At 42.8% G+C, this 144,179-nt stretch overlaps 1 protein-coding gene and 1 non-coding gene across 2 annotated transcripts; both read right to left on the bottom strand.

Annotated features, from left to right (window-relative positions):
- Positions 1-42,110: 42,110 nt before the first annotated feature.
- Positions 42,111-125,832, bottom strand: SUCLG1 (succinate-CoA ligase GDP/ADP-forming subunit alpha). Its single transcript, XM_033952669.1, has 9 exons — positions 125,682-125,832; positions 113,931-114,034; positions 108,915-109,031; positions 92,829-93,041; positions 78,089-78,146; positions 55,888-55,971; positions 50,804-50,955; positions 44,413-44,601; positions 42,111-42,341 (listed from the first exon to the last, which is right to left on the bottom strand). The coding sequence occupies exons 1-9, from the start codon at positions 125,719-125,721 to the stop codon at positions 42,315-42,317; spliced, it is 984 nt and encodes a 327-aa protein (XP_033808560.1). The 5' UTR covers positions 125,722-125,832; the 3' UTR covers positions 42,111-42,314.
- Positions 72,364-72,470, bottom strand: LOC117352817. Its single transcript, XR_004537869.1, has one exon. It is a non-coding gene; the product is annotated as a U6 spliceosomal RNA (small nuclear RNA).
- Positions 125,833-144,179: the final 18,347 nt, after the last annotated feature.

Raw genomic sequence — 144,179 nt, 5'->3', positions numbered from 1 at the left:
AAGAGTGAAAACACAGAGGACTTTAATAGATGGCTCAAAGCCTAGTGTCATCAAGAAGGCTTCAGGTACATAGGAGGATGTGGAAGGACAATATTGCACTGATGGGCTACATATTACTACAGCAGGAAAAAGAAACCTTGTGGAGAAATTTAGACAATATGTTTCTAGGGGTGGTGTATGTATGAAGGACAATTATAGAGACCACCCCCGGCAAAAGAAAAGATGTGATAGTAGTAAAGATTGCAACATAAACAATATCAGCAACTCATTTCTTAGCATTGCAACAGAAAGTGAAATGAAACAAAAATCTATACAAAAAGGAGATTACCGCTGAAAAATAGCTGGAAAGTGATGACCACAAATGCTCGCAGTCTAAGCAACAAAGTTCATGATCTGCAAGCTCTGATGCTAGAGGCAGATCTAGATATTGTCGCTATCACAGAGACATGTTTCAGTGAATCACATGGATGGGATGCAAACATACTGGGATATATTCTTTTTAGGAAGGACAGAGATGGTCAAAAAGGTGAAGGAATAGCTCTCTGTAAAGATCAATATCCAAGCAACTGAAATGCAAGGGACCTGGGGAGAGGAAGAAGCGATATGGATCGCTCTGAAAAGAGAAGATGGAACTTTTATCTACGTGATAAAGATCTGATTGTGGATATCCAAAAGTTTGGAAGGAAAGAGGAGGTGCTGCTGTTGGGAGATTTCAACCTGCCGGATGCAGACTGCAATGTTCTGCCTTCGGAATCGGAAAGAAGTAGGGAGATTGTGGATGCCTTTCAAGAGGCTCTGCTCAGACAAATGGTGACAGAACCCATGAGGGAAAAAGCGATATTGGATCTGGTCCTCACAAATGGAGATAGTATCTCTAATGTTCGAGTGGGTGCTCACCTGGGAAGTAGTGATCATCAAACGGTTTGGTTTGATATAACGGCTAAATGGAGAGCAGCCACACGATACTTATAGTCTTAGATTTCAAACATACGGACTTTAATGCAATGGGAGAGTACCTGAAGAAAGAACTGTTAGGATGGGAGGACATAAGAGAAGTGGAAAGACAGTGGTCTAAGCTGAAAGGAGCAATAAAAATGGCTACGGACCTTTATGTGAAGAAAATAAATAAAAACAAGAGAAAAAGGAAGCCGATATGGTTCTCCAAACTAGTGGTGGAGAAAATAAAGGCGAAAGAGTTGGCGTTCGTGAAATATTAAAAAACCCAAGAAGAGGAGTGCAGAAAGGACTACAGGGTGAAACTGAAAGAAGCCAAGAGAGAGATATGTCTGGCGAAAGCACATGTGGAAGAACAAATGGCTAAAAAAGTAAAAAAGGGAGACAAAAATTTTTTCAGATATATTAGTGAAAGGAGGAAGATGAAAAATGGAATTGCTAAACTAAAAGTTGCTGGGAACTTATATGTGGAGAGTGATGAGGAAAAAGCAAATGTGCTAAACAAATACTTCTGTTCTGTGTTCACAGAAGAAAATCCTGGAGAAGGACCGAGATTGTCTGGCAAAGATACACGAGAAAATGGAGTAGATTCTGTGCTGTTCACGGAGGAGAGTGTTTATGAGCAACTTGAAAAACTGATGGTGGACAAAGTGATGGGACCAGATGGGATCTATCCCAAGATACTAAGAGAGATCAGAGAGCTTCTGGCGACAAATCTCTGGAGACGGGAGTGGATCCTGGGGATTGGAGTAGAGCGGATGTGGTCCCTATTCACAAAAGTGGTCACAGGGATGAAGCAGGAAACTACAGGCCAGTGAGCCTCACTTCGGTTGTTGGATAAATAATGGAAGTTTTGCTGAAAGAAAGGATAGTGTACTTCCTTGAACCTAATGGGTCACAGGATCCGAGGCAACATGACTTTACAAAAGGTAAATCGTGCCAAATGAACCTGATTGAATTTTTTGATTGGGTGACCAGAGAGCTGGATCGAGGACATATACTAGATGTAATTTACTTAGATTTCAGCAAAGCCTTTGATATGGTTCCTCATAGGAGGCTGTTGAACAAACCTGAAGGGCTGAAGTTAGGACCCAAAGTTGTGAACTGGGTTAGAAACTGGCTGTCGGACAGACACCAGAGGGTGGTGGTTAATGGAAGTCACTCGGAGGAAGGAAAGGTGAGTAGTGGAGTCCCTCAGGGTTTGGTGCTGGGGCCAATCCTGTTCAATATGTTTGTGGGTGTCATTGCTGAAAGGTTAGAAGGAAAAGTGTGCCTCTTTGCAGATGATACCAAGATTTGTAACAGAGTACACACCGAAGAGGGAGTGGAAAATATGAAAAAGGATCTGCAAAAGTTAGAGGAATGGTCTAATGCCTGGCAACTAAAATTCAATGCAAAGAAATGCAGAGTAATGCATTTGAGGATTAATAATCGGAAGGAACCGTATATGCTGGGAGGTGAGAAGCTGATATGTATGGACGGGGAGAGGGACCTTGGGGTGATAGTGTCCGAAGATCTAAAGGCGAAAAAACAGTGTGACAAGGTAGTGCTACTGGCAGAAGGATGCTGGGCTGTATAAAGAGAAGCATAGCCAGTAGAAGGAAGAAGGTGTTGATGCCCCTGTACAAGTCATTGGTAAGGCCCCACTTGGAGTATTGTGTTCAGTTTTGGAGACCGTATCTGGCGAAGGATGTGAGAAGACTTGAAGCGGTCCAGAGGAGGGCAACAAAAATGATAGGAGGCTTGTTGCTAGAAGATGTTTGAGGAGAGACTGGAAGCCCTGAATATGTATACCCTAGAGGAAAGGAGGGACAGAGAAGATATGATTCAGACGTTCAAATACTTGAAGGGTATTAACGTAGAATAAAATCTTTTTCAGAGAAAGGAAAATGATAAAACCAGAGGACATAATTTGAGGTTGAAGGGTGGTAGATTCAAAAGCAATGTTAGGAAATTCTACTTTACAGAGAGGGTGGTGAATGCCTGGAATGCACTCCCGAGAGAGGTGGTGGAGAGGAAAACGGTGACTGAGTTCAAAGAAGCGTGGGATGAACACAGAGGATCTAGAATCAGAAAATAATATTAAATATTGAGCTAAGGCCAGTATGGGCAGACTTTCACGGTCTGGGTCTGTATATGGCCGTTTGGAGGAGGATGGGCTGGAGAGGGCTTCAGTGGCTGGGAGGGTTTAGATGGGATGGAGTAGGTTTTAACGGAGATTTCGGCAGTTGGAACCCAAGCACAATACCGGGTAGAGCTTTGGATTCTTGCCTAGAAATAGCTAAGAAGAAAAAATTTAAAAACTTTTAATTGAATCAGGTTGGGCAGACTGGATGGACCATTCGGGTCTTTATCTGCCGTCATCTACTATGTTACTATATTGGTGTCCCCTAATGTTTCAAGATAAACTCAAATGTCGAGCTCTGGAGCACATATAGAAAAAATCAAAATGTCCTATAGACAGACAGTCCTGGAGAGTCAATATCAAGCTGTACAATACAGCACTAAAAAAAGCAAGAAAGAACTTCTATGTTGACAAAATCTCCAGGTCCAACAATCAAAGCAGTACTCTATTCAACATCTGGTGCTCCCTAACCTCCAAAAGAGACCCCACCGTGTTCCCCTCCTCTCCCTCAGCCGATGTTCTAGCAAAATTCTTCAACGATAAGGTTTCTTCCTTGAGATGCTCTTTCCCTTCTTCAGTCTCTTACAACTCCCTAGTGCCCACCGATTCCACTCCCACCCTAATGGTCTCCAACCCTATCCCAGCTGACAGATCCTGGACTACCTTTGAGCGCATATCTGAATCCCTGGTCCTCAATCTCTGCCTCAAACTGAAATCCTGTAATTGCTCCTTGGATGCATTCCCCTCCAACAATACGAGAACATTCCCGCTCAGGCTATTTCTTCTATCACCATTCTCATAAACTCTAACCTTCAGTCGGGCCATTTCTCCCCAGAAATGGGTCATATCGCCTTGACCCCACTACTGAAAAAATCTGACCTTGACCCTTCCATACCATCCAGCTATTGCCCAATTGCAAATATCCCTCTCCTAACCAAGATGCTAGAGTCCATCATTTCTTCCCAACTCTCATCATACTTAGAGAGATTCTCTATTCTTTTACCATATCAATATGGCTTTCGTCCTAACTTCAGCACCGAATACCTATTGTCTTTCCTGATTTCAAGGGTTCAACAACTTCACTCTCGAAACAAGTTCGCCGTCCTTCTACAATTTGACCTTTTCGCTGCTTTTGAGTTTATCATGATATTCTTGTTTACCAACTCTCTGAGATAGGTATCAACTCCACAGTCCTAGGTTGGTTCTCTAAATTCCTCCGCTCTTGTTCTTACATTGTTAACATGAATGGCACCTCATCCTCCCCCTGGAAACCGAATTGTGGAGTCCCGCAAGGCTCTCCACTATCCCCTATCCTTTTCAACATCTATATGTCCTTCCTAAAACTCCTCCACCTATCCCCCCTTGAAACAATTTACACTTATGCAGACGACATCCTCGTCCTCCTCGAGACTGATTCGAACCTCACCGATCTGTCTAAGAACATATCCTCTTGTATAATGAACCTACAATCCTAGGCACACACTGTGCAAATGAAATTGAATGAGTCCAAAACAAGACTTCTTTGGCTCGGTCCAAAATTAGATCACCTACCCACCTCCATCCCACTACCCTCTGGCTCCTCTCTGCAGCTTGAGTTCTCGAGCAAGGTCTTGGGCATCATCATTGATTCCACATTGTCCTTCAATGACCACCTCCAATCCTTGGAAAAAAAAAATGCTCTTTCAGCCTTCACATGCTGAGGAAAGTTAGATCCTGCTTCCATCAAAAACATTTTACCCTCCTTGTCCAATCCATCATCCTCTCCCGATTGGACTATTGCAACTCTATTTACTTAAGCCTAACTAAGAAAAACCTCCACAGACTCCAACGGATTCAGAATGCCGCGGCCAAGCTCATCTTCGCTAAAAGTAAATTTGACCATGTCTCCCCGCTCCTGGCCAAGCTCCACTGGCTTCCGATAATCGCCAGGGTCCACTATAAATGCGCCTGTTTAACTTTCAAAATTCTATATGCTATCCTCCCTCCCTTTATCCCTCTTTCTTGGAATTCCTCAAATCCTAATACCACCAGATCCTCCCACAAATTAAAACTATCCTTCCCCTTGCTAAAAGGCATTTCCCACACAGGAAAGCTAGGGACCTCCCTCCACTTCAAAATCACTGAGCTCTGGAACAACCTTACCTCCCCTCTTTGGAACTTGAGCTCTCTCCAAGTTTTCCGCAAACATCTGAAAACCTGGCTTTTCTCAAAAAATGTAAGTCTCCCTCCAATTTAGGAATCAAGGAAACTCTTATATCTTGGCATCCCAAGTCCTCTAAATTTTCTTCACACTTCTACCTCTAACCCTCTGTTGTAGTTCCTTCCTATTTCTCCTACTGTAAATCACGTCGAGCTCTACGAACGTGGAGATGATGCGGTATACAAACCTAAGGATTAGATTAGATTAGATTAGATAAACTCAAAAATGTTATAAGGCCTTCCTCCTGCTGAAGCTTAGGGTCTTAACAGGAGGTGGGTCCTTTTTCCTAAAGGTTCCATGTAAATGTTTGGTGACATGGAGCACAGTCTTATGTTGTTTTTAGACCCAATGCACTTAAAGAAGTGATTATATTTAAATAATAGGAACAGGTTTAGAAAGGTTAGATAGAAAATTTACCTGCTCTGTTTTGAAATATACAGTATGCATATGTTTTTCTTTCTTTTTTTGAATATACAAAACCTCCTATGTTATCCTAGAAGTGGGCTAGAAAATAATGTGTTAAATGAGAAGTTAAATTCCCTTTCCTTATCAGTTGCATTCTTTTTTCCTGTTCCAGGTGTTTGTAACAATTTTAAATTCTAATTTTAAAAAAAAAAGTTTACACATTCATCTTTTTAGGCATATTCGATAAAGAGGTATGCGTAAATTCTGATATGCAGGACTGGAAAGGAGGCATGGCAATGGGCATGGGTGCATCATGGGCATTTCTAAAAGTTAGGAGCACCATTATAGAATACCCTCACGAACATCCCCAGTAGGAGGAATGCCCAATCCCTCCTGCCAGCACCCCACCCCCCACCAACATCCCCAGCAGGAGTGCTGCCCACTTCCTTCTGGCACCCCCCTGAACATATGACTCTCCCAAACCCTGATCCATATCCCACAGACTTTTTTCCAACAAGGCCAGCCGGAGGGATGCCTACTCCCTCCGACTAGCAGGCCCACCTCTAGAATGGCGGGTCTTCCCCATCCTGGGATCTGGCCAATCAAGCCTTAGGGATCTGGCTAATTGGAGTCTTAGGCCACTTCCAGTGCATCCCAGAAAGCAGTGGGAAGGAGGCCTAAGATTCTGGTTGGCCCTCCTATGGGAGGGGCCTTAAGTGCCAGGGCCAAATAGGACCTTATGCCCCTTCCCGGTGCATCCCAGGATACACTGGGAAGGGGAAGGCCTGCCATTCTGAAAAGGTGGGTCTGCCGACCACAGGGCTGGCCTTGCTGAAAAAGGTATGGGTGGATCCGGGTGGGCTTTGGGGGAGTTGGGGTGGGGGTTTGGGGGAGCGCCAGCAGGAGAGATCGTGCATCCCTCCTGCCTGGGATGTTGGGAGGGAGGGGTTCTGGTAGGAAAGATTGGGCATCTCTTCTGCCTTGGGTTGTTACCTGCGCCCTAACTTAGACTAGTCCTACCTGAGTACGTTCTGGTTCAGCAGGAATTTTACTTCACGTGTGTGACAAGGAGTGATGTACAAATCTGCTGTACTTGTAGATCCATAACAGTTAGTATTAAAGCATAGATATGAAAATTCTTTGTAGGAGCAGGAAGCATGTTGGCTCATGGAATTCTTTCCAAACCCACTGCATGTGTGTGTGTGTTCTGAGCTGGGAGAAAGAGAGCAATGTTATAATGGAGTAGTATCCAAACATTTTATTCTTTGGAAAGAAAAATATAATGGGGAATTTATCAAGGGGTGCTAAACAATTTAGTGTGTGATAATAATAATAACAACTTTATTTTCTTATACCGCCACAATCTTGCGACTTCTAGGCGGTTTACATTCAAGAGAGCTGGACATTCAGTGAGTTACAATATGCAGATAGTCAGAGGAAATACAGAGTACATCAACTTTAAGAATGCGAAAATATAAATGTATAGTACACTAAGACATTTCCGAGAGGACCTGTTAGGAAACGGTCATGAATTATAAAAAATACATTGAAAATTACAATATACAGTTTAAGAATTTTTCAGGGGGGACATATTAGAAGACATGTCCCGAATTGCAAAATACGGTTTGATTAGGATTTCAGAGGGGGTATATTGGGAACGAGAAAAGAAAGAAGTGTTCGGTAAAGATTCTATTTAGGTGATATATTTGTCAAATAAGGCAGTTTTTATGAGTTTTCTAAAAGCGTTGTAGGTCAGTCTAGCTTTATTAATGTAGTTGTTTAGCCAGTGTTGTTTGTTTGCTTGGTATGCGAAAGTTCTATCCAGAAAGATTTTGTATTTACAATTGGTAATGCATAGGTATGCAAAAAGATAGCGGTTTCTGGTTTGTCTTATAGGGCTGTAGAATATGAAGTGAGATAGCAAGTACGTAGGAGTTAGTCCCCAAACTAGTTTGAAACATATGCAGGAGAACTTGAAAATTATTCGTGCCTCGACTGACAGCCAATGTAGTAATTTGTAGTAGGGGGTGACATCGTTGCTCTTTTTTAATCCAAATATCAAGTGGACCGCTGTGCTCTGAATAATTCTAAGTTTTCTCACTGTTTTTTTGGGTATACCCATATAAACGATATTGCAATAGTCCAGAGTAGAAAGCACTAGTGATTACACTAGTAATCTGAACGATAATGGGTCAAAGTATTTTTTGATGGTCTTTAATTTCCATAATATCAGGAAACATTTTTTTATCACTATATTCGTGTGTTCGACCATTGTCAGGTGTGTGTCCAATGTGACTCCCAATATTTTTATTGTATTAGTAATCGGGTATTCGTGGTCTTTTATACGTAACGTTGTGTTGGTAATTTTATCTGTTGGGCTTGCAAGGAAGATTTTTGTTTTTTCTGTGTTAAGTTTCAGTTTGAAGTTGATTGTCCAATGTTCTATTTCGGTCATAATATGAGAAATGTATTTTGAGGTTTCGTTTGTAATGCTGTTCACTGGGATTAAAATGGAAATGTCATCTGCATATATGTAGTAGTTCAAGTTTAGTCTTTGCAATAAGTGCCCAAGGGATGATATGTAAATGTTGAACAGTGTGGGTGAAAGTGGTGAGCCCTGTGGCACTCCCGAGGGGTTTCTCCAGGAGTTTGAGTATATCCCACCACTAACCAGTCAGTATGATCTCTTTGTTAGAAAGCCCTGTATCTAGTTCCTTGCTTTTCCCATGATTCCTATTGCATCTAGGCAGTGTATCATTATTTCGTGATCAACTAGGTCGAAAGCACTGCTGAAGTCTAGTTGTAGAATAAGGGCACTTGTTCCTTTGCTGAATAGGCCGTATAGGTGATTCAGGATCGAGGCTAGGACTGTCTCAGTGCTAAAGTCTTTCCTGAATCCGTTCGTTTAGTATGTTGAATTTGTCTAGATATTTCACTAGCTCCGCGTTGACCAATCCTTCAAGTATTTTGGTAAATACGGGGATGCTTGCTATGGGTCTGTAGTTGTTTTTCAAAGCTAGAGAGATTTTTTGATCTTTTGGGATGGGTGTGATTAATATATGTCCCATTTCCTCGTGGAATGTTCCTTCCGCGAGAGTGGTTGTTATCCAATTAAATAGCTCCTTTTTAAAATCTAGTGTGGCTGTTTTCAGGGTCTTGGAGGGACATACGTCTAGGAGGCAATTCGATTTAGTATATTTGGTAAGAAATTGGTGCCAATCAGGAGGTTCGAAGTGGTTCCAGAGCCATGTCTACTCTGGGTTCTTTTCCGAGGGGTTCGATTTGGAATTCAAAGTTGGATGCAATTCTGGAGGCCGCATTACCGCAAGGATGTGCTGAGACTGGAATCGGTCCAGAGAATGGCCACCAGGATGGTCTCGGGACTCAAGGAGCTCCCATACGAGGAGCGGTTAGGGAAGTTGCAGCTCTACTCACTCGAGGAATGTAGAGAGAGGGGAGATATGATCGAGACATTCAAGTATCTCACGGGCCGCATCGAGGTGGAGGAAGATATCTTCTTTTTCAAGGGTCCCGCGGCAACAAGGGGGCATCCGTGGAAAATCAGGGGCGGGAAACTGCACGGTGGCACGGTGAAGTTCTTCTTCACTGAAAGGGTGGTTGATCGCTGGAATAGTCTTCCACTCCATGTTATTGAGGCCAGCAGCGTGCCAGATTTTAAGGCCAGATGGGATAGACATGTGGGATCTATCCGCAAAGATAAATAGGGAGGGTCATTACAGTGGGCAGACTTGATGGGCCGTGGCCCTTATCTGCCGTCTATTTCTATGTTTCTATGATGCGGGTGAGGATATGGTCGCTCTTACCTCTAAGATTTTGTTGTTGAAAAAGGTGGCATGCTAATGTAGGGTTACCAGATTTTATGTCAGTAAAATCTGGTCCCCTAGCCCTGGCCCCAGGCCCGCCGAGTTCTACCCATCCCCGCACCGTTACAGCCCAGCTCCGCCCACAGCCCCACCCTCCACTGCCTGTTCATTCGGCAAGAAGGTATCCGTGGATGCGATGCGATGACTTCACGTGCATTCACGTGTGCATGTGACGTCACTGCGTTGCATCCGCACACGCACGGATGCCCCCTCCCAACGTGATTTCTTTTCAAAAACCCGGGCAAAGTGCCTGGTTTTGAAAAGCCGTCCGGACCCCCCGCCCATGCCCTCGAAAGTAGGACATGTCCAGGGAAATCCGGACGCCTGATAACCCTATGCTAATGATTAGCGCCCGCTAAACGCTCAGACGCCCATTATAGTCCCACGCGTAAGACTGTGTTGTGTGAGTAAAATCTGTGCCTGTGTGCAGAAGTGCCCCCCCACAAAGAGTATGGTCCTCAGTGGGATTTTTCTGGTTTCCATTCACCCTTCCTAAGGATGGCTGACCATGGGGTCCTTTTACAAAGGCGCACTAAGCATTTTAGCGCACGCTTAGCGCGCGCTACAATGTCCCCACGCTAAACGCTAACGCCTCCATAGAGCTTGCATTAGTATTTTTCATTTAGTGCGCACTAAAAATGCTAGCGCACCTTAGTAAAAGAAGCCCTATGAGTATCTTTTTTTTTTAATCAATACATAGATTCCCTCCTATGCCATACACTGAGCTTTGTTTTCAGCAAAACTGGTTGGTGCTAGGGTACTTGCAAATTGTACCCTGTCAGCTTCAGCATGGCTTTGACTGCCATTACATTTCCTGGTAGACTCTTTAGGCATATGTCACCCTCTCAGTTAAGCAGCTATTTTCTCATGTTTTCTCTGTACCAGTCACCTTAAACTTTATATCATAATCCCTTGAATTTCTTTTGGCATGAAAAATGTCACATTCCTGCCAGCTGGCTGGTTTTTAGCAGGCCTGGTTGGCTGCAGGCAGACCTTTAAAACTAGCAATGGAAAAGCTGTTATTTTGTAACAAAAGGACTACGGTCAGGAAAAAAAAAAAATAATAATCAATTCACAAGTGACTCCAGTCATGCCCAATGGTACTGGCACTGATACAATCAACACAGCTGCAGCAGGATGACTCAGTAGCTTCACAGTCACAGACTCAAAGTGCCCAGTCAGCATTGGGTCTGTGATTCACTCATCCTCATATTGCTGCTGCCATTGTGTCTGCTGATGTACGATACAGACTGTGTGACAGTGAAGTAAGTCCCCCAGCAGCAGCCGTACGCATTACCAGCCCAGAATGAGTAAGGGAGGTTTGCAAACTGCAAAAATGCTGCAACAAGAGCTTTTTGGGGACTGGGGGATGAATCGTGTGCATGGGGAGCTCTAGGAACATGTTCCACCCATCCCTGCCCATTTGGACACCCTTCAGAGCACCAGTGGAACAAGGAGTGAGGGAGCTCTCCTAGGTGAAATGGGGAAAAGAAAGGGAGGCTTGAAAAAGGTGATGGCCCCATTTGTTAAGGGGCCTATGGATTTTCATATTTAATCTGCTGTAAAACCTTCTTTGGGAGTGGTGTCAACTCAGACACCAAGGGGTCTCTCTTTTCCTTAGAGGTTCAACCCCACCTCCTTAACCTGTTATAATAGTGGAGGGGTTTGAAACTACCAAGAAGGTGGTTTCAGAAGTATCTATGATTTCCTTTTAATTTGAGAAGGACTTAAAAGTTGGAGAAGGACCATCTCAAGTTCAGGTACCCACAGTAGTATCATTTCAATATAATTTACCTGGAAATACATCAACATCAGAGGAACAAGATGATATATCTCTTAAGGATGTTTTTGATTTAGTATCCAAGATGGACAAAAATCAAGACAATTTTGCAAATTTACTTGAGACAGTGGTAAAACTTAAAGATCAGTATTTAAAACTAGCTCAGTTGGGAAAATAAATAGAAAAAATTGGTAACCAGGCTCGCCAATGTCAGTCTGCTCTGGCAGGAACTAAACTAAACTAAACCTTAGGTTTGTATACCGCGCCATCTCCACAAGCGTAGAGCTCAGCACGGTTTACAGGGTTAGGTTGAAAAGGAGCTACAATGAAGGGTTATAGGAAAGGAGCTAGGAAGATAAAGAGGGACAGGGTACCAAAGAGCAGGAGGTGTTAGATTTTTGAAAAGAGCCATGATTCATTTGCAATTGAAGGCTCAGGTAAACAGTGCCAGAACCCCTAATTTATGATTCTTGAATTTTCCCATTAGTCACTTTCTCTCTCCTCTTGAATTACTTAAAATATTTTTAAAAAAATAATGCTTTTGAATGTTAAAGAGATGGGAGTTAAAGAGTGCTTATAGTATTTCTAGGAAAATGAGATTACAAAATGGTGAAGGTGAAGTTGATGTATTTTTTTTTAATATAATTCTTTATTGATTTTCAATTTGAGTACAAAGTGCAAAAATATTTTACAAACAAGAAATACAATGAACAGCATTTACATCCAATCAAATAATACAAAATATATTCCCCCCCTCCCTCCCACTACCTCTAATCAAATAATAATTCAAAATATATTTCCTCCCCCCTTCCCTAGACGTATGTGAAACTCAAGTAGGAACTGAAGGCTTATACAATTAATCAGATTTAACAAATTCAGTTAACGGACCCCATGTTGCTTTAAATATTTTATTATGTCCCAATATTTCCATATTCATTTTTTCATATCTGTAACATTGACACAAACCCCCTCTTTTATGAAACTGCGATAGCAGTTTCTAGCGTGGGGAGCCAAGCTGAATGGCCCATGCTGCTCCCGACGCTCATGGAGTTCCTATGAGTGTTGGAAGCAGCGCGGTCCATTAAGCGCGGCTCCCTGCGATAGAAACTGCTATCGCAGTTTTGTAAAAGGAAGCCAAAGTTTCCCACCAAAAGTAAAAGTTTAGCCTGTCCCAGTTTTTCCAATTCCCGGTGATCATTTGCATGGCAATCCCTGTCATAATTATAAGAAGCCTGCTTTTATACCTGTCTAAAGTTGGTGTATTAAGTTCACCGGATAGTTTAGATTTGTCTAATTTTCTGGATTCTTCACAGGATAATATTGTGAAAAGAGCGACATTGCTTGTCTCTTTAATTTCTTCTGGGGGAAAAAAAGAAGTTAATTTTGAAGACTTTTTTTCCTCTAAGAAGGCAATATTTTTCTGTGGTCAGACTATGGGCTCCTTTTACAAAAGCGCGCTAGGGCCTTAACGAGCAGAATAGCACGCGCTAAATTGCCATGTGCGCTAGCCGCCACCGCCTCCTTTAGAGCAGGTGGTAGATTTTCAGCTTGCGCGCGCTATACAGCACACTAATCCAATGCGTGCGCTAAAACCTCTAGCGCACCTTTGTAAAAGGAGCACTATATTCCCAGATGATTCCAGATCTACTCAATTACGACTTAAGGCCTTAGGTTTTAGAGGTGAGAGGCACTTTAAATTTCCTTTTAAACATCTGGTAACAATTGGGAATAATTCTTATATATTTTTGGATCCTATCCACCTGAAAAGTTTTCTTCATAGTAAAGTGTGATAATATTTATCTAATGGGATTTGGGGGTAAAGGAAAAAAATTGCCTGCTGTTTTCTGGAAATGTACATTTTCAATTTTCAAAAATATTTTCTTGGATATTTTCTCATACAATCAGTTCTCCATAATGTAGACTAGAATGCTAAAATTTATTAGAAGCTTAATATTCTTGATTTTTGTAAGTTTTCCTGCAATTACATTGAATGTTATTAAATTCTGATTAAAAAATCTGCATGAGGCAAGTCTCTTTCAATTGAAAGGAAACTCTAGAAAGAGTGGGCACAGGATGAGGGTGAAAGGGGATAGATTCAGAAGGAACCTCAGAAAATACTGTCCCCCCTTTTACTAAACCAAACTAGCGGTTATTAGTGTAGGGAGCCGCTCTGAATGCTCCGTGCTGCTCCCAACACTCATAGGAACTCTATGAGCATTGGGAGCAGCACGGAGCATTCAGTGTGGCTCCCTGTGCTAATAACCGCTATCGCGGTTTAGCAAAAGGGGAAGTTTATCATGAAAAACGTGGTGAAAGCTTTGGACAAATATGTTGGATCTCTAAGGGAGAAGAAGGGATAGTAGACGGCAAGGTTAGGCAAACTTAAGGTGACCTTACGTCCCATTTTGAATGGGACCATCCCGTTTTGAGGTAGCCTGTCCCGTTGTCCCCCAACAACAGTTTTGGGATGCCGAAATGTCCCGTTTTCAGAAAGAGAACAACTGTGCTTGGTGACAAGGGGCAGGGGTGCACAAAAGGTCGATCGGAACCCAGGATTTCTCCCTGCTAGCGCGAGCGGTTAGCTGTGAGGGCAGAGAGAGAATGTGCGGGGACCTCAGCTCGCGCACTCTCCTCAGTTCCCTCCCTCTGACAGGACCGCCCCACCCTCTCACTCCCTATGGCCCTGGCCTAGTGTTCGCCAGGGGCTTAGACCGTGGTGTGAGGGGCCCCCGTCTGCGCACTGAATGTGAGCGGCCCGGGCTTCATCAGCCCTCGCTATGCTCAACTGTATCCCCCTCTGGCGCTGCAACCGGCATGTGGAGTCAGTGGACAAGCGGCACTGCTCCCTGCAGGCTGTGCCCGACGAGATCTACCGCTACAGCCACAGCCTGGAGGAGCTGCTGCTCAACGCCAACCAGCTGCGGGAACTGCCCAAGGTAAGGGAGGGAGGGGTCCCACTGCAAATTAGGAAGGATGGCTCTGGGCTAAGATGCAACAGTCAGGGGAGAGATTTGTGGTTCCTGACATTCTGCTTCCCTCCATTCATTCCTGGGGTGCGTTTTAGTCCAGGCCGGCTGTTTGGCTCGCAGCCTCGATTAATGCACTTTAATATTAGAGTGTTGTGTATTCTCTGCAAGCTGCTTAATACCGCAGACATTGAAATCCTTGTGCGACCTCTTGCTGGCCCTGTAGAAAAGAACAGGTCTCTATCTACCGGTATAAATAAGGCTTCTTCCTGTCACGTCCAATTCTTTGTCCACTTATGTGCACATTTCAAAGTGCTTCAGATAGGCCTTAGCAAGATTCCACACTACAGGGGTTCTTTTACATGCAAGAGGCAGGCAAAGAGATGCTGCCTGGTCTGTCTCTAGCTATAGTTAATGGTTGCAGGTCTGGTGGCAAATCTTCATTTTGCTGTGTGGATGCAGTTTAGGACCTTACTTGTTGTCCATTTGTTCTTTACCCTTGTTTGAAGCTGATCAACTGTTCTTGTAACCTCACTAGTATGAGCAGCATATATCTAAGCTGTGCTAGCCATCTTACATTGTGAGAAGTTAAATCTGTACTGAAATTGCTGAGAGTCCTAAGGTGGGTTCCCCCTCCCCCTTCTGCTGTGGTATGGCTATCCAGAAGGTATCAGATGCTGTTTGCTGCTTCCTCCTACTTTTACTAGCTGAAACTCTTCTGATGGCTGACACTATTCTAGTTCATTCAGCCCTGTCTCACTTTCCCCCCTCCTCCCCTCCCCCCATGGACAGTATTGAAAAGTAAAATAATTCTGATTTTTTTTTTCACTCAGAGTTAAGCTCTGGAAAGCGTTGCCAGAGGATGTGGTAAGAGCAGATAGTGTAACTGGTTTTAAGAAAGGTTTGGACAAGTTCCTGGAGGAAAAGTCCATAGTCTGTTATTGAGAAAGACATGGGGGAAGCCACTGCTTGCCCTGGATTGGTAGCATGGAATGTTGCTACTCTTTGGGGTTCCGGAATCTTTTGTTACTCTCTGGGATTCCAGAATCTTGCTGTTCTTTGAGATTCTGTATGGAATGTTGCTACTCCTTGGTTTTGGCCAGGTACTAGGGACCTGGATTGGCCACCGTGAGAACGGGCTACTGGGCTTGATGGACCATTGGTTTGACCCAGTAAGGCTAGTCTTATGTTTTTATGAGTTTGCGGCTTCCAGATGATTTGTGTATGGTTGTGCTTTGTGGGTTTTTTTTAATTTTATGGTTACCATTATGAATTAATAAGATATTGTGTGTACATGAAAAATGAATTGAATAAATTGGGGGCGGGGCTAGGGCTGGGCTTGGGCGGGATTTGGGGCGGGTCTGAAAATTAGTAGATATCCTGTTTTGAGGAAAAAAATAAATGGTCACATTAGGCAAACTAGATGGGACACATGGTCTTTATCTGCCTTCCCTCCACCCCTTTAACAAAGCCGCAAAAGCAGTTTTTAGCACAGACTAGTGCGCTGAATGCTCTGCGCTGCTCGCGACCCTCAGAGAGTTCCTGTGAGCATCGGGAGTGGAGCAGAGCATTCAGCAAGCCAGCCTGCACTTAAAAAACGCTTGTAAAAGGGGGGGGGGGGTTCTATGTTTATATTGCTCTTGTCTCCCTTTTCTGTGTCAGGAATGTGGTGGAGGTTTGCTTCTTTGTTCAAGGATTCTTCTGCGGCAGATTCATCAGCATTTTATAGGTTCTGTTAGATGCACCTCATTCCATGTTGCTTCAGGTTTAGTGATCATGCTAGCCAGAGATCTTCTCCATTTTTTTTTTTAAACTTTATTTAAATCAACTTGAAACAAGTGACAAGCAATGGCGTCATACCACAACACAAACACAAGGGTATCAAAGCATTATACAAACGCAGCAACAAGTACAGATACAATTATCGCCAAAACGGCAAGGAAGTGAAATCACCAGGAAGCCAGCAACACCAGCCGCAAGTTGAACCAAGTTCTTCTCCTTTTAGCAGATATATTTTATGTGGGAGGTAAGGACCAAACTCCTCTGCTTATACCAATGATATATTGGCTAGGGAGCTGGAGTCAAAGACAAAGCTACCCCATACAGTATTTATATCAATATAGTTTCCCTCCAAAAGGAGCCTCATACCACTATCAGTCTCAGATAGGAAAGCCAGTCCTTGATTTGATAGCAGTGCAAACATTTCAAAGTCAAAAGTTCATACATCTATTCATGGTAGAGTCAATAGAGGTCTCTTCTGAACAGTTTGGGTTTTTTTTTGTCAGCCGAACCTTTTGTATGCATGCATATACACTAAGGTTGTCCAACGTCCATTTTAGAAGGCCACAATCCAGTTGGGTTTCAGGATTTCCCCAATGAATTTGCATGAGATATATTTGTATGCACTGTTTTCATTGTATGCAAATATATCTCATGCATATTCATTTGGAAAATCCTGAAAACATGACCTGGCAAGGGCCAAGGTTGAACACCACTGATATAGACTGTCCTAGAATATAGGTCTAGCCCATGTCTTCTCAACCAAGTCCTTTGGACACATTTCATTGTTTGCAAATATAGTGGTACCTTGGATTACGAGAATAATCCGTTCCAGGAGCATGCTCGTAATCCAAAATGCTCGTTTATCAAAGCGAGTTTCCCCATAGAGAACCAGCATTGCTCCCCCCCGAAGGCCACCCCTGCGATCCGGCACCCCTCCCCCCCCCCCGTGATTCGGCACCCCCCCCCCACCGCGATCGGGCACCCCCCGCCGCTTCTTACCGTTATCTGGGCCTGGGCACTGGCACCGGCATGTCCTGTGCATTGGTGCCGGTGCCTGAAGATCAAGTTTCAAGTTTCAAGTTTAATTTGTATTTGATTAATCGCTTTGTTATTCTTCAAAGCGATTTACAAGTAATTAAAATTACAGTAAAAAGATATATATATAAAATAAATAATGACTGACGGGACACAGACAATTGACAAGAACTGGAAACAAAAGGATAGGTCGGGGAAGAAATTACAATATATATAATTAAAGAGTGGGATACAATAATGGAAAACACATAAGGAAAGGGTAAAATATGAAAATGATTCGATATGAGATTGTGGAAAGAAGAAAAGGTTGATATTAAGACTCATTAAAATTCTTAAAAATTAAAAATTTCCGCTGGGGTTAAATTGTGAAAGCGTCGTTAAAAAGAAAAGTTTTCAGTTTAGTTTTAAATTTTTCTAATGTGATTTCTTCTCGTAAATAACCTGGGAGAGAATTCCAGTTTTGAGGAGCTGTGACTGAAAAAATATACTGCCGGCGCGTATTTATTATTTTTAATGAAGGGATTGTTAATAAATGCTGTTCATCTGATCTTAGAGTTCTGTTAGAAGAGTAAGGGATTAATAATTTATGAATAAAAGCAGGAGTTTTAAAAAGAAGAGATTTAAAAGTGAGCAAGCTAAGTTTGTATAGTATTCTGTGGGCCACAGAGAGAACGTGAACTCGCAGGCCTTGAGCATGCGCAGATGCTCAAGGCCCAGCAAGAAGAGGAGGCAGATCTTCAGGCACCAGCATCAACCCACAGGACATGCCAGTGCCGGTGCCCAGGCCCAGAAGAAGGTAAGAAGCGGCGGGGGAGGGGAGGGGAGGGGGGGGCCCAATCGCGGCGGTGGGGGGGTGCCAGATTGCAGGGGGAGGGTGCCGGATTGCAGGGAGGCGCTCGTAAATCGAGCCACGCTCGGTTTCCGAGGCGCCGATTTTGCGAATGTTTTGCTCGTCTTGCAAAACAATCGCAAACCGGTGCACTTGTAAACCAAGGTACCACTGTACATTTCATTCATATTCATTGTAGATATCTTGAAGATTTGACTATCTGGATGTGACCTGACAGGGTGAGAACCACCTCTAGCCTATCACTTAAGGACACTCCTCCATCTGAGCTTGAATCATCTCATCTTTTTTTATTCATGCATAACTGGACTCTGCTAAATATCCAGAAGCATTAATTATTGATTTAGGAGGCAATTACTTGGGGGTCTTCTCAGGTAAACAAAATGGCTAAGTTCTGATGTATTTTCTTGTTGAAATGGCATTGAAACAGACACAATTTCATTTCTTTATGTTGTTTTGTTTCTCACTGAAATCTATGAGGCAAGAATTAACAAATACTATAGGATGGATGGTATTTTTCTCTCATTTATTTTCTGTCGGGTTTTTTGGGGGGATTTTTGGTCAACCAATTAGATGGGGGAGGAATAAGAAACAGAACTAATAACTATCAAGCAGCTTTTCAACTAGTCTATCCTGGATTGATCCCCACTCTCCATTCTCTAGTGTGATTGATTTCATAACTTTAAGGGCTAAACTTCATAGACACAAAAGTATAGGAAGGAACTGCTGAAAAGAACAGTGAATAAGTGTTTTTATTCACTGCTTGTTGTTCTGCATGTTTTGCTGCGTATTTGCTGGGTCTTTCTGAATGACACAGCAACACAACTCAGTTAGCACACAGCAACTAGCATACATCATCTTGGTACATGATGGATTTTTATAAGAAAGCCTTTGAAAGCATCCCACATTCCAGATTTAAAAAATGCCTTGAAATACACACAATTAACTCTGATTTGATTCATTACTTTAGGTAAACTCTACCATGAAAATGTGGCAAAACTACACTCCATCTTAAGTATGAAAAAGGACAGTTTGTGATTCCTAACATCCAAGCTTCAGCGAGGAATATTTCAGAGATATTCCCTGTATAGAACTTAATCCTATAAGTACTCTTATTAACATTGTGGATTTAACCTTAATCCTCAAGACAATAAAGATCCATAAGTGACATCATATTTACTGTTTGTCGATGACTTGAAGCTCTACAGTCACAGAGATTAACACCTAGCAGAACAATGTTGTGTATTGAAAAGCTTTTCTGACGGAGATTTAGGCAGTTGGAACCCAAGCACAGTACCGGGTACAGCTTTGGATTCTTGCCCAGAAATAGTTAAGAAGAAAAGATTTAAATTGAATCAGGTTGGGCAGACTGGATGGACCATTCGGGTCTTTATCTGCCATCATCTACTATGTTACTATATGTATATCAGGATAAATTTTTGCCTAGATAAATGTGCTAAGGCAACCTTTTTAGAAGAAAATTATGAAAAACTGAAGACATCTCTCTGACTGATGACTGTGACGGTATTTATAAATATTTATAGAGGAAGAAGCAACAATCCAGCATAAATTACTGAGAGAAAAGATCAATTTAGAATATTACAGGTGATTAAAATTGATATTGAAAAGTGTTTTAACATCATAGAATAAGAAACAAACCACTAGTCAACTGGTAATTTCTGTACTCTTCTGCATCTTTGGAACTGCAGACTGGCCTCTTAAAAATCATGAGAACCTGGTTGTAGGAACAAAATATCTCCTCCATGGTCAAGAAGTCATCTCTAAGAATCAGTGTATATCAAGACTGTACATTTCTAGACCTGAGGGAGGAATGGACCTCATTGAAAGAAATTATACCGTATACAGTATATATTTCCTCATTTTAATACTTGATTCTTTCTACTGCATTAGGAACCATGGCCCTGATTCTATATAGGTTGCATAAAAAATCTACGTAGACTAGAATGGCACTAAGTGCCATTCTATATAAGGCTCAATGTATAAAATCAAGCTTAGCGCTGCCTAAAAGGCGTTAGGTGTTACTAGGTGTCACAACTTTAAGGCACACAGCATTTATGCCAGGGTTTTCTTGGCCTAAATGCCTGAACCTAAGTCAAAGACAGGTGCCTAGCTCAAAAACACACCCACAATCCACCTCCTAACCATAGGAATATAAGAATAGCCTTACTGGGTCATACCAATGGTCCATCAAGTCCAGTAGCCAATTCTCACGGTGGACAATCAAGGTCCCTAGTACTTGGCCAAAATCAAAGGAGTAGCAACATTTCATGCTATCAATCCAGGGTAAGCAGTGGCTTATTCAATGTCTTTCTCAATAACAGACTCCAAACCTTTCTTAAAACCACTATCTGCTCTTACCATAACCTCTGGTAATGCGTTCCAGAACTTAACCATTCTCTGAGTGAAAAAATGTTTCCTCCTATTGGTTTTAAAAATATTTCCCTGTAACTTCGAGTGTCCCCTAGTCTTTGTAATTTTTAACAGAGTGAAAAATAGATTCAATTGTACCCGTTCTACTCCACTCAGGATTTTGTAGACTTCAATCATATCTCCTCTCAGCCGTCTCTTTTCCAAGCTGAAGAGCCCTAACCTTTTTAGTCTTTCCTCATACGAGAGGAGTTCCATACCCTTTATCATCTTGGTCGCTCTTCTTTGAACCACATCCACTTTTAATTATGTGCTTTGCACTAGGCACCTTATTTTTATAGAATCACACCTAGTAACTTGTGCACCTAATTTTCAATTAACTCCAATTAACGTCAATTATGAGGTGTTACTTGCCAATTGTGGGCACTGATTTAGCCTATTAAGGGCTAGATTCACAAAGCAAACCAATCGTGGCTTGTGACCCCTTTACTATCAAATTTCCATCCGGCCTGATTCACTTACATCTCCTGCGATCCGCTTCGAATCCATGCATGCAAATGAGGTGAAACGCATGCAAATTGGACAGTGACCCAATTCACTACACAAAATTTCGGATCCAACTGGACTGGCTGCTCAACCCAAGAAGCGACTACTGGAGACTAGTCGAAAACGTCTTTCCGACTCTCCAGCTCCATAGAAGCCCTGATCTGCCCTGTGTCTCCTGCCTGCTCGCCACGATCTTCCAGCCCTGAGCTCCTACTCTCTGCCGCCTTCCCTGCAGTGTGAGCCCGCAGGTTTAAAGCGTCATGGCAGGGCCTAAGGCCGCTATTGGGCAGCAGCGGCAGCAGAGTAGGAGCAGGAGGAGTTTCCTCCTGTTCCCAAAGATTTTGCCAGTGCGTAGGAGCAAGTGGAGGGTCCAGGCACCCCTCCTGCTCCCGAAGATGTTGGGGAGCCTTGCCCAAGGAGCAGGAGGGACCGGGAACCCCTCCTGCTCCCAACAATTTTACAAGTACTGGGGGGGGGGTGGGCCGGGCCCGACCAGGACTGGGCTGGGGGGTGGGAAGCCTAGGAGCAGGAGGGACTGAGCACCCCTCCTGCTCACAACTTTTTACTGCCGATCGGCAGGGGGGGGGAGGGCCGTGCTGCATGTTTGCAGCATTTAAAAAAAAAAAAAAAAAAAACGCCGATGGCAGGAGGGAGTTGGTATCCCTCCTGCTTTTTTCTCCATGGGGGGCAGGCAAAGCAGAGCAGGGCAGGCAGGAGAGATCGGGGCCTGGTGGGGAATGTTGGTCAGATCTCTCTTGCCTGCTTCCGGATTTTCCTGCTCTTTGCCGCTGTTCTCCGCAGTACAGGCCTGCTTTAAAACCACAGGCTTGCACTGCAGGGAACGGCGGCAGAGAGCAGGAGAGTCCTGGAGTAGGCAACACAGATCTGGGCTGGGCCCTGACAGCAGTGACAGGAGGCTGCTTCTCCTGTCATTACTGTCAGGGTGTGCGCATGAGCGGGGATCGCTCTGGCCATGGGTAGGGGGCGTGCTACCGATCAACCCCATTTGCATGCAGGCCTTTACTGAATCAGTCGGCTGGCATGCAATAGGAAACGGATCGTGCACGGTTTGGAGGTTTAGTGAATCAAACCTCATCAGCTTGGCACGCTGATATAGACACCTAACTTTAGGTGGACTTTATAGAATCAAGTTTCAAGTTTATTAAAAATTTGATATATCAACTTATCATTTATTTCAAGGTGGTTATACATTTAAAAACAGGGTAAAAACAGATACTACAATTTAACATAACCTTAACAAAATAAACATGCACGATTAGACAAAACAATAACATACACGACTGGACAAACGGGTACGAGTGGAAAAATGAGGAGAACTACAATGATTAAAGAAAAGTAAGACATAAAGGTATAAACAAAAGGGTGGGGTTAAAAACAAGTAAGTCCAATACAAGCAAACTCATAAAAGATTTAAAAAAAAAAATTAAAATCCTTAAAAGGACATTTACACTTGAAAGGCATCTTTGAAAAGGAATGTCTTAAGAAAAGATTTAAATTTCTCAAGATTAGTTCTCTCTCTTAGAGCATTTGGTGCCAAATTCCAGAGGGTTGGGGCAACTACTGAAAAGATAGTGTTTCTTCTAGTATTAATTTGGTTCAAAGGTTGGGATTGCTAATAAATTTTGCTCCGAGGAACAAAGAAAACGCGAAGTAGCATACGGTATCAAAAATTTATTAATGAATTCTGGATGGCCAGTGTTTCTTGTTTTAAAAGTCAATAATAGAGTTTTATAAATGACACAGTGATGGATGGGAAGCCAATGGGCTTTTATCAGAAGAGGAGTTACGTGGTCGAATTTTTTGGCCGCCTTGTAGATGACTTTTACTGCTGTCTTCTGGATTATTTGTAGATGTTTTAACTCTTTTTGGTAATACCATGGTATAAGGCATTGCTATAATCCAGACAAGAAATAACTAATGAATGGATTAAAGTATTTAAAGCCAATATGTCAAGAAATTTAGTTAGAGAGCGTATCATTCGTAAATGATAAAAACATTTTCTTATAACTGTACTTACATGATCATGGAAAGTGAGAGATTCATCCAAAGTGATACCTAGAAGCTTGATAATATGTACTGTCTGTATTGGAATAGATTTGATTTTAATAGGAGGTCCTGATTTTATATATAGCACCAAAAAAATCAGCACTGACTACAATGGTGCTTAGCTTGTTCCTACAAGGTGCACGTACCTTTTATAGAATCAAGCTTAGCATCTGTGCATGTCAAATAACTTTGAGACACCTTTCTAGGCTAACTAGAACCAAGCCTGAAGGCCTAAGTCTAAGTTGTGCACATATCGGGTGTATCCTATAACAATGCATATAACTTTTAGGAATACCCACAATTTGTCCCTGGATATGCCCCCTTTTTAAATTTGTGTACAGCAGACCCTCAATATTCACGGGGCTTAGGGGCAGAGCCAGCCCGCGAATAGGAAAATCGCAAATAATTTTTTGGGCCAGCTCTGACCCACCCCCGCCTCCCTCCTACGTCCCCAACCTTACCTGATGGTCTAGCGGTGACACGGGGCAGGAGCGATCTTCCTACGTTCCTGCCCCATGCAGAGCCGTCATCAAAATGGCTGCTGTGAATTCCCGTTGTAGTCTGGAGACAATTATGTACTTTTTCTATCTCTGTATTACAAGATGATGTAACAAAAATTAAATCTGCTAGTGAGGAGATGCAAAATCAAGTGAAAGTACTTCAATCAGTTAGTCTGATTTTGTATCATAAATTGGAACAATTAGAAAATTGTTCACGTATCCATAATCTTCTTAAATTTCCCTTCTTTACCTTTACTTTCAGCTGAAATATTGCTTAGAAAATATTTTAGGGAAATTTTAAAACTGGAAATATCTGAGTCAATTGTATTTCAGAAGGTTAGGTACTTGCCATCATCACTAGCAATGTCAACTAGAGAAGCGGTGGATGTAGCTCCAGCATTAGCAGCTGGGGAACTCACTGCCTTCTTAGAGGACACTCAAGATATAATTTCCACTCGTTCAACTTTGTTGGTAACTCTCTTGTCAGAAAGAGATAAATTGCTAGTTTTAAAGAATTACTTTAAATATAAAAAAGTTGTTTGTTTTTTTTGCAGGCAGCCAATTCAAATTTTTCCAGATGTTAATGATAGCCACTCAGGAATGTAGGAAACAGTTCTTGGCCCTGAAATCCAGGATTTTGGCTATTGGAACAACTTTTTTCCTGTGTTTTCCCTGTAGATGTATTTTACATTATCAGGGTAAACAATTTATATTTTTTTATCATTATCATTTGGAGAAATTTCTATTGTTTATAATTAGAATGCTAACTGGATTTCCATCAGGAATTATTTACTTTTAGGGCTCCTTTTACAAAGGTGCGTTAGGGCCTTAATGTGCAAAATAGCACACGCTAAAATGCCACACGCGCTAGCCGCTACCGCCTTCTTTTAAGCAGGTGATAATTTTTCAGCTAGCACGCACTAATCTTGTGCATGCGCTAAAAAACACTAACGTGTCGGGAGCAGCACAGAGCATTAAACACGCTGGCCTGCACTAAAAATTGCTATCACGGTTTTGTAAAAGGAGGGGGTAGAGTGGAATCAGAAACAGGACCTGACACTGACCATGTTTCGGCCACAAGCCTGCATCAGGAGTCCATGCCAATTAATTATTCAACAAAAACAATTGACATCACAGGCTGTCATCTTATCTGGTGTAGGAGGGTCTGTTTTCTGCCATTTTAGATCATTAGATCTAGAAAATCCACCCTCAGTTTTGTTGCCTTTCATTCTGGACATAACAGGAACACACGTTACCTTTAATAGTTGGGTTATATAGAACCATTATCAGACAAAAAGAATGGAAACTAAACAGATACATAATAATAATAATATATATAAGAACAGGTAAAATTACCACAACTGTAAAAATTACTGTAAAAATTGCAACAAAAGACAGACCATGCATCAAGCAAAAATGATAACAACAAATACTTAAAGGAGTACTGATAGATCTGTGTCCCGATTGAGTCTATGTGGCGTTAGAGTCTTAAACTTTAAGATGAACCTCTGTTTGGGTTTCAGCAGTAAACTGTCCACTTCTCCCTGTCTCCATGATGTTCTAAGAATTGCAAGTGCACAGAACTGGTATTCTTCAAAGGAATGACCTTTTTGAAGAGTGTGGTCCATCAGCGCTTTATCTTATAACTGACTCTTGATGCCATGCTTGTGCTCAACCATCCTCACGTTAAGCTAGGGGCGTTAATATCCAGTTACTGTATCCTAGGATTCTATAAATGAATAAGAGCACCTATGTTCTTTTATAAAATAGGAATCTACTATGTGGCCTCCTGATGCCTAATTCTAGGGAACCTGCTATAGAATTCCTCCCCTCCCCTAATGACCATAACCTTAAGTTTTTTGGATTCTTTAAACATTAATGTTAACAGTTTAAATTGGGATCAATATTTCTCTAGAAAGTATATTGTATATCAAATAGGGTGTTTTCTATGCCCTGGTACAATGCAAGTCAATGGTTCCTGAACTCGAATCCAACATGATGTGTCATACGATTTTCAGCCTAACATGCTAGATAAAAAATAGCAAATTCTTTGACCTGAATACATTCTCCAGTGCCTCCAATTTGTGATGAAGAAGCAAATAATCTTTAATTCCTACTGCTCCTGTTAGCTTTTAAAGTAGAAACTTGAGGAGGCTTACTGATGTTTCTGTGTGTGATGGGAATACATTTAGGGATCCTTTTACTAAGGTGTACTAGAGGTTTGAGCGTGTGCTTAGCGCACGCTACAGTGCCACGTGCGCTAAACACTAATGCCTCCATAGAGCTTGTGTTAGTATTTCTCGTTTAGCGCATGGTTTACGCGCGCTAATCTTCGCTAGCGCACCTTAGTAAAAGGAGCCCTTAAAGGCAAGTTTGATGTTGGCCAAATGCTGATGCAGATGGGTCCAGAAAAGTTTGACCCATTCTGTACTGCTTCATATGCAATGGCAGGAGGCCTTTGTATTTAGGAAGCTCTTGTATCTCTCCAGGCTGAGAAGAGGAGGCAGTAAGCACCATCGTCAGCTCACACAATTGAGCATGGGGCTTTTCAATAGTAATTGGCTAGTCTTATTTTCATTAAATCATTCTGCTGCTCAATCCTCTTTCTCTATGTGAATATAGTTTCTCTATTGTGAAGTTGAGCCCTAATTTTAAAATGATCACTGCCACTGAATTTCAGCAGCCTACAAGTAAAAGGCTTGAAAAGTTACAAAATGAAATATAAGCCTCCTAACTTCCCTATATTCTATGATGATGCAGCAATAAATTTTGCTTTTTAAATGCCTTTGAGCACAATCCAGACAGTTTTCAAATTTATATTAAACTTTCAACCACTATTCTTTCTTCAAGCTGTAAAAACTTGACTTCTGGAAAAATTATAGTGGCAGTCTTACAAAAGTATGTTATTTCTATTACACATAACTTAGGTAACAACTCTATAAGACATGCTATGCTGCCTCAAACCAAAGGTCCATCAAGCTCAATGTTCTGTCTCTGACAGTAGCCAAACCAGGTTAGAACTGGCAGAAAAAAAATGACATCTAGCAGACACGCTTGGTCAGACCATATACCCCTCGTGGAGTGGTCCCTGGAGTGAAAAGATTAATTGTAGTCATAACTGAAACATATGTGAAATCATAAAGCGGAGTTAGAATAGCAAAGGTGAAATTATGCTGAAGTGAAAAGCCATATTCTAGGCCTAAAAGGAACAAAACATCCAGACCATGTCAAGAAAAGGCCACATCACTTCAGCAGATTTTGTGCATGCACAGGGAAGATGTGGAAAATAATGGTGGGAAAAGAATTAAGAGAACAAGTTAAAGACTTGGGTAGAAAGGATTGTGTTGGGTTGTATTAGAAATAAATTGGAAACAGAATACTGAGCTAGATGGACCATCAGTCTGATCCAGTATTGCTATTCTTATTATTTGTGCATCTTTCTAAATTGGAAAAAGCTGAAGTTGGAAGAATGGATGGATCATTTGGGGTTTTATTTCCAGCTGTTTTATCATTGTGTTTCCAGGTTCATCCTCTTATTGACTTTTTTTTGTGCTTGGTAATTTGGTTGGAACTTATCTTTTAAAGTAGCCATCTGATTTTGTTTGGGGAGGTTTCGGCCCTATGACAAAAAAAAAAAAATAAGCCACCAAGGCTTTAAAATGTAGGCTGTGTGGTAAAATGTTATCTAACATAGAGAAGCACAACTGCTGCTTACAGTTCTTTAGAGCGACATTCAGGACCATGGAAACAGAAGGAAAGGTATTTTCAGCTTATCTAAATTCAATCTGAAATGGACTTTAGCCTTTCCTCATAGGGAAGTCATCTCATCCCTTTTATAATTTTTGTTTCCCTTCTCTGTACCTTTTCTAATTCTGCTATATCTTTCTTGAGAAATGGCGACTAGAACTGCACACAGTATGAGGTGCAGACGTACCATACAGCAATACAACGTATCCTCAACAATGACACCTAGATCCTCACAGCAGCCATTTCCTATTGGCGATCTACATGGGGCAGGAGCGTAGGAAGATCGCTCCTGCCCCGAAAGCTTGCTAGACCACCAGGTAAGGCCGGGATGCCGGGGGGAAGGCGGGAGAGAGGCGGGAATGTGGTAAACTATGGGTCCCCCCCCCAAAAAAAAAATCACGAATATGTGAAACCGTGAGTGTGGAAACCGCGAATGGGGAGGGGGAAGTGTACTCCTTTCAAATGGCTCTTAACATAAAAGAACTATAAACTGAAAGCAAGCCAAACTCATTTGAGGTATCTCCATTTTAGGCTTTATTTCTTTTACAGAAAAGTGAACTAGGCACCCTGAGAGCTTTCCAAAGTTCCATTGCAAGTTCCTGGTCCTATTGCCATTTTCTCTAAAAACTGCCTAAATAGGTTTCTTGTTCTAGTCCTTTGGGAAATCATGCAGAAATGCCTTTGGGTGAGCTGTGATTCCTGTAACATTCTCCTTCTGGTGTTTTACAATCTGGAAGCAAATTAGGACTAAAAGTCAACAGAATAATTGAAGTTGCTAGTTTTGAAATCTTCTCTTGTTACTACCTTGGGACTCCAACCGAATTGTTTCACAGAAAATCACAAATAAGTTTGGATTGCAGTAGTGTTTCTTGCTGATAAGAATGCGAAAAGCTGACTGACCGGACAAGAGTATAATTTTAGTTTAATTACCTCTGTTAAGAACATAAGAAATGCTTTCACCGAATCAGACCTTAGGTCCATCTAGTCCGGCGACCTAAGTTAGGCGGAGGCTAAGTTAGGTGTCCCCTGATGAAGACCCTGTTTATCCATATCCCTCAATGTGATTTGCAAGAAGGTGTGCATCCAACTTGCCCTTGAATCCCAGAATGGTGGTCTCCGTCACAACCTCCTCCAGGAGAGCATTCCAAGCGTCCACCACTCGTTGTGTGAAAAAGAACTTCCTGACATTTGTCCTGGGCCTGTTGCCCCTCAATTTCAGTCCATGACCTCTTGTCCGAGTCACATTTGACAACGTGAATAACGGTGTTTCTTGCTCTATTTTGTCGAATCCTTTTATTATTTTAAAAGTCTCTATTATTTCCCCTCACAGTCTTCTCTTCCCCAGGGTGAACAAGCCCAGTTTTCCGAGGCGCTCTTTGTAGCTCAAATTCTCCATACCCTTTTCTAGCTTCATGGCTCGTCTCTGCACCCTCTCCAGCAGGGTTATATCCTTCTTTAGGTAGGGAGACCAGTGTTGGATACAGTACTCCAAGTGTGGTCTGACCATTGCTCTGCAAAGCGGCATTATGACGTCCGCCGATCTACTTATGATTCCCTTCTTTATCATGCCCAACATCCTGTTTGCTTTCTTTGCCGCCGCTGCGCATTGAGCCGACGGCTTCAGGGTCCTGTCTATCAGTACTCCCAGGTGCCTTTCTTATTCACTCTTGCCCAATGTCACACCTAACATTTTATATTCATGTTCCTTATTTTTCCTGCCCAGGTGCATCACTTTGCATTTTTCTGTATTAAACTACATCTGCCACTTTTCCGCCCACTTCTCTAGCTGGTTCAAATCTCTCTGGAGTTCTTCGCTGTCCATGTGTGACCCAACTGTCCGACATAGTTTAGTGTCATCTGCAAACTTGATTATATTACTTGTTGTTTCCTCTTCCAGGTCATTTATGAAGATATTGAATAAGAGGGGCCCAAGAACCGAGCCCTAGGGCAAACCGCTTGTCACCTTTTCCCAGTCCGAGAACTTCCCATTTATGCTTACCCTCTGCAATCTGTTCTCCAGCCATTTGCCTATCCATTTTAGAATATCCCCTTCTATTCCATGGCTTTGTAGTTTCCTCAGAAGCCTAGCGTGTGGAACCTTGTCGAACGCTTTCTGGAAGTCCAAGTATATTATATCCACTGGGTCTCCGCTATCAATTTGTTTGTTCACCTTCTCAAAAAATTGAAGTAAATTTGTCAAACATGACTTCCCCTTCCTGAAGCCGTGTTGACTGGCTCTCATCAGGTCGTGATTTTCCAGGTGTTGCACTATGCTATCGTTGATTAGTGCTTCAACCATCTTCCCAGACACCGACGTTAAGACTCACAGGTCTATAGTTGCCTGGTTCTCCTTCTTGTGTTCAGGGTACCCATTTCCTTTAGTGAAAAAAATGTGGGAAGCACTTACTGGAGACAGTAATACATCAATAAACTTGAACAAGTTTGAACTACGAGGGGCCACTGAAAAGTTCTCAGCCCAATCACAAAGAGAATGATGTGGAGCCCTGAAACTTACAAGTTATTCCACACTTTTCTCAACACTTTTTGTTTCATTTAATACCATTGAAACGATGTGTCAAGAAAAGTGTGGAATAACTTGTAAGTTTCAGGGCTCCACGTTATTCTCTTCCTGGTTGGGCTGAGAACTTTTTAGCGGCCCTTCATATTTCATTGAGTAAGGACATTATTTCTGTTAACTACCTAGACTGCTAAATGCATTTTTTTTTAAAGTTTTCTGGGGATACATGAATTACTGATAACAGGACCTTGTAAATATTTGTAATGTAAATTTTGTTCGCAATGCATACATGGCAACTATTGTAATTACCATTTATTTGCATAGGATAGCTATGCAAATAAAGTGTGTGTTAATGGTGGTTTCCAGAACAAACATTAACAAATGAAAAATGTTTAAAGTGGACAGTGAAACATACTGTAGTTCTAAAATAGTCCTTTAATGGAAGATTAGCAGATGCATTACTGTGCATGAGATAAATACGTAAATGATTTCCATTTCACCAACACATTTTATTTTTGTGTCATTAAGAAAGCCCCTGGAACAAAGTGCTCATATGCAAGCACTGGCATTTGGATTAAGGCTAGAAAAGTTCCAGTAGAGACCCAAGATCCATTTGTCAGAAGTATATCCAAGGAAAAACTACTTTGGATGTTACCATTGTTAGACGGGACAGACATGCTAAACATAAATACAGTCGACTCCACCTAAGTGCACGTCGGTTAAGTGCACGTTTCGGTTGTCCACAGTCTACCTCCATGGTCACATTTTTTTTTTTTTACATTAAAGTCAATGGACGTAAACTCCGGATATTTGCAATTTGGATAAGCACACAATTCGCTTATGCACACTAATGTCATAGGTCCAACCTCTATTCTTTCACGTTACGTTCACTCTGTTTACATCAGTGGTCTTAAACTTGCGGCCCGGGGGCCACATGGGGCCCGCCAGCTACTATTTTGAGGCCCTCGGTATGTTTATCATAATCACAAAAGTAAAATAAAAGTTTCTTGATCATATGTCTCTTTAGCTATAAATGACAATATTATTATTAAGACTTAGTCAAAAGAAAGGATTTATAAACTTAAACTATAAAGAGTTTAACTCATGCAAAATTGTCATTTCTTTAATAAGACATTAACAATTTTTTCTGCGGCCCTCCAAGTACCTACAAATCCACAATGTGGCCCTACAAAGGGTTTGAGTTTGACACCACTGGCTAAACTGTAACCATGACATCCTGTTGGCCTTTGGGAAGCAGAGCTGAGATTGTGATGTCATAATGCCTCATTCCACCAATAAGAGCCAGCCTAATCAGTGATGTCACAATGGCTTGATTGTCCTGTTCTCCCCTCTGCCCTCCAACCCAGCCAGCAGATTAACTGTTCACCTTAACTAGTGGTCTCAAACTCACAGCCCGCCAGGTACTATTTTGAGGCCCTCGGTATGTTTATCATAATCACAAAAGTAAAATAAAACAGTTTCTTGATCATGTGTCTCTTTAACTATAAATGACAATATCATTATTAAGACTTAGCCAAAAGGAAAGATTTATAAACTACTGTATAAAGAGTTTTACCTCATGCAAAATGGTCGTTTCTTTAATAAGACATTAACTATTTTTTTCGGAGGCCCTCCAAGTACCTACAAATCCCAAAATGTGGCCCGGCAAAGGGTTTGAGTTTGAGACCACTGGTTTAAATGCAATCACGTTCTGATTGGGAATGGTTAGGCTTCACACAGCAGCTTAAGCACTGGGACAGCTGGGAAAGTGAGTGCTCCGCTTCCACTCAAGCTGTAGGGTATAGCTTTCCTGAAATTTAGTCACCAGAAGCCCACACGCCATATTTAAACTGAGCAGGCTTAACTACAGCCTCTCCTCCCCCCTCTCCTATTAAGCGCACACTCCGTTTAAGCGGTTGATTCTTCTTTGGTAACACGTAAATCAAACTGGCTCCCGCCTCTGCCCCTCCATCCTAATTTAATCACTTGGATGGACTTAGTAATTCACGATGTGGAAATTTTAGAAAAGAATTTTTCTTTCTCTCCTGACAACATCACCAAAAAACAAAGACAAGCACTGATGGAATTACGTAATAATCAGGATATTGTGATATCGCGGGCCGACAAGGGTGGAGCCATTGTACTTCAGTCTCAAATTGATTACTCAAGAGAAGTTACGAAACAAGTAGATGACAACCGTTTCTATAGAAAATTGCGTGAGGATCCTGTCAATGATCTGAAGGTATATATTTCTCAGATAGTGTCGGGCGCCTATAAGAAAAAGATGATTACTATGAAAGAGGCTGCCTTTCTTCGTCCTCCATTCCACAATACTCCACGTATAAGATTTTTACCAAAAATCCACAAATCGTTACATCATCCCCCTGGGCGACCTATCGTATGCATGACTCACTCAGTGCTAGAACCTCTTTCAAAATTTCTAGACCTATTTTTACAGAAAGAAGTGTTGAAAATTAAATCTCATGTTAAAGATAGCACTCACATGATAAATATATTGTCAACGATCCCACAATCATATACCGATGGGATATTGATAACGTTAGATGTCAAGGCGTTATATACCATGATTCCCTCACAAGGTGCTTTAACCTTATTACAGAATATTTTTGAAAATCAAACTTACTGTCAACGGATTTCTTCCTCTTTTTTGATGGAGTTGGCAACCTTGGTTCTCACCAGGAGTTATTTCTGGTGTAATGGGGAATTTTATTTACAGACTCATGGTATTGCGATGGGGGCCTCCCTGGCGCCCTCCGTGGCCACCTTGTACATGGCTCAATTGGAGGAACAACACATCTACACATCCCATTGGTTTCAGAATATTACAGTTTGGAGACGTTATCTGGACGACATCTTCTGCATTTGGAAATCTGACATTCAGACATTCAACGCCTTTCTTGCTTGGTTAAATCAAGTAGACCCAAATATCCAGTTTTCAGCTATTGTCAATCATTATGAAATATCATTTTTGGATATGACCATCTTTAAATTTCAGGGCTCTTTGTTAACAACTATTTTTCGCAAAGCCACCGACAGAAATAGCCTACTTCGCTACCACAGTTTCCATCCGTTACAACTAAAAAACAGTCTACCTCATAGCCAATTTTTACGATTGAGGCGACTATGTTACTCCTTAGCTGAGTATAAAATTCAAGCCAGGATATTGAAAAATCGTTTCAAACAACGTGGATATCCAAGACACATAATAAAACAAGCATATACTCGAGCTAAGTATGCTCATAGACATCAACTTCTTCAATATAAACAGAACCTTGAAGAAGAGAAACTGTTGGTATGTGTACAACAATTCTCCCATCTGGCTTATGATATTAAGAATATTATTCTTTCTCATTGGCACATCATTCGTTTAACCTTGGGACCTGACTGCGAGCCTCCATTATTCGCCTTTAAAAGAGCAAAAAATTTGGGGGAACTTATTGGACATTATAAACACAAACAAGACAGTACCTCTGATGTGATGGGCCACTATAGTTGTGGCCATTGTCAATGGTGCGAATATACCCTAGAAGGGGAAACATGGAGTCATCCACACACAGGTCAAATTTTTACAGCTAAATTCAGAACTACCTGTAAAACTGATCATGTTATTTACATGATTATATGTCCGTGTCCAAAAATCTACATAGGGCGCACGATGAGACCTATGAATATCAGGCTCAATGAGCACAAGTCCCGAGTTAAAACTGGAACTGAAACTGCTCCTTTAGTTCGCCATTGGTCTTTAATGAATCATAAAATCTCTGATCTTAAATGGCGAATTATTGACACAGTACCTATTGGGTGGGAGGGAGGCAATCATGAAAATAACCTGAACATTAAAGAACTTCGGTGGATGTATAAACTTAATACCATGCATCCCCATGGCCTGAATTTAACTAGTGATTGGCTAACTGTGAGCATATGAATGTAATTAAGAGCAGTGCAGTAAATGTGTGAAAGGTCAATAGTCAGGGTGTCTATTGGCTAGGTTTGGGTCAGGTGATCAGGGGTTTTGGACTTATTAGCTCTCTGTGAACCGGGGTTTTTTCCTTTCTGGTTCATTAACTATGGATTTAGCCTTCAGCTAATACATAACATGGCTCTGGTAAGCTTTGTAGCAATTTTTTATACTATGTTCTATTTACTAACGACACTGGGTTTGTTAAATATAAATGACTTTATTATCTGTTTTTTTATAGCGTTCTCCTTCCCCGACCCTGATGAAGTAATGAAACGCGTCGGTGGGGAATGAACCAGACCCAGTCTTTAAAATATAAGCTAAGTAATTGCTACTATATGCTATTGTTGCTAAAATTATTAGGCACAAGCATTTTATAAAACTTTATAACTTATTGACAAATATAAAAAGTAAAAAGTAAAAAAGTAAAAAAATATATTTAAAGATAAAATCACACACGATAAGGTTCCTATGAGGACAGCTACCATTCGTTAATCACGGGTGGCATACTGAGGAACGCGATGTGATTTTAGAGTTTAATTTGATTTGAACTCATTTGTTTTGGTGACTAATGAAAGTCCTATACTTTTTCTTTGTAATTTGCAGCATTTTTCATTTTGTTTTTGTTCTTCTTTTTTTTATTATTTCAGTTTTCATTTTGGGGACAGCAGAATCTTCTTAAAAGATGCCCGGGAGCTTATTTTGCCAGTTCCTTCCCTCCCACCAGTACCCAACCCAATACATGCAGTGCTTGCTGCTGTTAAAAGAAGATAGATACAAGCAAGTTATTTGTATAAAGATCATGGCAAAGAGATATGAAGGCAATTTTATAAACTTTTCTGAGCACCTAAAGCTTTTTTTAAATGCTGAAAAAAGCTTTTATAAAATTGTGTGGCCACATATTGTATATGTGTGCCAAGAGTGTGTACTTAAGATGCATAGTGCTGCCCTACATATATGTTTTAAGGGGTATAGTTTAGGTAGAAAATGGATGAAGTTATGATGTACAGTATGTGTGTATTTTATAAAATACATGACAAATTGTATACACAGTCCCCAAATTTTATATAGTGCGACCAAAGTTGTGTGCACAAATCTGTGCACATTGCCAATTTGTGCATGCAAATTCATTGGTTATCAGCATCAATAATTGCCAATTAACAAGCAATTATTGGCACTAATTAGAAGTGGTGTGTGTAAATTCTGCTGCATGGATCTTGAAAGGGAGCAGAGCCAAGTGAGGTGTCTGGGCATTCCTAAAAGTTAGGCACAGTTACAGAATATGCCTGATCCGCACACAATTTAGCTGCAGACATTTAGGCCTGGTTTTCACTGGCATATTCTAGGTGGCGGGCAGTCTGCCCTGGGCGCCATATTGGTGAGGGTGCTGGCACCCCTCCTCCTCTCTGTCACCCCACTCCTTCCCCCACCGGCGCAAGCAAGTCCAACCTGCTGCTCGCACCAGATCTCCCTCTGATGTCACTTCCGGGCCCCATGCCTAGAAAGTGATGTCAGAGGAAGAGCTGCTGCTGCTGCCATGGCCAGCAAGTTGGTGATGCTGTTCGCACCAGGGAAGTTAAAAGAGGTATGTGATAGGAAAGGGGTGTGGCTTGCACAAGCAACAAGGGGGGGGGAGTAGGGAAGGAGCAGGGTGGAGAAGAAGGTGGGGAGGGGGTGCCACAGCCCCAGTTGCCTTTCATGTTTGCTATGCCACTGACTGCTCCTAAATGTTAGTCGTGCAAAAAAGTACTACGTGTATTGTATAAACCATGCCTAACTCCACAGGCAGTTTATAGAACAGCGCTTAGTGCACATTTTTTAGGCGTGGATTTTACTGGCGAGATATATAGAATTTAGTCCTACATGCATAAATTTACACCAATAGTGAATCAGGTGGAAATTTGTGCATTTGCCATTGTATACTTTTGTATGTGCCTCTGAGCATGATTCTGTAAAGTGCCCATAGCTTTTATAAGATAGGGAAAGCCCAGGGAAAACTTCCAGGAAACTATGGCAGGAGCAGGCCTAGCTAGCTTAGCCTCTATCTGCCCAGCAGAGTTCCAGATGAGGGGTAAAATCTGGAGACTACGTGAGGAGCAAGAGCAGAGGGACACAACCATTTCCACATACTGACTTAACCAAGAAGCTGGGTGGAGCTTACTGCTCCCACCCTGGACAACAAGACTGAAAGGGTTGAAAAGACTATAAATACAGGTCTGAAAAATCTGGGTTGCAATTTAAGATTATTAATTTGAGCACACAAGCACTGGTTTAGGACGGTAAAACTTAATACTCTTAAGAAATTGTGTACAGTAACTGAACTGATAAGAAACATCCTGATAAGTCTTTGTAAATAGTTTAAATAAAACCTGTTTTAATTTATTAGCCAGACTTGTTCACAGCAGTCTCTTGGGGATTTTTCCAGGGGGGAGAAGAGGGTAATCCCACCTACTACACTTTTTTTTTCCTAGTTGGAGGCATTGAGTGCCAAAACGAGTGAGGGATTGAAGTAGACTGTCTTCAGGGGACTCCAGACAAGTCAGACCCCAGACCCAAAGCTGTGATGAAGGGGGTGTTACACTTATAGGGTTAAGCTACACTTTTCAATTGCACTTTCCCAGAAACATCCAAACCCCAACCCTAGGCATTTTACTCATGCATGGCTTCTTTTCTGGACCACTTATTTGCTGTATCTAAATTTAATTTGTGCACTCATCTGTCACTTCTTCTTTCTAACAAATGTTCCATTTCCCTGTAAAATTCTAGGTTTCCTTGGGGATAACTAGTGTAGGTGAAAGGAATGTATTAGTGAAAGGATGCAGGGAGGTAGCTTGCTTTTTCACAGTGATGCTTGTCTGCTCGTGTATAGCATTTTTGGAATCCGGTTACAATAATTGACTTTACATTGTATTTATAGTTGAAGGATCAGGAGTGCATTAATCGTCAGGCAGGGTAAGTAAAGGCAGCTTTGCACTTAAATGTTTTTCACCTGTGGACAAAATTGCTTTGAATGTTGACTTCTAAATGACTTTTCTATGGTATGAAGGATAGCATAATTAGGAGTACCAGTACTGGCCCTGCTTCACCATACCCCATTACTGTAGCCAACCAGAACAAATCCAGAATCTATTCCGAGTTTCTCATTTACCTCAACTGCTTTAGCAGGTCGAAGGTTTCTTTGACGTCTGTTTAACATCAGGCTTGGGTTCGTTGACTTTCTGCTGTATGTCAATGTGTGACAACAGCCTCAGTGGGGTCCATAAGTGATTGTATAAGGCAGGAAGTGGGAAATATTTCAGATTGTCTCAGGTGTGGGGATCTCTCTCTAACCCATAAATTCAAATTTCACTTAAGGTACCAATTACTAAACTTTTCTTTGATACTTAATGTTCTCATCTTTTTCTTCTGCCAGAAATCACATGCAGTGGTACTAGCACAAGCACCATCATGTTCAGTGCCTCTTCCTTCTCTCCTCCAACTTTTATCCCCACAGTCCAGAGAGGTTAGGTATCAAGTCGTATTTGTGATGTTCTCCCAGGAATCTGTAGAACTATATGCAGGCCGAGCTGTCACAGAGCAACCTCGATTTTCAGAGGGTTGTGTTTGTGAGGAGCTAGTTAAATTAAAGGTAGACAAAGTGATGGAGCCAGATGGTGTACATCCGAGGGTGCTGAAGGAACTTAGGGAAGTTCTGGTGGCTCCACTGACTGACCTTTTCAATGCTTCTCTAGAGTCGGGAGTGGTACCGGAGGACTGGAGAAGGGCAGATGTGGTCCTTCTATACAAAAATGAAAGTAAGGAAGTAGAACGGAAGTACAGGCCAGTAAGTCTGACTTCTGTGGTAAGCAAATTAATGTAAACACTTTTAAAACAGAAAATGATGAAGTTTCTGGGATCCAGTGAATTACAGGATCGGAGGCAACATGGATTCACTAGAGGTTAGACAAATCTGATCAATTTCTTTGATTGGGTGACAAGAGAATTGGATAGAGGGAGTGCGCTAGATGTGGTGTATTTAGATTTTAGCAAAGCCTTGTCAGTGTTCCACACAGACATCAAATAAACTGAGTGCCTTTGAGATGGGCTCCAAAGTGACGGACTGGGTTAGAAACCGGATGACTGGAAGACGACAGCGGGCAGTGGTCAATGGAGATTGCTCTGAGGAAAGGGATGTTACCAGCGGTATGCCTCAAGGTTCTGTTCTTGGGCCTATTCTTTTTAACATTTTTATACGTGATATTTGCTGAAGGGCTGTCAGGTAAGATTAGCCTCTGGTGTTGGTGCACAGTCTAGTCTGCATTTTGCAGTGGTGCCATTTCTTCTTATAGTGCCAAGATTTTCAATCACTTTGGAACCCATAATTTGGGAATTGCCTTGTGCTCAGACTTAGTACTGTACTGAAGATATATATGCCTTACAATAAGAAGTCTCGGTTAAGAATAGCACCTAGTCTCCTTTTTAAAATAGGCCTTTGAAGACCAGTGTGAGGCAATGGAGGCATCAATGCAGGCACCATAAAGCGGTAAGGGACTATGAGGAAAAAATTGCCAAGGAGGCGAAAAACTTCAAGCTGTTCTTTCGATACATTAAGGGGAAACGACCCGTGAAGGAAACGGTGGAGCCGTTGGACGACCATGGAATAAAGGGAGTGCTAAAAGAGGATAAAGCCATCGCTGACACACTGAACATGTTTTTTGTGTCTGTGTTTACAGAAAAGGATATACGCAACATACCGGAAGCTGACAGGCTATACCTAGGAAACAAAGACAGGAAACTGACTGGGTTGACGGTCAGTCTAGAAGAGGTATGCAGGCAGATTGACAGGCTTAAAAATGACAAATCCCCTGGGCCGGATGGCATCCATCTGAGGGTAATCAAGGAACTGAAAGGGGTTATACCTGAACTGCTTAAACTAATAACCAATCTGTCGATCAAATTGGGAAGGATTCTGGAAGACTGGAAAGTGGCGAATGTTATGCCAATCTTCACGAAAGGTTCAAGGGGAGATTTGGGAAATTACAGGCCGGTGAGTTTGACCTCGGTACCGGGAAAGATGGTAGAGGCGCTGATAAAGGACCGCATCGTTGACCACCTTGACCGACACATTCTGATGAGGACCAGCCAGCACAGCTTCAGCAAAGGAAGATCTTGTCTGACAAACTTGCTGCACTTCTTCGAGGGAGTTAACAAGATAGACAAAGGTGACCTGGTTGACATTGTATATCTGGATTTTCAGAAGGCATTTGACAAGGTCCCGCATGAACGACTACTTCAAAAAATTGTGAGCCATAGGATTGAAGGTGAAATACGTAGATCAAAAACTGGTTGGCGGATAGAAAACAGAGATTGGGGGTAAATGGACATTACTCGGACTGGAAAAGCGACACCAGTGGAGTGCCACAGGGTTCGGTGCTTGGGCCTGTGCTCTTCAACATATTTATAAATGACCTGGAAATTGGAATGACGCTTGAGGTGATTAAATTTGCAGACGATATGAAGGTATTCAGAGTAGTGAAGACGCAGGAGGATTGCGAAGACCTGCAACAGGACATAAATATGCTTGAGAAATGGGCCACGACATGGCAGATGAAGTTTAACGTGGATAAGTGTAAGATAATGCATGTCGGTAACAAATCTTGTACATGAATATAGGATGTCTGGTACAGTACTTGGAGAGACCCCCCCACCCCCAGGAACGAGACTTGGGAGTACTGGTCGACAAGTCGATGAAGCCGTCCAAGCAATGTGCGGCGAAAAGGGCTAACAGAATGCTTGGAATGATTAAGAACAGATCGGAGAAGGTTATCATGCCGCTATACAGGGCCATGGTGCGACCCCACCTGGAATACTGCGTCCAGCACTTGTCGCCGTACTTAAGAACTTAAGAACATAAGCAGTGCCTCCGCCGGGTCAGACCATAGGTCCATCCTGCCCAGCAGTCCGCTCCCGCGGCAGCCCAAACAGGTCAGGACCTGTCTGAATCACTAGAAGGGGCCCCCTTACCACCTTGGTTTCCCATTGAGTCCTATCTTCCCATCGAAGTCCTAACCCTTCGGTCTTGCACATGCACGAGCTGGTTGGGTTTCTATACTTATTACCTGGTTAGCTTTCTATACCTATGTTACATCCCAGCACCTCTCTCAGTATCCCACGAAACCCCTTATCCCTCAGGAATCCGTCCAATCCCTGTTTGAATCCCTGTACCGTACTCTGCCTGATCACTTCCTCCGGTAGCGCATTCCAGGTGTCCACGACCCTTTGGGTGAAAAAAAACTTCCTTGCATTTGTTTTGAACCTATCTCCCTTCAGTTTCTCCGAATGCCCCCTCGTACCTGTTGTCCCTTTCAGCCTGAAGAATCTGTCCCTATCCACCCTCTCTATGCCCCTCATGATCCTGAAGGTCTCTATCATATCTCCCCTGAGCCTCCTTTTTTCCAGAGAGAAGAGCCCCAGCCTATCCAACCTCTCGGCGTATGGGCAGTGTTCCAGCCCTCTTACCAGTTTCGTTGCTCTCCTTTGGACTCTCTCAAGTACCGCCATGTCCTTCTTGAGGTACGGCGACCAATATTGAAAGCAGTATTCCAGATGTGGATGCACCATCGCTCGATACAATGGCATGATGACTTCCCGCGTCCTGGTTGTTATGCCCCTCTTTATGATGCCCAGCATCCTGTTGGCTTTTTTCGAGGCTGCTGCGCACTGCGCAGATGGCTTCAGTGATGCATCCACCAGCACACCCAAGTCTTTCTCTAGACTGCTGTCTCCCAGCAATCCCCCCCCCCAATTTGTAGTTGAACAACGGGTTCTTTTTCCCTATATGCATGACCTTGCATTTTTCCACGTTAAAGCGCATTTGCCATTTGTTTGCCCAGTCTTCCAGCTTGTCCAGGTCCCTTTGCAGGTCCTCACACTCCTCCCTGGATCTAACTCTGCCGCACAGTTTGGTATCGTCTGCAAATTTTATAACCTCGCACTTTGCCTCCTTATCCAGGTCATTGATAAATATGTTGAAGAGTAACGGCCCCAGCACCGATCCCTGTGGCACACCGCTCGTGACTTGAAGAAGGACACGGTACTACTCAAAAGGGTCCAGAGAAAAGTGACTAAAATGGTTAAGGGGCTGGAGGAATTGTCGTACAGTGAGAGATTAGAGAAATTTGGCCTCTTCTCCCTTGAAAGGGGACATGATTGAAACGTTCAAGATAATGAAGGGAACAGACTTGGTAGATAAAGACAGGTTGATCACCCTCTCCACGGTAGGGAGAACAAGAGGGCACTCTCTAAAGTTAAAAGGGGATAGATTCCGTACATATGTAAGGAAGTTCTTTTTCACCCAGAGAGTGGTGGAAAACTGGAATGCTCTTCTGGAGGCTGTCGTAGGGGAAAACACCCTCCAGGGATTCAAGACAAAGTTAGACAAGTTCCTGCTAGACCAGAACGTACGGAGGTAAGGTTAGACTCAGTTAGGGCTCAGGTCCTTGACCTAGGGGCTGCTGTGGAAGCGGACTGCTGGGCACAATGGACCACTAGTCTGACCCAGCAGTGGCAATTCTTATATTCTTATCAGTAAAGTAGGACCTGCTGGGTGATACAGTCACAATGCACTTCCTTTAATAGCTAATATTTCTATAATAACTATACTCAGGGGTTTTCAACAATAACTCTGCAAATACTACTCCAAGTTCAAAGACCTGTAATGAAAGTAAATATCACTTTCTCATAGATATTTACTTTCATTATGGATCTTTGAACTTGGGGTAGTATTTGGAGGGTGATACAGTCAGCCACCTTCTGCACAAACATCGTTCATGCATCTTTTCTCTTCCAGGTACTGGTCTTAAAGGAGGGTTATGCATTTACAGTGCTTGCTCTTATTTCCTGAAACAGTCTAAACTGAACCAGATGAGACAATAGAGTGGGTGTCAAAGTTTGATATCTGTTTCCTGGCTATGTTCGTGCTATGTTTGTGGACATTTTATTCCCTAAACAAAAAATATAAATTAAACGGTAGAAAAAAAACAATTAAAAATGTTTTCAAAGTTTTATATTCACTCATCAAAACATAAAATTGAGATATTAGACAACAGCTACACATGGAAAGGATTAAATTCATTTAACACTAGTTTCGAGCTCCAGGAAAACTGTTCTATCTTGGCAACATCAGATGATATCACTGACTTGTGTGTCTGATTCAGTTCTGCTTGCTGATGAGGCAAAGTACATTACAAGGTGCAGAAGATACTGAGGGTAAAAAAAATCCACACCCTCAAAAAACTCTTATTCCAAACTAAATCATCCAAAATAATAAATAAAACTTCACATATATTTTCCCAAATGAATGCATCCTGTATAGTTTGAGTCATAATAAAAACCAAATTACTAAGTCATGTGGAATCCAAATTAAATGGTATGTTTATTAATTTTCTTGAACGTACAATCATAATAAATCCACAGTAGATTCTGGCTGGGAAAAATAGTTTACAGCTTGAAGTAGTACTGGAAGATTGTATTAATTACACTAGTCAGCATAAGGTATGTGACGCAGATGGATACAAGTGTTCTGCTGACAATTATGACAGTCCAAGGGTTTTCTACAGCATTTTTCTCTTTTCAAATTCCTTTAAAGGGGAAGAAGAAAAAAAGACAATTATACACATAATTAAACATCCCATTCTCCATTTAATACCCAGCAAAAAATACTAAATGCAACACCTAGAAGTCACCCTCTTCCAAATACCATGCTAATATAAAAAAAAAAGATGCAGGACTTCTGCCATGAACCCTTGGATCACACTGAATATGAACTTTGCCCTTTAAATACTGATGAACAACACTGATATAAAGTACTAAAATAATTTGCTTCCCTAGAAATGAATACAGTACAATTCTTTGCTTGTTAACTGTTAATGGAAAACAACATTAATTAGAACATATGAAACTGCTTCAATATTTCAAGTAATGCAAAGTGTTTCAAAAACATTATTCATGAGTTAGGTTTTCTCACAATATATATCTGCATCAAAAATGGTTAACTGTGGAGACAAAACCTAAGTCATAAATCATGTGTTAAAAGTTTGTAGTTTTAAGATGTTTTGTTTGCTTTTATTTCTTATATTTAAGTTACATCTGTGGGACCCCTTGAGCCCATCTGGATAGGTGAATGTAGAAAATAAAGAATAAAATGAATTATTCAGTATTCTCTTATCAAAATCCTGGGGTAAAATTAGTACTGATCAACATTTCTTTTCAAGTGTTGGTGAACAGTGGCTTGAGTTGAATTGATTCAGGCTATAGCAACATAAATAAAAAACAAACAAAAAACCCCCAAAACAAACTTATTTGAAGGCCACAGTATAAAGCAGCAATGGATATGACAGGCCCCATCATTTCTGCTTGTGATGAAATGTGCCTTTTATAACAAATATATTTCTGATGATCCACAAGTTCAACAGTATTATAGTTTATTATTTATATTCCACTTTTATAAGGCGTATGGGGACAGAGTTAAAGATCTCAATCTGTATACTCTGGAGGAAATGTGGGCGAGGGGGAGATATGATAGAGACATTTAAATACCTACATGGCAAAAATCTGCATGGGGCGAGTCTCTTTCATTTGACAGGAATGAGAGGGTATAGGATGAAGTTAAAAGGTGATAAGCTCAGGAGTAATCTAAGGAAATACTTTTTTTTTTATACAGAAAGGGTGGTAGAAGCATGGAATAGGCTCCTGATAAAGCTGGTGGAGACAAAGGCTGTGAATTCAAGAAAGAGTGAGACAAGCAAGTGGGATCTCTTAAGGAGAAGAGGAAATGGTGGATGGGCAGACTGGATGAACCATCTGGCCTTTATCTGCCATCATGTTTCTATGTTAGTCAAAGCAGGATTACAACAAAACATATATAATACACAATAAAGGTTTAGCATAACTCAAATATCACAAACATTAGAGCGCATATTTCATCTGGCAGAAGAGGTGACATTTGAAAAGATTTTTAAATTGGCACGTCTTTCTGCTGCCAAAGGAACACTGGAAGTTTATTCCACTCTGTTGGTCCTGCACGTGAAATGTCCGCTTCCTTAATGCTTCCAAATGCAATTGTTTCTGAGACAGAACAACCAGTCCTGAAAGAGCTGCAGAGAGCAATGGTCTTAATTGTACATAGGGCATTAAAGAATCTTTGGTGATTGTTGCCTAAGGCTCAAATAAACCATCAATAGCAATTTATACTTCACATGAAATTCCATAGACAACCAGCACATCGCAATCAATTAATCCAACATAGTAAGCATATTATTGAGTTCTGTGCCACCTGTAAGGTGCACAAACTAGAGGATGGTAGACCCAAGAACACAATCAAGTCCTGCTAATAACAAGAACTTAATTATTTGTTTGAAATCATGCTTAGGCAGGTACAGCTGAAGCTTGCTCAACATTCTTATGTTTTCCTAATGACATACTATAAACATGACATAAAGGATAACTGGGGATATAATATCACACCCAAACAATGCACCAAATTCAGTCAAAATACAGCAAAATAAATGAAAAAAGCAAAACAAAACTGCAGATGATGCATACCATGTGACCTACAGTTAAACAATCAGGAGCAGCTTTAAAATGTCAAGTTTCTTGGCTCCATGCTGTGCTCCACAGTATAACAGCACTCCAGACATCTGCATAATTTACCTTGTGCATTGTGCTACCCAGCTGAGCAGGAGACATACTGACAATAACTCCTGCACTCTGAAGGGCAGCAATTTTCTCTTTAGCTCCTCCTTTTCCCCCAGCAATGATTGCCCCAGCATGACCCATTCTTCTGCCCGGTGGAGCAGTCAATCCAGCAATGAAAGAAACTACAGGTTTCGCATCTGGTCCCTGGAGAGAAGGAATATTTAAAAAAATGTTCTACCTTTAATACTGAACAAAGAAACAGGGCAGAACAAACTAAGATTAAAAAAAACAAAACAATATAATTTTTCCTGGCATCAACAAATGGGGGAAAAAAAAATCCAAACGAAGATCTTTTTTAGTTTTTATCTAATCTAATATTTCCGAGTCGGGCTATGCCTAAACAGGTTCAAGGCGACTTACAATATAAGGGATTTATTTAATTACTAATTTTCTGTTTTGACTCTTTGAAGAGAAAATAAAAACGGTGTGCTCATACAAGAGGTGGAAAAGTGTTCAAGCCAAACCCACCCCTACATGCCAACAAAAGTCTAATCAATACACTTAAAACATGTTAAATAGATTTTTCTGAATAATATTTGCAATATATTTTATCCAATATAACAAAAAAATTGCAATCAACTGCTTGAATTTGTGCCAAATTGACACTATCCAGAATGGAAAGGACCTCTGATATAGCTATGTTTTACTCACTACAGACTGGGTCATGGTGAATTCCAATATAAGGCAGCTTATAATTTAAGGGACCCTTATGAAGATATTAGATGAGCCATATGTAGTTTGGGGTAGATGAAGTGAAAGTATTATCCCCTGATGTAGTTTATTTTTTCAAAGCAAAACAGGAGTGCCTCTGTTGGGAGTTGGCTGAGAGAAAAGGATATTCAGAAGAAACATGTAGAGAGACTAAGGGCTCCTTTTATGAATGCGTGTTAGCGGTTTAACGCATGTAATAGCACGCACTAAACCGCCAGCCGCTATCGCCTCCTCTTGAGCAGACGATAGGTTTTTCAGCTAGTGCGGGGGTTAGTGAGTGATGAAAAGTTGCGCGCGTTAAACCCGCAAACACACCTTTGTAAAAGGAGCCCTAAAATAAGAGATTAGTAGTATTAATCTGAAAGATTCTCATTACAGATTTCATTAGTTGTGGACACACTTGTGAAAAGTTCATCTAAAAGCCGTAAAAGTTAAAACAATGGTAAGTTTATTACTGTGGACATTATATGAAGAAAACAGAATCTTAAATGGAAGAAAATAATAAGTGAGTTATTATAAATGAAATGTAGAGTTTTGTTTTTTTACAAACCTATGATAAGGGCTTCAAACTATTTAATGTAAATCAAGGAGCCAGTGAACTGAGGTCTGATTTCACTGGACAACAAAGTTTTTGCTTCAGATTTTTAGCTGCTGATTACTAAAATCAAGTTTAAAATTACGTATCACGTACCATTTTAACAAAAAGGTATATTTTTACAATTTCTTGCTATACTTTCAGGCTAATGTAATTAATTCTTAGCCTAATTCTTAACATAGGTCTACCTTGCTGGATATAGTGTGGGTATGTCCAGGCATACATTCAAGGCATGTTGCATAATGTCCATGGAAACGATGCAGTCTGGGCATGCTTGTACATGGGCTTGATGGATGCTGCCTGAAAAAGCTATATAAAAGCAGTTCGTATACAGGGATAATCTTCATTATGGGGCTCATAAACGAAAGAGAAAAACGTCTAAAAATCGGCCTAAGTCGGCACTTGGACAAACATTTCTCAAAAACTTCCAAGTGTCGATAATAAAACCGGGTTTTGGACATATTTCTAAACGACCTAGGCCTTCATAGTGCTGCTCAGCGTCCAAAGCTAAACGGGGCGTTTCGGGAGGCGTGTCAAGGGCGGGAGTTGGGCAGGACGTGGGCCGTCTTAGACTTAGTCGTACAGCATGTATAACCAAAAGTTTAACAACAGAGCCTAGACGAAACTTGGACGCTGTGACTTAGACCATGTAAAACATGGTCTAAGTCACAAAAACCCACCTAAATTCACCAGATAAGCACTAAAAACACATAACACAGACCCCCACATACTACCCCAGTGATCACCGACCCCCCACCCCCATAAAAATATTAATCACACCTTTAAAATTCAGCCTCCAGATCATCATCATCTGGCCGCCTGGCATAGGAAAGCCTAGTTGTCCAGCACAGAGGCAGCTTAAGTCGTCTTGGGGGTGGGTTATGGACCCATACCCATAAGCCCCTGTAATCACTGCATTGATACTTAAACATGTGCACTGCCCTATACACCCCAAAACCCTTTTTGACTGGCATATAAGTGGCTCCTGCAGCCATAAGGGCTATTGGGGTGGTAGATAAGTGAATCTAGGGGATTCTGGAGGTGGTTTGGGGGACTCACCGTCACCTATAATGGAGCTGTAGTGAGGAGAAGCCATGGCACCCTTTTTGTGAAGTTCACAGCAGTGCCCTGTAAGGTACCCCACTATTTAGGTGGCATGTCTGGGTGTTCAGTCCATCACTTTGCAGACCCCTCCCACGTCCAACAGGGCTTGTTCTAGGCGCTTTGGACTTTTGTACGAAAAGTTGGATGGAAATGTGGTATAAAAATGGACGATTTAGCGGCTTGGACGATCAGATCGGCAGGACGTATAAATAGATGATTTTCGAAAGTAAAAAAAAGTTGGACGTCTCTTTCGAAAATGTGTCTTAGGCTCTTTTTAACTTTGGACGACTTGCGAGATGGACCTAAACGGACTTAGACGTCCCTTTCGATTATGCCCCTCCACGTGTCTGTCAGTTCGGGTGTATTTTGATGCTTCAAGGCATATAGTATTGGCTATGTAAATAACTTAATTAGTAAGACAGTTAATTATTAATTACTATAGCTGTCACAACAGCTGTGATACATTCTGCTACATTTGTGACGAGTACACACTTAAGTCTCAAAGATGTACCAAGACTGGTGATCAAGACAAACCATGGGCTCCTCACATTTGTTGTGCAAGATGTGAAGTCAATCTTATAGCTTGGCTCTGAGGTACTCAGAAGTCAATGCCATTTGCTATCCCAATGATATGGTGAGAACAGAAGGATCACTTGACACTGTTACTTCTGTCTGGCAAATGTATCTGGTTTCACTGGTAAAAATAAAAAATCAATTGAATACCCCAATCTTCCTTCAGCCACAAGACCAGTGCCTCATGACGACAGTCTTCTGGTACCAAAGCAACCACAGAAATGGAGAGTAAACGAAACCGACGAAGAATCTGCAATGCACCAGCCAAGCACTGAGAGTGATCCTGATCTTGAACTATGTACATCTGGTGAGCCTCATCTTATAACAGTCAGAATTAAACGACCTGGTGTTAAAGCATATCCAGTACACAAAGTACAACTGGAATATTTGCAGTGATCTTAAAGTAGTAGTTCTGCTACTTGGAATGCCCCCCCCCTATGCTCTGACATTTCTATCTTCTCCTTTTCTTCCTTCCTTCCCACCAAACCCTACCTCATTATCTGGCATCTTTGTGTTCTTCCCTTCCTCCATGCCCTGGCATCTCTCTCCTCTGCTTTCCTTCAATCTCTCCCTTCCTCTCCATGCTCTGTCATCTCTTTTCCCTCCTTTCCCTCCCTCCCTCCCCCATGGTTTGGCATCTCTCTCCTCTCCCTTCCCTGGTCTTCCTCCTTATCATCCCCCCCCTCCCATTGGACAGCTTTCTTCCTTAACCGTCTCTCCACAACTACCAATCGGGTGCAGCATTTCTCTACCCCCTCTAAAGGATGGATACCTCTCTCTCTCTTTCTACATCAGCAGCAGCAACCTTCAAAACTCAATGCTCTTGCTGGCATCAGGCCTTCATCTCTGCTGATCCTGCCTTCTTCCTGTTTCTGCAAAGGCAGGACCCAGCAGAGGGGAAGGTCCAATGCCGGCAGGAGCAATGAGTGGTGAAGACTGCCGCTGCCACAAGGGGTTAGAGGTTCCCAGATCATGACACCAGCCATGGGATTACCCCCTATGGTCTGCACCTGAGGCAAGTACTGTTGTTTTATTTGTGAATGGGACAGCCGTGCTAAGAAGCTGCATTACATTCAAAAAGAACTGGCCACTCCGTAAGAATTTGGTTCCAGGACAGAAAAATGTGGTACATGAATCATTTGTTGACTTGACAAAGATATTTTTGCCTCCTCTTGAAAAATTTCATGAAAGTGATGAACAAGGAAGGCAAAGGTTTTCTTTATCTAAGACAGATGTTTCCAAGAATAACTGAAGCCAATATTAAGGAAGGCATTTTTGTCAGTCCACAGATCAGATACATCATCAATGATAAGAGATTTGAAGATCTGTTAGTCAAACCAGAGAAAATCACCTGGAAAACATTCAAGGATGCTGAGAATTTTCTGGCTGACAAACTTCTTGGAGCATACAAAACCATGAAGTGCAACATATCACTGAAGATGCACTTTCTAAATTCACACTTGAACTTCTTCCCCGCAAATCATGGCGATGAACATGGCGAAAGGTTTCACCAGGACATTGCCACCATGGAAAAAAATATATCTGGGCAACTGGAATCCATCAGTGCTTGCTGACTATTGTTGGACACTGCAACGAAATGCACTGGACACTGAGTACAAATGAAAATCAGCAGGAACACACTTTTAACCATGGCAAACTATCACAGCATATCAGAAACTTTGTGCATTAAAATATGTTATAGTCATTTAAAGATACCATCATGTTTCTCAAAATTCCTACGTGATACAGTCAGTGGGAAATTATATCTGTTTATATTTTGAAGGGGTCTGTCATAATCACCAGTTTGTTTTAAGGAAGCAAAACATTTGGAAAAATTTGTTGTCCAGTGTTTTCTTCATGTTTTGTCTATATTAGTAGTGCTGCCCGATTCAGTGAAAAACTTTTTGATTCAATTTGCTTTTCCCGATCAATCGGGCATTTTTTTTTTTTTTTAAATGTCCTGGCAGGTTTATTTTGTAGTCTTTCACCCATCCCCCTTTTGCCCTCTTCAACCCCACGTGGTGTAAACAAAATAAGCAAAAAAAAGACTTTTCCTCTCTCTGTTAGGTCTTAGCTTATACCCACTATCTAACATCAACTCTGGCAGGATACACATTTCAAATCTGACACACTGTAATCACAAAATAGGAAATAAAATTATTTTTGCTCCTTTAGCCCTCGCTTGCTGAGGTGCTGGTGGCCCACCCCATCCATGTATTCTCTCTCTCCTACCTACCCTCCAAATGCCTGCATCTCTCACCCACCCAAAGCCTCTCTCTCTAGTGGCTATCCCATGTTTTTCTTCTCCTCACCAACCCAGACCCCAACTCCAATCCCAACTCCCCCACCCAAATATCATTCTCCTCCTTGTCAGGGGGAAGTGCTGTGGCAGTCTCATACAATCAATCTGCCTTTTATTTCTAAGGATGGGACATGGTGGTAGATGATGTTGGTATTGGTGAAAGGTTGAAGACAAAAACTGGCCACATTGTTTGGACCCCTATTAAATGTCCAACACCACAGCCTCCAGATGCTTTTCGCATAACAATCACGTCTTCAGGATTCAGCAGACTAAACTCGATATTCTAGTTATATTCTGTTACTAAGTCTGGAAAGACCTTCGTGATTTTCTTCTATGGGTTACCACTCTGGTGGGGGGGTCACAGCCGCGGACATCAGGAGTTTTTGTTGCTGCTTGGTGGGGAGAGAGAAGCCCCACTCTTCCCTGCCGCAACCGGAAGTGCCTCTTTCCCCCTACGTGCCAGCGATTGCTTTTTTTTTCTTTTGGTTTTTTCGGCAGACAGAGAGAGAGCGGGAGTGGCTGCTGTGGTGATCGCCAGTGGCTCTGGACTTGCAGCATCGGCAGCGGTTGGTAAGTGGGTGGGGGGAAGCTCCAGAGACACAGCCGCGATCCTCACCAGGCTCCTTTCAAGCAGCGTCTGCAGCAGTTGGTGAGTGAGGGCGGGAGGGGGGAAGCTCAAGAGTGTTCCCTGCCACCGCATCCTAAAATAGAATCCGGCCACGGATCAAAAAACACAGCGGCAGGGAACACGAAACCCTAAGTGCATATGCGCGCTTAGGGTTTTATTATATAGGATATTCAAATGTCCCATGAAAAAAGACTGGCTTCTGTTATCTGGGGGCAGACTGTGCTAGTATTACCGCAGCCCTGGGTACCTTCAAAATCTGCCACCTCAGGGAGGAAAGTTGTAGCTGTTACTTATTACTGGTAAGGGCAGCAGGCCCTGTACTCTGCCTACATTTACCTATGTGCCTCCTTTTTATATAAGGCCTGATGTACCACGGGCCATTCTTCTACATTGTAAATGGCAAATATTTTCTTAGATACCAGAACACACTTACAGAATTATGATCCTTCAGGAAATCAGCTGCATTTTCTTCAGCGCTGCCACCAATCTCACCAATCAGTATAATGCCTTCAGTTTTAGGATCTTTCAGAAACACATCGAGACAATCAATAAAATTTGTTCCATTGAATGGGTCTCCACCAATACCTGAAAGGCATGAACACCACAGACATTACAATACAGGTATATCAAAAGGTACAAGTGCTTGTGTGTATGCTTGCATATTTTACTGCTAGTGCCAAAATGGTGTTCAATCACCACTGCCGTCAGTCTTAATAGGTTTGAGCCAAATACTAACATGTGATGTTATAGTTACTTATGTTAATTGAAGATCATCACGACCATATATTCTAGACCAAAGATCGTCATTTCAAAATATAAAATATTGTTTTAAAGAGCAACAAACAGTACAAAAAAGAATGTGTAATGTATATTGCATCAGTATACACCCTTTTCCCATCCTTCCTTTCTCTCTTCCATCACAACCAAATACCTATAGCTAGCGAAAAAAAGCAGCTTAAGCAATACAGGTTTACGTATTCAAATAGTTAAAATAGGAAATTATTATGGAGAGGATGCGGTATATAAACTTAAGGTTTAGTTTAGTTTAGGATAGCCAAACAGACTAGAATTTGGAAGCTTTTCCTCTTAAATCATAATTTTATTTCTCCATCACATACGCTGTTTAAAAAAGAAAAAAAGCTACACAAAGTTTGTTTTCTACAGTATATAACTGTCAAAACTTGACCAATTTCAATAACATTTGGGATATATCATCCTGAATAAATGTGAAATAATTCTACACTCACACCAGCTACCTCACCTAAATGACACCACCACCACCTAGCAATTATCACTATGATACAAGCAAATGTCATTTTGATTTAAATATAGTTATCATGGCTTTTAATCCCAATGATTTCTTTATTAAAAATTTCTATTAAAAAAAGGTTATAGTTCTCATAGACTGGTGCAAGAGTTTCCAACAGAGTGGTGGAAGAGGGTAAGCATAGAATGTTTTGAAAAAAATTGCGAGAAACAGATCACAAACAGAAGAGGCAGGACCTGATTAGTTTGCACTGAAAACACATTATGACAGTTGAACTTGTATTGAGTCAAGAAGATGCACCTAAAACTCACAGGTCCATTCATCAAACTTATGCTTTACTAAGGTGTACTATGCGTTTTAGTGCATGTTAATTATACACGCATGCTAACCGCTAATGCGTCCTTAGACTAACATGCACACATTAGCATTTAGCAAGTGGTTAGCGCGAGCTAAAACGCTTAGCGCACCTTTGTAAAAGGAGCCCTAAGTCTCACTCAATAGTGTTTCAAATCATCCACACTGATCTTGACCTACAGTGTCTAAGTTGAGATGAGCACAACAGCTAACCAAGAACAATTGCACTACTTATATGACAGTGCAAGCAACTCCATTGCAAGTTCCCGAACATGCTGTCAATTTCATTTGGTTTACAGATGAGAAAGTTTTCATGATTGAGCCACCTATCAACACTCAAAATGACCAACGCTATGCACAGACATGAAGAAACGCAATAAAAGATAATACTGGTTAAAGGGGTCCTAAATTGAAAAATTATATTAATTGTCATACTAATGCAATTCAAAGTATCATTGGGAGAGGAAAATATATCTTATTATAGTAGACCTCGTTCTTAATTTAGACAGCTTGTGAGATTGAGTAGTCTTCCATGAATCCTTTTATACCTATTACTGGCTATTATGTGAATGCTAGATAAATTAATAAGATGTACAGGGGCTCATTTTCAATCAATTTAGACACACAAAGTACCACAGGTACTGAGGTTCTTTGTGTGTCAAGTGCTTTGAAAATGAGCCCATAGTCTTAGAGATCTGTTAGAGCAGGGCTGTCCAACCTGCGGCCCCGTGAAGTATTTTGTGTGGCCCCAGTCGAGGGCGATGCAGTGTTTTCTTCTGCTGCCCCTGGGTGTTTACCGTCTTGCTGGCTCCCTCCTCTGTCTTGCTGCAGCGTTTGCACGTTTGTGCGGCCCCAAGAAACATTTTTTTCGGCCAATGCGGCCAAAAGGGAAGCCAAAAGGTTGGACACCCCTGTGTTAGAGGATAATCAACCAGGATTTTTATTCTCAACAGAAACATAACTATCATTGGTAGGACATCCAAAGCTAAGGGTATAAAGTAGAACATCCTCCTCAAGGGGAAGGCCTGGCTTTGGTTTATAATGATTTAAGGTAACATAATTAGATTTACCTGATCTTGAGGTTTTGATTTGGGAAAATAAGTGACCCTTCTTTTAAAGATTCATTATACTTGTATTGTGTACTTTTTTATTGTTTTCTTTTAAAAGATGGGTAAAGATTAAGGACAACTTGACTATTTGGCTAAATATACATTGAAATTTACATCTAAACAACCTATCGGATTCCAGAGTTAAAGAATGGTTTTCAATATTAAATTTATTAGATCTTTTCTGGTCTAACCTTGAAATCACTCATATTAAAGGTCATCAATTGGAATAATATCAAACATAATTCCCCGAAGATAATGGGTTTTTACCAGGTCAATGGAAATCTTTTCCTAGGTCTGACCATTTTCTTTTAGATTTTTCTATTACATAGAATCTCAGTTATCCGGCAACCATGGGGATTGGTGGATGCCGGATAACTTTTATTTCTGGTATTTCTGATAAACTGTTAGTTTCTGGTTATTTGAGAGTTAATGTAAAAATAGTTGTGTCTCCCTTCTCATCTCACTCTATCATCCCCCCACCCCTACTTGTAGGACCAGAATCTTCTTCCCTTCTTTCTCGTTCCACCTTCTCCCCTACTCCTTCCCTTACCCGAAGTAGCAGAGCCGATCCTGACAACCCCCTCCCTCCGTTCCCAAAGAGTAGAGCCAGTCCTGACAAGCCCCCTCCCTTTCTCCTCCCTCACCCAAAGATGTAGTGGCAGCCGGAAAACAAGAGGAAGTGCCGGTAAACAGGCAGCTTCTGGCCAGCCCTGGCAGGCCTTCCCTCTGCCACGTCACGTCCGCTGCGGCAGAGAAAGGCCCTACTGGGGCTAGCCAGAAACTGTTTACCAGCGAGTAAGGGAGGAAGAAGTGAAGGGGGGTTTGTCAGAACTGGCTCTGGTGCTTCAGGAATGGAGTGAGATTGGTGGATTCCACAATGCTGAGGGAGGGAGGGAGATTTGTGGCTACTGCTGATGCCTCTGGGGCTGGAGGGAGGGAAGGTTATTGGGTCAGGAGCACCACTTTGGACGTTGTCTTAGGAGAGTGGGAGATATTTTTTTCTGCCAATTTGTTTGCTGGTTGGTTGAGAGTGCCAGATAATTGAATGCCGGTTAACTGATATTCTATTGTAATTTGAAGGAACAGCAATGTATTAAATGTATCAAAACATTGTACTAGTTCAGGGATAGGCAATTCCAGTCCTCGAGAGCCGGAGCCAGGTCAGGTTTTCAGGATATCCACAATAAATATGCATGAGATAGATTTGCATCTCAAGGAGGCAGTGCATGCAAATCCATCTCATACATATTCATGGTGCAGATCCTGAAAACCTGACCTGGCTCTGGCTCTCGAGGACCGGAATTACCTACCCCTGTACTAGGTCAATTAATTCAGGGGAAAAATTAACCCTGTAGATTTTTGGGGTTATATAAAAGCTAGGTACCTCACTGATAAAGTGACACCTTTAGATTTGATTGATAAATGGAATCAAATTTCCCTGTTAGATGTATTATAAGGTAAATTAAGAAAGGCAGGCCTAGTACACATGGTTTACTGAAGCATTATTAGAGGAGAAAAGACACTGTAGGAAATTAGAACATTCATGGAGAAAAAACATGGGACTGAAGCCTATAACAGTAAATGGAGAGATACAATTAATTTATATAAAATGCTTAACAGATAAGAGAAGAGAACTGTATCCAGAACAGATGGATATGGATACTTTAGATCAAAAGAAAACATTTATGGCCTCTTTTACAAAGCCGCGCGGCAACAGCCCCAAAGCCCTTTAAATCTCTATGGGCTTTGGGGCCGTTAGTTCAGCGCAGCCGCTAGCGCGCCTTTGTAAAAGAGGCCGTTAATGTCGTGAAGCAGTTAATTTCAGTGGATGATCTTTTACTCTTCTGTGTCTACTAGTCATATAGCTACGATTCTGCAAATGGCACAGTTGCGTGATTGACACGTGATCGACGGCTGTTTTTAAGGTAGCTGCTGATAATAGTGCCATTTATAGAATCTGGGCCTGCAAGAAATACTTCTGGTATCACCACTGCCTGTATTTTTTTAAGCTGTTAAAGAGACCTTTTCTTGGAACTTATCAATAAAAAACACAGCCCCTGCAAAATCAAACTGTTCAATTTTAAAAAATTAGGCCCTGGGCTGGGTTGCCGAATCCCCAAAAGAGGGAGGGAGAAAGCAAGCATACAAAAAACACAATCTTTTACAATGTCCAAAATCTAGTAAGGAACACTACAGAGAAAAGACAGACTCACATGTGACAAATCAAGTGAAAATTCTGAGGAAAATTCTGAGAAAAGATTGGACACATCCTACTAACTCTATGAAGAAATTAGGACTAAGGTGGTCCAATGTGATTATGTAAAACTATATAGAGCCAGTTAGAAGCTTCCAGAATTTTTCTAACTGGCAAGGTTTTTTTTTCCCCCAGGTTAGTCCTGATGAGGGCTCTGTGAGGGCTATCTTACTCACCCTTGGAGAATTTTCAATATGTCTATGTTTTTTCAGTCATGAGTTTCAACTTCATCGTACTACAATTGTTTTACATTAATGGCACTTTTATTTATAATCTGCAAACGAATATAACCATAGGAGCCAACTCCGGATAACGTGGGTGCTCGAGTACCCTCAATATGTAGCAAACTCATTGACTGTATCCAGGGATGGGGTAATTTTCATTAGGTTTAGCATCCTCAATCAATTTAAAAAGTTGGCTCCTATGTATATAACTAATATCTGAAACCACTTCAAATATATCAATAATAATTAAAATGTATACAGAAATCAATGTCTCATATTTGAGCAAAGTAGCATGAACCACATACCCACCAACACAAAGAGACTGTCCCAATCCAACTTGTGTTGTCTGATGAACAGCTTCATAAGTGAGAGTACCAGATCTTGATACAATACCTTAAACAGAAAAAAAAAATGGTTAGATGCATGGTGTACAGTGTTTCTGGACAAGGTACAGTAACTGCTTCCATATCTCTACTAAAAATACGTCTAATTTTTCAGAATACAGAAGTGAACATTGCTTTTCATTTCATGTGTATCAGTAGGCAGTTATACGTTTTATATCTACATACATATCTAAAGTTGAACTACTCGAGACTTTTCCCCCTAACTGTAGCAAGATATTTTTGACACTCCTATCAATCTTTGAAGGCTAAACATATATGAAAGGATAATAAGTTATTTCAATTTTTTGCAACCTCTCTAGAGCTATTTGTTTAGATAAATGATCATAATACTTTGGTCCATCAGATATCAATAAAACAACTTCCCAATTGTGTATTATTAGGTGAAAAACAATTTTACAGTATTAGTGTTCTAGAAAGCTTTCAAGAGATTTATCCAATGCAATAATGTCTTATCAGCTATATTATCCGTAGAAGATTAACTAGTGCCCTTTCATAATCCATGTAGTGACAAGCAAAGAGTATACATCCGGATGTTTGAGTAGGCCCTTCTGTTGCATGAGAAGAGTAGAATATCTCCCAGAAGAGGGTCAGCCTACGTTAATGCAAAGAGCCACAGGAATCAAGTCCAATGAGTGATTATCAGAATCATATAGTCTGAATCCTGTAAGACCTTTTGAATTATCTTGGAAATAAGAGGAAATAGCAGAGGTTGTATGCACAAGCATGCTAACAGTACTATAAAAATGTTGCAGCAATGTGATCTTGTAGTTTGAGCAGTTTGGCGTGATCAACAGATAGTGACCCCAAAGGGCAGACTGCCACCAAACTCCTAGCCCACCAAGATAGAGAGACCTGGACTTATGGTCCTGGCTTAGAGGCTATGCTCTGGCTCAAGTAGGCGCCATAAACTAATCCCTAAGCATCTTTGCAAAGTACTGGAGCTCAACTTCAAGCAAAGGCAGAAAAGGCAGGCAACACAGAATCCGTTGTGGATTAACAGAAAGAAGATTAGCAAAGAATTTAATCTTCCATTCTTTTACATCCAACACCAGATTCTGTACAAATAGTGATGTACCAGAGCAGTGGCAGCATCTAGGGAGGGGCAGCAGAACTAAGCTCCAAAAGTGGAGTCCTCTCGTGCCGCCACATCCACTCCATAAAACTAGGTAAAGGTATGAAGAGAAAACAACATTGTTGCCCTACAAATTTCAGCTGGAGGAATCACCCAAGACTCAGCCTGTAGAGTTGCAACACTCCTGGTTGAGTGTGCCTTGAGAGAGACCGGTGGTTCCTTGCCAAAAGTGATGTACGATGATGAAATAGCCATGCAAATCCATCTGGCAATAGACGTCTTGGACGCTGGCATATCTCGCCTGGACTGACTAAACAGCACAAACAGATGGTCAGAAAAAGAAAAATCATTGGCTCTTTCCAAGTAGTGAAGTAAGACTTCACACATCCAGTTTTTGCAATTTCTTATCCTGCTTATTTGACTCCATTAGACTAAAAGCAGGCAAACTTACTGGTTGACGTGGAAATTGTAAACAACTTTTGGAAGCAAAGAAGGAACAGCATGGAGAGTTACACCTGTCTCCGTGATGCTGAGAAGAAGCTCTCTACAAGAGAGAGTCTGCAATTCTGAAATGTGTCTAGCCAAGACAATGGCTACTAGGAATACTGCCTTGACAGTAAGGTCCAAAAGGGATACATCTGTGGGTGGCTCAAAAAGGGCTTTAGTAAGGCCTTTCAAAACAATGTTAAGGAAAAGGAAAATGCAGAGGTGGCTTCAAACGGAGCACACCTCTAAAATATTTAGTCACGTCTAGATGAGCGGTAAGTGAAACTGAACCACTGCGCTCCTTATACTTATGTTGCTAGAAGTGCTCAAACTTCTTTGCCTTCATCTTTTGATAGAGCGACATAATTCATTGGTCTAGATTGGTCTAGCAACATCAAAGAAATGTACACATCATAGACAATAAAAGCAAAGATGTTGGTAGTTATCTCCTGGTTACTGAACCATCAGTATACACCAGCATTCTTCAATGCAAGGCCCATGAGCCAGTGGCGGCCGGCAGGGACTTTTTAGGCAACCCACACATTCTTTCTAACTTTTTAATTATTTGCAGCCAAATTTATTTATGTATTTATTTTTCTATTCTGTCCTCCCCAACAGCTCAAAATGGGTTACAGGCTAACATGCATAATATACAGTTTACAGGTTGCCATATTGGAGTCTGCTTCAAATGAAGCTTAAGCAGTGTTAGAGACCGGAGGCATAGTTGTTATAGAGAAAGACTGATTGGAAGATAGCCAACGTTACGCCCATCTTTAAAAAGGGATCAAGAGGTGACCCAGGAAACTACAGACCGGTGAATCTGACCTCGGTCCCGGGGAAAATGGCAGAAGCACTGATAAAAGAAAACATAAGAACATAAGAAATGACCACACCGGATCAGATCGTGGGTCCATCTAGTCCGGTGGTCCGCACTCGCGGAGGCTCAGCTAGGTGTTCCCCGTCGAGGACCTTGGTCACTCGTATCCCTCAATGTGTCTTGCAAGAAGATGTGCGTCCAACTTGCCCTTAAATCCTAGAATGGTAGTTTCCGCCACAACCTCTTCCGGGAGTGCGTTCCAGGCATCCACCACATCGATGAACATTTTGAAAGAAACGAACTTCTGATAACCAGCCAACATGGTTTCTGCAAGGGGAGATCGTGCCTAACGAACCTATTGCACTTCTTCGAAGGAATTAACAAACGGATGGACAGAGGAGACCCCATAGACATCAAGCAGATGATTTTACGATCATCATCCCATTCGTTAATTCTATCTCTGAAACTATTCCTAAAGCTTCAGAAGCTATAAACGTGATGGAGCACTGGATGACAACCTTTAGGCTTAAACTTAATTCAGAAAAGACAACTTTCTTCATTGCTTCGCCACATCCGCTTGACACCAAATCATCACTATGTATCAATAATCTTAATTACCCTATCCAACCTACCATAAAGATACTAGGTGTAACTTTGGATCAGTGTCTAACCATGAGAGACCAGGTGGACTCCTTGATCAGAAAGGGATTTTTCACTCTCTGGAAACTCAAATCCATTAAAGCTTATTTCGATACAGTGGCATTCAGAACCCTAGTCCAATCCCTCGTACTGAGTCTACTTGACTACTGTAACATTGCCTATTTAGCAATTTCCCAAAAGAACATGCAGCGTTTACAATTGATGCAAAATGCAGCGGTCAAACTGATCTTTGGGCTGAGGAAGTTTGACCACGTGACACCCTACTACCGGCAGCTGCATTGGCTGCCAATTGAGGCGCGTGTAAAGTTTAAATTTGCCTGCTTCTGCTTCAAAGCACTACACGGACTTGCCCCTAAATATATTACTGACCTTTTCATCTTCTCAGCCAACAGACACAAGAGAAGCTCACATTCCAACTTCGTTTCCCCCCCAGTGAGAGGTTGTAAACTGAAAAAACACCATGAACATCTTCTCTTGCACCAAGCAACATCATGGGGTAAAGACCTAGAACAATTGCTTTCGCTCACTACTTATGAGGAATTTAGGAAACGTCTGAAAACACACCTGTTCCTAAAGTATCTAGACAACTGATCCTCTCTTCTGTCTCCCCTCTATAGCGATTAACTTGTTCTATTGATCACTCTCTCCTCAAAAATGGATTTCCTGTCCTATTAACCCTCTTTCTTCCTCCCCTCTTAAAGTCAATCAATTTGTACCTTTGCTTAATCTTTGTAAACCGCATAGAACTTCACGGTATTGTGGTATATAAGCTGTTATTATATTACATTATATATATATTATATATCTAGATTTCCAAAAAGCCTTTGACAAGGTGCCCCATGAACGCCTACTCCGGAAACTGAAGAATCATGGGGTGGAAGGAGACGTACATAGATGGATCAGAAACTGGTTGGCGGGTAGGAAACAGAGGGTGGGAGTGAAGGGCCACTACTCGGACTGGAGGAATGGGGTCCCGCTGCTCGTGCCGCTGCTATTTAATATATTCATAAATGATCTAGAAACAGGGATGAAGTGTGAGATAATAAAATTTGTGGATGACACCAAACAATTTAGTGGAGCTTGGATTAAAAAGGACTGCGAAGAACTGCAGAGGGACTTGAACAAACTAGGGGAATGGGCAACGAGATGGCAGATGAAGTTTAACGTTGAGAAATGTAAAGTATTACATGTGGGAAACAGAAACCCGAGGTACAACTATACGATGGGAGGGATGTATTGAATGAGAGTACCCAAGAAAGGGACTTGGGGGTAATGGTGGACAATGAAGCCGACGGCACAGTGCGCAGCGGCCGCTAAGAAGGCAAATAGAATGTTAGGCATAATAAAGAAGGGTATTACAACCAGAATGAAAGAAGTTATCCTGCCGTTGTATCGGGCGATGGTGCATCCACATCTGGAGTACTGCGTCCAATATTGGTCGCCGTACCTTAAGAAGGATATGCCGATACTCGAGAGGGTTCAGAGGAGTGCGACACGTCTGATAAAAGGTACGGAAAATCTTTCATACGCTGAGAGATTGGAAAAATTGGGACTTTTTTCCCTAGAGAAGAGGAGACTTAGAGGGAATATGATAGAGACTTACAAGATCATGAAGGGCATAGAGAGATTAGAGAGGGACAGATTCTTCAAACTTTCAAAAAATAAAAGAACAAGAGGGCATTCGGAAAAATTGAAAGGGGACAGATTCAAAACAAATGCTAGGAAGTTCTTCTTTACCCAGGTGTGGTGGACACCTGGAATGCGCTTCCAGATGGCGTAATAGGGCAGAGTATAGTACTGGGGTTCAAGAAAGGATTGGACAATTTCCTGCTGGAAAAGGGGATAGAGGGGTATAGATAGAGGATTACTGCACAGGTCGTGGACCTGTTGGGCCACCGCGTGAGCGGACTGCTGGGCACGATGGACCTCAGGTCTGACCCAGCGGAGGCATTGCTTATGTTCTTAGGAGTGCTGTAAACACAGTTATCTGTTTAAAAACATTTGTCTAAATTATACAGTTCATTGAATAATATATATATTATCTGGTAGGGAAAGCCCTCAGGAGTGATACAAAGTACTTTGATCTGCCAGGGAACTGGGGAGGTTGAGTTGTTCCTAACCTGTTCTGGTATTGCCAGGCATTGGAATTGCAGATGATACTTGATTGTGATACAGCTGACTGTAAATTGGGAGTGCAGTTAGAACAATATTATATGGGTTCTTGAAAGTTAAAATATTGGTTCTGTTTTTTTTGGCAGAGCGCGATAGACTCAAAGTTTAGGTGAATTATTTTTTGCAACATCTAGTATAACTTTGGAGTCTTCTGAAGTATAAATGGTTTCTATACATGAGGCATCCCAATTCTCAGTGGGAAAGGATAGCAGGGATTTTGAGAGATGGGAACATTTAGGACTGGTTACCTTTAGAGATCTTTTACAAAGAGGTGTCCTGACTTCCTCTGAGGCCTTATAGAGGGCTTTTGCCCTACTGGGAGGGGACTATTTCGCTTATTTCCAAGTGCGTCATTGTATGCAAACCCAAGGCTGGGATAAAGCTCTTCCAATAGAGTATTTTGAAAATCTTTGGTTGGCTTTCAGAAAATTACCACACTCAATTTCTGTTTTATATCAATACTTGAGAGGGCAAGAACTGTATAAATTTGTTTATATGAAACGTTGGGAAACAGATTTGGGTTGTACTTTTACCAAACTTGAGTAGTCTGAGATGTTATGAAGTATGTAAAGTCTTGACTTGTGTTTTGGTACAAGAGAATGCTTATAAAGTTTTGACCCCAGAACTGTTTATTTATTTAAAAATTTATAAACCGCATAAAACTATGCGGTTTACAAAATTACGTGCATACATATTAAAAATACCAAAACATGTTTTGACAGAACAGTACCATTATTAAAACCTTTTTTCAAATTCATCCTACAAGATGGACAAAATCCCATAAAAACATTTACAGGACGGTAAGGCTTCAACAGCAAATAGCATTAGCACATGAAGGCATGAAAGATGTTTCCACAGGCATCTGATTGTTGGAGATGTACTATGGCTCAGGGTTCATTTCTTCACATTTGATGGGAGTATATTGCAATAATACAGTTTTGGAGGGAAATCACACTAATTGTTTAACATCTTTGTTACAGATTCCTATAGAATTTACACCTCAAAGCTGTGTTAGGGTTGTACAATTGCACTTATCGCTGGCAAATTAGGTTACTGAGACTGGGCCTGGTTGCAGCGAAGTGCTTAATTGTCAGCCATTGAAAAGTCAGATATAACCCTCATATGCAGATTGGTGCATTCAATTGCGAACTTTGGGTTCTTTGGAATCTACGGTGACAAAGAAACATGGCTATTATAAGCAGCTCCATCTATGGACCTGGACAACGATTGCAGAAAAATTGTCATCATTAGAGTGATTTATTTGATATGGAGTAGTATCTGGGGATTACTGAACTCTTAGGACTTTCACAGGTGACCCTTGAGGGGAGGAATGCTGACCTAGTGCCTAACCCTCAGTAGGCCTGGTTCTAAGAGAGATTGTAGAGGATCAGCATTAAAGATAGTTTTCATAGCAACTTGGCAAGTTAGATGCAAAGCATTGATAAAGAAAGCTAAACAAGAAAGCACAGTTACTTACCGTAACAGGTGTTATCCAGGGACAGCAGGCAGATATTCTTAACGCATGGGTGACGTCACCGACGGAGCCCCGGTACGGACATTTTTCACTAGAAAGTTCTAGTTGGCCGCACCGCACATGCGCGAGTGCCTTCCCGCCCGACGGAGGAGAGCGTGGTCCCCAGTTAAGATAAGCCAGCTAAGAAGCCAACCCGGGGAGGTGGGTGGGTCGTAAGAATATCTGCCTGCTGTCCCTGGATAACACCTGTTACGGTAAGTAACTGTGCTTTATCCCAAGACAAGCAGGCAGCATATTCTTAACGCATGGGTGACCTCTAAGCTAACAGAGAGGGAGGAGGGATAGTTGGCCATTAGGAAAATAAATTGTGTAACACAGATTGGCCGAAGTGCCCATCCCGTCTGGAGAAGGTATCCAGACAGTAGTGAGTAGTGGCCGCCTTGCAGATTTCCTCGATGGGTGTGGAACGGAGGAAAGCCACAGAAGCAGCCATAGCTCTGACCCTATGGGCCATGACAGCACCTTCCAGTGAGAGTCCGGCCCGAGCATAACAGAACGCAATGCAGGCAGCAAGCCAGTTGGAAAGCGTCCGTTTGGAGACAGGACGACCTAGACGGTTAGGGTCGAAGGACAAAAGGAGCTGAGGAGATGAGCGGTGAGCTCTGGTACGGTCAAGGTAGTAAGCAAGGGCACGCTTACAGTCCAGCGTGTGCAATGCCTGTTCCCCAGGATGAGAATGGGGCTTAGGGAAAAAGACAGGCAACACAATGGACTGGTTGAGGTGAAATTCCGAGACCACCTTGGGAAGGAATTTAGGATGGGTACGCAGAACCATCTTGTCATGGTGAAAAACAGTGAAAGGTGGGTCGGCGACCAGTGCATGCAGCTCACTAACCCTCCTGGCAGAGGTGATGGCAATGAGAAAAAGCACCTTCCATGTAAGAAATTTGAGTGAAGTTGTGGCAAGAGGCTCAAACGGAGGTTTCATGAGTGCTGATAAAACCACATTCAGGTCCCAGACGACTGGAGGAGGCTTCAGAGGTGGTTTGACATTGAAGAGGCCTCTCATGAACCGGGAAACCAGGGGATGAGCCGTAAGAGGTTTTCCGAGGATAGGCTCATGGAACGCAGTGATGGCACTGAGGTGGACTCTGATGGAGGTCGACTTGAGGCCAGCGTCGGAGAGAGAGAGCAAATAGTCCAGTACGGTTTCCACCGCCAATGAGGTGGGATCGTGATGATGAAGCAGACACCAAGATGAAAACCGGGTCCACTTCTGATGGTAACATTGGAGGGTGGCCGGTTTCCTGGAGGCATCCAGAATGCGACGGACAGGCTGAGAGAGATTCTCTGGAGAGGTCAGCCCGAGAGAAACCAAGCTGTCAGGTGGAGCGAGGACAGATTGGGATGTAGTAGAGACTGATGCTGTTGAGTAAGTAGAGTAGGAAACACAGGAAGAGGAATGGGCTCCCTGGAGCTGAGCTGGAGCAGGAGGGAGAACCAGTGTTGGCGAGGCCATCGAGGGGCGATGAGAATCATGGTGGCTTTGTCCCTGCGGAGTTTGAATAACGTCCGCAACATCAGAGGTAGAGGAACCGATCCGTCCAGTGGAGCAGGAATGCATCCGGGGCCAGACGATGAGGAGAGAAGAGTCTGGAACAGAAAAGGGGCAGCTGATGGTTGTGAGGAGCTGCAAAGAGGTCCACCTGAGGAGTGCCCCACCGAGCAAAGATGGAGCGGAGTGTGGGGGGATCCAGAGTCCACTCGTGAGGTTGAAGGATGCGGCTGAGATTGTCGGCCAGGGAGTTCTGTTCGCCCTGGATATAGACAGCCTTGAGGAAGAGACTGCGGGCCGTGGCCCAGGTCCAGATGCGGATGGCCTCCTGACAGAGGAGGGGAGATCCGGTGCTGCCTTGCTTGTTTATGTAGTACATGGCGACTTGGTTGTCTGTGCACAGGAGAAGAACCTGAGGGTAGAGAAGGTGCTGGAAGGCCTTGAGGGCATAGAACATGGCCCTGAGTTCCAGGAAATTGATGTGATGTTGACGTTCCTGAGGGGTCCAGAGTCCCTGAGTGCGAAGGTCTCCCAGGTGAGCTCCCCATGCATAGGGGGAGGCATCTGTGGTTATGATCATGGAGTGAGGGGGTAGATGAAAGAGTAGACCCCTAGAAAGATTGGAGGAGTTCAACCACCATTGAAGAGATTGCTGAAGAGACTATGTCACAGAGATGGGATGAGAAAGAGGATCCGTGGTCTGTGACCATTGGTTGGCTAGAGTCCACTGAGGTGTCCTGAGGTGGAGTCGCGCCAGAGGAAGCACATGGACCGTCGATGCCATGTGGCCCAGGAGGACCATCATCTGCCGAGCTGGAATGGAGTGACGGAGGAGCACCTGACGGCAGAGGTGGAGCAGAGTTCGTTGGCGGTCGGAGGGGAGAAACGGCCTCATCAGAGTGGTGTCGAGAACAGCTCCAATGAACTGAAGTCGCTGTGTGGGAAGTAGATGCGACTTGGGGTAATTGATCTCGAACCCCAGGAGATGGAGGAAGGAGATGGTGTACTGAGTGGCTTGTAGCACAAGTGGAGACGTAGGTGCTTTTACCAACCAATCGTCCAAGTAGGGGAACATCTGGAGGTTGTGAGACCTGAGAAAGGCCGCCACCACAATAAGGCACTTGGTGAACACCCTGGGCGATGATTCGAGGCCAAAGGGTAGCACCTTGTACTGATAGTGGCGGTGCTGTATCTGAAATCGGAGGTAGCGACGTGAATTCAGATGGATTGGAATGTGAGTGTAGGCCTCTTTGAGGTCCAGGGAACATAGCCAGTCTTGTGGAGAGAGAAGAGGATAAAGCGTGGCCAGGGAGAGCATTCTGAACTTTTCCTTGACCAGACACTTGTTGAGATCCCGGAGATCGAGGATGGGACGAAGGTCTCCTGTCTTCTTGGGAACCAGGAAGTAGCAGGAGTAGAATCCCTGGCCCCTTTGGTCTGTGGGAACCTCTTCGATGGTATTGAGGAGAAGGAGGGATTGGACCTCCCTTAGGAGGAGAAGGGACTGGGAGGAGTGGGCCGCAGACTCTATAGGAGGGTTGTCTGGTGGGAGAGTCTGGAAGTTGAGAGAGTAGCCGTGGCGGATGATGTTGAGGACCCACAGGTCTGATGTGATGACCTCCCAACGGTTGAGGAAGAGTTGGAGACGTCCTCCGATTGGCTGAGGAAGAGGTAATGATGGTGGAAGACTGGCTATGCCCTAGAGAAAGGAGTCAAAAGGGCTGAGATGGTTTTGACGGAGGAAGAGGCTTGGCAGGTTGGTGAGATTGAGAGCGAGCCTGAGTGTGTTGTGGTTGACGAGGTCTGCGAGGCTGCTGTTGAGGCGGGTTGAGAGGCCTGGCCGAGAACCTGCGCTGGTAAGAGGATTGTTGTCTATAAGGACGAGCAGATGGAGCCTTCTTTTTAGGTTTTATCAGAGTGTCCCATCTGGTCTCATATGCTGAGAGCTTCTGGGTGGTTGAATCCAGGGACTCCCCAAAAAGTTCATCCCCAAGACAGGGTGCGTTAGCTAGGCGGTCTTGGTGGTTGATGTCAAGATCAGATACCCTCAACCAGGCCAGACGCCGCATGGCAACAGCTATGGCGGACGCTCGGGAGGTCAGCTCAAATGAATCATAAATAGAGCGCACCATGAATTTCCGCAGTTGAAGGAGGCTGGAAATTTGTTTTTGAAAGGATGGAACTTTGCGGTCAGGTATGTATTTTTGTAGGGCGGATAGTTGTTGTACGAGATGCTTCATATAAAATGAGAAGTGAAATGTGTAATTATTCGCCCTGTTGGCTAGCATGGCATTTTGATAGAGGCGTTTGCCAAACTTATCCATCGTTTTGCCTTCTCTGCTAGGAGGGGTGGAGGCATAAACACTGGAGCCCTGAGTTTTCTTTAATGTAGACTCAACTAGGAGAGACTCATGGGGCAATTGAGGTTTGTCAAAGCCCGGAATTGGGATGACCCTGTATAGTCTGTCAAGTTTACGAGGAGCTCCGGGGACAGTGAGTGGATTTTCCCAATTTTTATAAAAAGTTTCCCGCAGTATTTCATGGACGGGTAACTTGAGGAACTCTTTGGGAGGTTGTTCAAAGTCTAAGGCATCCAGAAAGGCCTGGGACTTTTTGGAGTCGGACTCTAAAGGAATAGAAAGAGCCGCCGACATCTCCCTGAGGAATTTGGTGAAAGAGGATTGCTCAGGCTTGGAAGCGGTATCGGTCACTGAGGGTTCCTCGTCTGTGGATGATGCATCCTCCTCGGTACCGGGTGGGGATTCTTCCCATAAGTCCGGGTCCCTGATATCAGTGTGCGCACGCCGAGATGTCGGGGTGGAAGGCTCAGTGTGGCGGGTCTTAGAAAGAGACTTGCCAGAGCGCATGGAGACGGTACCGGGAGAGGAAGACCGGTGCTGATCCCGGTCCCGGGAAGAGCGGTGCCATTCAGGGTCCCGGGGAGACCGGTGCCCTTCCTGGTCCCGAGGGGGATCGACCTCAGAGCGGGTCTGTACCACAGGATGAGAACGGGGTGGTTGAGCCGAGAGGACTGGCATGGAAGTGTTGAGTGGCACCGAGGGAGTGGACACCGGTGGGATGGTGCGAGGCTCGGGCCGGTCTGGTACCGAAAGAAGTGGAGCCAAGAGGGTCGGTAACAGGTGCTGGAGTTGTTGCTGCAGCTGTTCCTGCAATTTGTCATGGAGTATGGCCGCGATGCGGTCATCCAGGGGTGGCACCAGGACCGCTTTTTTCTTTTTCGGTTCCATAGGTGCTGCTCCACGCCCCGGCGATGAGGAGGCCGATGACGAGGCACTCACCGAGATCGGGGCGGAGCGTTTGCGGGGTAGGCGTGAGGCCGGGAGGACCGGCATCGCCACTGTGGCAGGCGGGCGCTCAAGGGAGGTGGAAGGCTTCTTAGCCGGCTTACCTGGTGCCAGCGACCCCGAGGAAGGATCGAGCGTCGTCGAAGTGGTCGGTGCCATCTTTTGCGGTACCGTCGACGTCGCGGCAGGTTCCATAACAGATCCGGTACCGAAAAGGATGTTCTGCTGGATCTGCCGATTTTTTAAGGTGCGTTTCTTAAGAGTTGCACAGCGGGTGCAGGTGTCAGCCCGATGCTCTGGACCCAAACACTGTAGGCACCAATTGTGTGGGTCAGTGAGGGAGATCGGGCATGCACACCGCTGGCACTTCTTAAAGCCTGGTTGAGGGGGCATGAAGGGAAACACGGCCTCCGCAAAATCAAAACCGGAGGCCAGTATGGTGGCAACAGGCCCCGCTGGGGCCGGTTTCAAAAAATAGAGAAAATTGAGAGATTTTTTTTTTTTTTTTGAATCGAATAAAAAAGAGAACCCGAAGTGGGAAAAAGAGAAAAAACGAGAAAAAAGCACGAGCGGGAAGGCAAAAAGGATGTTTTCAACGGCCGTTGAAACCACATGCGTCTTCTTTGCTCCGCGGAAATGAAGAAACTGGGGACCACGCTCTCCTCCGTCGGGCGGGAAGGCACTCGCGCATGCGCGGTGCGGCCAACTAGAACTTTCTAGTGAAAAATGTCCGTACCGGGGCTCCGTCGGTGACGTCACCCATGCGTTAAGAATATGCTGCCTGCTTGTCCTGGGATAATATGAAGAACAGTTTGCCAAAGAGGCAAAAACTCATAGTAACAATTTTTTTTAGGCACATCAATAGCAGAAAACCTATGAGGGAATTTGTGGGATCTCTGGATGATCAAAGAGTAAAAGTATGCTTAGGGAGGATAAAGCCATAGTGGTAAGACTGAATGAATTCTTTGCTTTGGTCTTTACAGAAGATGATGAACCGAAAATGGTTTTCAAGAGTGATGAGGCGTAAGAATTGAAAGAAATCTCGGTGAACCAGGAAGACGTACTAAGCTAAATTGACAAATTAAAGAGTGGTAAATCAATTGGACCGGATGGCATACATTCCAGGGTACTGAAAAAACGCAAACATGAAATTGCTGATCTGTTAGTGATCTGTAACCTGTCATTAAAATCGTCTGTAGAATCTGAAGATTGGAGGGTGGCCAATGTTACGCCAATTTTTTTAAAGGGTTTAAGGGGAGATTCGGGAAATTACAGGCTAGTTGCCTGACCTTGGTGCTGTGCAAAATAGTGGAAACAATTATAAAAAATAAAATTGTGAAACACGAAGACAAACAATGAAACAGAGTCAGCATGGGTTCAACCAAGGGAGGTTTTGGCTCACCAATTTGCTTGACTTCTTTGAAGATATGAATAAACATGTGCATAAAGGCGAGCCGGTTGATGCAGTGTATCTAGATTTCCAGAAGGCTTCTGACAAAGTTCCTCATGAGAGGCTCCTAAGAAAATTAGAGTCATGTGATAGGAGGCAATGTTCAATTGTGGATTAAGAACTGGTTATCAGACAGAAAACAGAGAGTAGGGTTGAATGGCCATTTTTTTCTCAGTGGAGGAGGGTAAATAGTGGTGTGCCAGAAGGATCTTGCTGGGACCAGTGCTATTTAACTTATTTATAAATGTGATTACATTTGTAGATAACACTAAACTGTTCAATGTTGCTAAAACACATGTGGACTGTGAAAAACTGCAGGAAGACCTTAGGAAACTGGAAGACTGGGCGTCCAAATAGCACATGAAATTTAATGTGGACAAATGCAAAGGGATGCAGATTGGGAAGGTTATCACAGTAAATCACAGTTATCGGATGCTAGAGACCACCTTGGGGATCAAGGCTCAAGAAAAGGATCTGGGAGTCATCGTAGACAATACGCTGAAGCCTTCCGCCCAATGTGTGGCAGCGGCCAAGAAAACAAACAGGATGCTAGGAATTATTAGAAAAGGGATGGTTAACAAGACTAAGAATGTTATGATGCCTCTGTATCACTCAATGTGCAACCTCACCTTGAGTATTGTGTTCAGTTCTGGTCTCCTTATCTTAAAAAAGATATAGCAGCATAAGAAAAAGTTCATAGAAGAGCAACCAAGATGATAAAAGAGATGGAACACCTCTCATATGAGGAAAAATAGAGAGGTTAGGGCTCTTCAGTATGGAAAAAGAGATAGCTGAGGAAAGATATACAAAATCCTGAGTGGTGTAGAATGGGTAGAAGTGGAGCGATTTTTTACTGCACCAAGATTTACAAAAACTAGGGGTCACTCAAAGTTACAGAGTAATACTTTTAAAACCAATAGGAGGAAATATTTTTCCACTCAGCGAATAGTTACGCTCTGGAACGCATTGACTGAGAATGTGGTAAAAGCATTTGATGTAGCTGGTTTAAAAGAAGGTTTGGACAAGTTCCTGGAGGAAAAGTCCATAGTTCGCTGTTGAGACAGACATGGGTCGGTAGCATGGAATACTGCTACTATTTGGGTTTTTGCCATGTACTTGTGACTTGGATTGGTCTCCACAAAGATGGGCTACTGGGCTAGATGGACCATTGATCTGACCCAAGGCTATTCTTATATTGTTTTGGAGCTTCCTGAAGAATCCACAGGATGCTCTCATTATGAAATTTGTTGTATAGCAGAGGGGAGGAAGGAGGAGATTCCTGGGGGATTTCCTACTACTATTTATCATCTTTCGGAGATTTTTTTGTTGTCTCTGTACTTGACACTATACTCTTTGACAGCAATGACTACAGGTATTATATATTGTTTAATTTCTTATTTCTTGTTAACATTTTAGTGCTTCTTGATGTTGCTTGCAACCTGCCACTTTTGAGGTATACTTTTATAGAAAACCAAATAAAACTTTAAGATTAAAAAATAAAGAGGGGACAGGGATGGGACTTGATATATCGCCTTTCTGTGGTTAAAATCAAAGCGGTTTACATATACTGTATACAAGTACATATTTTGTACCTTGGGCAATGCAGGATAAGTTACTTGCTCAGGGTCACAAGGAACTGCAGTGGGAATTGAACCCAGTTCCCCAGGTTCACAGACCTTTGCACTAACTACTACACTACTCCTCCACTCCAGCAACGACAAAGGGAGAATGGAAGCAATATGATCAGAAACCCCCCCCCCCCCAAAGTTACCAGACAACAAAGGTAGGGAAAATGATTTTCAAGTTATTGATTGAAATATGTAAGTTTTGAGGATTTACATCTGCTGTGTTTAAATTTTGCCCTTTCAGGAATGATATATTTCTTTCTTTCTCTCTGGTGCTGCATGGCATCTTAGTGTTTTATTTGTTTACATTAACACTTTCAGTTTGTGGTCCTGTATTTGAAGAGGGGTTATCTGTGTTTTGACATTGTTGATGTCATGACCCCAAATAGGAAGGTATTTGTCAACTCTCCTTCAGCCCTATTGGACACAAAATGGCCCTTACTTAAATATTAGTGAAGACCACTGGCAATCACTACAACAGGCTTATACATATTTTTGGATGGCTTTATGTCAGGGGTCCTCAAATCCAGTAAAGGTCCATAACCCAACCCGGTTTCCACGATTTCCACAACAAATATGTATGAAATCTATTTGCATGCAAAAGAAGCAGTGAATGTGAATCGATCTCATACATATTCATTGTGAAAATCCTGAAAATCAGGCTGGATTGTGGACCTCAAATACTGGACGTGAGGACCCCTGTTTTATGTCATCAGGAAGCAGTAGCACTGCGAAGTAAGATTAGGGAAAGAGATTGGTACTTTTTGTAGTTATACAACCACACTCAAAGCGGTTTACATACAGGTACTTCAAGCATTTTCCCAGTGGGCTCACAATTTATCTAATTTACCTGGGGCAGTGGAGGATTAAGTGACTTGCCCAGGGTCATAAGGAGCAGCATGGGATTTGAACCCCCAACTACAGGGTGCTGGAGCTATAGCTCTAACCACTGTGCCACTCTCTCCTCCCTACCCATACCACTAGGACAAAAAAATACTTACTTATATTGAAATTTTTAAAATTTTAGGATTAAGAAAAAATAGCCAGTCTAATGATGTACCATGACAATTAAATATTCAAATGCAGTTTCTAAATTGGGGTTGGAAGAAGGGGAAAGAGAGAGAGAAAAAAAACCAACAACAGGCAAATATAATAGTCGAAATAAATTACAAGGGGCTGCTGAAATGTTCTCAGCACAACCAACAAAATTGGGGCAGTCACCATCGAAGGCAATACACTTACCCCCCCTCCCCCTTTTACTAAACCGCGATAGTGGTTATTAGCGCAGGGAGCCACGCTGAATGCTCAGCGCTGCTCTCAATGCTCATAGAGTTCATATGAGCATTGGGAGCAGCGTGGAGCATTCAGCGCAGCTCCCTGCACTTATAACCGCTATCATGGTTTAATAAAAGGGGAGGGGAGGGTTAGTCAAGCTATTTTCCTTTTTTTTATTCTGTATTTTTCCAACGGAACAAAAAAGGTGGAAAATCACTGGACTAAGGGCTCCTTTTACTAAGCTACAATAGCGTTTTTAGCGCACGCAGAATTTTAGCGTGCGCTAAATCCACGCTATGTGGCTAGAACTAATGGCAGCTCAATGCTGGCGTTAGCGTCTAGTGCACGCTAAAACCGCTAGTGCAGCTTTGTAAAAGGAGCCCTAAGTGTACTGTATAGCCCTCGATGGAGACTGTCCCAACTTTATTGGTTGGGCTGAAAATTTTTCAGCAGTGGTCCTTCATACTGAATAGCATTCGCTATGCACTACTTTTTAATGGAACATTGCACAAATTTCCCTCATATCCTTGTGCAGGGTCCATGCTAATTTTCTCTATATTATTCCAATTTTGATATATATGCTGCCAAAGCAAGCACCGATACTCTGTGCTATATCTCATTCAGCTATGACTTAGATATGTAATACATTGCTTATTCCTTCAGCCATGACACATATACTCTAAACCAGTGGTTCCCAACCCTGTCCTGGAGGAACACCAGGCCAATTGGGTTTTCAGGCTAGCCCTAATGAATATGCATGAAGCAAATTTGCATGCCTATCACTTCCATCATATGCAAATCTCTCTCATGCATATTCATTAGGGCTAGCCTGAAAACCCGATTGGCCTGGTGTTCCTCCAGGACAGGGTTGGGAATCACTGCTCTAAACCTTGCTCTTTGACTTGAAAATCAATGGTCTGTTGCTGAAGCATTTCTCTCGAATATTTTAAGTTGTTTTTTTCCACCAAGAACACACTGAGGCAATAATAGAAATGGAATTTCCATCTCTCTCAATTTTGACTGTTTATATTCCACTGGCAAAGATTAAGACTCATTTTGGATTCACTTGCAAACTTCCATTCAGACATATCCAGAATTCACAATAAACTACAAAACTTTTTAATAATGTTAAATTATATTTGATTTGTTTTGTACCTATTTTCTTTCAGTCTCCCGCAAGTAAACAGCTTTTGGGAATAGGCCTTTCTTGCAGGCACATTTACAAGACCCTTTAACAAAGCTTCAGTTTGGAAAAGAATAGAAGGCAGCTTTTAAGACACTGCTATTAAGACTATACTTTATGACTACAAAAAGGATACATCTAGAAAAGTATGCAATTGCATCCCTCTTTGATTTTTCAATTTTCAATTTATGGGCTCTTTTCACACACCAGAGTGTGATCAGAATATTAACTACCTACTGCACTGACAACTGCAGCACATTTTTTTGTAGTGGCAGATCCAACACAGTAGTCAAAAATTTAATCACTATTATATTACTAAACACAGACAGAACTGGGAGATGGTAATGTCTTCAATATCTATATTATTTCAGAATGAAACAAAGGAATGTCCAGATTATTGTTGTGTTATCCTCTTCTGCCTGGCTCTCTCCTTATTCTCTATTAGTAAATTAATATAGGAAAGCCAAATAACCACACTGACCTCCTGTAGCTAGCAGTGTGCCAGCAGACAGAATTTAGCATGGGTATGGCCAAATAGCTGCTGGGAAAAAAACCAGATTCACAACTATCACCATTACTCAAAATCTTGGAAAAGGTGGTGGTATCATGGTAGGTAAAGTCACTGTTTTCAATTAGTTTTATTAGGCCCTCAATAAGTTGGATATCCACTATAAATACTCATCCAATGCATCTGGGCACATCTGCACTAAAAGTCAATTTGCATATCTGTTGTCAGAGATATTCTCGATTCTATCCCTTGGAGGTCATAACACACAAAATGTGCAACTCTTGAACAGCATTTTATGAGTCATTTACTAACAGCACATGTTAATACCATTAAGGCATACAGTTTACTGTAGGACACATATTATACAGTGAGCCCTATGCTAAATATGCCTTCATGACATTTGTGCATACAGGAAGGTGAAATGAGAGCTTTACATCTCATTCAGTCCAGATACATGGGTTTATACTCTGCTGCCCGCAGATGGAGACTGAGAACCACTGGTTTGATGGCATCACCTTATAAGGTTTCTGTACAGTTCACCGTTAACCAGTATTTTTTTAACAAAAGCAGACTAAACATTATATCCCCCGAAACAAAGTGTATCCAGAGCAGTGCTGCCCGATTCAGGGGAAAAAAATTCGATTTGATTCACTTTCAATGACACAGCTTTTTAAGTTTAAACATTTTATTTAACCATAGGAAATATCATGACAAAAATAGGAACATACAAACTATAACACAGCTGTAAAATTAGTTAGAAATATAGATTCACAGCTTCCCCAAAACTTCCCCAGCCCCCCTGCTCGATTTTAAGCTTCCCCAATCCCCCTGCCCAATTCTCAGCTTCAAATCCCCAAAGCAAATCATCTCCAAAGCTTCCCCAGCCCCCTGCCCGATTCTCAGCTTGCCCAGCCCTCTTGCCCGATTCTCAAACTTTGTCGTGGGCAGGAAAGCTCTGCGCCATCTGTAATGCCCGTGTGCCCTAAGCAGACCCAGAAAGGGACCTATATTCCTTGCCCAGAAGGTACCAAGGCATCCCAAACCCATGAGAATGACAGGAATGTGGGTAAAAGTAAAATCTTTCACATTAGCAGGAAAGAGGTCAGTTGTCAAACTGGACCTGGGGTTGCAGTTTCCCAGGGTAAGGAAAACAGAGCAACACCAGGATCCCTGGAGATTAATGACCATACTAAATACACAGAGGAAGCACCTGTGAGGAAAAGCAAGCCTTATCAGGGTGTGCCCCGCTACACAAAGGGGAGTGAGAGGAGAGTGGAAAGAGAGAGGAGAGAGGAACCCAAACCCAGGCAGCAGGCTTGCCAGAGGGAGGACTTGGAGGAAAGTTCCAGCCTTCAGGAGAAAGCAGACATAGAAATGTTGGATGCTGCTGAGAGTAATGGGGAGTCCTCATTAGAACAGCTCCAGCCCATGGAAGTCTGCGAAGAGGACTGCAAAGAATTACAAAGGGACTTGAACAAACTAGGGGAATGGGCGACGAGATGGCAGATTAAGTTCAACGTTGAGAAATGTAAAGTATTACCGTATTTTCACCCATATACCGCGCACCCGTGTAAAACGCACACACGGGTATAGCGCGCGGGGAACACAAATTTATGTAAAAAAAATTTAATATAGCGCGCACACGCGTTTACCGCACATGCTAAAACCTCCTCCCGCCTACTCCGAACCGGCATCTTCCCCCCCGCTCGCTTACCCGCGTTTTGCAACTTTTTTTTTTCAATCCGATCGGCATCCCCCCTGTGAACCGGCATCCTCCCCCCCCCGCTCGTGTCACCCCCCCTCCCCCGCGATCCTACATCCCCCTCAGCACCGCAAAACATCTCTTACCCGATTGGGCACCGGCACCAGCACCAATGCACAGGACATGCCAATGCCAGTGCCAGTGCCCGAAGATTCTCCCTCGTTGGTTTGGGCTGGGCTGGGCGGTACGGTGCGGGAAAGATCCTCCTTCTTCCTGCGCCTGGCTGGACTAGGCTTTGAGCATTTGTGCATGCTCAAAGCCTTCTGGTCTGGCCTTTCATACGCTGAGAGATTGGAGAAACTGGGGCTTTTTTCCCTGGAGAAGAGGAGACTTAGAGAGGATATGATAGAGACTTACAAGATCATGAAGGGCATAGAGAAAGTGGAGAGGGGCAGATTCTTCAAACTTTCAACAAATAAAAGAACAAGAGGGCATTCGGAAAAGTTGAAAGAGGACAGATTCAAAACAAATGCTAGGAAGTTTTTCTTCACCCAACGTGTGGTGGACACCTGGAATGCGCTTCCAGAGGGCGTGATAGGACAGAGTACGGTATTGGGGTTCAAGAAAGGATTGGACAATTTTCTGTTGGAAAAGGGGATAGAGGGGTATAGATAGAGGATTACTGCACAGGTCCTGGACCTGTTGGGCTGCTGCATGAGCGGACTGCTGGGTACGATGGACCTCAGGTCTGACCCAGCGGAGGCACTGCTTATGTTCTTATGAGTGGGCAAGTAATCCCCAGAATGGGATTGGAGAGGAAGTAGCCATTAGCCAAGCAAAAAGGTTGGAAACTAAATGTTTTTCTTTCAACTTTAAAAGTGAACTGTTTGTGTATTGTGAAGACTTGCTGTGGCTGTTACCTAGAGTGGGGGAATGGTATAGAAGCACGGATATCTCTGCAGTACTTAACGTTCCAGCTGGATGATTACCGCTATCTCCGTTTGCTCTAACCTGAATCCTTACCTGATAAAGCCATTAAGGACTAGTGCCCTGCACAACGCCTAAGGCCCCAAATTCACTAAACCTCCAAACCGTGCATGAACCATTTCCGTTTGCATGCTGGCCGACAAATTCATTAAAGGTCTGAATGCAAATGGGGACGATCGTTAACAAACCCCTACCCATGGCCAGAGCGATCCCCGCTCATGCGCACACCCTGACAGTAGTGACAGGAGAAGCAGCCTCCTGTCACTGCTGTCAGGGCTCAGCCCAGATCTCGCTTGCCTGTTCCCAAACTTTCCTGCTCTCTGCCGCCGTTCCCTGCAGTGCAAGCTCGTGGTTTTAAAGCGGGCCTGAACTGCGGGGAACGGCGGCAGAGAGCAGGAGAGTCCGGCGAGCAGGGACGAGAGATCGGGTACCAGCCCGACACAAAGGCCCTGCCCAACACTGGCCCTCGCCCCCCTCCCAGCACAGCCAGAATACTTCTGCAGAGTTCGCTTGCCAAAAGAAAACTGAAAGGGGACACTGGGCTCCGCCTCCATGTGGGAAGTGATTAAAACTGTAAGTATTCACACTTCTGCAAGTCCAGGTCACGGGAACAGATTGATCACAGACTCCTGAGTGGATGCACTAGGATGGCTATTCAGCAAGTTCTATTTTGCAGACTCCAATTATTAGAAAAGCAGGGCGGGAGAAGAAAGGTGACAATAATACCACAGTGACTTATAGGCAAAGGAAAAGTCAAAGAAACACTAATACACAAAAAATAGTAGTTGGCCTGAGGATTTAGAGCATCACCACATAGCATTTTCTCAGAGATTTAATAAGAATCTTCATACAAGTGGTATACTTAGGCCCAAAAGAAAGCAATTTTTTTTCTTTTCAGACCTAATATATTCACCCCCTTTCCCCCCCACACCCCTTATTCTGGCAGAGCAGAATGACTACTAAGACTGTTCCATCAGCACTGTTTCACTTGTATACTATGCAAAATTTGTTACCAAATTATAAAATATAGCACAGCTAGGGGTGTTCAATAATTTACCTGAGTATGAAAGAAAGTAGCAAGCATGTTGAAACAAGTCTGTGCATGCTGTGACATGTCTCAAGATTACTCATACACAGTTGCGGCTTAGTGCGAGTCTAACATTCCAAGAGACAGAATGTCAGGAGAGTGAGTCCTTATGCAGATCAAGTAAGAAACTGCTAGATTTGGAGCACTGGTCAGTGATAAAATTTTTCACAAAAGAAAAGGCCAAAGGAGATCCATAAACATGACTGCAGTTTATGGCGAGTCTGCCTCATCATCCTACATAGTAGAACTTTAACTAGGGAGAATATGCCAACACAATGATCGTTTTGCGGGAGTCAATCAAAGACAATGCGCCGGTGCACATGTCACGACAATCACAGGCTGCCATCTCAGAATGTGGGTTTCAGAACTAAACCATGCACTCTACCAGTCCTGACCTGGCTCCCTTGAATTATTTCCTGTTCCGAGTTTTGAAGAAATCTCTCAGTGGACAGCAGTTTTCAAGTGATGAAGATGTCAAGGAAGCTATAATGTCCTGGTCAGAAGGTCAAGTAGAAGAATTCTTTTCAAAGGGGTTAAAGTCATTGCAAGAAAAGTGGATGAAGTGTATGGAGCTAGCAAGAAACTATGTTGAAAAATAAAACAAAATTTTTTTTGAAAACTCTTTTTCTTTCCTACTGAGGTAGATAAATTATTGAACATCACTCAAAGGTATATTTAAAGAAAGCAACACTCTCACTGTTAGATGGCAAACAATAGGTTACAGGAGGTATTAACATTCCAGGCTTACCTATTCTTCCTTTCTTGTGAATGTGGCCAGGCATTATTCCAATTTTACATTCTCCAGGCTTTAAAAAAAAAACACCATGCACATAAAAAACTAAGTTAGAATGCAAGTTTTAAAATTATGTTTTTTTTAACAGCATATATTCTTTCTTCAGATTTATATATTTATAGCCCACCTAAAAACTAGATGGCTTAAAAAATGCACAGTAAAAATATAATAAAAGCACTCACAAACTTATCCTTCATTAAACTCTTCATTAACACTATTATTCCATTCTCAGCATACATTAAAAACTCTTGCACAAAAGTAAGTTAAACATAAAAAAATAAGATCAGCAATTTTTTAATGAATTTTTTTCCATGGAAATGGATTGAGTGTTTGGAGTTTTAGCTCCTGCTCAAGATGGCTATATCAGAACCAGATCAACAACGGTTGCTCTCAGGATAGCTGCCTAAAGTTCTATCAAAGAAAAGTATTAAAACAGTTCTAGAAAGGGAAGATTAGGTTCTTACCTTGATAATCTTCTTTCTGTTAACACGGCATACGAGTCCTGACAAATGGGTTAAGTCCCACAATCACGAGCTGTTGCAGAAGGAAGCATATACTTTTTTATCCGCCTCCTTCCTCAATGGGTTGTACTGCATCTCTTCAGTTTGTACCAAAGCAGTCAATAACTACTACAATAGGAAACATAAGAAGGAGGGTTATTGGGAACCTCCCCGATAAGACACTTCTGTTTTGCTCTGTAACAAGAATAATGAACAATATTAATGAAAACATATCATAAAAAACAAAGTGGAACAACCAAGCCACTTATCTGAGTGCAACCATTACTAACATTTATGGAGTTTGTATACTCTCAATTTCATTTATAATGATACCATGCATTGTATTCATATTACCTGATTGGCATTAGACAATCTCAAATTCTGGACAGACATACTTGTCTGAGACATTAAGCAGGTGAACAATTACGACATCAGGGCGGTCCATCAGGACTCGTATGTTGTGTAAACAGAAAGATTACTGAGGTAAGAACCTAACCTTCCCTTCTGTTACACAGGGCATACAAGTCTTGTTAAGAGGGATGTATCAAAGCAGTCCCTGGAATCTAGGGAAGGACAAATGAGCCTGCCCTTAACACTGAGACCCAAAACCAGTGCCCATTTTTGCAGCTTCATCCACTCTATAAAACTTTGTAAAGGTATAAAGTGTGGACCATGAAGCCACTCTTCAAATCTCATGTGGGATTGCCCAGGCCTCCACCCATGAAGAAGCTGCAGATTTTGTGGAATGAGTTCTCAAAGATATTGGTGGCTGCTTCCCACAGCCATTTGTACGCTGACAATTTTGCCATGCAAACCCATCTGGAAATAAGACTCCTTAGACCAGGGCTGCCCAAGTCTGGTCCTCGAGATCTACTGGCAGGCCAGGTTTTCAGGATATCCACAATGAACATGCATGAGAGAGATTTGCATACCAAGAAGGCAGTGCAGGCAAATCTCTCTCATGCATATTCATTGCGGATATCCAGAAAACCTAGCCTGCCAGTAGATCTCGAGGACTGGACTTGGGCTACCCTGCCTTAGACACTGGCTTATCCAGCTTGGTCTTACCAAGATGGTAAGACAAAAAGGATGGTAGGACAAAAAGATGGTTGGAGAGCCGAAAGTCATTTATCACTTCTAGATTAGAGGAGCTCTCTCCTCACATCCAGTAACTTTAACCTTTGTATTGTTGCTTTGAACCTGTGGACAGAAATGCGGGCAGTCAAACCTCCTGATTGACATGAAAATCAAAACTACCTTCAACAAAAAGGAATGAACCTTCTGCAGAGAGACTCCAGCTTCTATAACCTTAAGGAATGGCCTGCAACTCCAAGACTTTCCTTGTCGACACAAAAGCCACTAGAAAGACAGTCTTGACCATCAGATCCAGCAGAGACACATCTTGTAAAGGTTCATACAGAGCTATACTGAGACTCTGCAACACAATGTTAAAGTTCCATGATGGAAAAAGGTTGTCTAACCGGATGATACAGCCTGAGCACCTCCTTCAAAATCTGGCTAAATCTAGATGAGAAACCAGAAAGCACAGTTACTTACCGTAACAGGTGTTATCCAAGGACAGCAGGCAGATATTCTTACACATGGGTGACGTCACTGACGGAGCCCTGACACGGACCATTTCAAAAGTGCATTACCACTTTAAAACTTTAGAAAGTTCGCGATAGTCCACACCATGCTGCGCAAGTGCCTTCCCGCCTGACATAGGAATGCAGTCCCTTTAGTTAGGATAAGCCAGCTAAGAAGCCAACCCGGGGAGGTGGGTGGCTTGTGAGAATATCTGCCTGCTGTCCCTGGATAACACCTATTACGGTAAGTGTATTTTATCCCAGGACAAGCAGGCAGCATATTCTCATACATGGGTGATCTGAAAACTGACAATACTGGAAAGGTGGAAAGTTGGCCTTAAGAAAATAAATACTGTAATACAGACTGGCCAAAGCACCCATCTTGTCTGGAAAAAAAATTTCCAGACAGTGAGAAGTGAAAGTATGAACTGAGGACCAGGTGGCAGCTTTACAGATTTCTTCAATAGGAGTAGATCTGAGGAAAGCAATGGAAGCTGCCATTGCTCGGACTTTATGAGCTGTGACACGGCTTTCCAATGACAGTCCAGTCTGAGCATAGCAGAACAATATACATGCTGCTAATCAGTTAGAAATCATTCTCTTGGAAACAGGAGATCCCATCCTGTTTGGGTCAAAAGAAACGAACAGTTGAGGTGATGTTCGATGTGGTTTTAGTGGTCAATATAGTATGCAAAGCACGTTTACAGTCCGAAGTGTGCAACTGTTTCTCCCAGGTGAGAATGAGGCTTAGGAAAAAACACTGGTAGAACAATAGACTGATTGAGATGGTATTCAGTGACAACCTTAGGAAGAAACTTTGGATGAGTACGCAGAACCACTTTGTCATGATGAAAAACTGTAAAGGGTGGATCTGCCACCAAAGCTTGGAATTCGCTGACTCTTCTGGCAGAAGTGAGTGCAATGAGGAAGGCAGCTTTCCAGGTGAGAAATTTGAGGTGAACTGTAGCCAATAGCTCAAATGGTGGTTTCATCAACCTGGCAAGAGCCACATTAAGGTCCCAGACCACAGGAGGAGGTTTGAGAGGTGGCTTCACATTGAAAAGCCCCTTCATGAACCTGGAAACCAGAGGATGAGCTGAAAGAGGTTTCCCTTCGACTGAAATATGAAAAGCTGCAAGAGATGACCTCTGATGGATGTAGATTTCAGACCAGAGTTATAGAGATGGAGTAAATAATCCAATACCAAATCCACTGACACTGAAGTGGATGCAAGAGACACCAGGAAGTGAACCGAGTCCACTTTTGGTGATAACACTGTTGAGTGGCTGGTTTCCTGGATGCCATCAATGATTGTGCGAACAGGCTGAGAAAGATGCAATGTAGATAGATTCAGCCCGAGAGAAACCAAGCTGTCAGCTGTAATGATTGCAGGTTGGGATGAAGAAGCGAGCCTTTATTCTGAGTAAGCAGAGTAGGAAATATGGGAAGAGGAATTGGTTCCCTGGTGCTGAGTTGAAGTAGAAGGGAGAACCAATATTGCCTGGGCCCCAAGGAGCTATAAGTATCATGGTGGCTGCTTCCCATTTGACTTTGAATAGTTTTCAACATGAGAGGAGGGAATGCATACAGGAATAGACTTGACCAATCCAGGAGAAATGCATAAGCTTCCAGACGGTGAGGAGAGTAAAGTCTGGAGCAAAACTGGGGCAACTTGTGATTGTGGGGAGCTGTAAATAAGTCCACTTGAGGAGTGCCCCATTGAGCAAAGATTGGATGAAGAGCTGCAGAGTTGATAGTCCATTTGTGAGGCTGAAGAATTCTGCTGAGGTTTTCTGTTAGAGAATTCTTCTCTCTTTAAATGTAGACAGCCTTCAAGAAGAGGTTGCGAACAGTCACTCAAGTCCAGATCTTTTGGGCCTCCTGACCGGAGAGATCCCATGCCTCCTTGCTTGTTTATGTAGTACATTGCTACTTGATTGTCTGTGCAAAGGAGGAGAACTTGAAGGCATAGACGGTGCTGGAAAGTTTTGAGAGCATAATACATTGCTCACAGTTCTAGGAGATTGATGTGAAACAGTCGTTCCCTATGAGACCAGAAACCTTGCATTTGTAGGCCTCCCATGTGAGCTCCCCATGCATATGGAGACACATCTGTTGCTAATACTTGATGATGATGAGGTAAATGGAAGAGGAGACCTCTCGATAGATTGGAAGAGGTCAGCCACCATTGAAGCGACTGCAGAAGAGATGATGTTACAGATAAGATCTGCCACTTGAAACCACTGGGAAGCCAGGGTCCACTGAGGAATGTGCATATGCAGTCGTGCCAAGGGTGTCACATGGACCGTGGAAGCCATGTGACCGAGAAGAATCATCATGTTTCTCGCCGAGAGAGTTTGGATTTGGAACATCCGTTGACAAAGGCGAAGAATAGATTTCATGTGATCTGGAGAGAGAAAAGCTCTCATCAGAGTCGTGTCCAGGATCGCTCCAATGAATTGTAGACGTTGAGTTGGGAGCAAATGGGATTTTGGGAAACTGACTTTGAATCCCAGAAGTTGAAGGAAGGATGTAGTCCAAGTTGTGTGCAAAGCCACCAGCTGGGATGACGGAACTTTGATCAGCCAATCGTCCAAGTAAGGGAAGACTTGCAGACTGTGTGATCGAAGATAAGCAGCGACTACAATGAGACATTTGGTGAAGACTCTGGGGGACAAAGCTAGGCTGAAAGGAAAGACCTTGTACTGATAATGTTGCTGATTGACTTGGAAGCGGAGATACTGTTGGGAAGCCTGATGAATTGGGATACGAGTGTAGGCTTCCTTGAGATCCAGAGAGCATAGCCAGTTGTTACGGTCCAGCAGAGGAAAAAAAAGAGCCAGAGAGAGCATACAGAAGACTAGAAATTTGTTGAGAGCTCTGAGATCCAAAATGGGACGCAGTCTTCCCATCTTCTTGGGAATCAAGAAGTAGCGGGAGTAGAATCCCTGCCCCTTCTGAGGGGAACTTCCTCGAAGGCATTCAGCAGGAAAAGGGATTGACCTCCTGAAGAAGGGAGGACTTGGCAGGGTCTGAAACAGACTCTCCTGGAGGATGGTTTGGAGGCAGATGGTGGAAATGGAGAGTGTAACTCAGACGAATGACGGACAATATCCAGAGATCAGTCGCGATAAGCTCCCAACAAGTGATGAAATTTTGGAGTAGTCCTCCGATGGGCTGAAGCAACTGCTGAAGAACGGGAACCATGGCTATGATCTTGAGGAACATGTCAAAAAGGCTGCGCAGCCTGTTTAAGTTGTTGTTGACGTTGCTGTGGTTTTTGCCTCCTAGGTTGAGGAGGAGGTGGAGCAGGCTTGGCAGAGAATCGGTGCTGATAGGAGGAGCCGAGCTTGAAACTACGAGGTGGTTGTGTTTTTTTCTTAAGTTTGACTAAGACATCCCACCTGGTTTCATAGGTGGATAATTTTTGGGTGGCAGTATCCATAGATGCTCCAAAAGGTTCATCCCCTAAGCATGGAGCATTTTCCAAACTGTCCTGATGGTTAATATCAAGCTCAAAGACTCTGAGCCAAGCAAGACGGCGCATAGCCACCAACATGGCTGCTGCTCGAGAGTTCAGTTCGAATGTATCATAGACTGAGCGAACTATATATGTCCTGAGTTGTAAAACAGAAGCCATGAGATTTTGGAAAGCTGTAGTTTTTTGTAATGGTATATATTTTTGCAAAGACGAAAATTGATGTTTGAGGTAGCAAGAAAAAATAAAATGCATGATTTCCTGCTCTATTGGCAAGCATGGCATTTTGAAAAAGGCACTTGCCAAATTTGTCCATGGTCTTACCCTCTCTGGTAGGGGGAACAGAAGCATAAACACTGGTTCCTGCCAACTTCTTTTAAGGTTGACTCAACCAGAAGGGACTCATGAGAAAGTTGTGGTTTGTCAAAACCAGGGATGGGTACCTCTTTATATAATGAGTCCAGCTTTCTAGGAGCCACAGGGATGGAAAGCGGGGTCTCTGGGTTTTTATAAAAAGTCTCACGTAAGATGTTGTGAAGAGGGAGACGTAGCATTTACTTGGGAGAATGTTCAAAGTCCAAGGTTTCCAAGAATTGTTTACTATATTTGGAATCCGCTTGCAAAGGAATGGAGAGGTCCTCAGCCATCTTTCTGAGAAATCTGGAGAAAGTGGGTCTTTTTGCAAACTCAGGATTTTGAGTGGGATGTGAAGGAGAAGTTGAAGTGTCTGAGTCCTCATCATCAGATGTAAGTGGCTCTTGGTCCGAGTCTCTCAACAAGTCCGAGTCCTGAACAGATCGAAGTAGTATCTGGTGAGTCGGTGTCGAGGGCTCAATGTTCTTGAGCTTGCGAGAGGCCTTGTACCAGTCGCCTCAAGAGAGGATGGAGCAGAAGACAGTTGGTATTGAGAAAGGGATATTTACTCCTTCATCAAAGGCCTGTATACCAAAGTAGCATGTGTCTCCATCGGTACCGCTACAGGCTGAGACTGAACTGTCATTGGAAAAGCCGGTGCCGACTGAGCTTGAGAAAGCGGTGTCGAGAGTAGCATGAGTTGGAATGGAACAAGTATTTGAAAATGTTCACCCAATTCCTCCCGAAGGAAATTGTCTATTTTTTCCTTCAAAGAGAGCACCGGTACCACTGGTGCTGCGCTCCAGTCCGGTGATGAGGAGGTAAATGTCGAGGCACTCACCGAAATTGGCACTGGCACTTAAGGGACTTCTTTAAGGTCAGCATGACTTGACTCAATGCCTGTTTGACCTTAGTCCCAGAGTCGGTAGAGGGAGGCTTTTTAGCCGGCTTACCTATCGAAGGTTGCGACGCCGGACAGGATTCCACTGGCGTCGAAGACTGCGGTGTAGTCTTGATCAGCACCGAGGGAGTTGTTAGCTATGCCTGCTCTCCTTCCATAGCGGCACCGAATAAGATTTTCTGTTGAAGGAGACGGTTTTTAAATGTCCGCTTCTGAAGTGAAGAACACTGGGCACAAGTCTTCGGGCGGTGCTCAGGCCCTAGGCACTTGAGGCACCAGTGGTGCGGATCTGTAAACCGCACTTTTTAAACCCTGTCTGTGGGTGTGACATGGACGGAAAGACAGTGTCCGCAAAATTGAAATCAGTGGCGAAGGTGGGACAAGAGGCCCCACCGGCCGTAAGCCACAACAGGGAAAAAAACGAAGTTTTACGTTTTCATTTTTTTGTTTTTTTACAATGGAAGAATAAAATAATAAAGAAAAAGTGACAAAAAGTCACACTCCGCAAGAGCGGGATGGCAGCAAGAGACCAAAAATACCTCAACGGCCGTTGAGATGCGACTTCTTAGCTCCACGGAGACTAAGAAACTGAAGGGACCTCGCGCCTATGTCGAGAGGGGAGGCAATCGTGCATGCGCGGTTGCAAACTTTCTAAAGTTTTAAAGTGGCGATGCACTTTTGAAATGGTCCTTGCCGGGGCTCCATCGATGATGTCACCCACGTGTGAGAATATGCTAGCTGCTTGTCCTGGGATAAAAACCTTTTCTAATTTGTCTCTGAAAAACGATAGGCTGGCTACCTGTACCTTAAGAGATCCAACAGCTAGTTCGAGTTCAGCCTGCAAAAATATTAAGTTGCTCAAATCTCAGTCACTCCACATATGTTACGACATACTTCTGCCCTGTTTCTTTAAAAAGAATGCTGTGGGTGTTTTCTTTTGCCGTATGTGGAGTGATTGAGATTTGAGCAAATTAAATCTTTTTCCTCTGAGGATGCGCTTAACGAAACGGGGTATCCTGTAGGGATCTGAATTGTGGTCATTGCTACTGACAGCCAGATTGGAGAAGCACAAGATAAGTGGCAGTTTATTTTGGGAATTTTTCAGTGCTTTTTACTTATACTGTAAGTGTAGGACTGAGTTTGGCTTAAACTTGATTCTGCTATTCCTGGGGTTGGTAAGGAAGAATTCCACAAAATATATTGAAATAATAATTATAGCAGGTGGAGGTTTTTGTGGCCTGTGATAGTTAAGTGAGTGTCTGCTTAATGTGTATGACAATAGCAGAACTCCCCAGTTAATGTTTGACTTTAACTGAGGCCTTTTTCTCCACCTGTTTTACGATTGCTGTTTGTGTGTAATTGCTTCCGGCCATTCCCTGGAAGAGAGTAGACTTTTGTTTACTTCACTCAAGAGTCATGCCATAGGTCTAAAGCACTCCAGATTATCTATGGACACCAGACTCGGTGGCAGTAAATAACAAACAAACATATACTGCAATTACCACTATGTTCTATGCGGTTCACAAAAAGTTATGAGTACAAAAGATGAGAAGAGAGGCAGTGCATGCCTAATTTTCAAAATATTCAGTAAAAAATACATTTTTAAAACACGTCAAAATTGTAGATAAGAGTCAGTCGCCATAATTAAGAAATTCAAATCCTTATCCCATAGTGTCGCTTGAAAGGATGCACCAGTAATTTGAGACCTTTGTCTATCTGTAGACGCACTAGATCCGCATACCAAGGCTGTCGCAGCTAATTTAAAGCTACTAGAATTACCAATTTTGAGTGGAGAGCTATTCTGTGGAAAACCCAGCCTATAACAGGCCATGGAGGAAACACATACAGCAGCTCTTTCTCCATCCACAGTTGTACTAAAGCGTCCAGTCTGGCGTTTCTGGACCAAGATCTTTGGCTAAAGAAACAGTTTGTTTTCTTGTTCACTGCCAAAGTCATTAGATCAACCATCATTCATCACCAAAGTTGCATATTGCATTGAAAGGCTGCCCAGGACAATGACCATGCCCAAGCGTCCAAAATCTGCTGGTTGAGATAGTCAGCATTTATATTCTTCACCTCTGCTACATGAGACAGAGATCACCAGCAGAGGGAATAAAACAACTGGACCTCCAGTCTTCTGATGCCTCCCTGCCAGTTGACATATGCCACCGCTGTAGCATTGTCTGAAAATATCCTGACAATTTTACCTTCCAGGGATTTTCCCAGGGTCTGTAATGCCAACTGTATGGCTCTCAGCTCCAATCTGTTTATCAACCATTTCTTTTGCGAGGAAGTTCATTGGCCTTGAATCGGATGACCTTTGCAATGAGCTTCCCAATCATAAAGACTGGCATCTGTGGTATCACCCACGATGCCTATCCAGGAGTAGCATGTCCCTCAACAGACTCTGGCCGAACCCACCAACGCAAGCTGCACATGCTTCCTCCGTCCAGGCCAGCTACATCTGAAGAGTATCTGTCTGAGAGGACAAAACAATACTAAGGTGTCCTGGAGTGGGCGCATATGATCTTTTGCCAAAGGAACCACTTCTATGGTTGCTACCAAAGACCCCAATACCTGGAGATATTGCCATGCCATAGGCACTGTCATTGTCAAGAGGTCTGAAATTTGTCTCTAAATCTTCTGTTTATATGACTTGGAAAGAAAAACACGGCCTTCCACGATATTGAAACAAATTCCCAAATACTCGGGATTGGGATGGTACTAAATGGCTCTTCTGGAAGTTGACTATCCAACTAAAGTTCTGCAACAGTTGGACCACTTCCGCTACTGCCTTTTCTCCCTCCGACTTGGATGGGGCTCTGATCAACCAATTATCCAAGTAGGGATGCACTTGTATTCCCGCCTTGAACAGATACACTGCTACCACCACCATCACCTTGGTGAATGTGGGCGGTGCTGTTGCCAGACCAAAGGGGAGCACAGAGAACTGGAAATGTCTCCCCAAAACATGAATACTAAGAGTCTGTTGTCTTCGTCGTGCGGAATTTGACCGCTTTTCTATGGCCACCAAGTCATAGAGTCCACAAATAGATCCTGGAGAGGGTAACACACTTTGAGCTTATAACCTTCTTGAATGATGTCCAGCACCAGTGATCCAAGCAAATCAGCTCCCATGCCTCCTAATAAGCTGACAACCTCCCGCCTATCTGCAGAGATATGGCTACTGAGCTGGCATCATTGGAGTTTCTTTGGAGGCTGCTTTGGTGCAAGAACCATAGGATTGAGGTCGCCTAGCTCTGCCGTAGCTCTGTCTAGATCTTTGATAAGATATCTGGGTAAAGGCTCTACCCTGTCAGGCATTTAACCCAGCACCCTTCCTTCCCTCCCTCCTTCCCCTCTCAGGCACTGCACCCATCTCCCTTCCTTTCAGGCATTGCACCCAGGCCTCCCAGGCATTGCAACCAAGCCTCCCTTCCTGTCAGCCATTGCACCCATTGTACCCTTCCTTCCCTCCATCCCCTGTCAGACTCTGCACCCAGCACCCTTCCTTCCTTCCTTCCCCCATCAGACTCTGCCCCCTCCCTCCCAGGCTCTGCCCCCCTCCATGCCCTAGCCTCATACATCTACCGCCGATCTCCAGTGGAGGTGCAGTGGGCAGGAGCAAACTTTCCAAGTTCCTGCTCTGCTGTTAACAGGCTTCCTTGAGTGTCTTCGGCAACGCTGAGAAGCACGAGCAGGCGCGTGATTTGGCGCTGCTGCTCAGTGCTGAGCGGCTTCCTTAATGGCTCCTGTGAATTCTCGTGAGAATATATACAATATACATACAAATAATAACAATCAGATAAGCACTTATAATCAGTCAGTATCATTACAAAAATAAAAGTCCCTCTCCCATCCAATATTTTCCATCAGAGAATAATACCAAACAAAAGATATACCCCCCTCCCACCCTCCCCTGGATGTGTGGGAGCTAAAACAACGGGAAATAAAGATAAAGGACAACTATAACAACTCTACAAAAGATGTCCATGGACCCCAAACTAATTTAAATATCTTAGTATGCCCTAGCATATCAGTATTCATTTTCTCATACTTATAACTTAAGCATAAATTCGCCCACCAAAAAGCAAAACTAAGGAGATCCTAATTTTTCCAGTTATGAGTAATCATTTGCATGGCTATCCCGGTCATAATAAGGAAAAGCCAACGTTTATATCTATCCAATGAGGGTTTAAGATGCAATATTATCCCACATATGACTATCTCATATGTCAAAGGAATTGATGACTCCAGTATGGTATTAATCTGTCCCCATATTGACTTCCAAAAGTGAAGTATCAAAGGACAATAGAACAGCAGATGATCCAGCATCCCTATATCAAGATAAGAACATAAGAACATAAGCAATGCCTCTGCCGGGTCAGACCTGAGGTCCATTGTGCCCAGCAGTCCGCTCACGCGGTGGCCCAACAGGTCCAGGACCTGTGCAGTAATCCTCTATCTATACCCCTCTATCCCCTTTTCCAACAGGAAATTGTCCAATCCTTTCTTAAACCCCAGTACTGTACTCTGCCCTATTACGTCCTCTGGAAGCGCATTCCAGGTGTCCACCACCCGCTGAGTAAAGAAAAACTTCCTAGCATTTGTTTTGAATCTATCCCCTTCCAATTTTTCCGAATGCCCTCTTGTTCTTTTATGTTTTGAAAATTTGAAGAATCTATCTCTCTCTACTTTCTCTATGCCCTTCATGATCTTGTAGGTCTCTATCATGTCTCCTCTGAGTCTCCGCTTTTCCAGGGAGAAGAGCTCCAGCCTCTCCAATCTTTCAGTGTATGAAAGGTTTTCCATGCCCTTAATCATTCGTGTCGCTCTCCTCTGGACTCTCTCAAGTATTGCCATATCCTTCTTAAGGTACGGTGACCAATACTGAACACAGTACTCCAGGTGCGGGCGCACCATTGCCCGATACAACGGCAGGATGACTTCTTTTGTTCTGGTCGTAATACCATTTTTAATAATACCCAACATTGTTTGCCTTCTTCGCGGCTGCTGCGCATTGCGCCGTTGACTTCATTGTTGTATCCACCAGTACACCCAAATCTCTTTCAAGGTTACTTCCCTCTAATACTAATCCCCCCATTTGGTAGCTGAACATCGGGTTCTTTCTCCCTATATGCATGACCTTGCATTTCCCTACATTGAATTTCATCTGCCATTTATTCGCCCACTCCTCCAGTTTGTTTAGGTCCCTTTGTAGGTCCTCACACTCTTCCGTAGTTCTAACTCTTCTACAGAGTTTAGTGTCGTCCGCAAATTTTATAACTTCACATTTCGTCCCCGTTTCCAGGTCATTAATAAATATATTGAACAGCAGCGGTCCAAGTACAGACCCCTGCGGAACTCCGCTCGTGACTTTCCTCCAGCCCGAGTAGTGACCCTTCACTCCAACCCTCTGTCTCCTGCCTGCCAACCAGTGTTTGATCCATCTGTGTACGTCCCCTTCCACCCCATGGTTCCACAGCTTCCTAAGTAGCCGCTCATGGGGTACCTTGTTAAAGGCCTTTTGGAAGTCAAGGTAAATGATGTCTACAGGTTCCCATTTGTCCAACTGGCTGTTTACCCCCTCAAAGAAATTCAGTAAGTTTGTTTGGCACGATCTTCCCTTGCAGAAGCCATGTTGGCTCGCTTTCATCAGCCCATTTTTTTCGATGTGCTCACAGATGCTGTCCTTTATCAGTGCTTCTACCATCTTGCCTGGAACCGATGTCAAACTTACCGGCCTATAGTTTCCCGGGTCTCCTCTTGACCCCTTTTTAAAGATAGGTGTAACATTTGCTATCTTCCAGTCCTCCGGAATCTCTCCAGTGGACTGGAAGATAGCAAATGTTACACCTATCTTTAAAAAGGGGTCAAGAGGAGACCCGGGAAACTATAGGCCGGTAAGTTTGACATCGGTTCCAGGCAAGATGGTAGAAGCACTGATAAAGGACAGCATCTGTGAGCACATCGAAAAAAATGGGCTGATGAAAGTGAGCCAACATGGCTTCTGCAAGGGAAGATCGTGCCAAACAAACTTACTGCACTTCTTTGAGGGGGTAAACAGGATCTATTAGATTTAGAACTGTCTAATTTCTGCAAATGAACAGGGGTCTAGAAACTTCTATGTAACAAAAAACACCATGTTTGTCTCATAGATGCTGACGCCGTACATCTCATCCTCCAAGTCCAAATTAGTGGCCATTGAAACGCAGAAATCTGCTGCTTTATCTCAATGCTCCAAATGTCTCTAAGACTAGTTTTTGGTTTTTTATTTAAGAATTCAGATATTAATTTATACCACTGGGCGGCCTGATGTCCTATGAAATCTGTCTGGAAGCACAGGACCTGCAGGCTATAATGATTTTTTAAATTTCGCCAATCAGGGAACCCTTTCTGAATGGCTTGCTTCAACTGCAACCACTTATAAATTTGAGACATTGAAATACCAAAAGATTGTTGCAGTTGTGAAAAATAAATCATTTTCCCATTTGATATAACATCATCTAATGTACATATGCCCACCTGTATCCAGGGGTTCCAAGTGATCTTAGACTCACCAATTTGAATCTTGGAGTTTAGCCATAAGGAATGACACATGGATTTCTCTACTGGAATTTCTGTTAAATTGTTAATAAATTTCAAGATTTTCCAGGTGTCAAATAAAATATTATTGTCCTTAACATAACTAGGTAACTTGATACTCAACACATGAGACAAGCATAATGGGGACATAAGTTGCCAGTACTCTAAGTACAATCAATCAGGAAGATGTTCCATGAGCTCAGGAAGAATCCAATACATACCCTGACGTAGTATATAGGCCTGATGGTACCTATAAAAGTTTGGGAAATTTACCCCAAAAATAAACATATCATATGGGCTGTCACTTAGAACATAAGGACAAAAGAATTGTCACTGCTGGGTCAGACCAATGGTCCATCGCTCGTGCAGCGGCCCTTAGGTCAAAGACCAGTGCCCTATTTGAATCTAGCCTTACTCGCATACGTTCTGGTTAAGCAGGAACTTATCTAACCTTTTCTTGAATCCCTGGAGGGTGCTTTCCCCTATAACAGCCTCTGGAAGAGCATTCCAGATTTCTACCACTCTCTGGGTAAAGAAAAACTTGTTTTTTGTAAAGATACTAAAGCAATTCTAGCAGTTTTACCTAGCCAAATAAATTTGGTAAGAATGCTATACAACTTCTTGTAAAAGGACCCCTGAAAACAAACTGGTAACATACCCATTTGTTAGCAAACCACAGGCAAAATCATCATCTTAACCATTTAGACTCTCCCCCACCAAGACAGATGTAATGAGTTCTCTTGCTCACACATTTCTGAGACCTTTAAGGCTTTTTGAAAATTGGCAGTCTTATTTAGGACAGCATTGATGGCTTGAATGCATTTTATGAGTTTTTCCATTCACTTACACAATTTTTTTCAATGGTTTATTCTGAGCACTTATAATTTCAGGATTGCGAGTAATTTAGCTATGTCACACAGTATGTGGTCAATATTATTGAAAGGCAATCAAATTACAAAATGGAATATCTGAGAAACTAATACTAAACACAGGTATAAGGGGCAGAAGTTTCATAAAGCAGAACAAAAACTGTTTCCCCAACTGCTATTCAATCTTCACTGGCTTCCAGTTCATTTCCGTGTCATATTTAAAATACCTGACTTGTAAAACTTTGCATTTGGGTTTCCCCTCTACCTTGCCTCAATGATTATTTCATATACCGCCTTTCGTTCCCCTCACTCACACCGCTTGATTTTTCCCTTAACAGACAGGCCCACTATCAATCTGCTTTGGAATGATGTGCCCCCTCCCTAATTTAAGTTTTTAAAAAATAAACAAACATAAGACTTACATTGATGACACCAGGACAATTTGGCCCAATTAGGCGAGTTGTATTCTGGCGAAGCAGCTTATGTTTAACTCGAACCATATCCTGCTGTGGAATCCCTTCTGTGATACACACAGCTAGGGGCATTTGTGCTTCCATTGCTTCATCTATTGCAGCTGCAGCAAATGGAGGTGGTACATAGATAACCGTTGCCGTTGCTCCTGTGGCTTCTTTGGCCTGCATTGTAGATTATAAAGTAAAGCAGGAAAGAGTCAGTAACATTTTAAATACTAACATTTAAAAATTGTTTTTGTAAAAGCTTTTGACTTGTTTCAAGTTGCAAAATGGCCTATCAAATTAAACCCAAATCCTTACTGAAGGCTAGACAAATTTCACTATTGCAACTAGAATTTCACCCTAGCACCGGGGATGTTTGTGCTATCACCATCAGATGGCAGCAACACAGGAATTCAATACCCCCAAGACCAGCATGAAAGTTCCAGCTAGACATGACTAACCAAAAGCTGTACAATGCAGAAAAGCGGAATATTACAAGGTGAAGAAGGGATGGAAGTAAGGGCTAGTGAGCTCTAGGTGGCTGGTGGACTGGAAGGGTGGTGAAGCAGAGGGTCAATAGGGTGAAAATTTGATACTAGTAGGAATGAGAAGGGAAAACTTGGTTAAGAGAGGGAATGAAAAAGATCTGAGATACAGTAGGAAATGAAAAGTACACTATTGGGGAAAGAAGGGAATTTGAATTTATGTTGTAAATAAGTTGGGTGCAAGAGAGAGACTGCTTAGAACAGGATGAAGAACTAAAAGACTATGAGAGATATTTATTTATTTATTTAAAGAAATTTATAGCCCACTGCATCCACAGTTCTGTGCGGGTTACATAAGAACACACATAATAAAATTATAACAACCAATCAATCAATTTGTATATATTGTATATATTTGTATATATTGTATATTAAAAGCACATTAAACTTCCCTCTCTGTCCCAAATGGGCTCACAATCTAAAGTGCCTGTGAAAGAAAGACTATGATATATATATAATACATGAGTATATAATACATGAGAGTTTAAAACAATATCAAACAGAAGATAAAACAGAAAGGCAAAAAATAAACATATGATATGGGCTGTCACTTAGAACATAAGGACAAAAGAATTGCCACTGCTGGGTCAGACGAGTGGTCCATCGCTCGTGCAGCGGCCCTTAGGTCAAAGACCAGTGCCCTATTTGAATCTAGCCTTATTCGCGTACGTTCTGGTTCAGCAGGAACTTATCTAACCTTTTCTTGAATCCCTGGAGGGTGCTTTCCCCTATAACAGCCTCTGGAAGAGCGTTCCAGATTTCTACCACTCTCTGGGTAAAGAAGAACTTCCTTACGCTTGCACGGAATCTATCCCCTTTTAACTTTAGAGAGTGCCCTCTCGTTATCTCCACCTTGGAGACGGTGAACAATCTCTCTTTCTCTACTAAGTCAATTCCCTTCAATATCTTAAATGTTTCGATTTTATCCCCTCTCAGTCTCCTTTTCAAGTTATATGTTTTTGCCAGTGCCATTAAATAGTGTATTAAGGGCATTATGTATAAAGTTTTCTTTTTCTTAGATAAAGAATGGAGAAACCACCTTATCTTCTATACCTCTACTAATGACTGGGGAGTCAATTCAGAGTGGTTTTCAACGACATCTGTAATGGATGATTCTGTAATACAGATTCAGATGGATTCCACTGTGATTATTGTTAGCCTCCTAGCTGCTTGGTTAGGATATCATGTTTGCATTTGCATTATTATACTATTATTTATGTGTGTTATGTTTACACAAGATTACAGTTAACATTCTAAGTATGCTTTATTTACATCCTCCAAAACAAAGAAAAATTTAATAGATCTGCAGTAAAAGGCAAACACCAAAAACAAAAAAAGACTGCAGAGTAGAATGTACAAGGTGCAGGAATCTTTATTATAAGTCTTTATAAAATTATTATCCATAAAAAACGGCTGTCTTATACATGGAGTGCGGACCCAACACGGTCCGTATTTCGGAGAAACACTCCTTCCTCAGGGGTCTGGGGTATCCGATGTATCACATATAGAGAGTCATACGGAGCACACCGTTGTAGTATAAAATAAATCAAAATTTGTGAATCGAAACAGGAACTTCTCCTTCGTGTGTTAGCCCGGAAGGAAAAGTTCCTGCTTCAATTCACAAATTTTGATTTATTTTATACTACAACGGTGTGCTCCGTATGACTCTCTATATGTGATACATCGGATACCCCGGACTCCTGAGGAAGGAGTGTTTCTCCGAAACACGGATCGTGTTGGGTCCGCACTCTATGTATAAGAGAGCCATTTTTTTAATAGACTTTTAATAAAGATTCCTGCACCTTGTACGTTCCACTCTGCAGTTTTTTTGTTTTTTATATTTACACCCTCATAGGTTAACTGTTACAACTAAGTAATCTATATTTATATGCATCCTAAATAGCTCTAGCAATGTGTACTACATTCATCCTATTTACTCTTATCCTAGATAATTATAGTTACACTCATCCTAATTTATTTAGTACATAAGGTTTTATAAGACATGCATCAGTCCTTGAAGAGTGTCTCTACCCTCCTCCCCCAAATGACTTCAACTTTGTTTTGGGAAAGGGATGAAAGATCTTAGCCAGCAGCTGTTAAGTTTTGAAGTTGGCTCCTAGATTTAAAGGAGCATTAAGGCCTGAGAACGGCCAAAAGGATATCACTATTAAGTAAGTCACTGTCTTCACTTTTCAAAATTATTTCACAAGATAGAGGAAGTATGTCCGAGCTTTCTGTTTTCTTCTACCTGATGTTTTCTAAAGAAAATGCTTTGATGAAAGACACAGATGATTAAAAAAAACAATATTAAAAATACGACAGCCACTGTATAGTGAAAGCAGAAACAACTCATCCGGGAATTCACAAAACATTCCAGAACATTCAAAGAACTGCAGAGGCCTCTCTAGTCTAAGTCAAGGTCAGTGTTCAACACTCCACAATAAGAAAAACTAGTCAAAATATGGGAGAGTATCAAAACAGAAAAGCAAAGATACTTATCTGTAGCAGGTGTTCTCCGTGGATAGAAGGTAAATAATCTCACATGGATGGTATCATCCACAGAACCTGGTATGGAAATATACCAGTGTACTGTAACTTTAAATTTTAATGTTGTGCCTATACCGCGCATGTGGCAGTGACTTCCTGCCCGACGTTGGCTAATGGGACCTCCAGTTCAGTAGAAATAAAAAAAGCTAGGAAGCCAATTAGGGGAGGTGGGCAGGTTGCGAGAATACATACCTGCTGACCTTGGAGAATGCCTGCCACAGGTAAGTATCTGCTTTCTCCATGGACAAGGAGGTATAATAGTCTCACAAGTGAGACTCCCAAGCTGCTAGGATCTTGACTTTGGAAGAGATATGCTATGATCCTGGCAAAACCGAAGAAGGCTGGAGGGAAAGTTGGCACTCAGGAAGTAAATAGATTTTGCAGAACTGCTTGCCCAAACCAACTGTCTCTTTTGGAGTTTTGTTCTAAACAGTAGGGTGAAGTGAAGATATGGATCGAGGATGAAGTGGCTGCTCTGCAGCTGTCCTCAACAGAAGTAGCATCAACAATAAAGAACTCCCCCAAAGGTACATTCGAAAAAAGCAAGATGGCGCTTGGGCAGGATGCGAGTTGAATTTTTCCTCTTAACCGGGCTCGCCCGGCTGCTTCATAAGTTTGAATTACCTGCGGTATGCCTAAAAAACGGGGAAGGCCAAGGGGCAATCCTCCAGCTGCTCCGGAGACCTCAACGCCGCAACAGACTGTGATAACAGCATTCACAGTCCATCAAACCTCTGCGGGCATTTCTGCTGCTATGCCAGGGGAAATGAATAGCTTAAGATGGCGATCTCTCGTTGAGCCCGCGTGGACCACATACTCCCCCTATGCCTGGAGACACTGAGACGGGACAGACGAGTTTGGAGGACTCACAGACTGGATCTGGAGAGGAGCATCTCGAACGTCCAGCTAACCCGGATGTCAGTATATCGTCATCGACTCATGCTTTGGAGCCAATGCAAGCAGGGAGTTCTTTCCCGCTGGGACCAATTGGTAGTGAGAGTGAGGAAACCCGTGGGCTGTGTCCCATGGAAGGAGCCATATTCCAACCGGCTGGATTTTCCCCCCCTCAAGCCACTTGTGAAACCGCCAGCGGTGACTCTGGATTCAATTTGGACCGCAATAGAAAACTTACATGTGGTATGTACTAATTTTGTTACTAATACTTTAAATTCATCTGCAAAGATAACCCATTTGGAGACATCTATTCAACTTCAGAAGGAAGAGTTATCTAACTGGAGAAAACAACAAAGGAAACGAAGACTTTGCTTGTTAAACAATCTACTGATAAAATATTATTAATGAGGAAAATAGAAATTCTGAAGAATCAACAAAGAAACTTGAACTTAAGACTTTTAAATTTCCCTATTGCTAAATATTTGTCTCCCTTAGAACTCTTTAAAAAAATTTTGGTAACTGTGTTGAAAGTTCCAGACTCTAACTTACCCCCCTTGTACAAAAAATGTACTATTTAAAAAAGATTTCAGAAGATACTCAAGGGGAGAAGACTGAGTTAGATGTCTCTGCACTATTGGAATCTTCTGAGATAGAGGTGTTAGGCTACATTTATAGTCAAGCTTGTATTTCTACAAGATAAAGAAATGTTACTGAAGATATACTTTAAAATGAAACAGGTCTCCTATTTAGATGAAAAGGTGACTATATTCCCAGATGTACCTAAATGGACTCAATCTCGCAGGAAAAAATTTCTCACATACTGCACAAGAGTGATTTCTTTAGGGGCAAGTTTTCAATTAAGATTTCCTTGTAAGTGTTTTATTTCCTACCAAGGGAATAAGTATATTTTCTTTGAACCTGGCCAATTGGGTTTCTTTTTGGAAGGTAAAGGGCTTCCTACCATGGTCCAGACTGGAACAGTATAAATGTGATCATGGAATGTTAGGAATGATGTATGCTTGAATAATCTTTCCTCTTTGTTATATTTAGTTAAACCCTTGATTCCCACAAGGTGGTTTCTTGAAGCTTTTTCTCTCTCTATAGATAGACTATGTTAGAGAATTTTCTTTCTTTTATGTTTCATATTCATTTATCTTTTGATGAATTGAAGGGATGTATTCAGTATTTCCTGTACAATTGTGCATGTAATTATTTGAAATGATAAATAAATTTTTAAAAAAGATAGCTGAGGGGAGATATGGTTGAAGTCTACAAAATCCTGAGTGGAGTAGAACTGGTACAAGTGGAACGATTTTTCACTCCGTCAAAAATTACAAAGACTAGGGGACTCAATGAAGTTACAGGGAAATACTTTTAACACCAATTGGAGGAATTTTTTTTTCACTCAGAGAATAGGTAATCTCTGGAACGTGTTGCCAGAGGATGTGGTAAGAGCAGATAGTGTAGCTGGTTTTAAGAAAGGTTTGGACAAGTTCCTGGAGTAAAAGCCCATAATCTGTAATTGAGAAAGACACGGGGGAAGTCACTGCTTGCCCTGGATCGGTAGCATGGAATATTGCTAATCTTGGGTTTTGGCCAGGTACTAGTGACCTGGATTGGCCACCGTGAGAATGAGCTACTGGGTTTGATGGACCATCGATCTGACCCAGTAAGACTATTCTTATGTTCTTCCCTCCCACAGAGGTCTGGTATCTTTCCTTTTTTTCATCATCCCCACAGCTGCAGCAATGGACCCAACCATCCCAAGATCCACCATCTCACCTTTTCTCAACTACCCTTTCATTCAGCATCTCTCCCTCCTTTCCCACCACCCCAGGATCCACCATCTCTTCCTTTCTCTTCCCAACTACCCTCCTATCCAGTATCTCTATCTCCCCCTCCACACCATCCCTTGTGTCCAACTTCTCTCCCTTTCTGTTCTTTACCTTCCTCCATCCCATTGTCCACCATTTCTCTCCCTCTCCTTTGTTTTTAGACCCATTATTTCTTCCCCTCCCCCCACCACCTTCAGTCTGGCATATGCACATCTCCTTGGACCCCTCCCTCTGTGTTCTTCTACACCAGGCCCGCCCCCTCCCGAAGGCTTGCATGTTTTCCCCTTTCTAGCGTCCTCCGGCTTCCCGGTCTCACCTTCAAAGCAGCCTGCAGAGGATCGCCGATGCTGTAGTGATCCTAGCAGGCTGCCATCGGCCTCCACAGCACGTTTCCTCTGCACGGTCCCGCCCCTCCTCTGATGTATGGGACCGCAGCAGAGGGAACAAGCTGCAGAGACAAACGGCAGTCTGCTAGGATTGCTACAGGCGACCGGCGATCCTCTGCAGGCTGCTTTAAAGGTGAGACCAGGAAGCCGGGAGAGAGATGGTGGACAACGCAATGGAGGGAGGGAAGGGTTTTTTCTCGCAGGCCAAATTTAATTATCCTGCGGACCAAATTTGGCCCACGGACCTGAGTTTCACACCCCTGGCATAGGGGAAGGAGCAAGATGTTTGTGTGCACTTTGGTGGGGAGTAAGAGACTGTTGGGTGTGTGTGCACCAGGGGAAAGGGGAGACCTGGACGTCTGAGCTGTGGGAGAGGAATGGTGAAAACTGTTGCAATCTGTGTGTCACAGAAAGGGATGACTGCTGTGTGCATGTGTACGGGGGTGCAGGAGCTGGGGAGGGAGTGCAGATGGAGGAAAGAGAAATCAGTTATGGGTGAGGGGTAGTGTATACCACAGGAGGGTATATGGGGAAGTTGTGGTGACATGAATTTGAATTTATGAAATTGAAGATCCAGCTAAGTGTATTAACTGATTGATTGACTGATGTATTTTTGAAGTGTTTTTCATGATTGTTACCATTTACTTTTCATTAATTGATGAACAGAGACATAATGGTGATATGATATGAACTCTTTGAACTTTTTGAATTGATGAATGTATGAACTTTTGAACTTATCAATTTACATATTTATGAATTTAAGAAGTTGGAGCTTTATTGATTGTTACCTTCACTGATTTTTGATGATTTTTTGATATTGATTTTTGCGGGGCTTTCAAACACACCTTCCCCTCCTTTTATCCTCTTACTGGATGCATGTTTGCACTTTATATTTATTTAATGTTATTAATTAAATGTCTTAAAACAAGGGTATCATGATGTACTGGGCAGGGTTTATTTAGACCCTTGGTGCTAGTCACCTATGAACCTGCCTGGGGCTTTTGGTCACTCGTAGGGATAATTGAGCCCGTACTGAAACCCCTTCACTTTTTTTATTTTTTAATTCTTTATTCATTTTTTAATCTTACAACAAGTGTACAAATAATAAAACATTTAAAATTAAATACATCACTTGAATTTCTTTCTAATATAACATCAAATAAATAAATTTATTCTCTTCTCACCCACCCTTTCCTTTAGCATTCAATCAAAAATATACAAATATAAATATTCTTTACTATTGATTAAACCTATAGTAAAACTTTAATTCACCCTCCTCCCACCATTTGCAAATATACTTTCAATAGAAAATGGTGTCTACTCATTACAGTAAGTCGTCAATGGCCCCCAGATCTTTTTAAATTTATTATAATACCCTTTTTGAATAGCAATTATGCTTTCCATTTTATAAATGTGACATAACGAATTCCACCAGAAGGTATAATTTAATCTATTGCAGTTTTTCCAATTACTTACCCCTTCACTTAATTTTGGAAATTTTAGTGCAATTGTCATCCTTGTATTGGGTTTAAAGGGAGAATTTTACCAATTTTTTATAGTAGAAGTACTTGATATTTGTGCAGAATCACTGTGGGCTCCTTTTACAAAGCCGCGCTGGCGGTTTTAACGCACGCACCGGATTAGCGCGCGCTAGCAAGAAATCTACCGCCTGGAGGCGGTAGTGGCTAGCGCGTGCGGAAATTTAGCGTGCACTATTCTGCACGTTAAGGCCCTAGCGCGGCTTTGTAAAAGGAGCCCTGTATGAAGGTTCCAACCAGCACAAAGTAAATTTAAATCTAAAGGGAGTATAGATGGATGGCTAACTTTAGATAGATAGTCTAACAAAAGGCAAGGGAGATGCCTTTTCAACCAATGGTAGAATCTTTAATTCAAACTATGGTTGCTTTCTGCCTGCTCCAGAGTGTTTTTAACGCAGAGTTTTTTAAGTGACTTATACAAGTGTCCCCTGAGGAAGGTGTCTTCAATACACTGAAACTAGGATCCCACAGTTTGGATTAAAGATCCTATCATTGGTTGAAAAGACGACTCCCTTGCCTTTTGTTAGACTATCTATATCCTAAGGCGAGGTGTTCTTTTGCCTGTCTAGCTTTAGATAGATCTCAGATCTATATGATACATTAGTATTTGGGCACACACATGTGGAGGGGCATTATCCCAGGACAAGCAGGCAGCATATTCTTGACTGATGGGTGACGGCACCGACGGAGCCCCGGTACGGACAATTTTAGAGTGATTGCACTCTAAGAACTTTTAGAAAGTTCTAGCTCGGCCGCACCGCGCACGCGCGAGTGCCTTCCCGCCCGACAGAGGCGCGCGGTCCCTCAGTTTCTTAGTTTCCGCGGAGCTAAGAAGACGCGTTTTCAACGGCTGTTGAAATTTTCTCCTAACTTGCCTTCCCGCTCGCGTAAACGTTTTGGCTTAAATTGCCTTTTTTCTTTCTATTCTATTTGTTTAAAAAAAAAAAAAAAAAAAACTTTCATTTTTATTCTTCAGTTTTCGGTTTTCCCCGGCGGGGCCTTCTGCCACCATCGAAGCCTCGGCCTTCGATTTGGCGGAAGCCGTTTTTTACTTTCATGCCCCCTCAACCGGGTTTTAAAAAATGCCAGCGGTGTGCTAGGCCTATATCTCTCACGGACCCACACAACTGGTGTTTACAGTGTTTGGGTCCTGAGCATCAGGCCTCTTCTTGCACCCGCTGTGCTACTTTAAAAAAACGGACATTAAAAAATCGCCAAATTCAACAGCGATTGTTGTTCGGTGCCGAGATGTCCGACCCCGTTCCTTCGACTCCGGCTTCGGCACCGATTCAGTCGGCACCCTCGTCTTCGACGCCGCGTGATTCCACACCGGCATCTCAACAGTCAGGTAAGCCGGCTAAGAAGCCTTCCCCGCTGGAACGTCTTCCGGCCTCGAGTGCAGTGAGTCCAATCCTGCCGCCTGTAAGACGCCAGCGGAAGCGCTCCGCCCCTATAGAGGTGAGTCCCTCGACATCGGGCTCCTCATCTCCGGGGCGTCGAGCGGCACCGCAGGTACCGCAGAAGAAAAAAGCGGTACCGGTGCCATCCCTCGATGACCGCATTACGGCCATCCTTCAGGTGCAGCTTAAGGAGCAATTAGAACGACTCCTTCCTGCTATCATGACACCGAACCTTCCGGTGCCAGTCCGCACCGAGCCACCGGTACCGGTTGTGGATCAACCCGTATCGATACCGATTGTGGAACCCGTGTTACCCGCTTCCACTGTCTCGGTACCGCTTCACCTAACCTCATCGGTATCGATGCCAGTCCTTGCACCGGAGCCGAGAGCTCACCATCAATCGGTGCAGACTTCGGCACCGGTGCGACCGATAACTTCTCCTGACTCGGTATCGATGAGGTCGGGTAAGTCGGTGCGCAAAACCCGACACATGCAAACGTCGACACCTGAGTCTCGGGACCATTCTTCCCATGTCAGGGACCCTGATCTGTGGGGAGACTCAGAGGAACCCTTTCTTTCTGAAGGCGAATGTTCCTCAGAGGAGGAGGATTTGGCTGTCCTTGACCCATCCTCCAAACAGGCCACTTCCTCTTTCTCTAGTTTTTTGAAAGAGATGTGTGAGTCCTTGTCCATTCCTTTGGAGGCTGAATCCAAAAAGTCTAAAGCTTTTTTGGATGCCCTTGATTTTGATCAGCCTCCAAAGGAATTTTTGAAACTTCCCCTTCATGACATCTTGAGGGAAACTTTCTATAAGAATTTAGAGACTCCTTTAACTGTCCCAGGGGCCCCACGTAAACTGGATTCTCTATATAAAGTAATTCCCATTCCGGGGTTCGACAAACCTCAACTTCCTCATGAATCCTTATTTGTCGAATCCACCCTTAAAAAGACTTCAGGAGCCAGTGTATATGCATCTGTCCCTCCTGGCAGAGAAGGAAGGGCCATGGATAAATTTGGTAAGAGGCTCTACCAAAATGCTATGTTGGCAAATAGGGCTGGTAATTATGCTTTTCATTTTTCTTTTTATTTAAAGCATCTCCTTACCACCATGGCTTCTTTCGAAAAATATCTTCCTTCACGAAAGCATCCCGCTTTTCACACATGCTTGTCGTCTCTTCTACAATTACGTAAGTTTATGGTTAGATCCATATATGACACCTTTGAACTAACATCCAGAGCGACAGCAATGTCAGTAGCTATGCGTCGTTTGGCCTGGCTTCGGGTATCCGAGCTTGATGTTAACCATCAAGATCGGTTAGCCAATGCCCCATGCCTAGGGGATGAGCTCTTTGGGGATTCCATGGACTCAACCACACAAAAGCTCTCTGCTCATGAGACGCGCTGGGATACCCTGCTCAAGAATAAAAAGAAGCCTCCTCCGCCAAGACCATATAGGCAGCAATCGGCCTATCAACGCCGCTTCACAGCTCGGCCATTGACTACCACTGCTCAGCAACCTAGGCGTCAGAGGCAACAACAACGTCAGCCTCCCAGACAACAGCAGCAGCAACAAGCTGTAAAACAACCTCCTCAGCAGAAGTCACAGCCCTTTTGACTTCATTCTCCACAGTATAGCCAGTATCCCCATTCCTGCTCTCCTGCCTCAGCCTATAGGAGGTCGACTTTCTCTGTTCCTCAGCCGGTGGGAAGTAATCACATCGGACCAATGGGTCCTCAACATCATCCGCCACGGCTACTCTCTCAACTTTCAGACTCTTCCACCTCAAAGCCTGCCAAAAGAGTCTGCTTTGAACAGTCCTCAATCGGCCCTCCTTATTCAGGAGGTCCAATCCCTCCTCCTTCTGAACGCTATAGAGGAAGTTCCTCTAGATCAAAAGGGGCAGGGATTCTACTCCCGTTACTTTCTAGTTCCCAAAAAGACAGGAGATCTCAGACCCATCCTGGATCTTCGCGATCTCAACATTCATCTAGTAAAAGAAAAATTCAAGATGCTTTCTTTAGCCATCCTTTATCCCCTTCTAAATCAAAACGACTGGCTATGCTCCCTCGATCTCAAAGAGGCTTACACTCACATACCGATCAATGTAACCTCGAGACCATATCTCCGATTCATGATCAATCATTGTCATTACCAGTACAAGGTGCTGCCCTTCGGTCTTGCCTCATCTCCAAGGGTATTCACCAAATGTCTCATTGTGGTAGCGGCATTTCTACGCTCTCACCACCTGCATGTATTTCCTTACCTGGACGATTGGTTGATCAAAGACACTTCCGCTCAAGCAGTCCTTCTGGCCACCAACCAAACCATCCAGTTCCTACAACTTCTGGGATTCGAGATCAATCTACCCAAATCTCATATCATTCCCACTCAGAGGCTTCAATTCATTGGAGCGATCCTGGATACACTCCTCATGAGAGCTTTCCTACCATCCAATCGTCTCCAGACTCTTCAGTCTCTATGTCACCAGGTGCTTCCTCTGCCGTCCATCTCAGCAAGACAAATGATGGTACTCTTGGGGCACATGGCATCCACAGTTCATGTCACACCTCATGCCCGTCTTCACCTGCGCACTCCTCAATGGACCCTTGCTACCCAGTGGTCCCAAGCGTCGGACCCTTGCTCACGACACATATCTGTGACATCATCTCTTCGTCAGTCTCTTCAATGGTGGTTGGTATCCTCAAATCTATCCAGAGGTCTTCTGTTCCATCAGCCTCCTCATCAACTAGTCATCACCACCGACGCCTCTCTGTACGCATGGGGAGCTCACTTGAACGAGTTCCAGACTCAAGGTCTTTGGTCAGTCCAGGAAAGGAAGCATCAAATCAATTTCCTGGAACTCAGAGCGATGTTTTACGCCCTCAAGGCCTTCCAACACCTTCTCTTTCCTCAGGTCCTTCTGTTGTGCACAGACAATCAGGTTGCGATGTACTACATCAACAAACAGGGTGGGACAGGCTCTCGCCTTTTATGCCAGGAAGCCCAGAAGATCTGGACTTGGGCCATAGATCACCATCTCTTCCTGAAAGCTATATACATTCAGGGGAAACAGAATTCCTTAGCGGACAAACTCAGCAGAATTCTCCAACCTCACGAGTGGACACTCGATCCCGTAACTCTGCAGTCTATCTTCGATCAATGGGGCACTCCTCAGATAGACCTCTTTGCAGCTCCTCACAATCATCAGCTGCCCCTATTCTGCTCCAGACTTTACTCTCCGCTCCGTCTTACAGCAGATGCTTTTCTCCTCGACTGGTCGAATCTGTTCCTGTACGCCTTCCCTCCTCTGCCTCTCATGTTGAGAACCTTGTTCAAGCTCAAGAGGGAACGAGCCACCATGATTCTGATTGCTCCGAGGTGGCCCAGGCAACATTGGTTCTCCCTTCTACTTCAACTCAGTTCCAGGGAACCTTTTCTTCTTCCTCTGTTTCCTTCTCTGCTTACGCAACAGCAGGGAACCCTTCTGCATCCCAACCTTCAGTCTCTACACCTGATGGCTTGGTATCTCTCGGGCTGAACTCGACTGATACTCTTTTGTCTCAGCCCGTTCGTTCCATTCTGGATGCCTCCAGGAAACCAGCCACTCTACAATGTTACCATCAAAAGTGGACGAGATTTTCTTCCTGGTGTCTTCTTCATCATCTTGATCCCACTTCCCTAGCAGTGGAGACGTTGTTGGATTATCTTCTTTCTTTGTCTGACTCTGGCCTGAAGTCCTCTTCCATCAGGGTCCACCTCAGTGCCATTGCAGCTTTTCATGAGCCAGTCCATGGAAAACTTCTTTCAGCTCATCCCCTGGTGTCCAGGTTCATGCGTGGGCTTTTCAATGTTAAACCACCTCTTAAAGCCCCTCCGGTTATCTGGGATCTCAATGTGGTTCTTTCAGCTTTAATGAAACCTCCGTTTGAACCTTTAGCTACTTCTCCTTTCAAATTTCTCACTTGGAAAGTACTTTTCCTTATTGCTCTTACCTCTGCCAGGAGAGTCAGTGAGCTTCATGCACTGGTTGCAGATCCACCTTTTACGGTTTTTCACCATGACAAGGTGGTTCTGCGTACACATCCAAAGTTTCTCCCCAAGGTTGTTTCTGAATTTCATCTCAACCAATCCATTGTTCTACCGGTTTTCTTTCCAAAACCTCATTCTCATTCTGGGGAACAAGCTCTGCATACTTTGGATTGTAAAAGGGCTCTTGCTTACTATCTGGAGCGTACGAAACCCCACAGATCAGTTCCCCAGCTTTTTCTGTCCTTTGATCCGAATAAATTGGGACGTCCTGTTTCTAAACGTACGTTGTCTAATTGGCTGGCAGCGTGCATTTCATTCTGTTATGCTCAGACCGGACTGACACTGGAAGGTTCTGTCACGGCCCATAGAGTCAGAGCAATGGCAGCATCTGTAGCTTTCCTCCGTTCCACTCCTATTGAGGAAATCTGCAAAGCTGCTACTTGGTCCTCAGTTCACACTTTTACATCTCATTATTGTCTGGATGCATTCTCCAGAAGGGATGGTCACTTCGGCCAATCTGTTTTACAAAATTTGTTTTCTTAATGGCCAACCTTCCCTCCATCCCTCTTTTTGTTAGCTTAGAGGTCACCCATCAGTCAAGAATATGCTGCCTGCTTGTCCTGGGATAAAGCACAGTTACTTACCGTAACAGGTGTTATCCAGGGACAGCAGGCAGATATTCTTGCGTCCCACCCACCTCCCCGGGTTGGCTTCTTAGCTGGCTTATACTAACTGAGGGACCGCGCGCCTCTGTCGGGCGGGAAGGCACTCGCGCGTGCGCGGTGCGGCCGAGCTAGAACTTTCTAAAAGTTCTTAGAGTGCAATCACTCTAAAATTGTCCGTACCGGGGCTCCGTCGGTGCCGTCACCCATCAGTCAAGAATATCTGCCTGCTGTCCCTGGATAACACCTGTTACGGTAAGTAACTGTGCTTTTTCTAAAAAGTGTTTAAGCCCAACCACCAGCAAGCCCTTCCCACCCACCAAATCCACCCCCTCCCAAAAAAACAGCCATCCCACAGCCATAATCAAAACAGAAAAAAATCTTCTAGATTTCCTTTTCCATTATAGCTGTGAGATGGATGTTTTTGTACTGAAAACATCCCACATGAATAGCCATTTTCCAAAGTGAAACATCCAACTTTTTGCATGATTAAAAAAAAAAACACAGGGATATGAATGTCTGTCTGTCTGGCATTTTCAAAACTATGGCTTTACAGATGTCCCTGTAGAACAGAGTAGCAGCCTAATGGGTAGTGGACTATGAACCAAGGGACACAGATTCAAACCCTAACTTTATGTGTAAATGTGATCCACCCAGGACCTGAAAAAAAGACCTACTATATTTGAAAGTACACCACTTCAAAGTCTTCAAACTTGCAGGTGTCATATATTTAGTTATTTTTCTGTTTCTTTAAGGCTCAGAATTATAACAAAAACACAAATCTAAGTGAGATTTGAACCTGGTTCCCTTGGTTCACAATCTACTATAGTACTCAAATTCAAGTTTATTTAATTCTTGATATACTCTTCTTGGATGCTTGCTGTTTTGTTTAGAATGGTCATAATACCTGCATCAGACAGAGCTTGGTTTGCATTCCAGTTTCACTTTCAGGGGAGGGGTAAAGGGAGGGGGACAACAACCAATGGATGATTAAGGAGGAGTCATGCCTCAAGCCCTCCAGTGGCCAGCTGCTCAATAAGAGAAGCATTTGTAACCTGTTAAGACATCCTAAATTTCGGTCCTTCCTAGCCCCACCCAAAAGATGCCCAGAACACATCCCTTTGCTATTTGGATGAAGTGCATTATGAAACATCCAAATTCTGACTTTTCAAATTAGGATTTTGATGTTTTTGGCAGACAAATATTTTTAGGCATTCAAAGATGTCCTTCTGCTTTGAAAATGAGCACCATGTGTTAACTTATGTTGTAAAAATAAGTCACAAAACTGAATAGCACGGTTATTAAATACTAAAACTCAATAAGCTGATATCACTGTAGCGCTGAAAACACTAACATCGGATTTTTACAATGTAAGGGGCATCATCAGAACGCCACCCAAGTCATAAGACTTGGTGTGGCAGCCCTCTTCATAAACCCAAATATCAACGTGTCTAATTAAACATATTGCCTAAGTTCATTATTTTATTTTCTTTTTTTATATTATTTTGTATTTCTAGATGTAATAAATTTAAACTTAGCTTCTGGCATTGTTGCACCACATGCAACAATACCAGAAACTAAGGTCTCCTTTTATAAAGCCATGCTAGGGCCTTAACGCGCGGAATAGTGTGCGCTAGCTGCTACCACCTTCTTTTGAGCAGGCGGTAGATTTTCGGCTAGCACGCACTAATCTGGTGCGTTTGCTAAAACTTCGTAAAAGGAGCCCTAAGTTTAAATTTATTACATCTAGAAATACAAAATATAGAAAAGAATGAACTTAGGCAATATGCTTAGACACGTTGATATTTGGGTTTATGCGGAGTGCTGCCATTTATGACTTGCGTTCTTTTGACCCTTAACAATGTAAAAATCTGATGATAGTGCTTTCAGCGCTACAGTGATATCAAGTTATTGAGTTGTAAATATAAGGCATAATAAAATGTAATCACTCAAAGGATCAGCATAGATTTGAATTATTAGGTCAAGAATATAAAACCTTAAAGCCCCCCTCCTTAAATCCAAGGAATGACATGAATAATGTAAAAAATATATCTACTTAGGATGAAAACAGCCACAGTTCTTGGTTTTGGAAGAGAACCAGTTCACCTAAAAAGTATCAACTGTTTTTACATTATTTTCAAATCAGAGGCATTTCCACAGAATGCAGCTTTGTGAGATTCCTGTCCGATATTATACCATAATTAATGCTATTTTACCTCTGCTACAGAATTGAAAACGGGAAGGCCTAGATGGGTTTTGCCCCCTTTTCCAGGGGATACTCCTCCTACTAGCTTGGTTCCATATTCCAAGGCCTGTTGACTATGGAACGTACCCTGTAAAAAAGAAAACAGCTCTTTGAAAATCAACAATACAAATATAAGGTACTACAGCATTTCTTATCACCAAGAAAACAGAACCTATGTTTTGCTATGATTAAATATTTTCTGACCCCAGAAAAAGCTTTTCATATGCAGTTTTACTCAACCTACATAATGAACACATGCAAGTATAAATAACAGTAGGAGCTTCTGAGAAAGGCAGTCACGTATGTATGAAGCAGGGTGGGGGAGGGGAAAAAAAAAATCATATTTTTAAAAATTTAAATTGGATTTTTTTTTTTAATGAAATGTTTTTCTGAGGAAAAAAAATCTATCTAAACATAGGGCTCTTTTTACTAAGGTGCACTAGCGTTTTTAGCGTGCACTAGCCACACACTAAATGAAAAATACTAATGCAAGCTCTATGGAGGCGTTAGCATTTAGCACGTGCGGCACTATAGCGCACCTTAGTAAAAGGAGCCCTTAGTTTTCTATTTAAGACACACTATAATCCAAAAGTTATTCATCATGAAATAAGGATTAGTTTTTAATTATTTAGTATGAGGATGTATATTCATGCAATGATTAATTATTTTGGTAAATTAATTCTATTAATCCATTCATAATGTCATGGGCAATTTTTCTATCTAGAACAGTGGTCTCAAACTTGTGGCCCGGGGGCCACATACGGCCACCAGGTACTATTTTGAGGCCCTCGGTATGTTTATCATAATCACAAAATTAAAATAAAACAGTTTCTTGATCACATAGCTATAAATGACAGGAAATGCAATCGGTTTAGAAGTGAAGATTCAGGAGCTGGCATCATTGGAGTTTCTTTGGAGGCTGCTTTGGTGCAAGAACCATAGGATTGAGGTCGCCTAGCTCTGCCGTAGTTCTGTCTAGATCTTTGATAAGATATCTGGGTAAAGGCTCTACCCTGTCAGGCATTGAAGCCAGCACCCTTCCTTCCCTCCCTCCTTCCCCTGTCAGGCACTGCACCCATCTCCCTTCCTGTCAGGCATTGCACCCAGGCCTCCCAGGCATTGCAACCAAGCCTCCCTTCCTGTCAGGCATTGCACCCTTCCTTCCCTCCATACCCTGTCAGACTCTGCACCCAGCACCCTTCCTTCCTTCCTTCCCCCATCAGACTCTGCACCCTCCCTCCCAGGCCCTGCCCCCCTCCCTGCCCTAGCCTCATACATCTACCGCCGATCTCCAGTGGAGGTGCCGTGGGCAGGAGCAAACTTTCCAAGTTCCTGCTCTGCTGTTAACAGGCTTCCTTGAGTGTCTTTGGCCACGCTGAGAAGCATGAGCAGGATGATGTTCCATCCAGCATGGGGGTTCTCTGAAGAAGCCTGTCGGTGAAACACGTTAGGACCCACCTGTACCTGCTGTAGCAAGTTGGCTTCCTAAACTCTCACAGCTAAGTTTTGCCTATTTTGAGGATCATAGTTTTCACTTAAGTATTGGACACTTCAATTGGACATTTAATAGAAAAAAGAAAATTAGTATAAAAAGACATTCACCAAAATTTAAATACCTTTCTACCGCTTGAGGATGGTACTATGATAGACTCTTTGAAAGTCCTTACAAGGGTTGCTGCGCTGGTTTGGTCACTTTCTTACCATACAATGGTTCTGAGCACCTTCGTGGTTTAAAGGCATTTTCATTTTGTTTTGTGTTCCCTTTTTTGTTTTTGTTAATATTCTTATTAAGACTTAGCCAAAAGGAAAGATTTATAAACTATAATGAGTTTTACCTCATGCAAAATTGTCATTAGTTTTTTGTTTTTTTTGTGGCCCTCCAAGTACCTACAAATCTAAAATGTGGCCCTACATAGGGTTTGAGTTTGAGACCACTGATCTAGAAAATATTATCAAAGATGCTTGGCTCTGCATTTCTCAAAACTGTGAATTTGTCTCCTGAGATAATATGCCTTTTCTTCAAAACAAAAATGTCATTAAAAATACAGAGTTGAGAAAAAGATCTTAGCCCCACTGGGCAGGATTCTGTAATTGGCGCCTAAAAAAAGATAAGCACCTACTGCATGTCAATCGCATTTAGGCGCTCATTACAGAATCATGCTTAGCTGTGCCTAACTAAGGGCTCCTTTTATCAAGCCGCGCTAGCAGTTTAACGCACGTTAGGGCTCTTCAGCTTGGAAAAGAGATGGCTGAGGGGAGATATGATTGAAGTCTACAAAATCCTGAGTGGAATAGAATGGGTACAAGTGGATTGATTTTTCACTCTTATAAAAATAACAAAAAATAGGGCAGGGTTTTGGAGTCGGTAGATAAATCCTTCGACTCCAACGTTTCTGGTACCCACGACTCCGACTCCAGCACCCCAAATTGTCTCCGACTCCTCAATCCTAACTCCACAGCCCTGGACTAGGAGACACTCAATGAAGTTACAAGGAAATACTTTTAAAACCAATCGGAGGAAATTTTTTTTCACTCAGAGAATAGTTAAGCTCTGGAACGCATTGCCAGAGGTTGTGGTAAGAACGGATAGTGTAGCTGGTTTTAAGAAAAGTTTGGACAAGTTCCTGGAGGAAAAGTCCATAGTCTGTTATTGAGAAAGACATGGGGAGCCACTGATTGCCCTGGATCGGTAGCATGGAATATTGGGTTTTGGCCAGGTACTAGCGACCTGGATTGGCCACCGTGAGAATGGGCTACTGGACTTGATGGACCATTGGTCTGACCCAGTAAGGCTATCCTTATACAGTGGTGCCTCGCATAACGGACGCCTCGCACAGCGAACGCTGCGCATAACGAACTTTTTGTCTTGCTCCCTATAACGAACTTCGTTTCACACAACGAAGTCGCCCGAGGGGCCCGGGGGGGGGGGCGGAACTACTCTCGCCGCTTCCTAATGTGAGCCGGGAACAGCAGCAACCTCCTGTCTGAATGCAGTGTTCCATCATCTCCCTCCATCTTACCTTAGATGCCGAGTTTTCCGGCTTTCTTTTTCGGCCAGCCACACACTTTCAAAGAGCAGCACATGCGCGCATGCTCTGTTGTTCAATCTTCTCCTCTGACGCAACCGGAAACCGGAAGTTGCAGGAGAGGAGAACATTGATCAACTTCAGCAGCTGCGCGTGCACAGCTTTTTGAAAGCGTGCGGCTGGGTGAAAAAGAAAGCTGGCAAACTCTGCATATAAGGTGAGGTGGAGGGAGGGAAATGTAGGGCTGCAGAACGAATTATTTTGTTTTACATGTATTCTTATGGGAAAACAGGGCTGCAGAACAAATTATTTTGTTTTACATGTATTCTTATGGGAAAACGCGTTTCACACAACGAACGTTTCACATAACAAACTTGCTCCTGGAACGGATTAAGTTCGTTGTGTGAGGCACCACTGTATATTCTTAACAAATATCAACCGAGTACCCCCGCCCAAGCTTTCTTCCCCATGTCCAGCAGTACCTCTTCTCCCTGTCCAGCAGTACCTCTTCTCTCCCAAGCGGCAGCTCACTGCGTGCTTTTAACTTCCCCACACAGCTGCTGCTAGAGTTAGTTTAGCCACGGTTACATCAGGCAGCCTCTGGGCCTTTGCTAGGTTGACCTGCCTCCAATGATGCAACTTCCTCTTTCGTCAGAAGTGGTCTGGCCTCTCTCTGACCCCCTCCCCCCAAATTGAGGTCATACATACCTGCAGGCTTTCCAGAGTAGCAGCGGCAGCTGGCAGGAAGAGGCAGAACAGTAAACAGGCTGCATGTGGCAGGGCTTTCCCTCTGTTGCGTCATCTATCTACAGCAAGTAGTGTAGCAGAGGGAAGACCTTGGTGGGCTCAATCGAAAGCGGCCAGTTCACAGCGCTGCATCTGCCAGCCAACTGTTGTCACTGCTGCTTCCTTTGGGGCTCACAGGTATGTCTGATCTTACCGGGGGGAGGGGGAGGTGGTCAAAGGAAGGAAGAAAGGCCTGACCCACGCAGGAGAGGAGGGGACGGGGACAGAGTTCAGAATGGAAGGTTTGTGCAGAATTCTTCACAGCATGTATAGAATTCAGCATGGATGGGGAATTCTTCACAAATTCAGCACTGCGCAGTTGCGTAGAATTCCGACAGGAGTACTGTGTACCATGTAAACTACTGAGCAAGACCAGATCAAAACTGCATTATTTACAATTGCATTACACACACACATACACAAAAGAATGCAAAGAGTAGCTCTCCTTCCCAGACTACCATTCATTCCCTCATGGTCTAGTGGTGTGATAAGGGCAGGAGTGATGCCCAGTCACTCTTGCCCATGTCAGCTCTACTCTCAAAATGGCTGTCGTGACCAGCATGGGCAGGAGCGGGTGGGGTCACTCCTGCTCTGCCCATACCACTATACCACAAAGGACTGAAATTGCAGTTTTGATCTGATCTTGCACAAGTAGTTTAAAGCTAAAAAGTGCTTCAAATAAATGCTTTTGATACAAAAGTTTAACAGGAATTGATGTCCTTAAATTTTGGATAAGTTCTCAAATAGTACCTAAATTGTTAGCAATGTTATATGTTACCTAGAGCAAATAACTGAAGTCATATTTTTTTTAACATATCTGTTACAATAAGTTTTTATAATGTTTTATTGTTCTACCCCTGATTTCATAAATCAATCTCTTAATTATTGCTATTTCTGCTCTAGACCTAGGATGGGGGACAAAGAGGGTTTTAAAAGCTTAACATAACGTAGCATCATTTCTAAAGGAGAACTAATTCTTATTTCCTTAGCCAGTGACATTTTACTTGGTTTGAATTGGCCTACTAGTTGATTTATATAGAAAAAGAATGGGTTTAGTTATGTTGATATCAGAAAATTTTATCTAACAAGAAAAGGAAAGTACTATAAGAAGAGACAAATAAATACATTGTAAGACTAAATAGCCTTCTTAAGAATCTACCCAAATGAAGGCATACCTGTTTGCCAGTAAAACCCTGGCAAATAATCTTTGTGTCTTTCGTGATACAGAGGTGCTTCCGTGAAGTTGCATAGGAACAATATCTTACTCCACTTTGTGGCACTGTAAAATTACAAAAGCCATATTAATATTTCCATATACTTCATTCTTTCCTATCAGAATACCCATCATCAAAAGCAGAAGTTACAGTAAAGAAAAAAGAGAGACCAGCTGTTTAGCAGGGGGGAAGAGGGGCAGGAAATTCAGACAGATGCACCCACATATCCAAAAAATAAAAAGATTTTAAGTCAGCAAGTCCAGATATCGCAATTTTAAAAGGTCCTGATTCTAGGGTTGGCTGGATTTCTGGCATCTGCAGTTTTGAATTTCTACTGTATACTCTAAAAACAGCTTTTCTGTGAATGCTAACAGAAACTTTAAGGGCCACAGTACTCTTCCCCTCTCCATATTCATGGGTTTAGGATTTGCGAATTCGGTTATTCATTAGTCTCAAAAACACCCTGCCTCCCAGATCTCTCCACAACTTACTTTTAAAGCCTAGTGAAGCGGGGCAGGAGCAATCTTCCTATGCTCCTGTCCCATGCAGAGCTGTGATCAAAAATGGCTGCCATGAGTTCCCGCGGTCTCGTGAGACTGCAGCAGAAACTTGCGGCACCCATTTTTGATTGTGGCTCTGCATGGGGCAGGAGAATAGGAAGATCGCTACTGCCCCGCTTTATTGCGAGACTACCAGGCTTTAAAAATAAGGCATGGAGAGGTCCAGGAGGCGGGAGGAAGGCAGAGGTGGTTCAGAGTCGGCCCTTAAATTATTCACAAATTTTTGTTATTCGTGAGAGGGCTTTGCCCCTAACCCCCGTGAATATGGAGGGGAATGTATTTGCTAAACTGATCTTGCTAAATAAGCATAGTAACTAAAAAAATAGACAGTAAGTCAATGAAATTACCTTTTTAAACCCAAGTCTTAACACAATTTCCCAGCAGGTAAAATGCATACCAGTGAAGATTTCTTCCCCTCAGCACCTCTTCAGGACTGAGAACAACTGAATTCTGTTTTTTTTCTGTTATGTATGCTTTTCAGGCAATGTCAACTAGCAATTTGTTGATGGTTCATGCTGCAATTAGACTACCAGACAGGCCCTTTCATTTCAATCAATCATTATGGTTTAACTGACAATTATTTATTGTTATTATAATTAATACATACATACATATCTTGTCTTCTGGGTTTTTTTGCTTTTTTTATAGAAATCCTTATTATTTATAATGGCTAAGCTGTGCTCTAAACTGATGCTAAAGATTAAACAGAAATTTACTTTAACTCCTAGCTGTGATCCATATCAAAAGTGACTTTATGGCTCTGGGAGGATGATGCAGATCCTGTGGCATGCAAGTGGTTTACTAGTCAATCTATTCTGTTGAAGTAAAGGTCAAGGCAGAGAAGTTCACAAAATGGAGCTGAAAGCACACTGCGCAGAGCATCATCAAAAGCATTTTGGTTTCTTGGACCATAGGATGATTTTCCAAGATTTTCTGCTGAGCAGAATGGAAGATTAGGCTTATATCTTCGATAATCATCTTTCTATTAGTCCCTGGAGGATTCCATATGCTAGGTGTTCAAACCTAACCCGCAATCCAGGAGTTGCAGAAATCTACAACTTTTCAGAGCACATGCTCTACCCCCTCAGGCGAGAGCTAGTAAACATATCCAGTTAAGTCCCAAAATAGACAGTGACTAGAAACAGAAGAATCATAATATCTGCATGGCCACTACTGCAATAGAGGTCTAACATAGTCAGACAAGAGGCCTCCCGAACAGGAATCTTCACCACAGGCGCAACAGACCGAAAAAGACCCGACGCGCTTGCCGACTGTGTCAAATGAGCGGTGTCTGAAGAATATGCTTTTTAGAGGGGCTGAATAAAGTCCGGTGAAAAGGCCCACCCCGTAACCATGGCAGGGCTCTGTTGAGGTACACGTGCCACGCCAAAAGAGTCCCCAGACTTGGAACACAGATGTTTTGCGCCAGAGTCCAGGACAGCCTCTAGCAAGATTTTCCTCGGAAGGCACAGACCCAGGCCGGCTCATCAGCCCAAGATTACTCAGAGGAGGCAAAGTCCGAAGCTCCCGCCCCCTCCCCCAGCGCAATACAGCACACGGTACATGATTGCTGATCTGGCGCCAATCTGGCGTAATCAATGTCCACATTCAACAGATTAGGGGCTGGGGAGTCTATGAGATCTTGAAATCTGGTAAAAAATTACCAAGATTCCAGATCAGATAAGATCTCAATCATTGGCTCCACCTTGTAGGTATAAAGAACAATTGTAAATATTTTTAAAATTTTTTTGTAAACTTTTCTATTCAATTGATTTAGGTACTGCAATATTTCTAAACCCCTGACGAAGCCGACTTGGGTGAAACGGCGGCCCCGTCGGGTTTCACAATGCAGAATCCCTGATTCATCCAGATTAAGATAAGTGCTTTTTGAAAGTTATAGCACTATCTGTTTATAAAAATTGAAAAAAAAAGTTTACAAAAAAATTTTTAAAAAATTTTAAAAATTTACAATTGTTCTTTATACCTACAAGGTAGAGCCAATGATTGATATTTTATCTGATCTGGAATCTTGGTAATTTTTTTACCAGATTTCAAGATCTCTGAGGCTCCCTTCTATATATCTAGGTTACCACTAGCTGGTGCTAATCTTAAGGTGCTTTTTGGCTGAGACTGCTTTACTTAGACACCATTTTTGTATTTGCATTGCTGGGGAGTCTATCTCAAATGATATTGTATCAAATCAAAGGGGGTTTGAGGCAAAAATAAAAGTTAGAGTCCCAAAAGACAAGGATGAAATGAAGCCTTCGGTAAACTGAGAAGAAGTACGTGACGATTGTACTCCAAACCGGGCTTTCTAAGAGGCGCATGAATATACCGCACTCTGTTTAGGAACTGAACTACATGAAGCTGAGAAGTAAGCGAAGAGCAATATACCTAGCCCTTGTAACAAGCCAAGAATGGCACTAGAAGCTGAAGGGAATTGAACGCTAAGCCCTCGGCAATACACTTGTGCCAAAAAGGAACTCTGGAGTGGTTCAAATGTTAAGAAGCACACAAGAAAGGAAAAACCTCCAAAAGGAAGCAGAAGCCACAGGAGAAGACATCTGTAGCACCTTGATAAGAGAAGAAACAACCTGCTTCGCATAACCCTTACACGTCAGCCATGATTTTTCAAAAAACTAGGTCGTAAGACTAAAGTAGTACAAATATCCATGTTGATCGGACCCTAGGCGAGCAAAGCCGGAGATACCAGGAAACTTCTTAGTCCGGCTGTCGAAAGACTCATCAAATCCGCATTGTAAGGATGGCGCCGCCAATCCAAAGATTCTACAAATACTGTGCCCGGAAAGCGAGCTCGAGATGGCAAATCCAAGCCATCATCAGCCAGCAGAAAACACTGAAAAAAGAAGGCAGAGGCGAGAAAGGAGCCACGCAGCTATCCCCTCTAACTCCCACTCCCTGGGCCCGCCGAAGAAGCTAGGAAGCTTAGAATTGAGAGACGAGGCCATGAGGTCTAGGTCAAGAAGATCTCACGTCCATAAAAAGAGCTAGAACGCCTGAGCCACAAATCTCAATATCCAGGATGCAGAAGATTACACTATTACTAACATGCACACTTTCCAGAGCGTACACAGCGCTGTACACTGTAACATACAAGAAATGGGCCATGCTCAGATTCCGCGGAGAGAAAGTCTATCCAAACTCTTATCCTGATCCATAAAAGGATCTGCCAACAGAAGACGAAGATGAGAGTCCACCCATTGAAGCAGAACAACTTCACCTGCCAACTAAGAACAACACCTACTGCCCAAGCTGTAGAGAAATACCCCTATCTTAATACTGACCAAAAGGACCCTCAGCGGCAATCCGGAAGAATGATCTGAAGCTCCAGAAAGGTAGCCTGACCCTGCTCAAGAGTAGAAGAATGAACAAGTACTGAGTCGCCTCTGAAGACCAGACTCCTGGAGCTGAGGATGGAAGCCACCGAGCCCCCCAACCCGACAGCCCGGGATGGTCGGTGGTCATGAGCTAGTCCAGCAAAGACCGAGGCATGCCTTGAAAAGAGAAATCGCACTGAGCCACCAAATCATACAGAGCAATGCAGGAGGAGCATACCAAAAAATTGGAGCCCTGAGATACCGGGAACCACCGGAACAAAAGCGACTGCTGTAGCGTAAGAAGGGAAAAGCAAGCCGAAGTTCCCAGTGGAGTCAGCAATATGGATCCCAGAAACTGTACAGAATCCCTTACTCTTGGTCATGGTAAGCGAAGAAGAATACCAATCTGAGACCTAGACCCCACGCCCAAGTCTCCGGAAAGAAACACATGTCTCTCCTATATGAATAAAAACATCACCCCGAGATACCTATAAATAGTACAGGAGAAAAGAGCGCTGTGCAAATTCGAAGATGCACGTGTAAAGAACTGTGGAAAAGATACCACCCTTTTCGTGTCAGTCATATGGCCCGACTAGAAGTTATCTGAATCAAGCAGGCATTCAAGAAGAAATTAGATGACTCGCCTGGTAGCGCCAAAACGGTACCACCGCCCACATCACCTAAAACGTTCGTGAAGCCTTGGGTAGGCGAAATGGCATGTGCCAAAACAGAAAGCGCTGCTCCAAGAGAGGCAGGCAAACCAAGTGCCGATTCGGAGTCCATAGAGAAAATGTAAATATACTCCCAGGTTGTCTGCAGAAATGTGTAACCCCAAGAAACTAATTCAGCAGAATGGGATCCAGCCTGCCCAATGCCCCCGTCTCGGGCACCATGCAGTAAGTGGAACAACGTCCCTTAGTTCCTGAAGAACTACAAGAACTGTCCTGAGGACCAGTAACACTGAAAAGGGAAACACAAAACATAGAGACTCCAAGAACGAACTGGAAACCTGAGGAGGATGCAAAGATGCAAGCATCCTGAAAAATCTTCACAGCCCCCTGACCTGACATTATAGCGTCTTCTCCCTCATGAGAAAGCCTGAAGAGTCATTGGAAGAAGTCAAGATCACCTCAGAATGAAGTGCAGAAGGTCAGGGAATGGCAGGATGAGACTATAGGATCTGCAAGAAGATTCTCCTAGGAAAAATCAAGTTTCACAATGTAAAGAGGAATATACTGGAACCATGAAAACAGTACTAACCCCATGCAACATGAGCGAAATACGTATGTCCTTAAAAGTGAATACGTACTAGACTCAATCAAGATGCTGCATCTACCGCCCCGTGGAAAACAACAGCATCCTTACAGGTATCAGACAAAGCTCACATCGCTAATGAGAGCTTCAAGGATGAGGCTAACAGCCACATAGCGCGTGATCCTCTGCGGGTTTGATAGAATAGGTAACTGGCTCCTGGTTAAACGGAGCTGTACAGCCCTTCCTGTCTGGTTGGGGAGCCCGTCTAGCATGTGCCATGAGAAAATGGCGACAGGAGAAACCAGCGTGATAAGCATGGAAATCTGAAGTCCAGGCCCCCTCAGAAATAGAGAAAAAGTCCTGGCCGCAGGAAGATGCGCAGTGTCATTATGCCTTAGAGACAGCCCGAACTTGGAAACTGTTTGTACTATCTTTAGGCATATATATCCTGTGCCACTACTAGACACATGCAGCTCAGCAAAGAGGCCCAAATAAGGACAGCTACCAACAGACAAAGGCTCAATCTGCAGGGACCCCAAGAGAGACAATGAGATACCTGTGTGAAGTACAGGGCACTATCTTACTGCTGATCTCACCGTGCCGTGAGTTGCCGTATGTCGCCCCAGTCCGAAGACAAACCGAGACTGGGTGACCTAGCACAGGTCAGAGTCTCTCTGGTAAACCCCTTGAGTGCCCAGAGTCCGATTAAACAAGCAGCTTCCTTCAAGGGAGTACAGCAGGAACACAGACATAGACATATAAATCTGCCCAAGCTTGTCCCAAAGCTGGTGAAACACATACAACTTGTCTGAACTGGAAAGGAGAGAAGCCCCGGCATACCCTGACCAAAGTCAGCTGGAAACAAACTACCGGAATGCTGCAGCTCTCCCGCCATCGCCGGAGACCCAAGCGCACGCCTGATTCTCGCTGACACGTGGCCGCTGCATCAACGCTCCTAGAAACATAGTCGGATTCAAGCCCCGCAAAATTTACCCTGCCGCGGCTTGCATAGAAAGAAAATCAGATTCGGGGAATAACCAGAAGAACGGCCCACAGCGCCGGAAAAAAAAAATATGTCCCATCTCATGCGCGCTGCTATAAACCGGCACCTGCACAATCAGCTGCACATGGCCGTGACAAACACCGATGAAAGAGAGCCTCAGAATAAACAGGACTACTACTGCTACACTGAAACCCAACAATGAGAATAAGTGCGAGCATGAAATCGCACCGCTACTGCCGCGCTGTAACCAACAAGGAAACCAAGCGCGTGCATGCAAAGGGCGGGAAGTCCCGGCTCCCTCCACGGATTTCTAGTCATAGAACTTAGCCTCAATAAAATATCCATTCCTTAAACATACGTTGAGCAAACCCACATTACTAAGACTCCCAAACAGAACCTGAAGTTCAACCGATAGTAAAAAACCAGACATACTCACAAGCTTGTTGTTAGGGCCGGTTGAAGCCAGTTAAAGCTGGTTGATCAGCAGTAACAGCAGAATGCAGCAACTGTGGTCAATTTTTTTTTTTTTTTAACAGAGAAGGGAAAGAAGAAAAAAATTGAGACCCAGTCAGACCCTCTAGCAATGGAGGGAGGGTGAGGCAGGGACCTGGGGGAGCCCAGGTGTAATCCCTAAAGCCGGCACCGTTCAGCCGGACACTCCTGCCTCACTGAAGAGAAAATCTCAACAGGAGAAATAGCATTGCCAGCTCACTGAAGAGAAATCTCAACAGGAGAAACAGAATGGCAGTCTCACTGAAGAGAAACCTCAACAGGAGAAACAGAATGGCAGTCTCACTGAAGAGAAACCTCAACAGGAGAAAATAAAGTTCCAGTCACAGCCAGAATTCAGGAGCTAGTTGAATAGCGACCTTTTCCTGCTGGGAGATAGAGAATACTAGATAAACAGAAGGAGTGCCAGCCAATAGGACCACCTGTTAATCGGTTTCTCTATCTCCGCCTGCTGGTAGATGTGGGCTATCCCATTGGTCTCTGGATTCATCTGCTGCTGTTGCTAGGGAAATAGTGTTTACTATCAAAGAAGGGAAGAAGTGTCTTCAGCAGCAGACTGGCTCCTCTACTGAAGAGGGTTTTAAACTTACTGTATATACTCGAATATAGGATGAGATTTTGGGGCTCCAAAAAAATGGACCAAAAATGGGGGGTCTCATCCTATATTCGGGTCATCCCCCAGTCACCATCCAAAATCCTCCTGAACTTCCTGCAGGCCTGCCTTAGGCCAGGACAGATCTCTCCCGTCTACTGCCCCAGCCGATACTAATAATTACCACCTTCCCTCTCTCACGTACCTGTTCCCTGGTGGTCCAGCGGTGTATCCCTCCTGCCGATTGCGAAACTAAGCAGTAAGCAGCTAATAGCCAGCGGCGCACCCGGGCTGGCACGCAGGAGTAAGCTTTTCGTGCTCCCGGCCGGTCCTGCACCACTCCTTGATAGGCTGCCTGCAAGAACCACGAATCCCGTGAGAACTGGCAGCAGCCTATCGAGGAGCAAGGCAGGGCCGGCCGGGAGCATGAAAAGCACGGGTGCCCCACTGGCTATTAGCTTCGCAATCGGCAGTTTAAATAATGAAATTGAAAATTATAAAGTAAATGATATATACTAATGAAATATATTTTTTAATATCGAGTTAGAGATACACATCAAGAATTAAAAATAATAAAAAAATAATAAAAGATAATATTTTTAAGTCTTAAGGGAAGGGATAGAGGTAATGGTAGATGATTACTCATTCTGGACAGAATGTAGACTTGGGATAACATATAATCTGGTAACCCTGTTAGCTTGAATATATTTATTTGTTGGGTTGGAATTTTGTTATAAAAGATCCGCTCTCTCTATGGTTCAATATTAAGGCAGGTATTGGGAGGTTTCATTCAAAAGTGAAAAAAATCTACCAATACTTCAAAGTGTTGTAAACTGGATGGAAACATAAGGAACAAGCAGAAAAGCAGTGGGCAAAACTGAAAGGAGCTAGTGTAAGGACAATAAACCTTTCTGTAAAGAACGTAAATAAAAGTAAGAGAAAAAGAAGGCCACTTTGGTTCTCAAAAGTACTAGCTGAAAAGATAAGGAAAATGAGGTTAGCCTTCACAAACTACAAGAGATCACAAAAAGAGGAAGATAGGAATAATATCTGGAAAAGCTTAGAGAAGCAGGTAAAGTGGTCAGAAAAGATGCCAATAAAACAAAATAGCCAATATGGGAAAATGGGGGAGGACAAAGATAGCTTTTAGATATGTTAGCGATAGGAGGAAGTGCAATAACTGAATTGTTAAGATGGGAAAAGTGGAAGATCCTGAATGGTCCGATAGAACTGAAGTTCATACTATGGTAATCCCAGTTAAGAAAAAGATTAAAATTTGGGGTGGACTCTACTTTGTTAATGAGGGAACAGGTGTTGGCTACTGTTAAATCCTATTTTTTTTCAAAATAAGTCTTTTAAGTAGACTAAAACCAATGTTATCTGGGTATGAATTTAGAATTGTGGTGCAAACTATGGTGTTGCAGAGATCAGACTACTGTAATGCTTTGCATCTAGGGATGATAATTCTCTGGATATAATGCACTGCAGGTGGTACAAAAAACTGCAGCGCAGTTAATTTGTGGTAGTGCTAAATTTGAGCAGATTTCCCACCTTTTGAAGCAACTGTATTGGCTGCCTGTTAAAAGTATAATTGTATTTAAAGTGTTAGTGTTGACATATCAAGTGGTCCATCATGGTATTTGTCTCAAGTTTTGACATGGTATCATCCACAAAGCTCATTGAGATCCGAGGTGGTGATGCATTTATCAAATTAGTTAGATTAAACCAGATTAAATATGCAGATAACAGAACTAGGGCTACTTATATTGGAGTAAAACTGTGGAACAATTTAGCTGAACAATCAAGGATGGTGAATAATATGCAGCAATTAAAAACATTTTTAAAGACTGCTTTATTTGTAGAAACTTTTTTTTTAATTCATGAGGACACAGTATTTATAAATGCAGGAAATTGAATACAGAATGTGTGATTTTGTTTTATTGTTTAGTAAAATAAGTTATGTTTTATGTTGATTTTAGGATTAATGTATGTATATTTGGAACCCGCTTAGGTTTTAAGTGGGCAGGTCCACAGTTATGGAATGCTCTGAATTGTACATTAAGGTTGCGTCAAAACCTGGAGTCTTAAAAAATCTTTGAAAACTCATCCGTTTGTTAGAGCATTCTTATAAATTTGGCAGATGTTTCAATTTTTCTAGTAACTTATGATCGCATAATTGTAAAGAATTGTATGTTTGTGATGTAATGATGTTGTGATACTTGGAATTATGTATGCAAATGCTGTAATCCGCTTAGGTTATAAGTGGAATACAAATTTAATAAATAAATAAATAAGTCCTTTAAATATCTTTTAAGTCGCTTTGTGAGACTGAAGGGTGAAGGGGGAATATGCGGAAGCAGGTAATAAGCAAAACTGCTCAACATTTCTGTGTTCAGAGTAGGACTGCAGAAGACAAATAGAAGTGAAAGTGTGATAGATTCTAAATGATTTTCAGAGACTATATTCACGAGGAGCTAGCTAAAGGTGGACAAAGTGATGGGGCTGGATGGCATACATCTAAGGATACCGAAAGAACTCAGGACAGTTCTAGTGGTTCCACTGTCTATCTTTCAATGCTTCTCTAAAGTCAGGAGTGGTTATGGAGGACTAGAGAAGGACGGATATAGTCCCTCTCCAAAAAACCAGAAGAGTTTAATGGGTCAGAGTCAGCATGGGTTCAGTCAAGGGAAATCTTGCCTTCATTACAGACGCCCGACTTAAGTGCGACTCATGCTTTAGAATGCTGTCATGGCTTCATTTGATTTCACTGAACAGTATTTCCAATGGAGCATAGATAACGTGACCATTTATTTTTTTCCTCAAAACGGGACATCTACTAATTTTCAGTCACGCCCCAATCCCTTCCATTCATTTTTCATGTATACACAATATCTTATTAATTCATAATGGTAACCATAAAAAAAACTCCACAAAGCACACTGTATGCAGAGAAAATGTTAATTATCATTTATATTCAGGGGGTTTTCAAAGAGGTCAAGGCAAATGACTTTAAAATATACAATGTCACCTCAGTAACAACTATAGAAAAATAGTCATTCTCTAGCCTGTTGTATATTGTTTCCAGAAAGATTTCTCTCTCTCCCAGCCCCCCCCCCCAAGCTGCCACCACATTCCCCCTACTTTTTCTTTCTTTCTCTCTGCCTCCCCCCATGCCTCCAATGGCGATTTCTTCCTGTTTCCCCACTGCCGACACAGTAACAGGGCCAGGCAAGTGCAGCGACTGCACAACGGCCGGCGCAGAAGCCTTCTCCCGACGTCAATTCTGATGCCAAAGAGGAAGTTCCGGCCGGCCAATCGCTGCCTGGCTGGCCCAGAACTTCCTCTCCGACATCAGAACTGACATCAGGGAGAAGGCTTGTGGGCCGGCAGGGCCATGTTGCTGCATCAGCGGCGGGGAAGTAGGGAGAGAGCCCAGGCACAATTGACTCGCAACTTCAGCACAGCAGCTTCGGGACGCTTTCTGAAAACAGGACATTTCGGTGTCCCGAAGCTGTGCGTGGGGACAATGGGACAGGGGATCTAAAAACGGAACGTATGGGCACATTATGCATAGACTCCTACACTTCTGTAGCAGATTCAGGAATGTTGTATGGTCACATTAAGAACAGTGTGTGGTTGTGCATGCTGTACCTTAGAGGGAACACTGGCGGAGACAGTTGGCCTTTTTGTCAGCTGGGAGCAGAAGTAAGCAGCAAGAATCTTAAAATTTGCAAGTTCTGAGTTACATACAAATCTGATTAAAGAACAGCTTTTAAAACGTAACTCGTTCTTAATCCAGGGACTGCCTGTATACACTATCCCACCTCTAAATCATTGAAAAGGTTAACCTATGATACCCTCAGTTTATGAAAAGATGGGAAGGGACAAAAATGCAGCAAAGTTTAAAATACCATCCTACATTTATTCATCATAATTTAAACATATTTATTAAAAACAATGATGAGATTAATTGCTTGTAGATATTATATATCTTATCTTCGCCCACCTCCTTCACTGACTTTATCTTTGTACAGTATGTGAAGGCAGAGGAAAGGTGAGGAAGTTGTAGCGGGCTGACAAAGTATCTCAAGGCCCCTTCTACTTAAGCCTCACGGATGTGAAGTTCCTAAACTCCACATCAGTTGAGGTCAGATCTTCCCTCCCAGGCCAAGCGACGGTTCTGACCCCTTTAATGCAGGCACCGCGCACCCCCGAAATACAACAGGACGGCGAGGTAAATGCAGGTCGCAGCTAACCAAAGGTCGCTTCCGCGATTGCATTCCCAACAGTCCGCCCAGGGCCCAGTCCGGGTTGGGGCATCAGGCCCCGAGGTCTGAGCCTGCAGTCCGAGGCGGCTGCAAAAAGAATGGGCCCAGGAGAAGCCGAATAGTGGCGGGCGGAGGCGCGCGCAGCGAGCATCTACGGTAAGAGCTGGGGGAGATACGAGATACTTACGGAGTAAACGCACGAGCTGCCTGCCGCCACTTTGTAGCATGTTTTCCCCCCACCCCCTTCCACGCAGGTCACTTGCCCAATGACAGCCGCCAGTGCTCAGGAGCTGCGTGCGCAGCGGCTAGACGTAGACGTTGCGTAAAGCCGCCGCCGCCGCCTGCATACATGTTGGTGAGAAACAAAACTATAATTCTATTTGTATAATAAGTTGATAATTTAAATGAAATGCAACTGGAAATAAAGCCTCTTTAAAAAATAAACACCTTCAACCTTTGCATGCATAGAAAGTCTAACTAAGCTTGGAATTATGGGAAATGGAGTTTTCTAATCGCTTTGCTCTTTCAACTCACGGTCAACTGAGGGACAGAAAAGGGCGGGACATGGGAGGGATGTCTTTAGAAAGCTGGATATGTTTGATGAGAAGATGATGAACTTGCAGCATACTTTTATTTGGTGTTTGTTCTATCCTCAAAGTGAGGAAAAATCAGAACTAACAGCAAAAAATAATCAAAATAGGGACTCATTAAAATGAAGCAACTTTTTTGTAGTTACTGGCAGTGGTGTAGTAAGGGAGGTGTGTGTGTGGGGGGGGAGGGGGGCAGTCCACCCCGGGCGCCGTCTTGATAGGGGTGCGGCACCCATCCTCATTTCTGCCCCCGCCTCCCCCCCGCTCCTTCCCTGCCTCTCCCCACTGCCACGCATGTGCGCCACTTCTATTGCTAAACTAAACTAAACCTTAGGTTTATATACCGCACCATCTCCGTAGACACAGAGCTTGGCACGGTTTACAGGATTTAGGATGAGAAAGGAACTCCAGTAGAGGGTTTAAGGATTAGGTTTAAGAGGGTGAGGATGGTTGGGAGAGGCCAAAGAGGGGGAAGTGTTACAGTTTTGAGAATAGCCAGGTTTTTAGGTGTTTGCGGATGAGTTGGAGGGAGCTTGAGGTTCCGAGCGGGGAGGAAAGGTTATTCCAGAGCTCAGTGATTCTAAAGGGGAGGGATGACCCTAGTTTGCCTGCATGCGAAATACCTTTTGTGGAAGGGAAAGATAGTTTAAGAGTTTGGGAGGATCTGGAGGAGGTAGGAGTTGCGGAGTTCCAGGATAGAGGAATAACGGCAGGAAGGATGCCATGTAGGATCTTGAAAGCTAGGCATGCACATTTGAAGTGGATCCTAGGGATTATTGGGAGCCAATAGAGCTTAGACAGGAGTGGCGAGACGTGATCAAATTTGCTCTTTGCGAAAATGAACTTAGCCGCGGCGTTCTGAATCCGCTGAAGTCTATGGAGGCTTTTCTTGGTTAGGCTGAAGTAGACAGAATTGCAATAGTCCAATCTGGAAAGGATGATGGATTGTACTAGGACGGCAAAGTGTTTTTGATGAAAGTAGGGTCTGACTTTCCTTAGCATATGAAGGCTGAAGAAGCATTTTTTTGCCAAGGAGTGGAGATGGTCGTTGAAGGATAGAGAAGAGTCCAAGGTGACACCCAGAACTTTGCTTGAGAACTCTAGCTGTAGTGAGGAGCCGGATGATAATGGGATAGAGGAGGGTAAAAGGTCTAATTTTGGGCTGAGCCAAAGGAACTTCGTTTTGGACTCGTTCAATTTCATTTGTACTGTGAGTGCCCAGGATTGGAGGTTCGTAATGCATGAGGATATGTTCATAGAGAGGTTAGTGAGCTTTGAGTCAGTCTCAAGGAGGACGAGGATGTCATCAGCGTAAGTGTAAAGTGTTTCAAGGGGGGATAGTTGGAGGAGTTTCAGAGAGGATATGTAAATGTTAAAAAGGATTGGAGAGAGGGGTGAGCCCTGCGGGACACCACAAGTCGGGATCCAGGGGGAGGATGAGGTACCACTCATGTTAACCGTGTAAGAACGGGAACGTAAGAATTTGGAGAACCAGTCTAGAACTGTGGAGCTAATGCCTATCTCGGAAAGTTGGAAAATTAGAATATCGTGGTGGACAACATCAAAAGCTGCAGAGAGGTCGAATTGAAGAAGAACAGCGAACTTGTTACGAGAATGCAGTTGCTGTACCTTAGAGATTAGTGAGGTCAATAGGGATTCGGTGCAGAAGTTGGGTCTGAAGCCATATTGGCAAGGTAGGAGAATGGAGAATCTTTCTAGATAGGAAGAGAACTGGGTAGATATGATAGACTCAAGCAACTTGGTTAGGAGAGGGATGTTTGCTATTGGACGATAGTTGGATGGTAAGGAGGGGTCTAGGTCTGCTTTTATCAGTAGAGGGGTCAGAATGATGTGTCCCATTTCAGTAGAGAATAGGCCGGATAGTAGGGCAGAGTTTATGAGTTTGGTGAGAGATGCGGTGGCCTGTGTGGGAATTTTCTCAAATAGGTAGGAGGGGAATGGGTCCAAGGTGCAGTTGCAAGATTTTAATTTGAAGCAGAGTTTAAGGATCTGAGAATCAGAAACGAGCTTGAAGGCGGTCCAGGATCTGTTGGCAGGGATGGGGTTGGAGGCAGCTAGGGCAGGGTTGGGGGCGGAGGGCACCAGAGAGTTGTAGGAGACTGCGGCAGGAAGGAGCATCTTAAGGTAGTGACCTTATCATTGAAGAATTTTGCTAGAACCTCGGCTGAAGGAGATGAGGGGAGCAGGGTGGAGTCGTTTTTAGTGGTTAAGGAGCGCCAAATATTGAACAGTGTGCTATTCTGGTTGTTGGATCTGGAGATCTTGTCACCGTAGAAGTTCTTCCTTGCTTTTTTTAATATTGAGTTGTAGAGCTTGATATTGACTCTCCAGGCCTGTCTGTCAGAAGGGGATTTGGATTTTTTCCATTTGCGCTCTATTAATTATTTCTATAGCGCTACCAAAAGCCAGCAGTATGAAGAAATTTCTTATATATTACAGTAACATGGACCCGACACAGTACTGTGTTTCCTCAAACATAAAACGCCTGCATCAGGGGTCACTGAGCCAACAAATCACAGTACTGTTCGCCGAAACACAGTACTGTGTCGAGTCCCAGATTGAAAGAAATTTCTTCATATTGCTGGCTTTTGTGGAGTGCTCATTGTATGTTACTACTGTCTTCTTTGCTGTTTGGTACCTGTGGGTTTTCGTCCTGTTGGACTTTAGATTGCTTTTTAGAAAAATAAAATCACCAGATAACAAAGGTAGGAAAAGTGATTTTTTTTTTTGTAAAAATTTTACTATTTTATAAACTACAACAGTGTAGTACATTTGTTGAATACTAAAAAATATTACAGAGATTACACCATTTTATACAATTAGGGGCTCATAATCAAAAGAAAAAACGTCTAAAAAGTGGCCTAGAGCATCATGTTGGAATAATCCTGGGGAGTGGCTTAAGGAAGATGGCCGCAGGTAGCTGGAGTTAGACGCCACGGATGTTCCCGGGCTGCTCTTACCTTTGAAATGGTGAAAAGAAAATCTAAACTTCGGGTTTTTCCCTATGAATCTTTGCCAGCAGCTTCGGGCCCGATGGACGCTTTTCTTCAGCGAGGGACGCTAACATAGCCGGAGGATTTCTCGGCTGGGAGAGACACGCTGGCTGAAGCGTTACAGCTCTCCCTCGAGGCAACATCACTAACCCCGGAAGAGCGGAGTCCTCCGAGTCGCCCGGGGGCGTTTGATCAGTCGATGGAAGAGCAAAGTCCTCCGAGTTGTTCGGGGGCGTTTGACCAGTCGACAGTGGAGGAAATGTCCCGGGGTGTTCACTCTCCAGACCTGCTGAGATCGGGAGTCGGCCCAGCAGGAGGAGTGGTGAAGCCAAATCAACTATCAGAACATTCGGAGGAGTTGGAACAGAAATTGCCTCAGGATTTCCTGACACTGACTTCATCACCTGCTGAAGTTCCAGGTACTTTTTCATCAGAGAATCTGGGTGTTGAACTGATACCAATGCAGAGACCCAAGGTTTTCAACATGGAGACAATTTGGGAAGCAATATCTAGTTTGCAAATCTCTTTGGGAACCCAAATGCAGCAGCTTACCACACGCTATACCTCTGTTGTGTCTGAAAATTTGGAAATGAAAAATAGGATATCCAGCGTTGAAAATAAAGTGGATGGACATGAAACTAGAATAAAAACAGTGGAGTCCCAGGCTTTGGTCTGGGTAAGAGATAGTGGAAACCTTAATTTTAAGGTGGAAATGTTGGAAAATATGACTAGAAGAAGTAATCTTCGGATTATTAACTTTCCAAAATTATCACTTATCTCAGCGCAGGATATATTTAAAAAGTATTTGAAATAAGTTTTGAAAGTTCCCGAAACCTCCTATCCGCCTCTCACTAAAATATATTATTTACCTACCAGAGTATCTGTTCAAAAACCAAACCAGCAGAATTTAGATGCTGATAGTTTGGATTTGACAAATTTTCTTAAGAGGTCAGGTGAAGAGATACCGGCAACTGCTACGCTACTTGTACAATTTGCTATTGATGCTGACAGAGAATGGATGCTTAAAATGTTTTTTAAGTTTAAAGATGTACCATTCATGACTAAAATACTAAGAATGTATCCAGACGTGTCACGAATGACCCAAAAGAAAAGAAAACAATTTCTCATTTTGAGACCAAGGGTTCTGCATTTAGGTGCGACGTTTGTACTCAGATTCCCCTGTAAATGTGTAATGACCTATCAAGGGAATAGATTTATTTTCTTTGAACCTCAGCAGCTGACAAAATTTATTTCTGCTAAAGAGCAAATTTAAATTCTTGAGAGAATTTCAGTCTCAACCTAGCTCAACCTAGCTCAAGTATAAAGTTTTTGTTCTTTATCGCTACCATCTTTTATTTTCTTTGTATTATTTGATAAAGATTTCAGCCATTGTAAAGCTTACTCCCCTCTTGATTGAGGTCTAATGATACAAACCAGTAAAATTTATATTTGGGTCTAATGTTTTTGATGTATGAGAAGGAAATTTTTGCTTTGTTTTTGTATTTCTAATGTATATTTTCTTTACTGATTATGGTCTCATTTTAAAGTTTGAACTGGAGTTGTATTACTTTCTTTGTTTTGACTAATATTATGTCAATACTATAAAATGAAAATAAAGAATTATAAAAAATAAAAAGTGGCCTAAATGGCTACTTGGATGATCAAAAAGCCTGATCGTCCAAATACCCATAATCAAAGCTGGTTTTAGACGTATCTAAAACCAGCTTAGGCCTTTCCCTTGCCTCTAAACGCACAGAGAGAAAAGAGGCGTTTTTAGAGGAGGGGAAAGTGTGGGCGGTGGGCGGGAGGTGGGCCAACCTAGACCTAGGCGTGCGGCAGGTATAACCAAAACTTTAGGCAGGTTGCCTAGTCGGCACTTATACATTTTGACTTAGATTAAGTCAAAATAGGTATAAGTGCCGAAAAGGGGCCGCTGAGCTGATCATGACTGGCGCGAACAGTTCAGCGGCCCGGCAACCTACCCCCCCCCACCACAACCATCGTAGCAGGAGAGATGCCTCATCTCCCATACCGCGATGCGTTCACCCCTCTATCCGAACTGCCACGACCCGTGGCAGGAGAGATGCCCAATCTCTCCTGCCGTAAGTTGTGGCTGTTCGGGTAGAGGAGTGATCGCATCGCGGCAGGGGAGATGGCCAATCTCTCCTGCCGCGATACATCACCTCCACACACACACACTATCGGGGCAGGAGGGAGCCCAAGCCCTCCTGCCCCGCAGCCCCCTCGATTATGTTCTGGGCAGGAGGGAGCCCATGTGCCTAAGGCCCTGCCCACAGGAGGAGCCTAAGGCTCCCGGGCCTATTCTGGTTGGCCCAGGCGCCTCAGGCCCCACCTGTGGGCGGGGTTTAAGCCGCCTGGGCCAATCCGGCCCCATTCCGGAGCCGACTGGCCTGCCGGACGGGTGGGCTTGGCACCCATCCGGCCGGCCAATGTTGACAAGATATGGAGGGTGGGTTAGGGAATAGGGGGGTTGTGGGGTCGGCGGGGGGGGGGGCGATCGGGGATTCGGAGGGGGTGCAGTCATGGGGGGCGATTCGAGGGCAGGAGGGCCTGGGATCCCTCCTGCCCGTATTTTAGTGGGGGTGGGGGGTAGAGGGTCCACCTGGCCAGAAGGGGTTGGGCTCCCTCCTGCCCGATCTTGTAGGGGGTGGGGAGCGAGAGACCAGGAGGGCTTGGGCTCCCTCCTGGCCCCATCAAACTCGGGGGGAGGATTTGAGATCGCGGGGCAGGAGGGCTTGGGCTCCCTCCTGCCCCGAATGTAATCGGGGGTTCTGGAGGGGGGCCACGGGGCAAGAGGGCTTGAGCTCCCTCCTTCCCCGAATGTAATCAGAGGTTCGGGAGGGGGCCGAGGGGCAGGAGGGCTTGGGCTCCCTCCTGACCCCATCGGACTCAGCGGGAGGGGGGGGGGACTTGGGGATCACAGGGCAAGAGGGCTTGGGCTTGGGCTCCCTCTTGCCCCGATCTTCATTGAGGATTCTCGGGTGCCACGGGGCAAGAGGGCTTGGACTCCCTCTTGCCCCGATGTCGTCGGGGAGGTCGGGGGTGCCGCGGGGCAAGAGGGCTTGGACTCCCTCTTGCCCCGATGTCAGGGGGTGGTGGATTCTGTAACCGGTGTTGTTTTTGACAGAATCCAGCTTTTAGGTGAAGGACTTCGCCTAAAAGCTCTTGTTTTGGACGTTTGGGGCTTAGGCTTTTTTTTGGTTGATTATAGGGTATAAGTTTAGACATAGTGGTGGTCTGGGCGTTTAAACAGCTGAATGTAGAGGCAGGCCATTATCAAACAAAACTCCATTTGGACACTTTTTTTGATTATGGACATTTTCCCTGCTTCTACTTTCAACGTTTAAGGCCTTAGGTCAAAAGGTGACTTAGACGTTTTTTTTTATTATGCCCCTCTTAGTATATAGAACCATAACTTTACCCACCCACCCTTCTATCAGTTATTAATAATACACGACAACTTTATTTATTATATTGATACGAAGAATTAATATCAATTTCTCAATTACCTCTCCATCCCCCCCTCACCTTGGATGTGTAATGAAAAACTTAGAGAAAAATACATAAACCATTAATGTGAAACAGCAAATAAAGCCAATGGTTCCATACTTTGTTAAATGAAACACCGGACCCCAAACATTCTGCATTCATTCTCTCATATTTGTACGTATTACATACATTTGTCCACCAAAATGTGTAGTTTAATCTATCATGGCTTTTTCAATTTTTTATGATCAATTGAACAGTTATTCCAGTCAAAACAAGGAAAAGACGACTTTTATATTTATCAAGGGGAGGTTTAATGTGTAACATAGTACCTCAAATTATGGCTTCATATGTTACGGGAATATCCGATTCTAAAACAATATTTATTTGCCCCCAGATTGACTTCCAGAAACTAAATATCAGTGGACAAAAAATAACAGATGATCTAAAGTTCCTATATCAGTATGACAGTGCCAGCATCTATTAGATTTGGAACTATCTAATTTTTGCAAACGATCTGGGGTCCAAAAAATCCTATGTAATAAAAATAACCATGTTTGCCTCATAGATGCTGATGCTGTACATTTCAACCTCCAAGTCCAAATTCATGGCCAACGAGATACAGAAATATACTATTTAATCTCAATGCTCCAAATATCTCTGAGACTATTTTTAGGTTTTTTATTCAAAAATTTAGAAATTAATTTATACTACTGGGCAGCCTGCTGTCCTACTAAATCTGTCTGGTAGCAAAGGATCTGCAGGCTATAATAATTTTTTTAATTTTTCCATTGAGGGAACCCACTCCGAATGGCCTGTTTCAACTACAACCACCTATACTGTTGAGATTTTAAAATGCCAAATGATTGTTGCAGCTGTGAAAATTCTAGCAGATTCTCATTGGATATAACATCAACCAATGTCCGAATACCTGCCTGCATCCAATTTTTCCAGGCGATCCCAGCACTGCCCACTTGAATCTTGGACTGTAACCATAAGGACTGTAAAGTAGATTTCAATATAGGAACATCTGTTAGTTTATCAATAAATGTAATTGTTTTCCATGTATCCAATAAAATTATGTTGTCACTAGCATAACTAGGTAATCTGATAGTTAATACATGAGAAAGTCGCATTGGGGACATAATTTTCCATTCCAGGTGTAGCTAAGTCTAGCAGATGCTCCATGAGCTCAGGGAGTTATCCAATACATTCCCTGGTGCATAATATAGGCCTGATGGTACCTATAAAAATTGGGAAAATTTACCCCACCCTCCGCAATCGGCTTTTGTGAAGTTACCATAGCAATTCTAGCATTTTTACCCAGCCAAATAAATTTAGTAAGAATACTATTCAATTTTTTTAATAAAAAAAGACCCCTGAAAGTAAACCGGTATCATACCCATTTGGTAACAAACTACAGGCAGAATCATCATTTTTACAGTTTGAGCTCTCTCCCACCAAGACAAATGCAGTGGGTTCCAATGTTCACACATCTTTGAGACCTTTAGCAATATGGATTTTTCATTTACCTGCATCGTTTTCTGTTCCAAATACCTAAGTTTTCTGGATCCAAATACCTAAATATTTAATACCTCCTTCCTTCCACAAGAAAGAGAATTTATCAAATAATCCCTTGGAACAGTGAACGTTTAAAGGAAGGACATATGATTTACTCCAATTAATCTTATATCCTGAAAATTTCCCAAATCTTTCAATCAGCTCAAGTAAATGTGGAATGATTGTTTCCGGATTCCTCAAATGAAGCAAAATATCATCTGCATAAGCAGAGACTTTATATTCCCGACCTGCATAAGGAATACCCTGAATCTCCTCTGCCTGTTGAATAGCCAAAAACAAGGGTTCCAAAACAATATCAAACAGCAGAGGAGATAACGAACATCCTTGCCTAACTCCCCTCCCCAAACAAAAACACTCTGAAAAAGTATTATTAATATACAATCTGACAGAGGGGGAGCTATACAATCATTTGAATAAATCCAGAGCCAATACCAAACCAATCCATCGCTTGATACATGAAGGTCCATTCTACACGATCAAAGGCCTTCTCTGCATCCAAAGATACAGAGAAGACCAGATCATCCATAACTTTTAATAGATTTAACATATGTAACGCCAATCTAGTGTTATTAGAAGAATGTCTTTGAGCAACGAACCCCGTTAGATGCATTCCGATGATATAAGGTAGAGCCTTAGCTAAACGTAAAGCCAATAACTTAGCCAAAAGTTTACCATCTACATTAATCTAAGAAATAGGCCTGTAATTTGAAACCAACATAGGATCTTTATTTGGCTTCGGCAAAACAATAGTTAAGGATTCTGCCATAGTACCTAATATGCAACCTTTAGTTAGTTGAACCTGATATAGATTTAACAAATAAGGTAATAGGGTAATTTGAAATAATAATAATAATAATAACAGCTTATATACCGCAATACCGTGAAGTTCTAAATGATTTATAAAACTCCACCGTGAAACCATCACCACCTGGAGCGGATCCAACTCTAAGGGACTTCAATGCTGTTTGCAATTCCTTTATCGATATGGGCACTTCAAGACTACCTTTTATATGCTCGGGAATTTTAGGACCCGTAATTAATTTTTAAAATTCTATACAATCCTTTTCTTTATTTGAATAAAGCTCAGAAGAATACAAAGTTTTGTAAAAATTCAAAAATTGTTTTATAATATTTTCAATTTGTAAATGAGTGTCACCTTTTTCGTCTTTAATATCAACAATTTTTACTTTCCTTCTTTTTTGCTTTTTAGGTAATTAATAATCTTCCCGCATTATTCGAGTTTCTATAATACAGAGCTTGTTGAGAAAACAAAATTTTCCTTGCTAACTGTGAGGAAATCTCATTATATTTATATTTAACTTTTAATAGTGCTTGTAAAGTATCATATTCCCACTTTACTGCTAATTTTACCTCTAATTCCTTAATCTCTTTTTCCAAATTAGTAAATTCCATATTAAGTTTTTTCCTAACATGTGCCGCAAATGAAATAATCTGCCCCCTTATGGTTGCTTTAAACGCATCCCATAATATTTCCTCTGAAATTTATTTTGATACATTGATTTAAAAATATTCCTCCATCTTTTGTTGAATTTCTTCAAGAAATTTTGAATCTGCAAGCAATGTATTATTGAATCTCCAAACAGGTCTTCTCATATCATTTTCATCCACCCTCAGTTCAATCCAGACACCACCATGATCTGATAAGATGATTGGATCTATGTTAGCTTTTATCACATTTTGTACTAATAAATCTGAAACAAAAATGTGTAGTCTATTCTTGAAAATGAATTATGAACATATGAACAAAACAAAAGTTCCCGAGCATTAAAATGAAGAATCCTCCATATATCTTTTAAACTACAAGATTGTACCATATTATCTAAACCCATTGACTTAATTACCCTGCTAGGATTTTTATCCATCAATGGGTCTATGACAGCATTAAAGTCCCCAGCTACTACTATTTTAGAAGTAGCCAGTGGCAACAACAGTTTCTGAAGAGATATAAAAAATTCTGATTGATTAGAATTAGGGGCGTAGATATTCAAGAGCGCCAAATAATTTTTCCCAGATCTCATTTCCACATGCACCTGCCTTCCTGAGGGATCTTTATCTTTTAAAGTAAATATAGCCATACATCTCTTATGGACCAGAATAACCACTCCTGGTTTTTTCCCTACCGCCGGAGCATAAAAACAATGTTTTGCCCATCCTTCTTCCAGCTTTTTTGACTCTATCTCAGACAGATGTGACTCTTGTATAAAATATATATCTGCAGCCTGCTGTTTCAAAAAATTAAGCGTTTTTTTCCACTTAATAGGGTGATTTAGCCCATTGACATTTAATGAAAAGATTTTATGATTCATTTTATGATTATTGTTAACCTGAACTTCAAAGAAAAACTCCAGAAATTCACTTTCCTACATTCTATTTGCTGTATCCTTACACATCCATAAACCCCTATTAATAACCCCTTAAACCCCCTCCCCCATATAAATAATACGAATGCTTGAGAACGCCAATATAGACAAGTGATTTCAAAACTCCTCCAAGGCTTAGCCACAGTTATTCTTATATGTTATTAATCTTTCCCTTCAAAAATTAGCATTCCTAGAATATAGAACTAACTTCTCTAAAGTATATATTATATCTTTTCTAAAACACACTTTCAACTCTCTTAATTTTATTTTAACAGCAATCTTTCATTAGTCATTTAATACTTTTTCTTTTCAGCTCTATTTCTTAAAATCACGTATTAAAATCTAAGTTAGTATTGGAGCTTCTATTATTTGATATAAATTAACACAACTAGTATCAACAACCAAACAAAATCCCAAAACCAAGAAAGAACACACATTGGCACATATCCTGTGGGATAAGTGGAGAAGGGAGCAAATGCTGAATGGAAGTGGAGAGACAGAGGACAGCAGATGCTGATTGGAAGTAGGGAGAGAGGGTACAGACTCTGAATGGAATTGGGGAGGGGTGAGAGGGGAGCAGACGCTGGATGGAAGTGGGGGGGTGAGAGGGGAGGAAACGCTGGATGGAAGTGGAGAGGAGAGAGAGGGGAGCAGATGCTGGATGAAAGTGGAGGGGAGCAGACGCTGGAAGGGGGATGAGAGAGAGAGTGGAGCAGATGCTGGATGGAAGTGGGGAGGAGAGAGAGGGCACATACTGGATGGAAGGAGGGGATAAAGAGAAAATGACACATGCTGGATTGGGAAAAGAGGATAGTTAGTAAGATATTGGAAGGAGTGAAGGAAAGAGGTGTCAAGCTGTAGGTAGATCCAATGAAAAGAGGGAAATTTAATCTAGACAGAGGCAGAAAATAAATTGAGAAGGAAGACCAGAGAAGAAAAGAAAAGGGAAAAGGAGAGGAGAGAGAGATGCCAGAGCATGGGGTCAAGGTGGAAGAGACAGATACCACATCTGAGGGGAGGAAAGGAGAGAGAGATGCTAAGGGAATAGGAGGCTAGAGAAGGCATGAGATGGGCAATTGGAGAGCTAGAGCAGTGTTTCGCAATACGCGAGGGGTATGCGAGCCGCTTGTTGGGGGATATATGGCACTGCGTAGGTCTCCCACTCACCTTCCTCTTTAATCGCCGCCGCCACTGGGGATCTCATGCCCTCCTTCCTGCATTTCCTCCAAAGCTGACCCAAAAGGCTTCCCTCCGGTGTCAGAGCTGACGTCAGAGGGAAGCCTTCCAGGTCAGCGGGAGATCCCAGTTATCTCCAGCCACAAAGAGACACATAATGGCAGCGGCTTTTGCACGCTTCACGTGGCTGACCCAGAAGCCTTCTCTCTGAAGTCAGAGGGAAGGCATATAATAGCTGCAGCCCGCAACATGTCCCTATATGGCTGAAGGAGCAGCCCAACTGGACGACCCTGAAGCGAGCAAGCACGTAGCAAGTATGGGAGCGAGGGGACATGATCATGGGGCAAAGGGAGAAAGGAGGAGGGGGGAATTTGGAACAAAGGCTGGAAGGCAGGGAGGAGAATATGAACTCAGAACACAGAAGGAAGGGAGGGGGCACAAACTTGGGACACAGAAGGAAGGGAGGAGGCATGAACATGGGACACAGAAGGGAAGGAGGGAGGAAGGAAACACTAACGGGAGAATTGTTGGGCATGAGTGTGTGTGAGTGAGAGGGAAAAAGATATGGCACAATGGGGAAAGAGGAAAATTGGGCATAGAGAGAGAGGATTGAAATAGAGATGCATGGGGAATAAAAGGATGAGAGAGAGAAATGTTGGATATGATGGTGGAGAGGGAACAGAGGGACAGGTTGAAGGGGATGCAAGGGGGAGGAATAGTGATGGAGGGAGAGATGTGGCACGGTGCTGGAGAGGGGTGATAGAAGGAGAAATGGACATGGGGTTGGTGGGCAGTGGTGAAAAATGCTGCACATGATCTGGAGGATGAGAAATGGATGTGACAGTAGAGGGGTTGTGAGAGATGCACCCTGGATCTCTCTCTCTCTCTTTTTTCTCCCATTGCAGGAAGGAAGGGAATGAGAGAAAGACAAATGGACAGTGAGAGAGAGAGGGAGGCATGTTGCCAATAGAAGTGGAGCAGAGAGAAAGAAAAGTTGGACTCTTGGAGGGACAGAGAGAGATGTTGGTTGAGGAAGGGAATGAGGTCCGGAGGAGAGGAAGCGTGCAGGAAGCAGAAATAAAGAAAAATTGGATGCACAGTCAAAAGGAAGTGCAACCAGAGACTCATGAAATCACCAGACAATAAAGGTAGGAAAAATTATTTTATTTCCAATTTAATGATTGAAATGTGTTAGTTTTGAGAATTTATATCTGCTGTCTATATTTTGCACTATGGACTCCTTTTACGAAGCCGCGTTAGCGGCTTTATCGCACGCAACTTTTTAGCTCACGCTAACCCCCTAGCTAGCTGAAAAACTACTGCCTGCTCAAGAGGAGGTGGTAGTGGCTAGCGCGGCCGGCAAATTAGCGCGTGCTATTATGCGCGTTAAACCGCTAACACAGCTTCGTAAAAGGAGCCCTATATTTGTCTATTTTTCGATAGTTGTTACTGAGGTGACATTGCATATTTTAAAGTCATCTGCCTTGACCTCTTTGAAAAAAACCAAATATAAATGATTAACATTTTCTCTGCATACAGTATGATTTGTGGATTTTTAATTTTGTGGTTACCATTATATATTAATAAGATTATATTGTGTGTATATGAAAAATGAATGGAAGAAATTGCATTACAATTAGTGCTATTATTACGGGGGTGGGATCGGGGTGGAGTTTGGGCGGGAGTACTTGGTTGATATTTGTTAGACTTAGGGGGTACTTGGCTTGAAGAAGTTGAGAAACTTTGAGCTAGAGCATGAGAAAAGGAGAAGGAAAGTTGGTAAGTAGCTGAAAAGTGAGATGGACAAGGGTGAAATTTGAGTGGTCAGAGAGGCAGAAAAGTAAAAAAGGGCAGGAAGAACTAAAAAGGAAAGATTGGTACATCAAAGACAGGAGTAGTGACTGAACCATGTCAAAGGCTTTGCTGAAATCTAAGTAAATTATATCTAGTGCAGTTCCTTGATCTAATTCTCTGGTCACCCTGTCAATGAATTCAATCAGATTTGTTTGGCATGATTTAGCTTTAGTTAAAGCCATGCTGTTTTATATCTTGTAACCCATTAGATTCTAGGAATTTCACTATCCTCTTCTTCAGCAATGCTTCCATTATTTTTCCAATAATCAAAGTGAGGCTTACTAACGTGCATCCACTTTTGTGAATATGGACCACATTTGCTATTCTCCATTCCCAAAGAGCCACTCCTGTTTCCAGGGATTTATTGAACAAATCTTTATGTGGAGCCGCCAGAACCTCTCTGAGCTCCCTTAATATCCTGGGAAGAATCCTATCTGGTTCCATGGCTTTGTCCGCCTTCAATTTTTCAGTTTGTTCATAAATACTTTCTTCTACTCCACTCCATTCTCATGTGTAATTTTGCCTGACAATCATAGTCCTTCTCTAGGATTTTCTCCCTTTAACATAGAACAGAAGTATTTGATTAGCATGAGTATTTGATTGCATTTTCCTCATCATTCTCCACATAGTGGTTCATAGCTTCTTTCCGCTTTGTTTTTCCATTTTTCATATTCCTTCTTACACTAATGTACCTGAAAAAAAATTTGTCTCCCTTTTTTATATTTCTAGCCATTTGATCTTCTGCCTGTTCTTTCGCCAGACGTATCTCGGCTTCTTTCATTTTCATCCGGTATTCCATTTTGTGCTCCTGTTCTTGAGTATTTTTATATTTCACGAATGCCAACTCTTTTGCCTTTATTTTCTCTGCCACTAGTTCGGAGAACCATATCAGTTTTCTTTTTCTCTTGTTTTTATTTATTTTCCTAACAAAGAATGATAGCCATTTTTATTACTCCTTTCAGCTTGGACTACTGTTTATCTACTTCCCTTATGTCCTCCCATCCTAATAGCTCTTTCTTCAGATACTCTTCCATTTTTCTAAAAGTCCACACCTTTGAAATTCAGGACTTTGAGTTTTAGAGATTTTTGAATACTTACGTGGTATAGATGTGCATGAGATAAGTCTGTTTCATTTGAAAGGAAGCTCTGGAATGAGAGAGCATGGGATTAAGTTAAGAGGTGATAGACTCAGGAGTAATCTAAGGAAATACAGAAAGGGTGATACATTTTTACAGAAAGGCTCCGAGCAAGAGAACAGGTTGAGGGGGCCGGAACGGGGTGGGGCTTGGCAAGTTTGGTGGGCAGGGTCAATAGTCCGGATTTTACAGTAATAAATCTGGTAACCCTAGTTGGTGTCATCCAGGGTATGGAGGCAGATAATTAGAAAAACAACTCCCACCCCCCAAATGTCTCAGAGGCAAGTTGCAGGAGCTTCAGAAGCTCATTTGTATATGCTGAATAGTCCAACCAGACTGTTCCTTTAAATCCTATTTTCCAGCAGGTAGAGGAAGAGCGAGGGAGTCTATGACCTAATAAAGACTACAGGAAAGCCTCCAGAAAGCTAAATGGAGCTTTCTCAAGGAGTGTGGGCATTTATGATATTACCCTTTCCCTAGTATAGAGAAATAAAGACTACTTGCAGGAATTGCCTTCATAACCAAATCTATCTCTGAGCTTTCTTCTTAGAGGCAATGACTTTCACAGTGTACAGCAGAATGGTTGCACCTGGAAGCTGCCTGAAAGGTCGGCAAAGCTCTGAAAAGGTCCTGGAAATCTTCATCCAATTAAGACTCGTGCTTGATCCAGAGGAGGTCAGGCTGGGTTGTCTTCTAAACTTCTGAGGAATGTGCCAAGACGTTACCACAGTACTTATCACACAATTTAACTGTCAGCAGGGGCTGCACCCATACTAAACAGCAAGGCAGTGTTTCCTGTTAACAGCAGCCAGATCAGGCTGCCTTGGTTAACAGCATCTGTGATAAATGGTAAGATTAATCAGATTAATAGATTTCACTTTATAGTCAGTTTAAAGAGTAGCTTTAATAACCTATGATGCCTGTCACTTGAAGCACCTTCTGAAGACATCTTAAATACCTGCAGAATAATTGCATTTTACACTGAGCTACAGTTCTCACATTTGCTGCTGGCATGTTCTGTACTTATGTCTTCTCCACTGAACACAAATCCTTTATCTTCAACTGATTGTTCAGCCCCTTTATCTCCTTTTTATACTCTCAGTATAATAAACTTTTTTTTTTAACAGGAGATCTCTCTTTGGCGTAAATTACATTACAAAAGCAATTCGTTTAACTCACATTTTTTTTTCTGTGTGCTTATCATGAAGGACAGAATTCCAGCACCTATTCAATAGTTTAATTTATGAAACAGAAAAATTAAGAATCTGTATTATTCATGAACTTGAAATGTGGAGGGGAATTTTATAATAGGTCTCCTATGTGTGAAGGACATACAGGTGCCTATTGTAACCAATTTTATTTAAACATATAGGTATCTATGGTTCATTACAAAATCTAGCACAAGTCCTATACAAGTTGTAGACACCTATGCCTGCTTGGGGTGCCCTAAATGCTCAGTGTATGTGCAATACACCATCATCTGCCGTGCCTTAGAAGGCTTCATCTAAGGCATGGCAGATGATGGGTTGTATCAAGAGAAGTTTCGTCAACAGGAAGCCTGAGATCATGATGCCATTATACAGAGCCATGGTGAGACCTCATCTAGAATACTGTGTGCAATTTTGGAGGCCACATTACCGTAAAGATGTGCTCAGAATTGAGTCGGTTCAGCGGATGGCCACCAGGATGGTCTCGGGGCTAAAGGGTCTCTCGTACGAAGAAAGACTGAACAAATTGCAGCTCTATACTCTCGAGAAGCATAGGGAGAGGGGAGACATGATTGAGACATTTAAGTACATCACGGGACGGGTCGAGGTGGAAGATGATATCTTTCTTCTCAAAGGACCCTCGAACACAAGAGGACATCCGCTCAAACTCAGGGGAGGGAAGTTTCGTGGAGACGTCAGGAAGTACTTCTTCACGGAACGAGTGATAGAGCATTGGAACAAGCTTCCAGTACAGGTGATCTAGGCCCGCAGTATCCCAGACTTCAAGAATAAATGGGATACCTATGTGGGATCACTGCGAGAGTCATACCAATGAATAGGGTCGCTAGGATATAGACTTAATAGAGCAGGTTAGTAGAGTTAAGGGGGCCAGTAGACTTGAAGGGGGGGTCAATGGTATGGGCAGACTTGATGGGCTGTAGCCCTTATCTGCCGTCATCTTTCTATGTTTCTAATACATATGCAAATCACAATTCTGCCTGCACTCTGCCCAAACTTCACTCCAGAACATGCTTACTTGAAAGTCACATACAAGTACATGCTTAATTGTACTGCAGATATTTTTGCCCTTACCCTGGGGTAATTTTTTTAAGAGTACTTTCACATGTGAATACTGTCATATACATGCAAAAATATCCTTCATAAAATTACTTCCATAGAGGTACTCTGTTGTACTCTGTCTCTGATTGCTTGTAATTTGTCTCTCTCCTGTGTATTCTAGGCTTGCTTTAGTAACTCCAAGCTCGCCAGATCCGTCATCATATGCTGTTCATGTCCACCCAGAAGTGATATTAAAGATGAACACCCTTATTACCAGCTGTTCAGTGGTGCATGCTGCATGGTTGGGCACAAATGAGCGCTCATAAGGAACAGGTCCCGTTCCTTTATGTGTTCCTTCATGCGCACCCTGAGTGTACATCCTTCTTTGTCCTCCTTTCCTTTATTCTTCCTCCATACCATGGTCCCACATTCCTCACCATGTCACCATCTGGTAGTTTTCAGTGCCCTCCCATTAATTATGTGCTTAGTGCAGGCAATTCCAGTCTTTTGGGGACACAGGCCTCAACCCTTCCACTGCTGTTCACAGCTACCAAAGGTACAGTTCCTTTCTTTGCTTCACTCTTTATATGCTTATTCTCGGCCTTGTTCCTACTAGTCCTAGTCCAGTAGGCCTACTTAACTCTAGCCCACTATGGCTCAAGCCTCATACATGACCTTATCCTAGCATGTAATCTAAGCCTTCTCTGTCATGGAAACCTGACTCATGGGCATGATACTACTAACATTAAGCAAACTACTTCCTCTTGCTTTTTAAATTATGTTTGCAATTGAACATCCCACCATGGAAGTGGTTGTTCAGTAATCTACTCTTATCACAGTTCCTACATTTTATGCCTCACCGGCATGCACTACTAGAATCCTTGTGCTTCAGGTTAAGCACCTCTCCCTGACTTCTTTCTTTTCTACCACCCTCCTCCATCTACACTATCACTTCAGTTACTACATACTGCATTAACTGATCACTGCCTGGAATTCCCCTGCCCTATCACATTGAGAAATTTTAGTCTCCACTTCGATGATCCAATTTCTCCCTCCTCATGATTTCTCTCTGCTACATTCTAATCTAAACCTCTTCCAACATTATTGGAGGTAATACCCTAGACTTCATACAGTTGCATAAAAATATATCACTTTTTAAATTAACTTCTCTACCTTCCT

The sequence above is a fragment of the Geotrypetes seraphini genome, chromosome 1 (assembly GCF_902459505.1).
Source record: "Geotrypetes seraphini chromosome 1, aGeoSer1.1, whole genome shotgun sequence".
Lineage (NCBI taxonomy): Eukaryota > Metazoa > Chordata > Amphibia > Gymnophiona > Dermophiidae > Geotrypetes > Geotrypetes seraphini.
The sequence above is the reverse complement of the archived record's forward strand: the minus strand, read 5'-3'. Positions and strand labels throughout refer to the sequence as shown.

What these genes read in the sequence shown, in the direction of transcription:
- SUCLG1 (XM_033952669.1), bottom strand. Translation starts at nt 125,721, where the DNA reads ATGCTACAAAGTGGCGGCAGGCAGCTCGTGCGTTTACTCC. An exon ending in ATTGTCCTGGTGTCATCAAT is followed by an intron (nt 78,147 to 92,828) that starts GTAAGTCTTATG and finishes TTTTTTTTAAAG; the next exon opens with CCTGGAGAATGTAAAATTGG. An exon ending in TGGGTAGCACAATGCACAAG is followed by an intron (nt 42,342 to 44,412) that starts GTAAATTATGCA and finishes TCCCCTTTAAAG; the next exon opens with GAATTTGAAAAGAGAAAAAT.